Consider the following 144179-nt stretch of genomic DNA (forward strand, 5'->3'; position numbering starts at 1 on the left):
CATGCCTTTGTTTGAGAAGGATATATTATTTTTATCTTTTGAGGCTATAAGCAAACCTGTCCTTTGTTCCAGAGGGAGAAACGACCTCTAAGACTGATTACTGTACAAGCATCCTTTAAAGCATAGTGCAAAATGCAGAGCAGTGAGTAGTTCTCCTTATAAGATATGTGAGAACAGGAGACCCATGGGAAACTGTGTTACAGTTCTCTTGGGCTTCTTCCTACAGGCTTTACAATTTTTAGTTTTACATTTAGGTTTATGCCTCATCTCAAATTAAATCATCTGGAGTGAGATAAGCATGATATTTTTGTTGTTGTTTTTTAGCACATATATTCATTTGTTCCAGCAATATGTATAAATTGTTTTGGTGCAATTTTCTAACATCAATTGACTATATATATATTTGGGTCTTCATCTATACTTTCTATTCTGGATGTGTGTATCCTTACATCAATACCAGCATTAACTTAGTTATTATAGAAAAAGAAAAATTTAAGACCTTAATGTAGTAGTTGTTGTATAATATAATCGACTTTCATTGTTAAGGATCATTTTCTAAGTCAAAATGATGATCCTACTAGTGTTGGCTTGAATAATCTCTTCTTCTTTCATTCTATTTTCCGTACAGATGCCAGAATACCCTTTTAAGATGAAAGTGAGAGCAGATCATTCCTTTTCCAACCCTTCTATTGATGATTAATTAATTCAAAGCTAGAGAACAAGTCTTCACAGTAACCTAATTATATTCCAGTTTCTGTAGCCTTGCTTTTACTCTGGATTCATTTTCTATCACTATCTCCTCACTTAATTTAATCTAGTTTTCTAGTTTCTGTCAGTGTTCCTTTGAGGTGGAAGCAGGCCCCTAACTCAGGGCTTTGCATGATTTACTCCTTTACTTCCAACAGACTTTTCCTCAAGCACTGTGTTATTAAAATCTGTGAAAATTTCCCAGACTACCCTAGGTAATTTGAACTATCACTCAACTGCCCAGTGCTGTCTTCCCCTTCTCATATATTATCACCATCTCACATATTGCATATTTCTTTGTTGTTTGTTTCCTCTCTTTAGAATATAAGGACGATGAGGCCAGAAACTGTCTCATTTATACCCTGCTAGGCAATGGCAAGCCACTCCAGTACTCTTGCCTAGAAAATCCCATGGATGGAGGAGCCTGGTAGGCTGCAGTCTGTGGGGTCGCTAAGGGTCGGACACGACTGAGCAACTTCACTTTCACTTTTCACTTTCACACATTGGAGAAGGAAATGGCAACCCACTCCAGTGTTCTTGCCTGGAGAATCCCAGGGATGGGGGAGCCTGGTGGGCTTCCGTCTGTGGGGTCACACAGAGTCGGACACGACTGAAGTGACTTAGCAGCAGCAGCAGCAGAATTATATGCCTGAAATAAGCACTAAATGTTGTGATTAATAATATACCCTAAATAAGTTAAAGAATTGTTTCTCATACCATCAGCCCATAATATCATCAATATTTTTGTCTTTTGAGTCAATTAATTCTTGAGCATATTGCAGTATAAGAGGCATCCATTTTATTTAATTATTTCATTGTGGAAGTAAGCCTCACAGAGGTTCTATGTCTTGCCCAAGGTCATTTTTTCTTGTAAGATCCAAAGTTAAGAATCACTCTGGACTTGATTTTCAGTGTTTTCTTACAAATGTTCTTTAAAAAGAAGTCTATTCGTCCATGTGCGGAGAAGGCAATGGCAAGCCACTCCAGTACTCTTGCCTAGAAAATCCCATGGATGGAGGAGCCTGGTAGGCTGCAGTCTGTGGGGTCGCTAAGGGTCAGACATGACTGAGCGACTTCACTTTCACTTTTCACTTTCACACATTGGAGAAGGAAATGGCAACCCACTCCAGTGTTCTTGCCTGGAGAATTCCAGGGACGGGGGAGCCTGGTAGGCTTCCGTTTATGGGGTCACACAGAGTCGGACACGACTGAAGTGAATTAGCAGTAGCAGCAGCATTCGTCCATGTGTGTGTGTGTGAACCACCTAAATAGGGATTTGCTATAAAGGAAACACACAGTTGTTTCTGGATCATAGGATTTTCTTTGTCAACACAGTGCCCATGCACTAATATAGATGATATATGATATGATATATAATAAAGGATTGCCTTCATGTACTTACTGAATTTTGATAAAATTTTACTAGCAATTATTTTTTAAAAAAGATTGGAAGACCTGGAAGCAGCCCAGATGTCCATCTGCAGATGAATGGATAAGAAAGCTGTGGTACATATATACAATGGAGTATACTTGGCAATTAAAAACAATCAGTGCTAATGAGGTGGATGAAACTGGAGCCTATTATACAGTGATGTAAGCCAGAAAGAAAAACAATACAGTATACTAACGCATATATATGGAATTTAGAAAGATGATAACGATAACCCTGTATATGAGACAGCAAAAGAGACAGATGTATGGAACAGTCTTTTGGACTCTGCGGGAGAGGGCAAGGGTGGGATGGTTTGGGAGAATGGCATTGAAACATGTGTATAATCATATGTGACACGAATCACCAGTCCTGGTTCAATGCATGATACAGGATGTTCAGGGATGGTGTATTGGGATGAACCAGAGGGGTGGGATGGGGAGGGAGTTGGGAGGGGGGTTCAAGATGGGGAACACATGTACACCTGAGGCAGATTCATGTCAATGTATGGCAAAGCCAATACAATAATATAAAGTAATTAGCCTCCAATTAAAATAAATAAATTAAAAAAAAAAGAAAAGATTGGAAATGCCAAGCAATGGTGCAATATGGTTCACAACTTTCTCTAATAATGAAGAAAAATTCTCTGTTTTTCTCTTTTTGTGGAGAGTCACAGATCATCATATCCATAACTGAAAAATGTGGTTTATGCAAGTGGATATCTTCATATTCACTTAGGAGAGAAATAAAATATTCTACATAGATAACTTTCGAATAAATAGACTATTAATTCTACCTGGTTGTACAGAAAGAAGACCGTTATTTCAGAAAATGACACAAAATTAATTGCTTTAAAAGGTTGCAAAGCAAAATAATGAAATCACGATGGTGAAAAACCACTCATGATTGTACTACTAATGAGGAGAGTATGAATTCCTAGGACCTCTAGGGTGATTCAGGAATAAAGCAAAATAAGTTTACTTTAAATTTGTAAAACATGCTGCTCTAATCCAATAGGGTGTTATCTTTTTAATATTTTAAAATCAAATTTAATTTTATTTTAACTACTGAAGTGAGTTTTTAATGAAACTACTCTAAGACTGGGCTTCCCATTCACAGTGACAAAGAATTCACCTGCCAATAAAGGAGACAAGTGTTCAAACCCTAGTTTGGGAGGATCCCCTGGAGTAGAAAATGATAAGCTGCTCCAATGTTCTCGCTTAGAAAATTCTATGGACAGAGGAGCCTTGCAGGCCACAGGCCATGGGGTCACAAAAAATCAAACATGATTGCGCACAGATGCAGACTCTCAGACTGATTTTCCGACTTACTACTTCATATTTCACTTGGATGAGTAACAGATAATTCAAATTTAATCTGGCCAGAATACAAATTAATCACATTGGTTCTCTGTTCAAATTTTTCATTCTCTCTAATTCAAATATATAAAATTCAAACTCCTGAATATATTTACCATTACTTGTATACTTCAAACCAACTTTGTGCACTTTTCTGAGTTTGTGCCTTCCTACTAATTAAAGTTGACACATCATTCATGGGTGGGGGTGGGGGGAGGAAATAACCCAGCAAAGTAAGGAAACACCAAAATTCTGTAAAGCAATTATCCTTCAATTAAAAACAAATAAAATTAAAAAAAGAGAAAACATTTGTTCCTAAAATCCTATATGTTTTCTTGGTTTTTTTTTTTTTTTTTTGTAGAGAACTATAGTGATGTCATTTAGATGTTCAATTCAATCTAAAAAAAAATCACACTTGAATGTAGAGTAAGTAAGTCCTTGTTAAGGACACAATTTAATATGCTCTAAGGAGAAGGCAATGGCAAGCCACTCCAGTACTATTGCCTAGAAAATCCCATGGGTGGAGGAGCCTGGTTGGCTGTAGTCCGTGGGGTCGCTAAGGGTCGGACACGACTGAGCGACTTCACTTTGACTTTTCACTTTCACACATTGGAGAAGGAAATGGCAACCCACTCCAGTGTTCTTGCCTGGAGAATCCCAGGGATGGGGGAGCCTGGTGGGCTTCCGTCTATGGGGTCACACAGAGTCGGACACGACTGAAGTGACTTAGCAGCAGCAGCAGCAAGTAGTCTCTATTTAAGATTTTCTGACTCTTTTGATTTGCAAATTCTCTTACTATAATCTCTTGTCATATATAGGATTTAAAAAAATGTTCTGACTCTTTAGGTGGGCTAAATGTTAATGATATGATTGTGGAGTTTTAAATGCTAACTTAAAAAAAAAAGGTTATATAAATCTTTAATGATCTTGTAAAGTCATTAGAAATCTCCGTGGAAGATTAGCAATGGAATTAGAATCTATATGCTGATTAACAATTAATGGATTGCTTCTAAAATTTAATTCTAATTCTCAGTTTAAGAGTTTTGCAAGGGAGGAAAAAAAAATTAAGATGTGGCTTTTTTCTTCTCTATGGAAAATTCCTATTCAACCATAAAACACTGGAAATAAAATTTAAATTATATATTAAAGAGTTCAGCTCTGAAAGTTGGAAGAGAAAGAGGCATTTACTGCCCTTATTGTTTTTCAGGAATATAATTTTGAAGCTACAGAAAAACTGCTTTAAAAAATTCAATTTTATTTTTTTCACTAGTTAATCTGATATATTTTGCTTTCATTGATAAACTCAGTTATCAGAAAGTATTAACAAATGAGAATCATCAAAATTTCATTAGGGTAACTCTTCACAGAAAACAAGCTATTGGATATCATCTTCCTTTGATATATCTTATTTTCCAGATACCTTCAAGAAATCATCACTGTTCTACCATGAGCCATTTAGAGTTTTCTATCATATCAGAGCAGCAGTAATATGAAGTTACTAAGTGAACCAGATATTGAACCTGAAATTTATGACAGGGTAAATACAGGGCTGTCATCTTAAATATGTGGCACTCAGGCTTCAGCAAAGTATTCAGTCTATGGAAACCACATGCAGTCACATATATAGCCAAGGTCCCACAATGACAAGAGATGAGAGGTCTATTGATTTTCTAGCTAACAATACTGCTGGAATGTTTGCATTTTCTTCCTATGTGGAATTTAGTACCTTCTCCTAAAATCAATACTTTCTTTGGTCATTAAATGAAGTTCATTCTCTTTAATAGTTAAAAGACAGTTAAAAAAACTAACGTATAATAAAACACTAACTTAAGAGGGGGAAAGGATGATTATGATAAATGATCAACAGTGATGTTGAATATCATTATTGTTTCTTGGATCTTGTGGGGAAACTTAAAATGTTTAGAAGTCTGTAACATCATTCTGTCCTTTGTCCACTTTATGGTCCCTTACTACTGTATTCACATTGTTACTTTAGCACCTTTTGTTACTTTTGAAACACTTTTTGTAGGTCTGTCTCCCTCCTAGCTCATGACCTCCCTAATTGACCCTCCCTAATAATTTTATCTGTGTCAGTAATTCTTCTAAGTTCAGTTCAGTCGCTCAGTCATGTCTGACTCTCTGCAACCCCATGAACCGCAGCATGCCAGGCCTCCCTGTCCATCACAACTCCCTGGAGTCCACCCAAACCCATGTCCAGTGAGTCAGTGATGCCATCCAGCCATCTCATCCTCTGTCATCCCCTTCTCCTACTGCCCTCAATCTTTCCCAGCATTAGGGTCTTTTCAAATGAGTCAGCTCCTCGCATAACTGCTGCTGCTGCTGCTAAGTTGCTTCAGTCTTATCTGACTCTGTGCGACCCCATAGACGGCAGCCCACCAGGCTCCCCCGTCCCTGGAATTCTCCAGGCAAGAATACTGGAGTGGGTTGCCATTTCCTTCACCAATGCATGAAAGTGAGAAGTGTAAGTGAAGTCTCTCAGTCGTGTCCAACTCTTAGTGACCTCATGGACTGTAGCCTAGCAGGCTCCTCCGTCCATGGGATTCTCCAGGCAAGTGTACTGGAGTGGGGTGCCATTGCCTTCTCCCTTCGCATCACTAGATGCTCAATAAGTCTGTTGAATTAATTATCAGAATAATATGTATTATAGATATTTACCACATACTTTTCTTCTTTCCTTCAGAAACTGAAACATAAATTTACTGTCATAGGAATCAGAATAGATGTATCTGAAGCATACAAGGATTTAAGAAAAAAGAATTTGTTAGATCATTGTATCAGATACTTATTAGATACTTAAATATTCCTGCATGGATTACCTCCTTGGTGGTTTTCTAATATAGAGAATATTTTAAATCATCTGGTATTTTCCTGTCTACTACAGAAAGCTGTTTAGCCCTTAGACACTGATATATCATTAATGATTATTCACAGACACTAACTTTCTGATTGATTCATGTCCACTGTACTGCAGCAGCCATGGATACATGCTTCCTCATTATCAGATGTGATACACACAATGATTACAAACTAATTTATTGTTAATCAAAGTAAAATGCCATTAAAAATTTCGATCTGTTTTTAAAATAATGCAGTTAAAAACAAGGATTGCATATAAAATGTGCCACTTCTTTCCATTAGAATAATATAATAGATGTTGATTTTGTTGTTGTTTAACTGTGAGAAGAAGAAAATGTACATCGAGTTAAATAAGGATCCTGAATAGAGGGCAATGTGTAGTAATATATAGATATTTATGTGTCAGCCTCCTTAAGAAGGTGATACTTGTGGAAAACTTGGGAGGCTAGGGAGAAAACCAAGGGTTAAAATGGAGAAAGAACATCCAAGTAGAGAGAACAACTAGAATGAAATACCTGAGATGAAATATGTGCTGCCATGATCTAAGAATAGGAGGACAAATGAGGACAGAGTGAATTGATGTAGTAGGAGTCTAGATCATGGAGAAATTTGGCAGAACATTGTCAGGACTTTGGTTATTACTGTGAGTCAAATCAAGAGAGGTTTTGCATAAAGTGTTTCTAGAGCATGACCCAATTTAGAACTTTCGAAGGCTTTCCTTGTCTAGAGTCCTGTTTGGATCTTATTCCTGTAATCAGGCTAGAGATACAGCTGCTTTGAATCAAGGTGGTAGCAATGAAAGCAGCATAAATTAGTTGTATTTTGATATATTTTACATACGGAGTCAAAACGGTTTCCTGAAAGACTAGGTATAAAACTAGAAAAGAATTATAAAAGTATAAAAGAAGAAACTGTTCCAAGGATAACTTTAAGTTCTCTCACTTGAGCAACTGAAATGAATAGGATTGCATATAAGTCAACTTATATGGGAAGACTGTGAATGTAGGAGATTTTTTTTGTACCTCAATTCAATTCAAGGGGAAGATCATGAATTCAATTTGACATCTGATATAATACTAGGTGCTCAGTCACTAAATCATGTCTGACTCATTGCGACCCCATGGACTGTAGCCCGCCAGGCTTCTCTGTCCATGGAGTTCTCCAGGCAAAAATACTGGAGTGGGTAGCCATTTCTTTCTCCAGGGAATCTTCCCCACCCAGGGATCAAACCCACATTTCCCACATTGGCAGGCAGATTCTTTACCACGTATTAGATATCCAAAAAAACCATTAATTTCTTTGCAAAAGTAACAAATAATCCTGATAGAAAATATTAAGAAGTAGAAGTAAATAAAATTCTCTGTATTTCTATAACCCAGGAATTATAGTGAACAATGTTCTGTGAGTGAGAAAGTGTATGTTTTGGTGTATCACCAATATAATTGCAATTTGAAAGATACATCACGTAGGAGGAGTGATATAAGAAAGAGGCAGATTAGAAGGTCTGAGCTGTTGTTCCCCAGTGCTGACTTTAGAGTCACTGATCTAAGAATGAAACAAGACAGTTCCAGAAAAACATCAATTTCTGCTTTATTGACCATGCCAAAGTCTTTGACTGTGGTGATCACAACAAACTGTGGAAAATTCTTAAAGAGATGGGAATACCAGAGCACCTGATCTGCCTCTTGAGAAATCTGTATGCAGGTCAGGAAGAAACAGTTAGAACTGGACACGGACCAATAGACAGGTTCCAAATAGGGAAAGGAGTACATCTAGGCTGCATATTGTCACCCTGCTTATTTAACTTATAGGCAGAGTACATCATGAGAAATGCTGGGCTGGATGAAGCATGAGCTGGAATCCAGATTGCCAGGAGAAATATCAATAACCTCAGATATGCAGATAACACCACCCTTATGGCAGAAAGTGAAGAGGAACTAAAGAACCTCTTGATGAAAGTGAAAGGGGAGAGTGAAAAAGTTGGCTTAAAACTCAACATTCACAAAACTAAGGTCATGGCATCTGGTCCCATCACTTCATGGCAAATAGATGGGGAAACAGTAGAAACAGTGACAGACTTTATTTTTGGAGACTCCAAAATCACTGCAGATGGTGATTGCAGCTATGAAACTAAAAGATGCTTACTCCCTGAAAGAAAAGTTTTGACCAACCTAGACAGCATATTATAAAGCAGAGACATTACTTTGCCAACAAAGGTCTGTCTAGTCAAGGCTATGGTTTTTCCAGTAATCATGTATGGATGTGAGAGTTGGACTGTAAAGAAAGCTGAGTGCCAAAGAATTGATGCTTTTGAACTGTGGTGTTGGAAAAGACTCTTGAGAGTTACTCAGACTGCAAGAAGATCCAACTAGTCCATCCTAAAGAAAATCAGTCCTGAATATTCGTTGGAAGGACTGATGCTGAAGCTGAAACTCCAATACTTTGGCCACCTTGTGTGAAGAACTGACTCATATGAAAAGACCCTGATGCTGGGAAAGATTGAAGGCAGTAGGAGAAGGGGACAACAGAGGGTGAGATGGTTGGATGGCATGACCGACTCAATGGACATAAGTTTGAGTAAACTCCGGTAGTTGGTGATGGACAGGGAGGCCTGATATGTTGCAGTCCATGGGGTCTCAAAGAGTAGTACACGACTGAGTGACTGAACTGACCTGAAGTGATTAAAGAATATATATGGAACAAAATACCTTTAGGATAAATGCAGAAATGAATTAAGTTTCATTACATACAAAAATAGGTACATAAAAATCTGAGAATAACCACATTAAAACAGATAAAATGGCTTTTTGACCCATTATTGTCCCAAAGCTATTATACTTCTGTTCGGGTTGTAGGTTTTCCCTTGAGGAAGAAAGAGAAGAGTGAAATGTGAGTTCAAAATTCTGACTGCCCAAGGGATCAGTTTGTTTCATCTGAGTTGAAATATGAATGGAACTGGCATAGTTTTGTATGTCCATGTCCTGCAGAAATGGGGGAGAGCACAAGTGATTTGCTTGTGGCACCAGAGGGCCCTCTATACCACAGATAGATGTTGGCATGTCTCAGTAAGGTTTTAAGAAGGCACTCAACTCCTGGCTTCTAACATATGAAGGAGCGAAGGGGAGCATATTTCTTGTGTTCTAGCTTTTCAGAGAGCTTCAGAAGTTACTGGTATCTCTCTCAACTGATCCACATGATGACAGCCAGCTAGCGTACTTTTGATGCCTAGGGAGTTCTGAGAGCAAAGAGTGGTTTGGCTTGCTGCTGGAATACCAAAGAATAGCATACAAAAAAATATACAAACGGTCAGCAAGCATCCAACAAAGTGCTCAACATGACTAATCATCCGGGAAGCACATATCAGAACCATAATGAGATATCATCTCACATTCATTAGTGTGAACAATGTTAAAAAAAAAATAAAGAAAAAGAAAATAAGTGCTGGTAAGAATGTGGAGAAATTAAAACACCTGTGTACAGTTGTTAGGATTGTAAAATGAAGCTAGTATGGATAACTATATGAAGGTTCCTCAAAAAATTAAAAGTAAAACTATCTATCATATGAGCCAGAAGTCTCATTCTAGGTATATAACCAAAATAATTAAAAACAAAATTTTAAAGAAGTATTTGCACATGCATGTTCATTGCAACCTTATTTACAGTAGCCAAGACATGAAAGCATCTTACATCTATGTGGATGAATATATAAGGAAAATGTGATATATGCATAGAATGGAATATTGTTCAGCCATAAAATGTAGGAAATCTGTGCTCCAACAGTAGATGAACTTTGAAAACACTATGCTAAGTGAAGTAAGTCAGTGACATTAAGGAAAATATCACACAATTCCACTTATATGAATTATCTAAAGTAATCAAACCCATAAAGACAGAAAATAGAATGTTGGTTTCTTTGGATTGGACAGAGAGAAATGGTGAAACAGAGATTGGTTAACAGGTATAAAGTTTTGGTTGTGCAAGATGAAAAAGTTCTAGAAATCTGTTATATAACAACGTGTATACAGTTAAAATACCTTAAAGTATTTTAAAAATTAAATTAGTATAATATATATATTTATTTATCTCTATATATAAATGAGTATATATATAATTCCAAGTCTTTTGTTGAGAAATGTGTTAGTCACTCAATTGCGTCTGACTCTTGGTGACCTAATGGATTCTGCAACCTCCAGGTTCCTCTGTCCATGGAATTCTCCAGGCAAGAATATTGGAGTGAGTAGCCATTTCCTTCTCCAGGGGATCTTCCGTGTATATAATTCCAAGTCTTTGAATATATTATGGGCTTCCCTAGTGGCTCAGATGGTAAAGAATTTGCCTGCAATGCAGAAGACCTAGGTTTGATCCTTGGATTAGGAAGGTCTCCTGGAAAAGGGAATGGCTACCCACTCCAGTATTCTTACCTGGAGAATTCCATGGACAGAGGTGCCTGGTAGGCTACAGTCCATGGGGTAACAAAAAGTCAGACATGGCTTTTTATAATATATTATAAAGATTATACTTGAATGGGCAGATTTTTCCATTATATGGACATGCCATAAATGTCCATGTATGGACAAGCATGGTTTAAATATTGGAGTTTCTCATATTCTCCAGTGTTTGCAAGCTAAATAATAATTATTGTAATGATCTTGTACTTAATTACTTTTGTTTATCTCTGATGCTTTTGTTAATATACTTACAATTCAGTCCCCAAACTTCTTTTCTGTATCATATATTTATTTCATAATGCCTCCTTTTGTTTCTATAATGAAATTCACACATACTATAAGAAAGCCACACAGCAATTTTAAAAAATCTGTATATCATACTCTAATATTGTGGAAAAATAAAGGGAAGATAAATTTTACAGAAATAATATAAATTTATAATATGTAAATGCTAGAGAAATGATGCAATAGAACATAGGTGTACCCACTTTTTCAATAAAGAGTCAGTTCCTAAATAATGTTTAGCTTTGCCGGCTGATTAGTCTGTGTTGTAACTGTATGACTCTGGCATTGTAACGCAAAAGAAAGTCATAGACAATATGTGAATTAACGAACACTGCCATGTTCCAATAGAACTTCATTTGCAAATTTAGATCACGGGCTTGATTTGGCCAGGATCTTCGTTTGCCTATCTCTGCACAAAAAGTCGTAAAACTGAACAATCAAATGTTTTTATCTGAATATGAAATGGTTGCATATTCAAGAATTTTAAATAAAAGTTGATAGGAGTGTATATGTGTACTAGTGTCTATGTTGGCAACTCAAATGACAACATCAGCCTGATGATGACCTGATATTTTGAAACTGGGATATGTAAAGTTCTAAACCAAATAAAGTACAAATTGTATGCATAGTCTTCGTAGCCACATGAATACTTAGTAAAATTATTTGAAATTTCTGGAGCCATACCAATTATTGTGTCAACCAAAAATGATTCTATACATTTCCAAAATGCTCCCTCTATGGTAATACCTGGAACTTTTTGAGTAAATTGTTCAAAAATGGAAACTCTATCAAAAAATAAATAGCAGGTTGTTTATTATGCTTTGTTTAGATACACATACCTGAATACTTAACCCTCCTTTTGAACTAGAGAATGAGATTGCAACTTTCTTGAGAGTTCCTATCAATTTCTTTCACAAAGCACTTACTTAACTTTGATAGGTTTGGTACTTAACCATCATATAAATTTATAAAAAATATGTATTACTTTATTCACTATTCATGTTTAAAATTAAAAGTCATTTTATTTACGTGACTGTAAATCTATTTTTAGAAATATATCTATATTCCTAGTAAAATTATAATTATTTATATCTCAGATCTTAAATAGAAATAAGCACTAATAAACATTCCATCTCTTCTCACTTATTGTAATTTACTATTTAGATATTTTTCATAAATACATTCTGAAAATTAATATATTTCTATTGAAAAAATTCAATGTATGATAATGGTGCACAGTATAATTACTAGGTGAATCAATATCTCCAGGATTATAATGCATTAAAAGGCTTGTAAAATATCATTGCCAAACAAAACAAACTGTTAACATGTTTATAATATCATCAAAACCTTGATACTGAACTGTGGGTATGCTAGTTTAACTGAAACTTGCTATAAGAATGGTTATTTCTAAGGAAATTTTACTCATTATGAATTAATTTCTACTTAACCTTTTTGAGATTGTGGTTATAGATAAATTTGATAAATCAAGGAGTAAAACCCTCAGCCTTTTGCCATTTTCTATGATATTGTGAAAGAGGAGAGTGAAAAGTTTGGCTTGAAGCTCAACATTCAGAAAATGAAGATCATGGCATCTGGTCCCATCATTTCATGGGAAATAGAAGGGGAGACAGTGGAAACAGTGTCAGACTTTATTTTTTTGGGCTCCAAAATCACTGCAGATGCTGATTGCAGCCAGGAAATTAAAAGACGCTTACTCCTTGGAAGGAAAGTTATGACCAAGCAAGACATTACTTTGCCAAACAAGGTCCGTCTAGTCTAGGCTATGGTTTTTCCCGTGGTCATGTATGGATGTGAGAGCTGGACTGTGAAGAAAGCTGATCGCCAAAGAATTGATGCTTTTGAACTGTGGTGCTGGAGAAGACTCTTGAGCGTCCCTTGGACTGCAAGGAGATCCAACCAGTCCATTCTGTGGGAGATCAATCCTGGGTGTTCATTGGAAGGACTGATGCTAAAGCTGAAAGTGCAATACTTTGGCCATCTCATGCGACGAGTTGACACACTGGAAAAGAGTCTGATGCTGGGAGGGATTGGGGGTGGGAGGAGACGGGGACGACAGAGAATGAGATGGCTGGATGGCATCACCGACTCAATGGACATGAGTTTGAGTGAACTCCAGGAGTTTGTGATGGACAGGGAGGCCTGGCGTGCTGTGATTCATGAGGTGGCAAAGAGTTGGACACGACTGGGCGACTGAACTAAATTGAACTGATGATATTGATAAATTTGAAGATTGCATACCATAATTTTGCATATGCCCCTCAATTCTTTTGTCACATTTACTATCATCAGCAGTCAGACTTGAACTGTAATGGGCATAAGTTTCATTATGTTTATTCTTTGTTGCTATGGTATTACATTATTAACTTGATTCCAAATGTAATACCATACTTTGATTTTTCATTTTTCAATTTCATTTTCCTCAAACAGCTTTCCTCTGTTCTTCCCAATGACTCACTGTATGGGCTCCAATAGGGTAACTGTTTTGACCATCTTGACAACATTTTATCCCTCTAGAAAAATGATTACATATATTTACTCATCAGTAGAGTCAGATCAAATATATTTGGCAGGAATAAATGTTTCTCAGTGCATCACATTCAAAAGGGACATTTTGTCATGATATTAATTTTGATTGCTTGGTCAAATTGGCTCATTAGATTTTACACTATAATATTATCATTTTTATCTTTACAATTAATATGTAATGTATGAGAAATGCTTCTAGACTATGTAAGTATCATGTTTCTCTTCAAATTTTTATCCAAATGGTTTATCAATTGTTGATGGATCTTGACTGAGTCAACTGTTCCTCTGAGAGCTGCAAAATGATGACTTTCCAACTCTATTCTTCTCAATATTTATAACTTGAAATTCTAATACAATACAGTTATCTCCCTCCCTTCTTATTCATGAATTCTTATGTTTTCAGTAGGAATATAATCCCTTACATGAGGCATTTTGACTAAATACAATGTGTGATATTATATTGAATCATGAGTGAGGGAAAATTACCATAAAGAACAATGAAACAAACATATACATTGAATATTAATAAAATTATTGTACCAAATATATAAGAATATACCCTTACATTCTGTTTAGATTTTTTAAATTCAGAATTATGGGTAAAGTGATGACATGTCTACAACTAATTCAGTAGTGTGTATGTGTGTGTGTGTACACACAGAGAGAAAACGGTCTAAGAATGAGTGAAAACACCATGAGAAGTATTCCTGCAAATATGAACTACCTAAATGTAGTCATGAAGAAACATTAGATAAACTCAATTCAAATTATGATATAGCCCACAAAACAACTCACCTGTAATTCTTAAAAAGTAAATATTATGAAAGACAACTGGAAGGTGAGGAGAGAGAAGGCATGTGGCAAAATATTAACAGTTATTGAATTTATTGGGGTAAGGAGTCTATGGAATTTGTTATAGTGTATGTACATCTCTTCTGAAAATTTGAAATTATTTCAAAATAAAAAAATAACAGTTAAAAGTTAAAACTACTATTGAAGAAATAATCATTTCAACACAACAGAAATGTCCACAACTCTTAAATTTTGATGTCTTATCATATATAAGTCCTTATTTTAAAATATTTTTATTATACTTTGTAATTTTATCGGCTTCAACCTTCCTATGTATTCTACCATACATTCCAACTATGATTCATTTGTCCAACAATTGAGCTGATGAAGTAAAATATTTCCCCAAACCAAGATACAGTTTTGTTTCAAAGGCTGATTTTGAAATATCGGTGACACCCAAAAATATTGATAAAGTGTTTTTCCCCCTATAAAGATTCTCACCATTCCATCCACATTTTTCCTTCAATGCTAATCAAGTGATTTTCTTTTCCTTTTTATTCTGTTCTTTTCCATTAAAAATATCATTTATCCTTACATGGCCTTTTTATTTTTCTCCAGTAAATAAAATGAGGATATCAAACTTGTCCCACAATAATTTTGCTCTTAGATCAAAGTCAGTATAGAAGACAATATCCTTCCAGACATGCACCATAAGTAAGAGTCACGTGCTGTGCAGAATGCCTGGTTGCACATAGAGGTTATGTTTCTGAAAAAGAGTCCCAAGGCAGAGAAGGCCCTCATTTAGTAAGGAGAACAGAAAAATATCTTGACTTTAGATAGAAAAAAAAGTAAGGTTCTTCTATGATAAGAAAAATAACTTTTGTTTTTCTGAGTTGCTGGGAAGGCATTTTAGAATATGATAACCCTGCTGACACCCAGAGTCTGAACACATAGATAAGAACTTAAGTCTAGAGTTCCTGCCATCAGTTCCCGTTTTGCTTTCCCCAGGGCACCTCTTAAAATACCTACTTAGATTTAAAGTCTCAAAAACCACCACCCCAACCACCTTCCAAGTAGTAGGTAATTGCTACCTTGCTCTCTATCTCTTAGTCACTTGATTGTCCACCCCCCAGCTCATTGTGTCCAAACTCCCACCTCATCCCTTTCTGTAAGTAAAAACCATGGGGCTTCTTCCTTTGTATGAGTGTGTGAAAACTGCACTTTAATCAAAACCCTATGAGTTTCATTTTCCCAAAGTGGGAACTCAGATGCTGGGGGAGCCACCTGTCCATTCTGTGTGGGTGGCTTGTGCTCTTTCATTCACCAGGTTCATAATTTGTGTATTCTTAATTTAATATTCCAGATATAGACCCTTCCCCAGCATATTTTCTTATGAGAAATGAAAGCAGAGTGAAGCACCTTGGGTTGACCAGAAAACCTGCAGGATGAACTGGAGTGGGAAATGTTGAATTTAGGTTAAGTTTAGCTAGAAAGACTTCTACTCAAGCTTGGAAGACAGGGAAAGAATTTCAACTCTCAATTGCCTCTTCATCCACCCCATCTTCTCTCTTAATTTCACATTATATATATATATATATGTATATTTGTGAATATATGTACATTTATGTATGTGTTTGTATATATATATGTATACACACACACACACAAGAAGAGGTTCAGCCTGATACTCTGGAATGCTTCATGTATTTCTTGCTTTAGGTTGAGTGGAGTCCAGAAACTGAGTAGGAGGAAAAAGGCAACAACTGCCTTCTGCATTGGGTTACATTTAGGTTTAGTGAAAGTGAAAGTCGCTCAGTTGTGTCCGACTCTTTGCAACTCCATGGACTGTAGCCTACCAGACTCCTCAGTCCATGGAATTTTCCAGGCAAGAGGACTGGAATGGAGTTGCCATTTCCTTCTCCAGGGGATCTTCCTGACCCAGGGATCAAACCCTGGCCTCCCGCATTGCAAGCAGACGCTTTACCGTCTGAGCCACCAGGGAAATACTGCTTGATTCAGATGATTTTGTAACATTTTCCTTTGCATTTTTACCTCGGTTGTGTTCAGTCACTAAGTTGTGTCCAACTCTTTGCAACCCCACAGACTGCAGCATGCCAGACTTCTTTATCCCTCACTATCTCCTTGAGTTTGCTCAAATTTAGTCCATTGAGTCAGTGATGTTATGTAATCGCCTCATCCTCTGCTACCCGCTTCTCCTTTGGCTGTCAATCTTTCCCAGCTTCAGGGTCTTTCCAGTAGGTCAACTCTTCTCATCAGGTGACCAATGTATTGGAGTTTCAGCTTCAGCATCAGTCCTTCCAATGAATATTCAGGACTGATTTCCTTTAGGATTGACTGATTGGATCTTCTTGCAATCTAAGGGACCCTCAAAAGTCTTATCCAACTCCACAACTCAAAAGCAACAATTCTCCAGCACTCAGCCTTCTTTATGGTCCAGCTCTCATATCCATACATGCCTACTGGAAAAAAGAATAGCTTTGACTATATGAACTTTTTTCAACAAAGTAATGTCTCTGCTTTTTAATATGCGGTCTAGTTTTGTCATAGCTTTCCTTCCAAGGAGCTTTTAAATTTCATGGCTACAGTCACTGTCTGCAGTGATTTTGGAGCCCAAGAAAGTAAAATCTGTCACTGCTTCCACTTTTCCCCCTTCTATTTGCCATGAAGCGATGGGACCAGATGCCATGATCTTAGTTTTTTGAATGCTGATTTCAAGCCAGCTTTTTCAGTTTCCTCTTTCATTCTCATCAAGAGGCTCTTTGGCTCCTCTTCACTTTCTCACATTAGAATAGTATCATCTGCGTTTCTGAAGTTGTTGATATTCCTCCCAGCAATCCTGATTCCAACTTGTGATTCATCCAGCCCAGCATTTCACATGATGTACTCCACATATAAGTTAAAATAAGCAGGATGAAAGTATACAGGTTTGACATACTCCTTTCTCTATTTGAACAAGTCCATTGTTCCATGGCTAGTTCTGTTTCATCTTGATCTGCATACAGGTTTCTCGGGAGACAGGTAAGGTGATCTGGTATTTCCATCTCTTTAAGAATTTTCCGCAGCTTGCTGTGATCAACACAGACAAAAACATTCACATAGTCAATGAAACAGAAGTAGATGTTTTTCTGAAATTCCCTTGCTTTCTCTATGATCCAGTGAATGTTGGCAATTTGATCTGTTTCCTCTGGCTTTTCTAAACCCAGATTTTACATTTGGAAGTTCTTGATTCATGTACTGCAAAGTCTAGCTTGAAGGATTTTGAGTATAGCCTTGTTAGGTTGTGAATTGTGCACAATTTTATGGTAGTTTGAACGTTGCTTGCTATTAGCCTTCTTTCAGATTTGAATAAACACTGACCTTTTCCAGTCTTGTGGCTACTGCTAAATTTTCCAAATTTGCTGATGTATTGAGTACAGCACTTTAACAGCAGCATCATTTTTACCTCTATATAAGTCAATTATATTGTAATCTTAGCTAAGTCAGTTCATAAAGTGAAAGTGAAAGTTAGTTGTGTCAGACTCTTTGTGACCCCAGGGACTATACAGTCCATGGAATTCTCCAGGCCAGGATACTGGAGTGGGTAGCCTTTCCCTTCTCCAGGGGATGTTTCCAACCCAGGGACCAAACATAGGTCTCCCGAATTTCTCATAGATAATTAAGAATTGATCATTCTTAACTCATGCTGCTGCTGCTGCTGCTGCTGCTGCTAAGTCACTTCAGTCGTGTCCGACTCTGTGTGACCCCATAGACGGTAGGCCACCAGGCTCCCCCGTCCCTGGGATTCTCCAGGCAAGAACACTGGAGTGGGTTGCCATTTCCTTCTCCACGTGTGAAAGTGAAAAGTGAAAGTGAAGTCGCTCAGTCGTGTTCGGACCCTTAGCGAACCCACGGAATGCAGCCTACCAGGCTCCTCCATCCATGGGATTTTCCTGACAAGAGTACTGGAGCGGCTTGCCATTGCCTTCTCCACCCCCTAGTTTAGACAATTGCAAAACAACCCATGGTAACAGCCAGTGTAGTAAAGGACTAGAAATGCCTCTCATGGGAAAAAATCAGAAGCAATGCCTTACAGGGCTCACATTCAGTTCTACATTGGTGTGTGTGGCAGAGAAGCAGGCCTCAAAAGGCAGTTGGGAGTAAGGAAGCTTTGAATATGCTGAAGAGGAAAGAAGGGCATCTCAAATAATTGTCTGGGCATGGCACTTCGGCAAATTTCTAAATTTTACAAAAGTTGTTCTCTGAAACAGGAAGCACTGCACATTGAGGAATTTCCCCCAAGATACAGGAAACACAGGGCCTGATGCCATAGTTATTCCATAATTGATCCCTGAAGGAAGATTCTCCTGAGTTTCTATTTGGTCATCGTGGTCTCCAAGCAGTTGGCACAGACTGACTGACACCTGGTAAGGCTGAGATTCTGGAGACTTTTTCTTTGCATACAAAGAAAAAGTGTCTCCACTGTTTCTCTCCTTCCTTCAAATACCCTTGAAAGTCTGGTCAGAACACACCAAGGTAAGGGTTCTGGGAAGATCACCTTGCTTGTAATAAATACTCAAGAGGCAAGGGATGTGACTATTTTTTAAATTTTTTGCTTGAAAATTGTATTTATATGTGACCTATTCAGGTTTTAGACTCCTTAAATAGTGGGGCTTTTGAATGACTGTATATTGGGTTAATATTGAATTAACCCAATTCTTAACTCATAGACTTTTAAAAATGATCTTTTCTTAAGGATAACATCTTTTTTGTTAGACAGTCTATGTGGTCAATGGTTAAATAATCTAAGACCCTGTTCTGGCAATATCAACAATCTTATTTGTCCCCCCCACCCCCCATAGAGAATATATGTCATTTGTATTTTTGTTTTGTTAGAATATTATCAAAATTTATATGTGTCCCTAGTGTAATAACACACACCGATTTCCAGTCTTCATTTTTATTTTTTTAGCAATATTCTTCAATTCTTCCCACACTCACTCACTCTATGGGCTCCATAATGCAGAGATTTTATCCACCATTTTTAGCGTTATATTTCTAAGGCCAATTCCTGCACAAAGGAGATATTAATACTTAAATATATTTATGAAGTAAATGATTGTGTAAATGACCGAATATCCTTTGCATGCAATAATTTTGCATTAACATGTATCATAAAACAATATGCTATGCGAAATACAATTTAAAATGTTGAGTGGATATTTTCTTAAGTATAAATACAGAATTTAATGATGTGAGTGATATTAACACTATAAATTATCTATACACATTTAAGAAGAATTTTAAGAGATCATTGATCATGTTGCAAGAGGTGAGAAAAGTAAAGTTCATATAACTCTCATGGATTGAAACTTTTGCCTCTTTTCTCCAGACAAATTACTTCCTGTGAACGACTGCCATTTTTCCAGCAATTAAAAAAAGCATTGTCCAGTTTTGGAACTATGTTTGTATGAAACTTAGAAGCTATTGCTTCTTAAGATCTCTGATGTTACAATTCATCTGAAATATTTATTGTATATTGTCCTCTACTGATTGGTCTGAGTTGGTACAATGTATTTACTAACATTACTTTGGGGTTGTGTTTAATGACAATCAGTATGGCATATTGGTGAGGGCTATGGGCTCTGGGGACACATAACCTCAAACCAAGTTCCAATTAGCTGAGGGATGGTGAGTACATTATTTAGTTTCCTTGAACCTTATCTGTAAATGAGAATAATAATAAGTTATGAATAATTAGTTTGTAAAGCACATCAAGGAACAAAACCATGCCCAGCACTTCAGAAGTACTTACTAATGTTGTAGTTTGTTAGTATATGGAAAGAGTATATGAAGAATATCAATATATGGAGAGAATTAGTGTGAAGAATTAGTGAGAGTTAGAGAAGAGAGTATATTAAAAAGCAGAGACATTACTTTGCCAACAAAGGTCCGTCTAGTCAAGGCTATGGTTTTTCCTGTGGTCATGTATGGATGTGAGAGTTGGACTATGAAGAAAACTGATTGTCGAAGAATTGATGCTTTTGAACTGTGGTGCTGGAGAAGACTCCTGAGAGTCCCTTGGACTGCAAGGAGATCCAACCAGTCCATTCTAAAGGAGATTGATCCTGGGTGTTCATTGGAAGGACTGATGCTAAAGCTGAAACTGCAATACTTTGGCCACCTCATGTGACGAGTTGACTCACTGGAAAAGACTCTGATGCTGGGAAGGATTGGGGGCAGGAGGAGAAGGGGATGACAGAGAATGAGATGGCTGGATGGCATCACCGACTCAATGGACATGAGTTTGAGTGAACTCCGGGAGTTGGTGATGGACAGGGAGGCCTGGCGTGCTGTGATTCATGGGGTCGCAAAAGGTCGGTCACGATTGAGTGACTGAACTGAACTGAACTGAGAGAAGAGAGATTAATATTAATATAGTATGATATCCTTTGGACACCAGCTGGGATAAAAGTCCCTATGAGTAATCACTGAAAAAGTCAACAGAACTATGCCTATGTGGGTGTAACTTTGTTTTATTTTCCGACTCAGTGGAAGAGTGTATCAGGCTTTTAGGTTACTGGCATAATGCCCAATCCATTAGCTGATGATATAATTTCTTACTTTGTTTTTAGATAATTTGGGGTAAACTTTTTTTTAACTTGTTATAACCTTTAAGTTTTATGACTGAAACAGAGTGTTCTGAAGAGAACATTGTCCTATTGATATTTTTTACTCATCCTGAGTAGCAGGTAAGAATGACACTGAAAGCTCACGAAACAAACTTCCCAGACAAATTACCTCATCACTACTTCTCTCCTTCTACCATTTTTCTAGATGAAGTATTGAGATCAGGTCACTTTCAGTTGCATTGTGTAGCCTTTTGTTTCTACTCTTTTCTATTTAACTTGATGCCTTCAACTCCTCTCCTTTCCGATATTATTAGAACAACAGCAACAAAAAAAAGTGTCAAGCCTTTGAGCTTTATACACTTAGCTAAAAGAAGCGCTTTTGCAAAGACCAGAGACATCTATAATGAAAAGTTGACTTTTTGATCAACAAAAAGTGAGTGTCACTATGAGAGGAAAAAAAGTCAGAATTTTAAAAAAAGTAAATAAGAAAAATGCGTATAAAAGAATGATATAGAATATATGATACTTGTGAAATTGTAGAGAAAATGTTTTCATGTTGCTGTACAGTTAGGGCTTTCTGAATAGAACTAAAATGGAAATTTGGGACCTGAATTAAGTGACAATCATTTCATGAATGATGACTGAATAGACAGTAAGGGTTTTTTACATTTGTGAAAGTATATTTTTCACTCAACTTCAAAGGAGGATAAATCCAGAAAAATTCCAAGGTTTGAAAGCCTTATCTTTCTGCCTGTCTTTCCCTAGAAAGATTTATTTACATTCCAAGAGTAAGAACCAGGGTTCTTCCTCTTTTTTCCCCCAAAGGCAATTTATTTTCATTAAGGAGATTCAGTTTCTCTTCTTCCTTTAGATGAAAAGTGCGACACTGAATACATAAGCTCACAGATGAATACCTACAGGGTTCCTCTGTTTCAGCTTAGACAATTAGACTATATATATATATATATATATAAAACCCTGTCAATCTAGCACTTTTTGCATTGATCCAGAAAGGAGAAAGATTGGAAGAAAAGGAATCAATGTGGCTATAAATCATGCATTATCCTTTAGGACAGTATGAGTATGGATATTAAAAACTGATCAATATCAATTGAGTAGAAATGGGAAAAGACCAAAGCACTTATCTATAAGTATTACTTACAAATTATTGATGACACAAGAACTGTTTGCATTGCTGTCTCCCCTAAGGGGACTCATATTTTTGAACTGTTAAATATGTTTTCTAATGAGAATAGTTGAAGAAGAACTAAAAAGCCTCTTGATGAAAGTGAAAGAGGAGAGTGAAAAGGTTGGCTTGAAGCTCAACATTCAGAACAAAGATCATGGCATCTGGTCCCATCACTTCATGGGAAATAGATGGGGAAACAGTGGAAACAGTGTCAGACTTTTTTTTTTTTTGGGCTCCAAAATCACTGCGGATGCTGATTGCAGTCATGAAATTGAAAGACGCTTACTCCTTGGAAGGAAAGTTATGACCAACCTAGATTAAAAAGCAGAGACATTACTTTGCCAACCAAGGTCCACCTAGTCAAGGCTATGGTTTTTCAAGTGGTCATGTATGGATGTGAGTGTTGGACTGTGAAGAAAGCTGATGGCCGAAGAATTGATGCTTTTGAACTGTGGTGCTGGAGAAGACTCTTGAGAGTCTCCTGGACTGCAAGGATATCCAACAAGTCAATTCTAAAGGAGATCAATCCAGGGTGTTCATTGGAAGGACTGATGCTAAAGCTGAAACTCCAATAGTTGGGCCACCTCATGCAATGAGTTGACTCATTGGAAAAGACTCTGATGCTGGGAAGGATTGGGGGTGGGAGGAGAAGGGGACGACAGAGAGTGAGATGGCTGGATGGCATCACTGACTTGATGGACATGAGTTTGAGTGAACTCCCGGAGTTGTTGATGGACAGGGAGGTCTGGCGTGCTGTGATTCATGGGGTCGCAAAGAGTTGGACACGACTGAGCGACTGAACAGAACTGAACTGAATGAGAATAAAACATGGGGACATGTTGAATGGAAGCAGCTGAAGATAAACATTGTTACTTAAAATGTAGGTTAGGGATTGTTTGGGGGAAGGATTAGTTAAAATCTGTTCTTTGGAAGAAGAAAGAAAATTCTATACCCTCTTTCTTCTCTAGTTCTGGGCAGTATAAATTTTGAAACTCTGTTAAATGACTTGGTCATTTATTATCATACTTCTTGTCTGGAAAATTTTCCTCAGCTTTGATCATAAAGATTTCTTCTTTTAATGTGCTATGCTTTCAATGTTGTGTCTAACTTGATTATTTCCATCTCCTTGTCTTATACCATACTTAAATATAAGAATTTAGGAAAATTAAAGAGAATAATCTACTTGATCCTCTTTCATCCATGTAATTTCTACTCTTCCTATAAAATCGAACAGAACAGGAAGTTACCACCCTATTCCAACAACCATGTAAAACGTGATTATGAAAGACATTCATTCTGCTACTCTTATGTTTATTGTGATCAGTTCAGACAGCTTTCAGAGACAGACAGTAGGTGTTAGAGTTTTTATGAAATAAATGGGACATCTTTGTCATAGGAGTGTCTACCTTTACATTTAGATCTAATAAGAATTAAACTGTGTGTTTTTTTTTTTTTTTTGTCTTATCCATAGCTGATGAGTCTTGTTTGTAAAAAGTTATGTTCTCAGGCAAGATATAAAGCTCACAGACATTTTCAGTTTATTCAAGTTTTCAAAAAATTTTCAAAATATAGGTACTTGTTAATAACTTTTAAAAGCTGGAGGATTTCTTGACTTATGCCTAGGCATGGATAGAGTTTATATGTAAGGGACAGAAGAGAAAGAAGATATTTGAAAATAAGCAAATAATGAGAAGACAGAAAAAAGTTTAAAATAAAGGTATACAGAAATAACAGAAAATGCAAAAGGAAAGAGGTGAAAAACTGAAATGCATATTGAAGTATCACAGAAATATGTTATTCTTCAAATTGCATTAGTTTGAATAATGATAGTGTTCTTTTAGTTTTGTTTCCTTTATCACATTCTGAGTAAAATATTATGCAGAATAAAGTACATCTGAGTTATATATATGGACCAGAAGGAGAATTTTAATGATGACTGATGATTATTTAATTAACATTTATTGAGAATTTACCATGTTACAGATACATTGGCTTTTAAAGTATTTTATCTTATCAATATACTATGAGATAATATACTGTTCTATCCTCCACTTTTGGGATGAAAAATGAGGCTTAGCATCTTCAAACTTTTATCACAAAACTGATAAAAAATGGTAGATTTGAACTCATATTGTCTCTTTTCAGAACCTGAGATTCTAAACTCTTTGTGAAACAAGATTTTTATGAAGTTATTTTTTTCTAGCAGACACAATATCATGTTCAGGTAGAATTTTCCACTGAAATCCAACAACAAACTAAATTTTCTTTGCACTGGCGGTACACTCAAAAAGGATGGTACAAATCTTATATTGTATGCTTAAATCTCCTCATCCACATGAGACGTATAAACTGTGGTGGCACTGGAGGATGACAAAAATTTGTTCTGTTCTGTTTTGTTTTTTTAAGTGAAGTTTAAGTGAGAGCCAAATCTTGCCCTACGTATGGGTATATTTCTCTGTATACTCATTCAAGAAACAAGTTGACCTTTATAGGGACAATTCAGAAAGTTTCAAAATTGTCTTTTGCAGATTGGTGTTTCAATCATGCCTGAAAACACAATGGGGTAGAGAAATTTGCATACTCAGAGTAATCCTGTGCCAAGAATATATGACCATGTCTGGAGGAGAAATCATGGATTGCACATACCAGCAAGGCTGTGTATAATATACTCAGTTGCTCTCCAAGGGTACAGCTTCAGTGGCAAATGGACCTCAACAAAAAAGAAGCTACGTCTGAATCTGGGTGCTCACTGCCTAAGGCAAGAGTGAGCTACCAGCCATAGCAGACAATGGAACTACAAAAGATCACTGCTAATGAAAATCTCACAAATGAGTTCCATTATTAAGCTATCATTCCAAAATAGTCAACCCAGAATTGATGACTTTGTACCCCTACAATTTTAAATAAGCTGGAACTTTTTGTCCACTTTTCTCTCCCGTTCCTCCCTGTCTCCTCCTATGAATCTTTTATGCTCTTGTGCCCCTCTCTATCCTGGAGGGATATAAAATTGAATTTGGCACGTGAATGAATGAGCATAGATTTGGAAAGTGGAACAAGATAAAATTATCAGCTTCCACTCCACTTCACCATACACAGTAAGGTTTATCAAGTCTGTCTTGTGGGGAGGGGAATGTTTTGCCTTGAAATGAAGTTCAAAATATTCATTATTTTAATAGTAATGGACATACTCATTACTTTTAATGTTTTTACTTTAGAACAGTTTTAGATGCACAGCAAAACTGAGCAGAGGTTATGGAGAGTTCCCCTGAACTTTCTATCTCCACACCCCTACAACCTACTTCACTATCAATGGTCCACGCGAGAGTGGGACATTTGCTACAGTTGATTGCCCTACACTACACATCTTTATCACCCAAAGTCCACAAGTTCATTAATGTTCACTCTTGGTGCTGTATATTCTATGGCTTTTGACAAATGTATAATGATTTGCATCTAGCGTTATAGTCTCATGAAGAATAGTTTCACTACCATAACAATTCTCTGTGCTAATCATGTCTCCCTCTTCCTAACCTTTGGCAAGTACTGATCCTTTTATTGTCTCCACACTTTTGTCTTTTTTAGAATGTCACATAATAAGAATCACACAGAAGGTACATCTTTCAGATTGACTTCTTTCACTTAGTGACATGCATTTAAGATTCTTTCATGCCTTTTCATGGCTTGATAGCTCATCTTATTTTAACTCTCAATAGTAATGTGGTCTGCGTGTACCACAGATTATTTTCTATTCATCTCATCTCATGGTTGCTTTCAAATTTGGGTCATTATGCATAAAGCTTCTATAAATATCCAAGTACTGATTTTTGTATGGATATAAAATTTTAATTTATTTGGGTACATACTGGGAAGTACAATTTCTGGATCCTGTGGAAAGTGTACATTTAGTGTTTTAAGAAATTGTCAAATTGGTTTCCAATGTGGCTGTGTCATTTTGCGTTCCCACCAGCACTGGATGAGAGTTACTCTTGTTCCACATTCTCACCAGCATTTAGTAATCCCAGTGTTTTTGAGACTTATTAATTATTGATCAGAGGATATTTTATGACAGGAAGTGATTAGAAACTATGGAACCTCCCCAAAATTTCTTCTAGAATATTCAAGAATTAGCTTAACAAATTAATTAAAATGAAAAGGAGAGTTAATAGTAGTTCCTGGATACTTATCCAAAGGTGATGCTTATTCACTGAATTACAGAATTAATATATCTCTATTATACTTAATTCAAATTGCTTTAAATTCAATATTGTCAGACTATATATGTTTTAATGGAGATTTTCAGACTGAATTCAGTTTATCATTCATTAATTTGGGAACATATAAAAGTATTCATCTAAGATGGTCTTAAGGACATTTATTAGTTTTATTCTTTGATATAACATTTACTTTACCTAAAATATGCTGGCATTATGCTAAAATTTGGGATGCATATAAATAAATAATGATTTTTGTTTTTAAATAATGTATTGGTCAAAGTTACTTTGATTAAATGCGACAGAAATACCACTACTTAAACATAAATGAGAATTAATCATTCAAATAAGTTAAGAGTCCAGCAATAAAGCTAACTAAGACTTCTGGGTCTCAGAAATAAACTTATGCACCTATGGGTACCTTATTTTTGACAAAGGAGGCAAGAATATACAGTGGAGCAACGACACCCTCTTCAATAAGTGGTGCTGGGAAAACTGGACAGCTACATGCGAAAGAATGAAATTAGATCACTACCTAATGCCACACACAAAGATAAACTCAAGATGGATTAGAGACCTAAATGAAAGACCAGAAATGATTAAACTCTTAGAGGAGAACATAGGCAGAACACTCGACGACATAAATCAAAGCAAGATCTTCATTGACCCACCTCCTAGAGTAATGGAAATAAAAGAAGAAATAAACAAGTGGGACCTAATTAAGCTTATAAAATTTTGCACAGCAAAGGAAACTACAAGCAAGGTGAAAAGACAACCTTCAGAATGGGAGACAATAATAACAAGCGAGACAACTGATAAAGAATTAATTTCTAAAATATACAAGTAGCTTGTACACCTCAATACCAGAAAAACAAACAAGCCAATCAAAAAGTGAGAAAGGGACCCGAAGAGAAAATTTATCCAAGGAAGACATACAGATATCTAACAAGGACATGAAAAGATTCTCAACATCACTCATTATCAGAGAAATGCAAATCAAAACTACAATGAGATACCACCTCACACCTGTCAGAATGCCCATCATCAAAATGTATACGAACAATGAATGCTGGAGAGGATGTGGAGAAAAGGGAACACTCTTGTGTTGCTGGTGGGAATGTAAACTGATACAGCCACTATGGAAGACAGTATGGAGACTCCTTGAGAAACTAGGACTAAAACCACCATATGACCCAGCAATCACACTCCTAGGCATATAACTTGAGGAAATCAAAACTGAAAATGACACACGTACCACAATGTTTACTGCAGCACTATTTAAAATGGCTAGAACATGGACGCAACCTAGATGCCCATCGACAGAAGAATGGATAAAGAAGCTGTGGTACATATATAAAATGGAGTACTACTCAGCCATAAAAAGGAACACACTTGAATCTGTTCTAATGAGGTGGACGAAACTAGAACCCGTTATACAGAATGAAGTAAGTCAGAAAGAGAAATATAAATACCATATATTGACACATATATATGGAATCTGAAGAGATGGCACTGATGAATTTATTTTCAGGGCAACGATTGAGAAGCAGACATAGAGAACAGACCTATGAACAAGGCGGGAGAAGAGAAGGGAGAAGGGGAGATTTATGAAGAGAGTAACATAGAAATTTACAATACCATGTGTAAAACAGATAGCCAGTGGGAATTTGCTGTATGACTGAGGGAACTCAAACAGGGGCTCTGTGACAGGCTGAAGGGTGGGTGGGGAGGGAGATGGAAGGGAGGTCTGAGGGGGAGGGGACATGGGTGTACCTATGGCTGATTCTTGTTGATGCAAAACAGAAAACCACAAAATTCTGTAAAGCAATTATCCTCAATTAAATATTTTTTTTAAAAAATCCTAAAAAAATTTTTTTCTGCATTTATTACAGGCCTTTCTCTGTTTCTGTCATCTCATTGTATCTCTCCTTCAGAATTTATCATTTCTTTGCATATTATCCTAATCACCCTTGATTTGCTACAGAAAAATTCCATGAAGATGATAAAGGTGAGAACATTGCTGTAAAAGAATTCTAGAACTACATCATTGCTATTTATAATCCCAGAGAAGAAAGTTTTCCTCTGTCTCACCATATCCTTTTTGGGGTGATATGTTCTTCAGTGTTATTCCTCTGGGTTATTATGCCTTGAGTTAAGAGATGGGATCATAGTTAAAGAGCCCAATGACTGTATCTGTACAGATAATTGAAAGGACTCACAAGAGTCCACAAGATGTACTTATATAAAGACTTCAATCAAGATAAAATTATAATATATTAAGAGAAAGGAAGCACAGGCAAGAATTGCTGGCTCAAAAATTTCAGGATCCTTTAATAATTGCACAGAAAGTGTTTCACCTCTGGATTTTGTAGGACCAAGATATATACAGGGAATCTTGGTTTAAAGAGACATGGGAAAAACCATACTCTATGGGATTTTTTTGTACCACTGATTAGGTATCCAAGTCAAAAGGTGAAGCATTGAAATATGAATAAGCCAACATCCTCAAACAATGTAAAAAAGAAAACAAAAACACTGACTCTCAGTGCCACCGGGGGAACTCTGAACTTTAAACAGCAGATTATAGATTTTTACCTAACTCTATAATCTTATCTTGACCAAGAGTCTCAACTAGGCTTCAAGATATCCCCCAAAATAAGCATAGAACTCTCCCAGTTCAACTGGGAGATAACTTTATTTTACACAGAGTGTGTTACAGAGTACAAAGAGGCTATCTTATGATCAGTAAATGTGAACAATGTATGCTATTGGGGAAAATGTCTGACCTTGTTCTGGGGAAGAAATAACAAGGAAAATGTCAAATTTGTGACAAGCACTTGTCATTCTGAGTATGCACCTGGAGAAGTTCAAGATAGAAGTGAATTCCAGAAAAAAAAGATGGTTTATCCTTTGTTGTACTGTAAAATGGTTCTCTTGGCTTTCTTTGAGAAGAGACAGAGTTGTGAGTAGGTGGATCTGTCAGAAAGGTTCTATCTGATTCAGTCTTTGTAAGTATAGACTGGCATATAAATATTTATACATCATGACTTGAAGATAGCAGTGAGAGGTTAAATGATAGATGAGCTTGAGACACCATTCTGATGAATCATTCTGATCCCTCTACAATATTAATAGTACACAGGGGTCCCAGAAGTCCTTGTGTTCCCCAGTAAAGAGACACGGAGGTGCTCAGACTAGAATGGGTGCAGAGTTTTGGGGTTAGAAGGAAGAGGCAGAAGTCTGAGACCTGTGGAAAATATACCTACAAATACTATATATACAGAGAGTGCAGGGCAGCAACCAATCCATGGAGCTCACCAGTCTACTTACCAGCCCCCAAGTGTCCAGAGAACAGCACATAGCTCCCTGCAGCCATGTTGTTATTGTTGCTCAGTCACTAAGTCGTGTCTGACCCTTTGTGACCCCATGGACTACAGCATACCAAGCTTCCCCGTCCTTCACTATCTCCTAGAGTTTGCTCAAATTCATGTCCATTAAGTCAGTGATGCTATCTAACCATGAGAATACAATAAATCCCCTTCAAGCAAACATTTGCCATCCTATGGAAGATAAAGAATATTGCAAATATGAAAAACTCATGATTTTCTTATAAACATGACTTATAAAAAGTCATGCAAAGACGTTTTTTAAAAGGTTACTAAAGCTATTCAAGTAAATATTTAAAATGAAAACTGAAAGTTGTTTGAACCAAAAAAGAGTGATATTTAGCAAGGACAATTTGCTCCCACATCTCAAATGATGAAATGGGAGAAAAGACTCTGTGTCTTAGCAGAATAATTGTCTGAGCTTTATGTCGATTGATCGTGTCCTCACTTATATCTGAGAACAAAGGTCTCAGTTTTGAAAGAGCTAAAATTCTTTAGAATCCCCATGGACTGTAGCCTGCAAGGCTCCTCTGTCCATGGAATTTTCCAGGCAAGAATACTGGAGGGTGCTGTCATTACCTACTCCATTCAGATATAAAATGGCCCTGTGTGTGTGTGTGTGTGTGTGTGAAGTCGCTTCAGTCAAGTCCAACTCTTTGTGACCATGTGGACAGTAGCCCTCCAGGCTCCTCTGTCCATGGGAATTCTCCAGGCAAGAATACTGGAGTGAGTTGCCATACCCTCCTCCAGGGGATCTTCCCAACCCAGGGATCAAGCTCAAGTCTCTTAAATCTCCTGCATTGGCAGGCAGGTTCCTTACCACTAGCATCACCTGGGAAGCTCCAGTAATGCCCCATAAATACCTGAGTTTCAGGGATAGCTGAGTAACATCACAGACTTTTGTACTCTGAGAAAATTCAAATTGCAAAGGTGTCTCTGCACATCCTAAGAATTTATCACCTGTACCCTGTCTTCACTATTCTTCAAGACTCTCATGAATTACCTGTATATACCTCCTCATTTTACTTGTCTCGATAACATCTCAGGTTCCTTTTGTTCTCTTTGAATTATTTCTCATTAATGAAAACCACCCTATTACAGTAATCTGAGTAAAATAATTTCCTTAATTGCCAAAGTATTTTTATTTATCATAGCCTAACCTAAGAAACATTTTGATATAAAAATGTCAGAGTATAGAATCTGAGTTTCTTTGAAAAAAAAAAAAAGAACAGAAGTTGCAAAATGATTTTCTAAACTCAGATAGTGAACAATTTATTTTTTTTTTCAAATCAGAAAGGCTCTGTACTTATCTCTCCATGAAACAAAATGTTGTTATAAGAAAAAAATCACTTGTATTAAAACCTAACAACTTGTCCCAGGTTGCTATGCAGCCTATTTGGAAATTACCCTGAATTCAATTGAGTAATATATAACAGAGCCAAGAAAATGGATTTATATTATCTTTTGGCTTTTTGTAAGGCACAGAAGCACAGATACTAGATCACAAAGGCTCTAATGATTTATTAATGTCAATAATTATCAATACATTTGGAGGAAAAAGAATGTATTTTCTATACATTAAATGTTTTCAAAAGAAAGATATATTGTATAAAAACTCATGTTCTTTTAAAATTCTTGAATAGTTTGAAGAACTTTTAGAGAGTAAAAAGAAAGTTGGTGTGAATGATGAAATAATTTTAGCAGAGCTTTAGCGAATAGAATGTCGTGCTGGAAACAACCACAATTTTGCAACATATGAGTTCAGCCACTGGTTTTTTGAAAAACATATTTTAATGAATTGTTTGGATCCTAGAGAACAAGTACAAATTTTATTAAAATGACAAGTTCAAAAGCAGTGTAGTATAATCATTCCTTTAGCCCTGACAGATCTCATTTTCATGATAAAAAACAAGAAGCAACTTCAAATTGAGACTTTCTGTTTTGGTTTTATATCCTAGATTTCAGATATTGCCTCCACTGAGGTAACTAGCTGCTTTAGACAAATTAAGATAAAAGCATTTTTTTCAGAGCAGACGTTTGATCTTTTCTTTACCGGCTATAATTTAGCATTTTCACAAAGTCACAGAATTGTAGCTCTATATAATTCCTGTTAACTCTGATAGCAACTGTATTGATCAGTTTCACAGTGTCTGTGACCTTTGGATAAAATGGAGAAATCTAAGTATAATGGGTAACAAGAAGTAGCTTAAGACAATCCAGACATAAGAGGCAATTTTTTCTAGATCAACAATAAACTGCCAGTTACTCTAAATAGATAATGGTCTTACAATATAGGTAAACATACTCCTTTAAAAACTCAGCTGCCTAAACTAGATTGCTATCATAACAGGTTAGTTGTTATTTGATAAAAATTCACACAACCAATGAGATTATCTGTTTCAAACATGTGTCTAATTGTATCACTAGATGTTCCTTCTCAAGGCTCAACAGTCCATTCTCCTTTCACTGAGAAGACAGCTGCTATGATAGTTAAGGGCTTAAATCAAGTAGCTTGCCTGATATCTTTATCTAAATGTCATCAGGTAGGAATTTAGGTGTAACAAAATAAAAATAAAAGAGATGAGATCAGACTCAAGTAAAGAAAATAATACAAAATTATCCTTGGTATTTAAAAGATTATTTAATCAGGATGATAGTTATGTAAGTTGGGATTTAAGCTTTCGTCTGCCTCCAATGCGGGAGACCCGGGTTCGATCCCTGGGTCGGGAAGATCCCCTGGAGAAGGAAACGGTAACCCACTCCAGTATTCTTGCCTGGAGAATCCCATGGACGGAGAAGCCTGGTAGGCTACAGTCCACGGGGTCGCATAGAGTCGGACACGACTGAGCGACGGAACGGAACGGAACGGAATGTTAAATATTCTCTGCATGTCCTCTCCTTTGTCATTTCAAGGAGTAAGCAATCAGCAATTGTTCTGAAAATTGGGACGGGGAAGACACCAGGTTAGCTCTTGTATTTTTATATCAAGCAAAACATTCATCACTTAAACCAAGCAAAGTTTCTAAATGCCAATTTGAAAACCATGAAAAATCTTCAACAAATATATTACAATCAAGAAAAGTGGGCTAAATATTTTTTCACATCATTTACCAGTGATTGTTGTAAATGTACTTTCACCTTAATTAATAAAAGATGATTTCAAAATGAATAAATCACAAAGGATTTCCTTCCAGCACTTGGCCTAATGATGAATAAATGAAGACAAGAGATTTCTATTGAAACATAAAGACATTTTTTTTTCCTTAAAGGTGAGCTAAAGTGGCTTTTAAAATATACAAAAAAGATATATTTTTACTGAAAAGAAAAATCTCCATTTTCATTGTATTTGGCATTAAAGTTAAGAGGAAACTATAGAAACAAAGTTTCTCAAAGACGTCTTTATTTGTAGGCATTCTGATTAACTGATTGAGAACAAGACAATAATATTTTTTTCCTCAGATTAAAAAAGAGTTAAAAATAAATGCAGTTATTACAACTGTGACAAAGGAGTCAGTCAAGTGGAATAGTCAATGCTATAGAACAGTAAGATAGCAATAATCACAACAAAAGAAATTTTAAAGCAGGGAAAGAAGTAAAAAATGAATATATTATTGTGTTAAGAGAGGACATTTTATATGCTAATGAAGGAAAATATATCAGCATATTTTAAGCATTCATGTATATTTCCATGCTGGGGGTAACTCTTCAGTTAAAGGGAATATTTTAAGGAGTTGGGATGTTGTTGTCTCCTCATTAATATTCCATGTTGTGATTAACCAAAGGTGAAACAAACATTGTACTTGGAACAGGAGGTCAATCTCCACTCTGTCTATTAATATCTTGGTGATCTTGTGCAAGTCATTCATATCTCAAAGCTTCAGGTTTATAGAAAAAATAGGGCAGTTAAAACAATAATCTCTGTTCTTACTAGAACTGATTTTTCACTTAAAAAAAAAATCTCATGGCATGATATCAAATAACAGAAACAAAGAAAGCTCCACACACCATAACATACCAATGCAACCTTATATGGCATCATTTAGTTATAGCAACTTTGGACTTCAACAATTTCAGGAAGATTGTCAAAACAAAATAAAGCAAAGCAGCATTTGTCTACTTTTTTAAAAATAAAAAGAGGAAAAAAGAGCTGAGCAAGCTCAGCAGAAGTATTTTCATTCTATTTAACTGAGATGGAGTTTTTAATAGAAATAAGTGATATGAGTTGACTCGAGAAGAACTGTTGATAAAAAGCTATCGTCCAGCATATGATGGAATGTCACAAAGGAAAACACAAACTTGGTATCACAGTCACACAAACTCAAATTCTGTATCACAGTTAAACTTTTTGCATCATTTTTCAAAGACTAAGGAAGCATTATAAATCAGAATACTGTAAAGATTTTTTACTAGGTCTGGATTGAAAAGCCTGTTGAAGGTTAATTAGCTACTTCATCTTTCTCTATTTCAATGACAACAGTTCTTCACAAAAATAAAAGATTTCAGGTATTCAATTCCAAGTTTTCACTCTTTGATTCATTGTATTTAGAAAGTAGTATACTTGAATATGGATGTGAGAGTTGGACTATGAAGAAGGCTGATCGCTGAAGAATTGATGCTTTTGAACTGTGGTGCTGGAGAAGACTCTTGAGAGTCCCTTGGACTGCAAGGAGATCCAACCAGTCCATTCTGGAGGAGATCAATCTTGGGTGTTCATTGGAGGGACTGATGCTAAAGCTGAAACTGCAATACTTTGGCCACCTCATGCGATGAGTTGACTCACTGGAAAAGACTCTGATGTTTTGGGAAAGGTTGGGGGCAGGAGGAGAAGGGGACGACAGAGAATGAGATGGCTGGATGGCATCACCGACTCAATGGACATGAGTTTGGGTGAACTCCGGGAGTTGGTGATGGACAGGGAGGCCTGGCGTGCTGTGATTCATGGGGTCGTGGGGAGTCAGACACGACTGAGCGACTGAACTGAACTGAACTGATACTTGAATAACTGGCGACCCACTCCAGTACTCTTGCCTGGCTCTTCTGTCCATGGGGTCGCTGAGAGTCAGACACGACTGAGCGACTTTACTTTCACTTTTCACTTTCATGCATTGGAGAAGGAAATGGAAACCCACTCCAGTGTTCTTGCCTGGAGAATTCCAGGGACGGGGGAGCCTGGTGGGCTGTCGTCTATGGGGTTGCACAGAGTCGGATAAGACTGAAGCGACTTAGCAACAGCAGCAGCAGCATACTTGAATAAAATTTCAGAATTTGGAAGAACTCCTCAGCCTGCTAATTGCTCATGTATACTTTAAATCCTCTACCTAGATATAAAGATTAAATTTATCACATACTTCTTCCTTACATTGTATGTTTCAAGAATTGTTTGGGGATCAGAAGTGCAAATTTTTTAAAAAAAATTCTTATTTTTTTATCCACTTTTACCCTATTCTAAAGTAATAATCTTAATAAATCTTTTGGGACATAAGTTGTTGAAAAATAGAAGAGAGTTGGCAGATACCTTTCAACACTTTTCACCTTTTCAACAAAGTCTACAGTGTTGTGTTAAATCTGTTGTAAAACTTTCCTAAATAGAAAATAAATTAGTCCATCTAATGAAACAAATAAATATTCAAGCTTTGAAAGGTCCCTAACTTTTGATATGTGCAACAAGTTCACAATTTGGAATTGTAAGGAAAATAATAGCTTCTAATTTGCTCTGTCTAGAATTAACTAAATAACATTGCTAATAGAAGTTTTTGCTGAGATTTCAAATATAATTGATTTCTAGTCACATGTTAAAACTTTGAACAACCTTACATTATAAAATTACTTAAGTAAAATAGATAATAACAGATAAAACTAACAGAGATCTAGGAGTATCCAGTAGTAAACGTTTTACCATCATTACACATTGATTATTGAAGCAAAATTCCTAGACAATACTGCAGCTTAATACCATATATATATTTCCAATCTACCCATGAGTTTTACTGTATTCCAGAAATATAAGTGATTTCTTGACCCAGGATAAATTTATTTTTATTTCTGGGCTTTCATTTGGAGAATGTTTTATAAAATTCCAATCTGATTTTTTCTTCTTTCGTAAAAGGTCTTTAATTGTCTAAATATAGATATACTGGGAAATCATCAGGAAAAATTCATCAGAAGTACTTGCAAGAAAAGCAAAGTTTATTAGATTTTACTTTTTGAAAACTGAAATTTCTAAATGAAATCTTCTGAAATAAATATTCTAAAATAATATTAACTGAAGTAATAAACTACAGCACTCTGGGAATTTTTAGAAGAAATGCAGCCATATACCGAAGCATCAACACTATTCTTCCATTTTCTATTATTTGTTTTCTAATTTCCTATTTATTTCTCTTTCCTTAACATATTTGTTTTTGCACCCAGAGATTTCCATTAAAATATATATTATGATGTTGCATAATAATTTATGTAGCTCTTTATTTTTCCCCAAACAAACTGACTCACATGATAGTCTTCTTAATTTCCTATTGACTGTCTAACTTCCTGTCTCCTCACCTTGGTGGGAAATACCATACTGCTTCTTTAAGGGAGAGAAAAAAAGAGAAGAAGATATTACAAGTAAATAGCAAAGTATCAGATGAGAGAAAAAGTGGTAGAAAATACTCTAGAATGTAAGCTCCATGAAAGTTAAGGTTTTGATTTTTTCCACTGTTTTATACCCATTGCATTATTTATACGGAAGATATTCAGTAGGTGTTTTAAGAATAAATTAACTTGTGTGTTACTATTTTGCTCATTTCCTGAGACCTCCAGATTGTCTAGAAGTATTTAAGGGAAATACTTAAATACTGATTGCACTTAAACTTTTAAAGGAATTTTTGACCAAATACCAAGGGAGAATTCTATTTTCTAATCCACAAATAATTGGTAGATTTGTTTGTATAAGGCAGTGAATAAACATGATCAGGGATCTTAAGTGATAGACATCATTTAGAAGGGCTTTTTCCCAATGTTTTTTATTTTCTATTCATGATAATAATAAATATGAATTCACTCTTTTCTGGGAGACTTCCTCTCCTGAACTACTTCATGGGTCTGAGAAATGCTGCAAACCCTCCCCTTCCTTCCATATCTCCTTAAAAAGGGGATAACTAGATATGATAATCTATGGTCAAGGTCCATGAATAGCAAATGTTCAGTGCTTCCCTAATGTTTGGGATTAACATGCACCCCTTATTTTTACTTAAGAATTAATGAAAATGACAATCATAGCAGTGTTTTATTTCTTATTCATATACAAAGTACTATTATCTAATTGAATTATTACAAAATAGCAAACATAATAATTCTCATGGCATAGTTAAAATACATAAACATTTCTGTTCTCTTTTTTTATTATAGTTTTTGTATATTATCTCATGAGGATTGAATAGCTTAGCATCATGTTTTCCTCATAAGAATTTTAAAATTCCATATGTTCAGAGACAAATAAGACATTGCCAAATGGTAAATGGCAAAAAGGCCTATTGGGTCTGCTGAAACTGGATTTGCCATGTGTCCCTTGGCACATCAGCTGTTGTGCAGGTACCACTTAGGTTAATAATATGTTTTGCCGCAGGTTTCCCCAAACTGCTTTGTTTCTTCAACTTAAAACAAGTATTCAGTTCAGTTCAGTTCAGTTCAGTTCAATCGCTCAGTCGTGTCCCACTCTTTGCGACCCCATGAATCACAGCACGCCGTGCCTCCCTGTCCATCACCAAATCCCGGAGTTCACTCAAATTCATGTCCATCGAGTCGGTGATGCCATCCAGCCATCTCATTCTCTGTCGTCCCCTTCTCCTCTCGCCCCCAATCCTTCCCAGCATCAGAGTCTTTTTCCAGTGAGTCAACTCATCGCACGAGGTGGCCAAAGTATTAGAGTTTCAACTTTAGCATCAGTCCTTCCAATGAACACGCAGGACTGATCTCCTTTAGAATGGACTGGTTGGATCTCCTTGCAGTCCAAGGGACTCTCAAGAGTCTTTTCCAGCACCATAGTTCAAAAGCATCAATTCTTCGGCGATCAGCTTTCTTCACAGTCCAACTCTCACATCCATACATGACCACTGGAAAAACCATAGCCTTGACTAGACAAGATTCTAATTTTGGAATATGGTTCTGCTCCATGGAGACCCAGCTAATTGAGTAGTAGAAAACAGTTATATCTAGGAACTTAAAGATAGTAATCTCTAATGGTGAGGAGACTTCATGATACTAAGAAGAAACATTGAAATAATCATTTCCTGATAACTAATCAGTCTGGCAATTAACAAGCATTGCTTTGTAGATAGGAAGATGGCGTATGTTCTCCCCTAGACCTCATAAGATATCTCTTTTGTTGACACTTGGTGATTTAAAAATTACATGTTATTTTGTTGCTCTACTAATTGTATAAGGAATGTAACTCAAGACTCTGCTAGCACATACTTTTGTGTAAACATAAAAACAAAACAAAACTGAAAATGTATTGATGGATACATACATTTTATAAAGTTTAGATATTAAAAAGAAAGTGGTTTGTGAATATTTTCAAATTGATTCAAAAATTTAAGTGAAGAGGTAAAAGACCCAGAATAGTTAAAACAATGCTAAAGCAGAAGAACAAAATTAGAATACTGACACCGTTTCAACTTCAGGACTTAGTATACAGCTCTAGTAATCAAGACAATGTGGTATTGGCAAAAGAACAGACAAATCAATGGAATGGAATAGGAAACCCAGAAATAGATTTCCATATATACTGTCAACTGATCTTTGATAAATGAGCAAAGACAAAGCAGTGGAGTCAAGACAATCTCTTCAACAAATAGTGCTGGAACAACTAGACATCCACATACAAGAAAATGAATCTAAACACAGACCTTATACCCTTCACAAAAATTAAACTGGATAACCAACCTAAGTGTAAAATGTTAAACTCCTAGAAGATAACACAGAAGAAAACCTAGATGACCTGAGAAAAAGTCATGATTTTTTAGATACAACACCAAGGCCATGATCCATGAAATTCCATAATTGAAAATTGAAATCCATTAAAATTTAAAATGTCTGCTCTGTGAAAGATACTGTCAAGAGAATGTGAAGACAAGCCACAGATTGGGAGAAAATATTTGTAAGAGACATTTCTGATAAAAGACTGCAATCCAAAATACAAAAAAAAATTTTTTTTTTTAAATTCAACAATAAGAAAATAAAGCAATACAATTATAATGAGCCAAAGTCCGTAACAGATACCTCACTGAAACAACATACAGATGGCAAGTAAGCATGTGAAAAGATTCTCCACATCATGTCTTCAGAAAAATGCAAATAAAATAACAATGAGATACCACTATCTATAATGGTCAAAATCAGGAAAACTGAAAACACCAAATGCTGATAAAGATGTGATGCAATGGGAACTCTCCCTCACTTCTGGTGGGAATGCAAAATGGCACAGCTACTTTGGAGGACAGTTTGGCAGTTTCTTGTAAAACTAAACATACTCTTACCATATGCTTCAGCAATTACGCTTTCTGGTATTTACTGAAAAGATCTGAAAATTTATGTCCACGCAAAAACCTGCCCATGTACGTTTATATCACAATTGCCCAGAGTTGGAACCAATCAAAATGCCCTTCAGTATGGGAATGGATAAACAAACTCTGGTACTTCCAAGCAATGGAATATTGTTCACAGCTCAAAAGAAATAAGCTATCAAGCCAGAAAAGACATAGAAGAAACTTAAATGCACATTACTAAGGGAAATAAACCAACTGAAAAATACCACATATTGCATGATTCCAATTATATGATGTTCTGTAAAATGCAAAGCTATAATATGAAGATAATAAAGAACACTCCTGCAAATGTAGGAGACATGGGTTTGATCCCTGGATCAAAAACATCCCTTGGAGAAGGAAATAGCAACCCAATCCTGTATTCTTGCCTGGAAAATCTCACAGACAAAGGAGCCTGGTGGGCTACAGTCCATGGGTCACAAAGAGTTGGACACAACTTAGCAAGTGAAACAACAACATGAAGATAGTAAAAAGACTTGTCATGGCCAAGGCTTTACTGAAGTGGGAAAGGGTGAATAGATGGAGGATTTTTATTCAGTGAGAATATTTTGCATGATACTATAATAATAGATATATGTCATTATACATTTGTCCTAGCTCATAAAATATGCACCAGGGTTGAAAATCATGATTGAACTAGTGTAAACTACGGACATTTGGTAATTATAATGGAGGTCCATCAGTTATAACAAATGTGTCACTTTGGTGGGGGCACTGATAATGAGGAAGGCTATACATTTGTGGGAGCAGGGGGCATATGGGAGATTTCTGTATCTTTTTTCACTTTGCTATGAACTTAAAACTCTAAAAAATTAAGCCTTTTGAAAAGTCAAAGGATTGGTGACCCATGTTGATGTTGTTAAATCATTACTCTTTCATATTTCTATATAATTTTCTTTAGATTTTCACAAAATTTTGTTACATACAGTTGTTTTGAAAAAAAAATAATAAAATTGCAAAGAAAAAAAAATAAAATAAACAAGGAAATGGCAAAAAAAAAAAAAGAAAGTAAAGTCAGAAATTTCATTTAAAGAAAGAGGCAATACACAGGAAAAAATATTAAAAAGAGAGCTATTCTGTAGGCCCCCAATTTGGGTTAGAATATTATTGGGTTCAAAACAAAACAAGTTATGGCCAATAAAATGTCCACTAACAGTGTGGCTTACAGTTTCTCCGTAGAGCTACCTTAAGTATGGGATGAACTGAATGGTTTATGTCAGCATTCTATTTCGGGGAATCTCGTATTCTTAAAAAAAACATCTATTGGGTACTTGGAGGTGGTGGGGGAAAGAAAGTGGTACTACTCAAAAATTCATACACTGGCAACTCAGAAAAAAGATCTTGGTGCAAACCCAGATTAAGTAAGTGGAAGGGACCATAAAAGGCAATAGTGGCCATTATTATTAGCCAAGAGCATATCATTTACTTCATAACTTGAATAAGATCCTTCTTCAGGAAACATATCTGAAAGTGCCTTCCCTTACTCAGTCTCATCAAGGGCAAACTGCCCTTCTTGATTTCCAAGCAGTCAGTTTATAGAGGTAAAATAAAACAAAATGAACCAAAGCAAGACCTATTTCCACAGATCATCTGTGTATAAGCCTTTTAAACCAGTCTTTGCTGATTTGTCAATGAGGCAATCTACACAATTGATCTTCATTTGAGAGTAAGCTTCAACTGCACTATGCTTTATGTCAGACTAATTCTCTATGTTACTATATGAAAATAGTAATTTCTGAGTTATTCTCTGAGCAATTCTTTGACTCTCTCACTATATGTATTTATTTATATACATACATATGTATTATATATATGTATACTAGAGTGAGTAGCCATTCCCTTCTCCAGGGGATCTTCCGGACCCAGGGATCAAACCTGGGTCTCCTGCACTGCAGGCAGATTCTTTACCATATGAGTCACCAGGGAAGCCCATGTATATATTTATATATGTATTTATGTTGGCTTCCCAGATGGCACTAGTGCTATGGAACCGGCCTACCATTGTAGGAGACATTAAGAGATGTGAGTTATCTCCCTTGGGTTGGGAAGATCCCCTGGAGGAAGGCATGGCAACCCACTCCAGTATTCTTGCCAAAATAATTCCATGGTCAGAGAAGCCTGGAAGGTTACAGTCCACAGGGTCACAAAGAGTCAGACACGACTGCAGTGACTTAGCACGCATGCATGCACGGTGGTGGTTGTGGTGGTTTAGTTGCTATGTCGTGTCTGACTCTTGCAAACCCACGGACTGTAGCCTGCCAGGCTCCTCTGTCGGTGGGATTCTCCAGGTAAGAATAGTGGAGTGGGTTGCCGTGCCCTCCTCCAGGGGATCTTCCTAAACCAGGAATAGAACCCAGATCTTCTGCAGTGTAGGCAGATTCTTTACCAACTGCCTACGGGGGAAGCCCCTGAATGTATTTCTTAAAAAAAAAAAAGATACATCACAAAGCAAGAAAAATATGTGCTAAGAAATGAATCTTTTGGAGTTGTGGATTCTCAGGAACATGGCTGGGAAACATCTTGAAAGCTAATTACTGTATAAGGAAATGGATATATCTCTCTCTCTCGTTTCAGTTCAGTTCAGTTCAGTCACTCAGTCGTGTCCGACCCTTTGTGACCCCCATAAACCACAGCACGCCAGGCCTCCCTGTCCAACACAAACTCCCGGAGTCCACCCAAACCCATGTCCATTGAGTCGGTGATGCCATCCAACCATCTCATCCTCTGTCGTCCCCTTCTTCTCATGCCCTCAATCTTTCCCAGCATCAGGGTCTTTTCAAATGAGTCAGCTCTTCGCATCAGGTGGCCAAAGTATTGGAGTTTCAGCTTCAACATCAGTCCTACCATTGAGCACCCAGGACTGATCTCCTTTAGGATGGACTGGTTGGATCTCCTTGCAGTCCAAGGGACTCTCAAAAGTCTTCTCCAACACCACAATTTCAAAAGCACAAATTCTTTGGTGCTCAGCTTTCTTTTTTTTTGGGGGGGGGAGGGAAGTCCTAGCTTTTTTTTTTTTTTAATTAATTTATTTTTTATTGGAGGCAAATTATTTTACAATATTATATTGGTTGGTTTTGCCATACATTGACATGAATTTGCCCCAGGTTTACATAAGTTCCCCCTCCTGAACCCCCCTCCCACCTCCCTACTCCCTTTATCCTCCCTCTGGGTCATCCCCGCACACCAGCCCCGAGCATCCTATAACATGCATTGACCCTGAACTAGTGATTCGTTTCACATATGACAACATACGTGTTTCAATGCCATTCTCCTTAATCATCCCACCCTCACCCTCTCCCACAGAGTCCCAAAGACTGTTCTATACATCTGTGTCTCTTTTGCTGTCTCGTATACAGGCTTTCTTTATAGTCCAGCTCTCATGTCTATACATGACCCCTGGCAAAACCATAGCCTTGACTAGACGGACCTTTGTTTCATACATATAAATAATAACTTCTACCTTTTCATGAAGTTGGACTGTCTGTGACCAGGTAGGCATGTCTGAAGATGACAGGATTCAGAATACAGCATTTTTAGTAGCACAATCATCCAGGTAATTAAACAAAGCTGTCCTTTATTTTTAAGATAACTGCTGAAGTTTATAATTATCCCTAAATATTTCCAACTTAATGAGAAGAGTTTATGTGAATAGAAAATATGTTTATAGACAATATAGGTTAGTGGAAAGAGACTGTCTAGAGCGAGCAGATTTTATTTTAAATCCTCAATTGACTTTTTTATGTACTGTATGATTTTGGGAAAATAACATATTTCCTTGAGCCTCAGTTTCCACATGTGTGAAAGAAAAAGATTGAGAACTTACCCACTGACATGTTAATGATAGGAGACAATATATATAAATGGCCTTAGTGTAGTTTTGCTTATAAAATCATCTTTTTATTGAGTCTTTAAAATAACTTTCTCTAACATGTACTTTTAAAGTAATGATAATGTATATTATTTTTTCTGTATTACATGATTCAAGTAAGGCATTCTATATAAAAAGTACTATTCTGTATGTATAATTATTTAAGCAATAATCATTTTAGTTTTTAATTTTTATTTCTACTACTACCTGCAATTTAGCATAAGATGCATTTTAGTAGTATTCTATCACCTACTTCTTGCATTATCACCACATTTTCTGTGAAGTCTAACTAATCTTTCCAATCTTTTTTATCCTTATTGCTGACACTGACATATCTAATGAAGATCATATTCTGAAGCAATTTGAATGGCAAACATTAAAAAGGAAAGGGAAGAAACTAACTGGGTCAGCAAAAATAAATAACTCATCTACTCAGCATTGTCTTTTCCCCTATATATAATTCTGTCAAAGATAATACTACCGTTTTATTTTTAAGACACTTTTAAATAGTTAATGATTAAATGTCATGCCTCATTTGCTAATGTGATAAGGTTTTTATTCCAAAGACCATTTTAGTAATGATACATATTTATTTAAGTTTGTGTGTGTGTATAAGAATCTTAATTTTATATTTTCAACCTATTTTTTTTTATCAGCAGACTCTTTCTTTTTAAGTGTACAATATTAAACAGAATTTACCAATATTAAAGTTCAACTGGAAATGCATTTAATATGTCATGCAAAATGCCCTTTATCTGTGACACATTTAAATTTGCTAAAATAGAAGACTCAATATCTTTTTCTACCTGAAGGGGAGAGAGGTTAGGTGACATAGCAAATTAACTTTAAGTCTGTCTCTTTTCATCTCTGAAGACCTGAAGGTCACATTTACTTATATTGACTTACAAATGGGAAGTTTAGTGGTTCCAGAAATCACCCATGTACTGCACAAATTGCCAATCATGGAGATCTACGTTCAAAAGAGTCCCAAAACAACAACAAGGGGAAAATGCCACAGATAAAAAATGCTATAGTAAATCTTTACAAGGAGTTTTCATTGGAGGCATGATGAGTTTTAACTGTATTTCTTAATGCCCTCCATAATGCTATATAGTGATAAGACTTAGTAATCCTTTTTCCATTTATTCTTTTCTTTTTAATTTATTGAGAAAACTATGAAACAAGAAAATCCAAGTAAGCTAGTCAAGGTCAAGGTCACAGAGTAAATTAGAGCAAAACTCAGAGGGAGCCATGATGTCTGCTGAATCTCTTTGTTGAAGTTAGTGGAATCACTGCAAAACACCAAAACTATCTGTTTTCTGCTTTGTTGATTTCTCTACCACTACTTGTCAGTCTTCTCAGTTAAAAGGTGAATGTTTTCTGTCCATCATTCATTATTGTGAATTATTTAAATTAGCATTACATTTTCACATCCAATTACATAGAAAACAGAATATATATGCATAATTATTAGCAAAATAAGATATCTTGAGGAGCTTCAAGTGTACAACTTTAGGATATATAAAGGACCATTAACCTGGAATCGGAACCCTGAAAAACCCTTTTCTTAAATTCCCATTTTCCTCTGAACCCTGAAAAACACGTTTCTTAAATTCCTATTTTCTCTTCTTTATGAATCAGAGTCTATGCTGTCCTTAAGCAACCTGACTTAGAATATTATCTCTTTATAGAGTTGTCTCAAATGTGGGGATGATTAGGAAGGTTACCCTGGATACCATAATTTAGAAATATTCTCTTCCATAAGTAGCCTTTTGAGACTGACTCAGGAAATTTAGTGGTGAACTAGAGAAAATGATAGTGAATCTTCAAACTTGTGCTAAATAATTCCAGAAGCTTATACATACCAAGCCAGAAAATAATATCCTCTTCCTATCCTAACTCACACAATCATGAATATGAAACAAAGACAAAATTCCACCGCTTCCACACATTTTCCTAAGGGAATATTTGCTTTGCAATCTTACTGTTTTCTTTTTCAAGTATCAGTTCAGTTCAGTCGCCCAGTTGTGTCCGACTCTTCGTGACCCCATGAATCACAGCACGCCAGGCCTCCCTGTCCATCACCAACTCCCGGAGTTCACTCAAACTCATGTCCATCGAGTCAGTGATACCATCCAGCCATCTCATTCTCTGTCTCCCCGTCTCCTCCCACCCCCAATCCCTCCCAGCATCAGAGTCTTTTCCAGTGAGTCAACTCGTCGCATGAGGTGGCCAAAGTATTGCAGTTTCAGCTTTAGCATCAGTCCTTCCAATGAACACCCAGGACTGATTTCCTTTAGAATGGACTGGTTGGATCTCCTTGCAGTCCAGGGGACTCTCAAGGTCTTCTCCAGCACCACAGTTCAAAAGCATCAATTCTTCGGCAATCAGCTTTCTTCACAGTCCAACTCTCACATCCATACATGACCACGGGAAAAACCATAGCCTTGACTAGACTGACCTTTGTTGGCAAAGTAATGTCTCTGCTTTCTAAAATGCTGTCTAGGTTGGTCATAACTTTCCTTCCAAGGAGTAAGCATCTTTTAATTTCATGGCTGCAATCAGCATCTGCAGTCATTTTGGAGCCCAGAAAATAAAGTCTGACACTGTTTCCACTGTTTCCTCATCTATTTCCCATGAAGTGATGGGACCAGATGCCATGATCTTCGTTTTCTAAATGTCAAGCTTCAAGTATAGTTGGTATATAATATTGCCTTAGCTTCAGAAGCACAGCATAGTGATTCAGTTACTTTGTATTTTCAGTTTTGTGTTAATTATATTCTATCTTAGGTTTTTAAAAGATAATGAATATAATTCCTTGTGTTATATAGTAAATCCTTGTTGCTTATCTAAGTTACGTATATTAGTTTATATCTGTTAATCCCATGCTCCTTATTTACTTCTCTCACTCTCCCGTTTGGTAGCCATAAGTTTGTTTTCTATGTCTGTATGCTGGTTTTGTATATAGATTCACTTGTGTAATTTTTTTAGATTCTACATATAAGTGAAATCATATAGTATTTTTCTAATTCTAACTTATTTCACCAAGCATAATATTCTCTAGTCCATCTATATTGCTGCAAATGATAATATTTCATGTTTTATGTGACTGGGTATTATTCCATTGTAAATATATACCACATCATCTCTTGATGGGCACTTAGGTTGTTTTTATGTCTTTACTATTTTAAACAGTGTGCTAAGAACACGTGATTTCCTTTGTTCAAACAATGAAATGAAACAATGCAACTTATCTTCTATATCTATTCACTTTCCAACTTTACATGTGTTCCTGCTCGTTAATCACTTCAAATAATGAATAAACAGCGCAAAGTAAATGAGGCTATCACTTTGCAACTGTATTAATTTTATTTATAAGAAAAATTTGTGCTTGCTCATTTAAAAAGTCACTGTACAACAATGTTAATTGCAGAGGTAGAGCTTCACAAGAGAAGGAAATGCTTTGAACATATATATTAAATATCCAGGAATCCTCTATTTTATATAACTTTATATTTATAAATTGGAAATATACATATTGTTTTCATATTACAAAATTAAATAGCTTGAATTTTCCCTATTTTCTGAAACTAAACAAAGCTTAATTTATGAGTGGGTTCAGTTCAGTTCAGTCGCTCAGTTGTGTCCGACTCTCCGTGACCCCACGAATCACAGCACGCCAGGCCTCCCTGTCCATCACCAACTCCCGGAGTTCACTCAAACTCATGTTTACAGAGTCGGTGATGCCATCCAGCCATCTCATTCTCTGTCGTCCCCATCTCCTCCCGCCCCCAACCTTTCCCAGCATCAGACTCTTTTCCAGTGAGTCAACACGTCGCATAAGGTGGCCAAAGTATTGCAGTTTCAGCTTTAGCATCAGTCCTTCCAATGAACACCCAGGATTGATCTCCTCTAGAATGGACTGGTTGGATCTCCTTGCAGTCCAAGGGACTCTCAAGAGTCTTCTCCAGCACCAGAGTTCAAAAGCATCAATTCTTCGGCGATCAGCTTTCTTCACAGTCCACCTCTCACATCCATACATGACCACGGGAAAAAACATAGCCTTGAGTGGGTGATCTTTCCTTTTTCCCCTCTACAAGTAAAGACAGACTGAGGAATAAATAAATGATGATAAATACATACGCAGATACATATATATCCTTGAATGCAATTTTGATATTTTTATATTTTCCACATTTTGACTTGTCCTGTATGTTAATAGACAGTTTGTCTCCAAACTGTCTATTAACTGACACATAGATCCTTGTGTCAATCTTAATAAATGAAGTTTTTACTGCTTATCTATTTTCCTTCAGTTACTACTATTCTGCTTCCTTTATCATACATGAACTTATTTTTCTCTAAAGACCCACAGTTAATTCTCTAAATGATATATTACAAGTACCACAGTTATTTACTTTTCTCACTGATTATTTTCGAAGTTTGACACATTGTGTAACCCCGAATCTCCAGAGTGTGTTTTTGCTTCCAGTCTGTTTCTGAATGTTTCTGTTTGTTTTTATTCTTCTTCCCTTTATATATATGTGTGTGTATGTATATATATACATACACAGAGAGAGAGAGTTATATGTAAAACTATAATGGTAAACTTCTTAGTGTATTTTCCCCTAAAATAAGATTATATTGAACCACATATCTTAAAATGTTAAATCTCATCATAGAAATTTTCCCAACCCAAATCTTAACAATGTATTTACACCTATAAAATCTCAAATGTTTTGGAAACATTCACATAACAAGATACATTTATTTTTAGGGTGACTACATCAAATTCTCTTATGACTAGAGACCTAGATATATTGTACTCTGATTCTTCAACTTACAAAACTGAGAGGATGTGAAACCTCTAAATTCCTTAAGTTCGTTTCATCCAAATTACATTCAGTGTTTATTTGAGCTGCGTTGCTACCCACCAAAGTGATTTGTTTTCGTTGAGATAAAAATTGGAAACTTACTCAATACAGAGAAAAGCACTTCTATTTTTTCCTTAGGTTCCTAGTCAACACTGTATGCTCTTCATTTTCATTTGTTTATTTCAATGGTTACACAGTATACAAGGTTTTTGACATTTATATAACTTTGTGATTTTTTTCCTTCAATTATGCAATGGGATATCAGAGTAATGCTCTTCTAAGAATTAAAATTTCAGATTTATTATTTTTTAATACTGCTTACAGAAATCAATTCTCTTGTTTATACACACACACACACACACACATACACACACTCTCTAATTTCTACCAAGTTCTTTGGCTTTTGAGCACATTTTTAACATTAAAAAATACTTTGCCTGAACCCCATATTCTTGCAGTCATGGTGTAGAAAGATGTAAAATTGATTGCAAACTTTTCAGAAAATTCAGATGTTCTGCTATTTTTAAAGTAGGCAAATTAATTTGTTTTCCCATTTCCTTTATTGTTAAAAATATATTTATATTTACATTTGATTGAGCTATTTACTCACTGAAGCTGTCTGTAGGAATAAATTGTTCTTTTTCTTTCTTGCCAAATTGCAGATTAGAGCAATCCCTTTTGAAAGTTCCTTGCTGTATCTCCTAAAAAATCTTTGATTATGGTTTAAAAGGATTGTTATTAGCATTATAAGGAATCCATTTTTGGTACTTTTATTTCTTTGAAATACTCATAACTAGGTGTATATAATTAAGTCTTTCATTAAAATTGCCTTAATTGCTTTGGTCCCAATAAAATTGACAAACAAATACCTTGAGACTATTTAATGTCTTAATTGTTCCCCATGAGTTATATTACACAGTAAGGACCAGATTCATAAAGCATTTTCTGCACCATTTCCTTCAGAACTTTAAATATTTTCCTCAAATTAGAGATTTATGGGCAAAATACAAATAATTCTGATTTGCAACAATTCCTAGGGAGAATTTACTTTTCCTTTATTATACACCTGATTGTGCTATGCATAAATTCAAAGGGCCAATTCATTGATAATCAAAAATTAATGGCTCAACTAACATATTGCCGCAAATTCTTTCCTTTTAAATTGTAGAGTATTGTAGACAATAAAACATAGGCTTAGATATAAACATTAAAAGGGATGTTGATTCACATAAGCTACCATAATTAGAGAGATTAAAAGAGAATTTGAAGATAAAATATCAGAGCAACATGGTGATGAAGGTTGGATTTCATAAGCATTGACTCACCTCTGCAGGTTCAGAAACAGTTTTCTAAGATGGAAGTAATATCTATCCTTTGTTCTTGAATTACCTTCATACTAAACTATCAGCTATTATAAAAGAATTCATTTTCTTTTCTCTTTTTTTCCTATCCTCCTAGTAAAAAATTACTGGTTTTCTACTACCTTCACTAGATGGTTAGCTAAATAATTTTATAAACTCAATATGGCTTATTTACCAATTCATTTTTGACTCTGTGCTCCCATAGACTGTAGGCCACCAGGTTCCTCCATCTGTAGAATTTCTCAGACAAGAATACTGGAATGGGTTGCCATTTCCTTCTCCAGGAGATTTTCCTGATGCAAGGATTGAACTCACATCTCCTGTATTGTAGGCAGAGTCTTTACCAACTGCATGCTAAGTCATTTCAGTCATTTCTGACTCTGTGCGATCCCATGGACTATAGCCTACCAGGCTCTTCTGTCCATGGCATTCTCCAGGCAAGAATACTGGACTGGTTTGCCATGCTCTCCTCCAGGAGATCTTTCTGACTCAGGGACTGAACCTGTGTCTCCCATGTCTACTGTGTTGGCAGGAGTGTTCTTTACCACTAGCACCAACATGGGAAGCCCAAAACCAAGTGTAGCATTCTAAATTACCGCAGGCCCCCCAACCCCCTACTTTTTTTCCATTCTTAGAAGGCTCTTCAATATTTCATGCCAAAATAAGGACTGCTTTTGAGACTGTCATGTAGGCTGGTAGAAAAAGAAACCTATTTGAAAGTGAAAGTTAAGTTGTTCAGTCGTGTCTGACTCTGAGATCCCATGGACTACAAAGTCCATGGACTTCTTCAGGCCAGAATACTGGAGTGGATAGCCTTTCCCTTCAGGAGATCTTCCCAACCCAAGATGGAACCCAGGTCTCAGGTTTCCTGAGTAACCTATTTAGCAGAGTGCAGCTTTGGGGTTAAAGTAGTTGTCTAATTGCAGAAGAAGGACTTTGATGGATGTGTCCCCCCCTTTCTTTTTCTGCCTCATTTTATTGTCTTTGCTTCTATCATTACCTAAAACCAAAATGTGAACGGTACTTAAAACAACGTTTTTTTTTTTTTTTTTTTCTGTTCAGTGCTCTAATGCCAACAATTACAATAGTACCTGACATTCCTACAGGAACTTAATGGTTTAGAGTCTAAATAAATTCAACCTTGAAATAAGAGGAGAACAAGGTTCATGCATTCATATTGCCCCAGAAGAAGCTTGTCTTCTCATAGTTATACCAATGTTGAATGTGTTTCTTCTCATGTTGCACTTCTAAATCTCATGTCTCATGCTTGTCATGGTCATGCTACTGTATTTCTCATATAAGTACTTTCTTTCCCTAAATTCCCTTGAACTGCTGACTAAGCCCAACAGTACTCCTTATAAATTTGTATTTCCAGTATGACTTAATGAATCAACCAGAAATACACTTTCCTCCTTTTTCTCTAGGTTCAAAGAGAGCTTTCTTTCTTTTCAGTGTGAAATGTTGGAGTATCAAATTCTAGTGACAAGTGCAGGAGATTTACAGTCAGAGAAACTTGTGTTTGAGTCTGAGTTATACCCTTTGTTTCCCACATAATATTGGGAAATAGGTACCTCCCAAACAGCCTCAATTACATCTTCTGTAAAACTGGAAAAAAAAAATCCTCATTCAAAGTACACCATAGAATCAAGAGAATGATAAATGTTAAAATTGCTTTATAAACATTAGAGACCCATTTTTGTGTCTTTTTCCTATCAAATCAACTAATGAAACATTTCTTTGAAACATTATGTGAGAGTGCTTCAATTTTGGCATTCAACTGATCTATATTGTAATTTGAATAGTTACATTATTAAATTTAAATTAATCAAGGACTCTTATTTTGTTTAAACATGTCTACTAATTTGTTATCATTTTACAAAATTTTGCTAAGTGCTCTTGGGGAATGACAAAAAGATGGGGATTTTCTTGCATAAAGTTTAAAATCTAACCTGAAAAACACAAGAGAAAATGAAATAAAAGTGACAGATGATCCAAGATGAATTTAAGAATTGTCATTTATCTTTCCAGCACTTTCTCATTTCAAATATAATAATAAAGAAAAGCCCAATGATAAAGGAATTTTAAATGCAAAGAATCCAAGGTAGAATCTAAAGGCAGGTAGGTAGATCCAAAAGTTTAGAAGTTTAAGGAATTTCAGATAGACATTATTCATATAATAACTGATAAAAACAAGTTAATAAAGTCAGCTTGGAATTCATCTTCCTGAAAATAAGTCAGACAAAACAAATGGAACAGGTATTGAGTTAAATACCACCTGTTTTAGTAGGATGAGAGATGGTGATGCTGATAAGTCATAAAAAGTTGATCATTCCACATGACTTTTTCTTAGTGTGATTTAAAAAGAATCATTGTGTATGCAGTTTTACAATAGTTACGTATAATAACTATTATATATACAATATGTTGTATCAGAGTCACAAACTACTATTCCAGGACAAAGGATATTGGTGATTTGGGAAATTGTTCTGTAATACTCTTTTTTATTTCAACAGCTAAATTATCTAGACAAAGATCAGGGAGCATTTTTAGACCACTGTACTACTGAAAAATATGGCAGTTACCTCTTATGAACTGAATTGTTTGTCCCCCCAAATTTATAGGTTGAAACCCTAATCTTCAATGTGACTATATTTGGTGATTAAGATTAAATGAGGTCATGAATTTATGACCCTAATCCAATGGGATTTGTGTCCTTATAAGGAGAGGAAAAGACATCCAGTGTGTGCACAGTAGAAAGACCACGTGGGGACATGGCAAGAAGGTGTCCATCTGCAAGCCAGAGGGAGAAGCCTTCTTCTCGAGGGTGAAGCCAGTCATACTTACAACTTGATCTTGTAATTACACTCTCTAAAAAAGAAAATTCATTTGTGTGGTTTAAGCCACCCAGTCTACGGTGTTCTATTTTAGCATCCCTTACAGTATAAAATATTATCCAAAGTATCATTGAAGTAATAATGACATTTGAGGCCTGACATTTTCCTCAAAAGCAGAAGAGAAAAAGGTAGCAAGACCAGTAACAAAAATTAAGGGAATAGGACAGCTGTGTCCAGAGGTTTGGCAATAGCATCAGCAAGACCGGTTACAAGGTAACTCTTGGCTAGGTTTCCCCAAACCACCTCAGCAAGATCAAAGCAAATATGTGATATAACACAAGGCAGCATGATAAAGGAAATATACACTTGGCTTGACATTTTCACAGTATTTTCATCCAAACAAGTGATCAAAGTGCTAAGCTTTAGAATTTTCCTCTTTGAATATTTGTGTCTTCACTTTCTCCTTTTTTCTCGTTTCTCTTTGAATATTTGTGTCTTCACTTTCTTCTTTTTTTTCGTTTTGAACCTCTAGATATTTACTTATCTCTAGAATAAAAGGATCAGGATACTAGGGTAGAGTGAAGGGGCAATTCTGCTCACATTAGAGAGAAAAAGTTACCCAAGTCTAGACAGAATTATCATTGCTCATTAAGAAATAACTAGGGAAATACTGAAACATTTGTGAAAAATTCTATACCATAAAGAAATAAGATACATAGAACTCAATAAATGGTTGAAAACATACTTGTGAAAGTATTTCCTAAAGGAATAAGAAATAAATTTAGACTGCAATATTGTGACTCTAAAGTGAAACAAAAACTCTGAATTGTGAGTTAGAGAGTAGATAATAATGTAGAATGAGAAAGAAAGGTAATTGGAAGACTGTGAAAAACAATTTAAAAAGTTATGAAAATAAGGAAATCACTACTTTTATTAATAGCACTAAGAACATTAAAAAATTAAATTGGGACAATAAGTAGTCATCGACAAGGTAATTCACTTGCCTACAAGGTGCTCTCAGCATGCAAATGATCAGGGATATAATAACTATGGGAAAGACATACTAGAAATACAATACACAAATAAATGATGCTGTTCATTCATCTCTTTAAGTCAAATCTCTATTGACCATTGCCAATTTATAGAATGTGTAATCCAGGGACTATGCTTGGTACTAGCGATTATGTTGTAAGCATTACCAGACACAATTTTTCCTGATACTGTATCACATAAAGTTCCAAGTGAACAAAAATATTAATCTAAAAATGTACCCATATACATACATACTTATGTACACACATATATTTACACACACACACCCTCAATGAAATGAAACAGAGGTCTGGAATGACTTCACTGAGGAAGTGATTGTCCTGTTGTCATCTGAGACTAAGCAGGAAATAAACAAGTAAAGTGAGGATGGTAGAATTTCTCAATAAAAGAGACTTCTTCACAGTAAAAGCAAGTCTCAATGATCAGCAATTACTACTGCTTGCTGTTCATATGAGGGACTTAAAGAAGTATGGTGGGTCTGGGTCAAAAAAAAAAAAAAGGTGTTAGCATGATAGTGAATGAGCTGGAGGTTTGGATCTAAGCCACTATAGGATATCATAGAGGTTGGTCCCTACCTTTGGCCAATAAAAAACCATCAAAATGTTTCAACAGAAGGAGTAAAAGGAGATTAGTTATGGAAGTAAGGAGATGTTGTGATTATAAATTTGAAAATATGCTTTTGGCTGAGGTTTGCAAATTTGACTAAGGAAGGGCAAAACTCATGAGCGGATTAATTCTGGGCATATTGCTGAAATCCATTTAAGTTGTGTGCTATAGTACTTAGGTAGCAGCAGGAGAGAAAAGTGTATAGATTGGAGGGGTACTGAAGAAATAAAATCAATAGAACTTGGTGAAAAATTGTCTATGAGTCTGATGGAGTAGGAAGTGTCAACCTTTAGTATCTTGGCTGTAGCTCTGCTGGATTTGGTGCAGTGGCCTCGAAATTCTGCTTCTATACCTTTGTATTCCTTTACCCTTGGGTACATTTATACCCAATAACTTAGCACCTTCATCTTCTTGTCAGAGGGTTGCCCTTCAGCTCATGAAGAATTTCTTAAAATCAACCCACTTCTCCTGATTCTTAGATGCAGTTTCTTAGAACTCCTAAGAAATGAGACTGATTTGAGTACAGACTACGTCAGCTCAGATTGGATAAGAGCTGTCTTCCCTTTGACTTTTTTTTTTTTAATTGGTTGGTTTTGCCATACATTGACATGACTCCGCCCCGGGTGTACATGAGTTTCCCTTCCTGAACCCCCCTCCCACCTCCCTTCTCCCCTTATCCTCCCTCTGGGTCATCCCCATGCACCAACCCCCCTAATCATACAGTTCCCTCAGGGTCATGTGACAAGCTTTCTTTTTTGGATGTGTTGCTGCTGCTGCTACTGCTGCTGAGTCACTCACTTCAGTCGTGTCCGACTCTGTGTGACCCCACAGACGGAAGCCCACCAGGCTCCCCCGTCCCTGGGATTCTCCAGGCAAGAACACTGGAGTGGGTTGCCATTTCCTTCTCCAATGTGTGAAAGTGAAAAGTGAAAGTGAAGTCGCTCAGTCGTGCCCGACCCTTAGCGACCCCACGGACTGCAGCCTACCAGGCTCCTCCATCCATGGGATTTTCTAGGCAATAGTACTGGAGTGGCTTGCCATTGCCTTCTCCGTGGATGTGTTGCAGTTGCATTTTATTTCAGGTACTCTGTAGCAAACATTGCTGACAGCTAGGTAGTATTGTGTGCTTGGGTTGATTGTTGGAATAGCTTACAGAATATAGCATCCTCCACAAGACCTTCATTTACCTGAGTTCGCACTCTGTTATGGGGTTTCCCAGATGGCACAGCGGTAAAGAATCTGCCTGCCAGTGAAGGAGACAGGAGAGACAAGGGTTTGATCTGTGGCTTAGGAAAATCCCCTGGAGTAGGAAATGGCAACCCACTTCAGTATACTTGCCTGGAGGATTCTACGGACAGAAGAACCTGGTGGGCTAGAGTCCATGGGGTCACAGAGAGTCAGATACAACTGAGTACAGCACAGCACTATTATATATCTCTCCAGACAATGATATAACCAACTGCTAATTAAAGGTCAAATTATCAGGTATCCCTGAGAGGGAAGGAAACAATGATACTTTTAATATTTTAATTAACTTTATTCAATCACCATGTGTGAGTACTCAGTCTCTTCAGTCATGTCTAACTCTTTGCGACCCCATGGACTGTAGCCTGCGAGGTTCCTCTGTCCATAGATTATCCATGCAAGAATACTGGAGCAGGTTGCCATTTCCTCCTCCAGGGGATCTTCCCAACCCAGGGATCAAATCTGTGTTTTATCTTGCATTTCCGGCATTGCAGGTGGATTCTTTACTGCTGAGCCACAAGGGTAGCCCTTATTCAACCAGATGACTGGTTAAACATTTATAATTTTCTCATGCATACTTATTATTTAAGTAATAGAAAATTTTCCAATATTTGATTCATGAAAATAAGTATGGTAAAATATTAATGATCATCAAAATCTGAACCATACAATAAGGCTTTGGATTTCCCTGTATAGAAAATCAGTTTACTGTAGCCATATACCCTATACTGTTACAAATATTCTGAAATGATTTTCACTCTTTGAATGCCTCCATCACCACCAACACACACACACACACACACACATACTCATACACATATACTCTCTTCTGCATTATTTCACCCAGGAGAGGGCGTTGTTTCCAGTTTTTGCCCATCCATGTTTATTGAGCTACTTAATTATGCTTCTCAATCAAATTGCTACCATACCAGTGGTAGGACAGGTGATTGCCATTGATGTTGTGTTTCTTAGTTAAGTTTATGTACTGTGGCAGTGGTAAAATGTGTTTTTCTAGTGAAATGTAATCTTAAGAGGTGGTAGAATTTGTCCACAATCCATTATTGCAAACTCCTAATTATTTCTCTAGCTGTCACTTGGATTACAGGATAGGTGTTGCACAAAATAGAATAAGTATCGATTCTGGATAAAACCAAAATGAAGAGTCCAATCCGGTCACACAACCAGTCTGATGCCTTTACTTATGCCTATTGTACAGAATTGCCATACCTTTTTCAACCAAGTTTCAGTGTCTGCTCTGCAAATCATGAAAGCTTTACCTCTTTCAGTCTCAGGAAATTCCGTCTATAAACTGGGCAGCTTCATTTGGTATAGAAGAAAGGGAATAACAGCATTTAGATTCACCTAGAGAGGCTATCAGTTTTTCTGGAAGTTCTATCATCAGTTCACAAAACAGAGCTTCAGCATGTTCATGGGTGCTATGTATGCTCCCAGAGTGCCTACAGTGATGTCCTTCTTTGAATCCATTTCATCATTCAGTTCCAAGGAACTGCTCCATTTTAAAGACATCCCTTATCAATAGCATCCTATTTATTTCAATTTTCATAATTATTTTAAGTGTTCTACTGCTAATTGTTATAGAGAAGAAAACTGTGAGAACCAATGGCTGAACATTTCCAACAATACAAAAATTTTATTCATCTCTAAAAAATGATTCAAATATAATTCTACATGTATATTAGTCCTCTTATTTGAATTCTCTTTATTCCTGATGTTGAAGCACATTGGGATATACATAATAAATATTAATTTGAAATAAAATACATAAGCTATTCAAACAGAGATAATTTTAGGAATTAGGGCTATTATCATACATTAAAGTTAAAACTGTTGATAATCTCAATAATTCAACATTTTAGGTACCGCACAAATGGATATTATTAAAAGTCAAAAGTTTGAATGCTATTGTAGGGACATTCAAAGGTGGTTTTGGAGAAACTTTCTTTAAATTGAGGTATAAATTTTACTCAGTGAAATGCATAAATAATCATAAATGTACAGTTTGATTTTTGACAAATGCTTATATCTGAGTAATCCACATGCCTATCAAGATGAAGATGTTTCTTCTTACCCTTTCACATTCAGTTCTTATCTTCTCCACTCTTCTGATTCTTATCATACTGGATAAAATTTGCTTTTTCCAAAACATCATTTGTGTTCAGTCATATAATAGGTACTATTTGAGTCTAGCTTCTCAGCATGAATGTGTGAGCATTCAACCAGGTTGGTGTATGTATTAGTATTTTATTCCTTTTTGCTTGGAAAGACTATTCCATGATATGAATTTACTACAGTTGTTTATCAAGTCTCCTGTAGGATTCTGCATCATGTTGGAAAATAAACCTGACTTAGTTGCTGCATCTTGTTTGAAAACAGTGGCCTATTAAAACAAAAAAAATGGCCAAGTTAATAATCCCATCATGTGTAGCATCAATGCAACGGCAGTCTTGTGATTCTCAAATGCATCTCTAGAACCCAAGCATTGTTCAGAGGTATGTTTTGTCTTGACAGATGAGTAATTGAGGCAAGATCTATCTCAGCTCAGAAAAACAAATCAGTGGTGTTCTTTCAGCTTTCACCCTTTGCTCTTCAATACAGGTTATAAAATAAACAATCTCGAAACCACGTACAGTGTGTTTGTGCTCTAATTTAGAATAGTGTAGACTATATAGCAAGAAAAAAAGTCCTTGCTTATTTTAGATCTGGTGCATTTCTATACATTCATTGAGCTGATACTGAAAGTTTAACCAAGGTTCAAAGTTTCAGGCATCCTCAAGGATGGAGATATGTCAGTTATGGAGTTACATCGCTTGTGTACACATGCTCAGTCACTCAGTTGTGTCCTACTCTTTGAGGTCCCATGTACTGTAGACCACTAGGCTCCTCTGTCCATGGAATTCTCCAGGCAAGAGTAATGGAGTGGGTTGCCATTTCCTACTCCAGGGAATCTTCCTGACCCACGGGCCAAACCCACGTCTCCTGCATCAGCAGGCAGACGGCTGCCCCACCTGAGAAACTGTATCATTTATATCACTGTATCTTTCTTCAAAGCATAGACTGCTGTTCAGCTGCAAAGAGTTCAGTTAGCCTCTATGTGTTTGCACCATTGGGACCTGCTTCAGCTTTTGAGCAGGGGCTGAACTCTTCTGGGGCACCCCTAACCAATTGGCCAGTGTGATGGGAATTTTCATGCTGACTTATTTCTGCATAATGCTGGACTCTTCTATTAGATCATCTTTGCTCTGAAGCATCCTTTGTGTTGACTAAGACTGTCTGTGTTTTCTACTGTCATGACATCCACGCACCTCTTGCCCACCCCTTCAACCTCTTGTCATTTTATCTAAGCCTAATTTTATCTACTTTATACTATCTTTTCGATGCCCTATCTGTTCAAGTTTCTAAGTGTGTCAAAGGAATGTACAACACTAAAGCCTATAATCTTTCTTCCTGATTTAGTTGGGTCACGCAGGAAGATCATAAAGCAGACACTGAGGCAGTTAGAAGTACATAAGATTTTTTGGAGAGGAAGTAGGAAACCTAAAAAAGAGAAGAGAGAAAAAGCTGAAATGAGCATGGAAAGTTGAAACTTGATCCATAAATTTGGCACTAATAATTAAAAAAAATTCTAATTACATCTGGAAGAGGACTAGCACCTTTCTTCTGTATTAAAAAAATCCAACATTTGTAATTTCAACAAGATATTCTCCTAAGTATACTATTGTAATATCTTAAAACTTCAAAATGAGTTTTGTATTTTCACTGTGAGTCTTACCCTGCTAGCTAAACTTTTCCTCTAGTTCCATGGATACTTGTCTGATATATTGTTTTTCAAAACCAAAGAATAGCAAAAATAGTTCAATTGTTTTTTTTAGCCTGGGATCTAGAAGACGATGCAAAAGAAAGTAATACAACTAATATTGTGGTAAGTGGGTTTCTAAGCCTGGTTTTTAACTTTAAAAGTCCAAATGAAAGACCAGCGAGATCCTACAACACCCAAACAAAATTTCCCATCATGAAATGTTTAAAATAGTCTCTGATTCCCAGAAGTTTCTTTGTGTTTATTAAAATTCTAAGAGGAAACTCCAAACTCATTAGCTTCCACTGTTTATCCCTTATTTTCAGGGTGAGTACTGTAATCAATATTAAACTTGCTTTGAAATATCTTAGTCATGTAATAATACAGCACAAGGGTAAATTCCTCATAGCATACCTCTTCAGAATCTAAAAATCTCCTAGCATTCCCTGCACATCTCCCATGAGTAAAAATTATATATGGTTCTGTGTAAAATATGATAGAAAGCCAGTTATCATTCTTCTTCATTCATTTGTTCCTTTATTCATTTATTTAATAAACATGCATTGAGTGTTCATGATGTGTCAGTTATATGGAGATATAGTCCCTGATATCAAGGAGCAATTAAATACCACTACCTTTTCCTTTGGAGCTTACAATGATATTTAAGTGAATACATTGCATTTTTAATTTATATACAATTGCTTGAGTCAATGGCATACAGAAATGCTGTCACGTTTAATCATCTTCACTCTTCTTCATAGCCTTGAAAGAGACACAGATCTAGTAATGTGTTGCATATGTAAAATTCAGTCATATGCAAGAAGTCTATGTTCTTCCAGCTCTCAGAAATCACAGCCTAATTTTTTCTGGTTCCAATTTAGTCAAGGATTTACACTTATGTCATCATAATCCATTTAGGCACTTAGAGCTACATCCACAGAGATCAGAATTCCATAGTGTAATATTCCATAGTCTCAGTCTTCAGTGAATCTATGCCTCCAGACTTTGAATTTCACAAGAGTTTCTTAGTCATTTTTCACTTTAAGTGAAACAGGATGGCTAGAATAGGTTAGAGTTGGGTATTTTCTTTCCCTCAGTTTAGTTGCTGCTGCTGCTGCTAAGTCACTTCAGTCGTGTCCGACTCTGTGCGACCCCATAGACGGAAGCCCACCAGGCTCCCGCGTCCCTAGGATTCTCCAGGCAAGGACACTGGAGTGGGTTGCCATTTCCTTCTCCAATGTGTGAAAGTGAAAAGGGAAAGTGAAGTCGCTCAGTCATGTCTGACTCGTAGCGACCCCATGGACTGCAGCCGACCAGGTTCCTCCATCCATGGGATTTTCTAGGCAAGAGTACTGGAGTGGCTTGCCATTGCCTTCTCCGTCAGTTTAGTTAGGCTCCGATAATACCCAGCAGGTTAACTAGTTTTCCCTTAGAGTAGGACTTGTTAAGCACAGTATGTGTGTCAGAATGGTCCTTTTTTTCCTTTCGCTTGCCAGAAACTGAGGGGATTTTTCTCAGATTACTACTTTGGGCATCTGGTCAGGCCTCTGGTGGTAAATCTCATGATAGTGTGAGGGTTCCCCTATGCCTGGTTCCCCATGGAGATTTTAACTCTCAGACATGGGCATGCTGAGACTCCAGCAAATTGTCAATGACAGTTTGAGTTTCCCTACCTTGGCACTGGCTCCCACAGTGACTTCCACCTGTGAGCAACTGTGCTGATAAGCCACAAATCCCAATGTTCTGTTGCCTTTCTGTCTCTCCAGTTTTAAGGATAGTGGTTTGCCATATGTTTTCCCTTCTTATGGATTTGAGTAGAGGTGTTTATGTTTCAGGCTGGTCAGTTTTTTACTTGTTTTTAGGACACAGTGGTAAACCCCTAGCCTCTTACATAAGGAGCTGGAAAATGGAAATCCACAAATGATAGAACTTTAAATCTTAGGGGGGAAAAAATACATGTCTACCTACTTGGTAAACAGTAGCATTTCCAGGTCCTTTGGAGAGGCAAGCAAAGCATCTTATATGTATTATCTACATAATCCAGTCTAAAGTCTTCCCTTTATTAAATATATAGGCAATATTTCATAAAATATCAAATTTGCAGCCATTTATCCAAGTTTATATTCTTGATATTTTTTAAAATTTCAACTTGTTAATTTTTTTCTCAAAAATTCCTGAATGGAGTTAGATAAAATAGAGACATAGGTTAATTTAAAATAAATAAAAATTAGTTATTAGGCAAGGAGTTTCATTGCCTTTTGAATAGTCTATTTCTTAGGAAAAATAAGAAATGCACTCACTGAATGGGATCCTTTTCAAAAAGAAAAGTAATTAAACTAGAAAGGATTCTCAGTAAAACACATTAAACTGATTATACTTATTATTTTCTCTCTAAAACTTCCACAAAAAATAAAGGAATAAAATAAAGAGGGTGTTTATCCTTATGAAGTAAGAGTGAGGCTTCCTAGGTGACTCAGTGGTAGAGAATCTGCCTGCCAATGCAGGAGACATAGGAGACATGGGTTCGATCCCTGGGTTAGGAAGAGCCCCTGGAGGAGGAAATGGCAACCCATCCAGTATTCTTGCCTGGAAAATTCCATGAGCAGCAAGCTTGGCAGGCTACAGTCCATGGGGTCACAGAGAGTCAGATGCTACTGAGCATAAATGCATGCATGGATGGACAATATAATATAGTATGAGTCTTAAATCAGAGTTTGGTGGAAACTATAAGTAATGTACAACCATGTCATTTTCCTTGTTCTACTCCTAGAATGCTGCAATTCAAGCATCTTCTTTTCCAAAAAATATCATTGCTCTTTTTCAAATCAAGGTCATGGGGATTTTTTCTTTTTCCTGAAGAATTTGAAACTCCTGTGTATCGTCTGCCACAAATTATGGTGCAACCCTTGATGTATCTGCAGTGAAGTCCAAAAGGTGATATGCACCTAAGAAAGCTTACAGAGATTTCAACCACATTTCTCATACAAAATCTTAACTATGGTTAGAGAATGAATTTTACTGAAAATAAAAAATGGAATGGGCCCAAAATTTGTAAATTAAACTTAATTAGGAGATTGTTAATAACATGGGCATTTATCTTGTAAAGTGCACAAGAATGAACAATATAATTTATGATGTGCATGTATACTAAGCTGCTTTAGTCATGTCCGACTCTTTGCAACCCTATGGACTATAGCTCACCAGGCTCCTCTGTCCATGGAATTCTTCAGATAAGAATACTGGAGAGGGTTACCTGCCATCCTCCAGGGAATCTTCCTGACCCAGGTCAAACCCAAGTCTCTTTTGTCTCTTGCATTGGCAGGCAGGTTCTTTACCACTAGTGTCACCTGGGAAGCCCATATACTTATTATAGATCACAGATATAATAGAGGAAAAGTAATAGAAGTATCTTAGGTATCATACTAATCTGGTCTTTCTTTTTGACCCAAATTTACATGCAAAATTGCAAAGCCTGAAGTTTGGCATAGCTATAATTCTTTACAGGCTTCCCTGGTAGCTCAGCTGGTAAAGAATTCACCTGCAATGCAGGGGATTTGGGTTTGATCCCTGGGTTGGGAAGATCTGCTGGAGAAGGGCATGACAACCCACTTCAGTATTCTTGCCTGAAGACTCCCCATGGATAGAGGAGCCTGGAGGGCTTGAGTCCATAGGATTCCAAAGAGTTGAACACAACTAAGCACAGCACAGCACAGCATAATTCCTTACACAATTTACATTTATCTCATAATATCATAATATTTTCAAGAATGGTAATTATATTAATAGTAAAATCAATCAAACAGGTTCTTCTCTCACTCCCCTCCTCCTTTCTCCTTTAAATGATAAGAAGTGGTAAAATAGTCTGGTTATATATTTAGTTCAGAACTGATATAGTGCAAAAGAAGAAATAAGTTTAAGGAGGATATAAATAAGGAAGAGAAAAGAGAAAATTCTCACTGTGAGCCTCACCAAGTTACTGAAAGTCCCCTTGCATTTAGGTTGGAAGGAGGCGAAATGAAATTATCATGCCCTTACACTTTGGAAAAGCATATTGAGAGCAGCAGTCACACTGTAGGCAGTCCTAGTAATTCCTGCCTGTGACATAAGGTTCTACCATTTCTCGCTGTCACTGTCTCCTGTGATTCAGGGGAGGAATTTGACAGCACAGTACAGACTCTCAAGGCACTGGGAACAGATGAAATGATGTTGGCAGCCAGGGAAGGATATCAACTGTTCAGTGGCACACGGATTCTGTACTTAGCTATGTGTGTGTACGAAGGTGATTCATTTTTGCCACTACCTCATTTGGAAAGAATAATTGAGAGGACATTGAAAATTGTTGTATATTCATTTGAAGTTTTGCCGTGATTGTATAATGGGACCCTGTTTATTTATTTATAGGATAACCTAGGTTATGCTGCAGTAATATACTCCAATATCTTAATAGTAAACACAGTAAACATATTTGCTCACACATTTATGCCATAGGTCTGAGCAACTCTCCAGGGCAGCTGGTCTTGAAGTTATGGCTCATTGATTTAAGATGCTTCAGTCCTATAGCACCTGTGTCTCAACACATGATTCTGCTTTTGCAGCAAGATAGAATGTAAAGAAAATTCTGGAGAGCCTCTCGCTGACAATCAAATATTTTGACTCAGAAGTGATATACTCCTCTTCCTGTCAGAGTCGGTTGTTCAGATATAGTCATATGATCACCTAACTTCAAAGGGTCAAAAAAGTGCAAGCCTTCTGTGAGAATAAAAGAAAACTGGAGTCAAATAAGTGCTTGGAATCTCTACTGTACCTACAGAAGTGTCTATTTCAGATACAAAAGCAAAGGTTTACCAGAAATAATTAATAGAAATTGTTGAGTAATGGAAAGAATGGGAAAATGCTTACTGCCTTTTTTTTTTTTTTCAAATGATGATATTGTGAAGTTGCTGACATTATCTTGGGTTTGATAGGGGGAAAAAGTATTTTTGTGTGTTTCTGTGAGAAATAGAAAAATAAATAAATGTTAGATAATAAATTAATAGAGGCTAAATAAAAAAAATGAATCATCAAGTTTCTGAAATTCTGTAATGGATTGCTAAGTGATGTTGTAAAATCTTAAACCAAGGGTTTTTTTAAGAATTGCTATAAAGACAGTACTGCAAGGACTTCCCTAGTGGCTCAGATGGTAAAGAATTCACCAGCAATGCAGGAGACCTGGGTTCCATCTCTAGATTGGGGAGATACCCTGGAGACGGGAATGGCTACCAGCTCCACTATTCTTGTCTGGAGAATTCGGTAGGCAAAGAAGCCATAGGGTCACAAAGAATTGGACACAACTGAGCAACTAACACTTTCACTTTTTCACTTTCACAGTATTGCAAACATTCTCGGGCACAAGGATCACATACAGGTTGCTCAGTCTTTCTCTTTGAAATACTGATTCATAAACCTTCAGGTCAGGTTTTTTTTTTTTTTTCTTTAAAGGGTCTTTAAAAAAATATATATATATATATATATTTTTTTTTTTTTGGCTGTGCTATGTCTTCATTGCTGTGTGGGCTTTCTCTAATTGTGGTGAATGGGGGCTACTCTTTGTGCAGTGTGTGGGTTTCTCTTTGGGGCAGCTTCTTTTGCTGTGGAGCACAGGGTTCATGGCCCATGAGCTTCAGTAGTTGTGGCACATGGGCTTTGTTGCTCTGTGGCCTGTGAGATCTTCTCATATCAGTGATGGATCCATTTCTTCTGCATTGGCAGGTGGATTCTTTACCACTGAGCCACTGCGGAAGCCCCCCCCATTTTTTTTTTTTTTTATGAAAGTTCTGTGTTATTGAAGTTGAGAGGCAATGCTGCAATAAGACGTATGTATTTTCCTTTCTAATTCTGTTGATCCCTTCTCATTTTAACTACATAAATCTATGGATATGTTTCTATAGAGGGATAATTTTCAGCTTTATTATGTAGTTAACTTCAGTGGCAATTATTTCTTGTAAATTAATCTCTAGATGCAAATCTTAAAAGGACAATATAATGATAGTAGACTTATGCTGTAAAACAATAATTGGCATCACAGGCTGGTGAGTTTTGTTACTCTCATTCTGTCACATTTGCATCATAAACAACTATACACCCTCCTGAGTTATCTACCATTAGTTAATCATATAAGAGATTATTGCTATAAATTAGAATTATTGCTCTACCTTCTTCAGAGGAGTTAAATTAAAAGAAATCAGACCTCTAAGTCCCTGCTTCAGTATTTTCTTTCTCTATAAGAATATTTCTTGGAGAAATGCCATATCTGCCTTTAGCTGTTTAACTCAATGGTGATCTACTGTTTAACTGAAAAATTCAGTGTTTATTCATAGACCATGCATGTTACAATATTATAGTTATTACCTATTTTCTTTGTGTGTAGTCAAAATGCCATCTGAAAGAAATCTAGCTTTTTTATGAGTGACATCCACAACATTATCTGTCCATATTCAAATTATAAGCAACATATTTTGCCTACCATAGAAATTAATAAATACCACAATAAGTATCACATTTGTAGTTTTCTTCAATTTTCTTCATTTCTAAAATTAGAATAGTATTCTCCATGTGAAATAATTGAATTTGAATGATTTTTTGCATTTGAAAAACTACAATAGTTATATCATTTAAATAATTTATATTAGAATATAGTAACATTAATTGTTTAAAATTTTAATGGCTTGAGAATAACATTCTTATTTTGAGAATGTCGAAAAAATTGTTTTTGTTGTTTATGTGCTAAATGTTAATAGAATTAAGTTAATCTGTATATTATTTTCAAAATTTAGTTTTAGATAATTGCCCAGTGTAACTCTGGATAAATATTCAAATCAATTTACAGTCGTACCTCATTTTAATGTTCTTTACTTTAGTGAGCTTCACAGGTATTTTTTCAGATTGGAAGTTTGTGGCAACACTATGTTGAGCAAGCTTCAGTTCAGTTCAGTTCAGTCGTTCAGTCGTGTCCGACTCTCCGCGACCCCATGGATCACAGCACGCCAGGCCTCCCTGTCCATCACCAACTCCCGGAGTACACTCAAACTCATGTCCACAGAGTCGATGATGGCATCCAGCCATCTCATTCTCCGTTGTCCCCTTTTCCTCCCACCCCCAACCCTTCCCAGCATCAGAGTCTTTTCCAGTGAGTCAACTCATCGCATGAGGTGGCCAAAGTATTGCAGTTTCAGCTTTAGCATCAGTCCCTCCAATGAACATCCAGGATTGATCTTTAGAATGGACTGGTTGGATCTCCTTGCAGTATAAGGGACTCTCAAGAGTCTTCTCCAACACCACAGTTCAAAAGCATCGATTCTTCGGCAATCAGCTTTCTTCATAGTCCAACTCTCACATCCATACATGACCACGGGAAAAACCATTGCCTTGACTAGACGGACCTTGGTTGGCAAAGTAATGTCTCTGCTTTTTAATATACTATCAAGGTTGGTCATAACTTTCCTTCCAAGGAGCAAGCGTTTTTTAATTTCATGGCTGCAATCAGCATCTGCTGTGATTTTGGAGCCCAAAAAAATAAAGTCTGACACTGTTTCCACTGTTTTTCCATCTATTTCCCATGAAGTGATGGGACCAGATGCCATGATCTTCGTTTTCTGAATGTTGAGCTTCAAGCCAACCTTTTCACTCTCCTCTTTCACTTTCATCAAGAGGCTTTTGAGTTCGTCTTCACTTTCTGCCATAAGGGTAGTGTCATCTGCATATCTGAGGTTATTGATATTTCTCCCGGCAATCTTGATTCCAGCTTGTGCTTCTTCCAGCCCAGCGTTCCTCATGATGTACTCTGCATAGAAGTTAAATAAGCAAGGTGACAATATACAACCTTGACGTACACCTTTTCCTATTTGGAACCAGTCTGTTGTTCCATGTCCAGTTCTAACTGTTTCTTCCTGATCTGCATACAGGTTTCTCAAGAGGCAGGTCAGGTGGTCTGGGATTCCCATCTCTTTCAGAATGTTCCACAGTTTATTGTGATCCACGCAGTCAAAGGCTTTGGCATAGTCAATGAAGCAGAACTAGATGTTTTTCTGAAACTCTCATGCTTTCTCCATGATCCAGTGGATGTTGGCAATTTACTAGCTGCATTTTTCACACAGTGTTTGTTCACATTGTGCATCTGTGCCATATTTTGGTAATTCTTGCAGTATTTCCAATTCTCTGCCAGTAGGTTATGTAAAAGATTATAACTCAATGAAGTCTCAGATGATGTTAGCATGTTTTAGCAGTGATATTTTTAAATTAATGTATGCACATTGTTTTTTTAAAGCATCGTACTTTTGCACACTTACTAGACTATGGTATATTGCAAATAAAATTTGTACAGTATACTTTATTGTGATATTCGCTTTATTGCGGTTGTCTGGAACCAAACCTACAATAACTCTGTCCGGTTGGTTTATTTATCTCCCCTAGTTCTTGTCTCATTATAACAAAAATTTGGAATGGTGGACTAAATGGTTTAAAATTAAAAAACAGACAAGCTCAGTTACAGCTCAAGCAGACAAATCTTTTATTATACAGACCTTCCCAAGACATGGGCTTCCCTTGTGGCTCATCTGGTAAAGAATCTGCCTGTAATGCAGAAGACCTGGGTTTGATCCCTGGGTTGGAAAGATCCCCTGGAGAAGTGGAAGGCTACCCACTCTGGTATTCTGGACTTGAAAATTCTGGCAAAGAGTCAGACACGATTGAGCGTCTTTCACTTTTACTTTTCCCAAGACATGGAAGCAGGCCAACCCCAAAGGAATCATTTTAACAATCCCTCTTTTCTTCCCCCTTTTACACTTCCTCTTCCTTTTGGTTGTGCCCTGTGCAAAGCAGGGCTTGTTCCCATCACCAGTCAAGAAAGAGAATTCAAATGGGTGTATGCTCAAAGCCAATTGACAATTGCAAGTTGTAGAACAACAGACTCTGTTGTGTATGTCTTACCATAATTAAGTCTTACAATCAGATGTGTATATATATATATATAGTATATTTCAGTTCAGTTCAGTTCAGTTGCTCAGCCATGTCTGACTCTTTGTGACCCCATGAACCACAGCACGCCAGGCTTCCCTGTCCATCACCAACTCCCAGAGTTTACCCAAATTCATGTCCATTGAGTCGGTGATGCCATCTAACCATCTCATCCTCTGTCGTCCCCTTCTCCTCCTGCCTTCAATCTTTCCCAACATCAGGGTCTTTTCAGATGAGTCAGCTCTTTGCATCTGGTGGCCAAAGTATTGGAGTTTCAGCTTCAACATCAGTCCTTCCAATGAATACCCAGGACTGATTTCCTTTAGGATGGACTGGTTGGATCTCCTTGCAGTCCAAGGGACTCTCAAGGGTCTTCTCCAACACCACAGTCTTAAAGCATCAGTTCTTCGGCGCTCAGCTTTCTTTATAGTCCAACTCTCATATCCTCATATCCATACATGACTACTGGAAAAACCATAGCCTTGACTAGACGGACCTTTGTTGAGAAAATAATGTCTCTGCTTTTTAATATGCTGTCTAGGTTGGTCATAACTTTCCTTCCAATGAGTAAGCATCTTTTAGTTTCATGGCTTGAACACTTAATGGGCTCCTAGCTGCCTAAAGTTACTTGAGGAAACCCCTGTAGTTAGTTTATATCTGCTGTGTGCCCAGGACGTATGCATAGGAGTTGGAAAAGTCTCTGCAATTATTTTTGTAGTGTATTTGTGAGCTCTCCTGGGTGTGTCTGGGATAGGGTTTAGCTTGCATCCTTTTCAGCTAGGCCACCCTTTGTTGTTCATGTTTAACTTTGTACCTAACAATTCTGATGTATACCTATATGTAATTTGATATTCTTTATTACTATGAGTTAAAATATAACATTGAATTGTTTAAAGTATGCTATATGTTCATATTTAAGCAGAAGAGATTCAATTAAAAGCATTTAATTCTATAATATGTTGAGGTTTATAGAGTTTTTTTTCCCCATAGATTGGAAGTCTAAAACTATATATGCATGCTTAGTTGTTCAGTCATGTGTGACTCTTTGTGATCCTTTGGACTGTAGCCTACCAGGTTCCTCTGTCTATCTGATTTTTCAGGCAAGAATACTGGACTGAGTTGCCATTTCCTCCTCCAAGGGATCTTCCAAACCAGAGATTGAACCCATGTCTCCTGTGTTTTCTGCATTGCAGATGGCCTCTGTGCCTGCTGAACCATCAGGGAAGTATATATACCAAAATATTAATACTGGTTACTTCTGAATTATGGAATTTACATAACTCTTTTAGTTAATTCCTTAGATTTAAAAATTTTTATAATCATTTATTATTACATAATAATTGTAAAGAACAAAAATGCTAAGTATTTAGTATATTTTAGTTTAACTTTCAATTTAAATTCCAGATATTAATAGATAATATTTCATTGTGCTGTAGGCTGGTACATATATTTTTTTTTTCTTCAATTCAAACTTAGGTACTCTATTTTCTTTTCCACAAAGATTTGAAAAGGCACAAGCATGTATATGTATTATGTGTATATAGCAAAAATATTCTCTCTAATTGTACTACAATAAAACAATATCCCTACATTATGGTGGAAAGCCTATTTATCACACTCCTGCTATAGAAATGAAGCAAGCTGATTATTAATGAACAAACTGGTGGATGAGAGTTTTGACAAAAGACCAGGCAAACATTCAAATTGTACTTAAATATTTAATTCCAAACATATGTAAATAAAAATGACTCTAGTTTCCTTTCTTTAATTGAGAAAAATACTGAAGGTTATACATTTTCTTCTGGGAACAACTTAAGAACTTAAGCTTTATTGTGACCCATTTTTATATGAAATATTAATTTCACTGCTTGCTAAGTTTAGATTGTATTTATGGATAAGATATTCTTTTAGCATGTTGTATGTATTATTTTAGTAAATCCTTACAAAATCTTTTTGCAGTATGTATTATTTTTCCCAACTTGCCAATATAAAACTAAAGTTTGGACATTTAAAAAAATTGCCAAAGCTCACACACTTAATATGTGTCATATTAGAACTTAGGAAAACCAGTTAGTGTGTTAATATCTATGTTGTACTGAGATCCTAGATAGTACATATTTTCAGTTTTTATTGCAGCTTTGATTAGGCATAATCAGAAACATATTTAATTTTTTTTCTTTTAGATTTTAGTTCAAAATTCAAAATATATGGAAGGTAATATATTGACAATCCTCCCTTTTAACCCTGTTCTCTGTAAATTTGTCTTCTATAAAGTATATATTCTTGTCTTTTTTTCCCTACTGAGGTGTTCATATTTTTATTAGACTAATGTGGGAGCTCTGTACTAAAAGAACTTTCCACTCAGTATGCTGGTTGCATTCCAGTAGCAGCCTGGAATGGGGGTAACAAGATTTATATGTGTCTTAATTTTCTTGTATCCAAGATTCTTGGGTTCCTGGTTGAACCTCAAGGGTTCATTTACCCAAGGGTGTTTGATATGGAAAAGTTAGAGATATAGCTGTGATATAAGTGTGGTAAATAATTTTCCTAGTGATTTTACTCATTTAATCTGTCTCATGATAATTTTTATGCAGAGTTTTAAAATTTTATGCAGTTGTTTTTACCATTCTTTTTATAGTTTCTGGGATTTGTGTGGAAGCCAGAAAAACCTTTATTACCTGGATGGGATGTGATGGTGAAAGTTGCTCAGTCATGTCTGACTCTTTGCCACCCTGAGGACTGTAGCCCACTAGACTTGTTTGTCCATGGGAATCTCCAAGCGAGAATATTGGAGTGTGTAGCCATTCCTTTCTCCAGGGGTATCTTCCCAACCCTGGAACTGAACTGGGGTCTTCTGCATTGCAGGCAGATTCTTTACTATCTGGGACACTAGGGAGACTTATATAAAAATGCTGCCATGATTTTTTCTAGTATTTTATGAATGTTTTATATATCTAAGATTTAAATCCTTTTTCAATTGATCAGGTGTACTATATATGGCAGGGTACTTAACTTTACATCATTTCTGCAACCCAATATTCCTATACCGTTTATTCCTTCAATGACTTGTGCTTAGTCGCTCAGTGGTTTCCGACTCTTTGTGACCACGTGGACTGTAGCCTGCTAGGCTCCTCTGTTCATGCGGATTTTCCAGGCGAGAATACTGGAGTGGGTTGCCATGCCCTCCTCCAGGAGATCTTCCCAACCCAAGGATTGAACTCAGGTCTCTTGCATTGCAGGAGGATTCTTTACCATCTTAGCCACCAGAGAAGCCCCTCAATGACTTGAGGTGTGTTTATTACAAAAGAAAATTTGAAAGTATATGTTGGCTTTTTCATGGACTTTAAACTATGTACAATGGACCTATTTGTTTATTCGTATGCCATTAGAATGTTCTTAACATTTCTGAGACTTTATAATTAATAGGAAGACCCTCCTGTTTATCTGTTTATGAAAGGGAAGATTTTCAAGATATTTAAGGTTTTATTTTTCCATAGAAACTTTAGAAATCTTTGCTAGCCCAAAAATCTTTCCATTTAGATTTTGTTAATGTTATGGTGCAATTTATGGTAAATGGGCACCCTTTTCTTTAATAACGGTTGTACATATCACGTTTTTCTTATTTGTTCATTGTTTTAATTTCTTAGAATATTTTTTCTGCATAGATTTTTCTTTCATCCAAGAAGGTGGCCTGTTTTTTTTTTTTTTTTTAATCTGTGAAGGGCATTTTAATCCTTCAGAAGCATTTTAAAGTTTCACCTTTTTTTTTTTACTTCTTGATATTATTCATAGGTTAAATAGCATGTTTATAATTTTTCAGAATCCTAATTTTCTTACAATTTGTGTATGTTTAATTTGAGTATATAACATATTGATGTCTATATATTGTTTTCACACCACTTTTTATTTATTTATTTATTTACCCAGGAAAGAACCAAACATGTATTTATTTGGGGGCACTTTTCTCCTTGTATTACACAAGCTCCATTTAGGCAAGGACAATTATCTTCATCTTTGTAGCTCAAACATTCCTGGCATACAGGAAGGAAATATATAATTTTTGAATTAAAGTTAAGAGCTCTGGCTTTTTTTCTTAAATGCCTATTGCACCCATGATACCTTTGTATGCTGCTGCTGAGTCACTTCAGTCATGTCCAACTCTGTGCGACCCCTTAGACGGAAGCCCACCAGGCTCCCCCGTCCCTGGGACTCTCCAGGCAAGAACACTGGAGTGGGTTGCCATTTCCTTCTCCAATATGTGAAAGTGAAAAGTGAAAGTGAAGTCGCTCAGTCGTGTCCGACCCTTAGCGATCCCACGGACTGCAGCCTACCAGGCTCCTCCATCCATGGGATTTTCTAGGCAAGAGTACTGGAGTGGCTTGCCATTGCCTTCTAAATCCAGACACTTCTCAAAGCGAAAGAGGGTCCTAGCATTAATTATACTGGAACAACAACAACAAAACCAAAGCCTTCTTATTTGAGCAGTTTTGCTGCATAAACCAGCATAACTAATCGAATAAGCAGAGTCCCAGGGCAGGGCAATTTATGAAGTTAGTGTACTATATTTGAGAAGAAAAAAGGCTATTCTGTAGTGTAAATTTGTCAGACAGAACTGTAGTTCTTTCCTCTTTACCTGTTTTTATTGGGGGGGGGGTTCTCAATTGATTCATTTGGATCTTCCAGATTTAAAAATAATATCATTATAAAGATTATGTTATTTGTTCCTATGTTCTCTTATCCTAATTCCTGCAAGCAGTTTTATTTTTCTGCTGAATTTTCCAGTTCCAATGAAGTCTCATAAACATTTGTTTTGCTCAACTGTCTCCATACATCTCTTGATTGTCCAGAGTTTATCCCATTTTAATATCCTCAACATATTATTATAAGAGCAGTATTCATTAGTTCTTATCTAACCAGTGCTGCTGTTTCTTGACTTTATGCCTGAGTGGTAGTTTAGGTATAAAATCTGTAGTAGATATGCTTCTCAGTTGAAATTTGTACAAATAACTTCCCAAGTTTTCTTCAGGTATTGAATATTGCTATGGAGAAATCTGAGGCTAGATGGATCTCCCACTTATGTTTGAAAGATTTGCATCTGTCTTTTCTTGTTTTCCTTTCATGATTTGTTCTGTTATTCTGTTTTCTTTTTGAAGATCCCATTTATGTTCATATATGTAGGTCATTCTTTTCCCATCTTCTGTATCTACCAGCTTCTCTTTGATTCAGTTAATCTTTTTAGGATGTCTATATTTTGGAACACCTTGCTTCGTTTCCTATGACCTCTGTTTTTACTTATTTTCCTGTAATATCAACTTTATTTGTGGGGAATGTTTCATTTGTGTTCTATTTTATTCTGAGTAGGAGAATAAAACCACTGAACCATCAGAGACATGCTGATAACTTTTATTTAACTTGGTGGTAGTGAAGTATCAGGGTCATGTTTCAGGCTGGGATATTTCTTGGGGCATAGTTATGTGTTTTGCTTTTTATTGGACTTCTCCCCATCCAGTGAAAAAAAGACTCTTGTTGGGATTTCATAAAGCAAAGATTCTCTTCTTTGCTGTTACAGAAGCACAATGAATCCGGAAATAGTTTGTCAGTAAGTTCCTTTTTTTATAATCACCCACTTTGCTTTTGGAAACCAACCAGATCTATGGTGATACTGCCATCAGCCAAAGAACTATCATTCATGCAGCAGACAACATGGATATGAAGTTTGTTCCACATCTTGAGAAATGTAAATTTTATTACACAACGCTATTAAGTCTTTTGAGTATTGAGTTCTCTTTCCTTCATCTCTTTGTCCCATTTTTCCTGTGCAGACACTGTTGCTATTACGTCTTTGCAGCTTTTAGAGCCTTAGAATCATTTTCTGCCATCAGTGTGTAAAGATTTCACTGTTTTCTAGTTTCCTGTACTCTTGATGGGATGCATATCTGATTTCATTCTTTCACAATTACATTGTATGGGAATTGTGAGCAATTCTCTCTCTGTCTTTGTGGATTGGATCTGAACGAGTTAGTTATCTAACAGTTTTTTTTTTTCTTAATTACTGTTTACATGTTTGACTATTCTGCTTACATATGTCACTGTTCTCTGTTTAGTGAAGTGAAGACACTCAGTCATGTCCGACTCTTTGCGACCCCATGGACTGTAGCCTACCACGCTCCTCCGTCCATGGGATTTTCCAGGCAAGAGTAGTGGAGTGGGGTGCCATTTCCATCTTCAGGGGATCTTCCTGACCTAGGGATCGAAACCGGTTCTCCCATGTAGTAGGCAGACACTTTACTGTCTGAGCCACCGGGGAAGTCCTTCTGTTCAGTGATACTAAACAGAAGTTTTAGTGAAGTTTTCTGTTTCAGTTCAGTTCAGATCAGTCGCTCAGTTGTGTCTGACTCTTTCCGACCCCATGAATCACAGTACGCCAGACCTCCCTACCCATCACCAACTCCCGGAGCTTACTCAAACTCATGTCCATTGAGTCGGTGATGCCATCCAGCCATCTCATTCTTTGTCGTCCCCTACTCCTCCTGCTCCCAATCCCTCCCAGCATCAGAGTCTTTTCCAGTGAGTCAACTCGTCATATGAGTTGGCCAGACTATTGGAGCTTCAGCTTTAGCATCAGTCCTTCCAATGAACACCCAGGATTGATCTTTAGAATGGAATGGTTGGATCTCCTTGCAGTCAAGGGACTCTCAAGAGTCTTCTCCAGCACCACAGTTCAAAAGCATCAATTCTTCGGTGATCAGCTTTCTTCACAGTCCAACTCTCACATCCATAGATGACCACTGGAAAAAACAAAGCCTTGACTAGACGGACCTTGGTTGGCAAAGTAATGTCTCTGCTTTTTAATATGCTATCTAGGTTGGTCATAAATTTCCTTCCAAGGAGTAACCATCTTTTAATTTCATGGCTACAATCAACATCAGCAGTGATTTTGGAGCCCAAAAAAATAAAGTCTGACACTGTTTCCACTGTTTCCCCAACTATTTCCCATGAAGTGATGGGACCAGATGCCATGATCTTCGTTTTCTGAATGTTGAGCTTCAAGTCAACTTTTACACTCTCCTCTTTCACTTTCATCAAGAGGCTTTTTAGTTCCTCTTCACTTTCTGCCATAAGGGTGGTGTCATCTGCATATCTGAGGTTATTGATATTTCTCCCATACCTCAGATATGCAGATGACACTACCCTTATGGCAGAAAGTGAAGAGGAACTCAAAAGCCTCTTGATGAAAGTGAAAGGGGAGAGTGAAAAGGTTGGCTTGAAGCTCAACATTCAGAAAACAAAGATCATGGCATCTGGTCCCATCACTTCATGGGAAATAGATGGAAAAACAATGGAAACAGTGTCAGACTTTGTTTTTTTGGGCTCCAAAATCACTGCAGATGCTGATTGCAGCCATGAAATTAAAAGACGCTTGCTCCTTGGAAGGAAAGTTATGACCAACCTTGATAGTATATTAAAAAGCAGAGACATTACTTTGCCAACCAAGGTCCGTCTAGTCAAGGCAATGGTTTTTCCCGTGGTCATGTATGGATGTGAGAGTTGGACTGTGAAGAAAGCTGATCGCCGAAGAATCGATGCTTTTGAACTGTGGTGTTGGAGAAGACTCTTGAGAGTCCCTTATACTGCAAGGAGATCCAACCAGTCCATTCTAAAGGAGATCAATCCTGGATGTTCATTGGAGGGACTGATGCTAAAGCTGAAACTCCAATACTTTGGCCACCTCATGAGACGAGTTGACTCACTGGAAAAGACTCTGATGCTGGGAAAGGTTGGGGGCGGGAGGAGAAGGGGACGACCGAGAATGAGATGGCTGGATGGCATCACCGACTCTGTGAACATGAGTTTGAGTGTACTCCGGGAGTTGGTGATGGACAGGGAGGCCTGGCGTGCTTTGATTCATGGGGTCGCGGAGAGTCGGACACGACTGTGCGACTGAACTGAACTGAACTGAACTGAAATCTTAATTCTAGCTTGTGCTTCTTCCAGCCTAGTGTTCCTCATGATGTACTCTGCATATCAGTTAAATAAGCAGGGTGACAATATGCAACCTTGACATACTCCATTTCCTATTTGAAACCTGTCTATTGTTCCATGTCCAGTTCTAACTGTTGCTTCCTGACCTGCATACAGGTTTCTCAAGAGGCAGGTCAGGTGGTCTGGTATTCCCATCTCTTTCAGAATTTTCCACAGTTTATTGTGATCCACACAGTCAAAGGCTTTGGCATAGTCAATGAAGCAGAAATAGATGTTTTTTCTGGAATTCTCTTGCTTTTTCCATGATCCAATGGATGTTGGCAATTTGATCTCTGGTTCCTCTGCCTTTTCAAAAACCAGCTTGAACATCTGGAATTTCACAGTTTACGTATTGCTGCAGCCTGGCTTGGAAAATTTTGAGCATGTCTTTACTAGCGTGTGAGATGAGTGCAATTGTGCGATAGTTTGAGCATTCTTTGGCATTGCCTTTCTTTGGAATTGGAATGAAAACTGACATTTTCCAGTCCTGTGGCCACTGCTGAGTTTTCCAAATTTGGTGGCACATTGAGTGCAGCACTTTCACTGCATCATATTTCAGGGTTTGAAATAGTTCAACTGGAATCCCATCACCTACACTAGCTTTGTTCGTTGTGATGCTTTCTACGGCCCACTTGACTTCACATTCCAAGATGTCTGGCTCTAGGTCAGTGATCACACCATCATGATTGTCAAGGTCATGACTATCTTATTTTTACAGTTCTTCTGTGTATTCTTGCCACCTCTTCTTGATATCTTCTGCTTCTGTTAGGTCCATACCACTTCTGTCCTTTATCGAGCCCATCTTTGCATGAAATGTTCCCTTGGTATCTCTAATTTTCTTGAAGAGATCTCTTGTCTTTCCTGTTCTGCTGTTTTCCTCTATTTCTTTGCTTCTTTCTTTTCTCTATTTCTATTTCTTCTATTGATCGCTGATTTCTTATATCTCTTTGCTAGTTTGGAACCTTGCATTCAGATGTTTATATCTTTCCTTTTCTCCTTTGTTTTTTGCTTCTCTTCTTTTCACAGCTATTTGTAAGGCCTCCTCAGACAGCCATTTTGCTTTCTTGCATTTCTTTTCCATGGGGATGGTCTTGGTCCCTGTCTCCTGTACAATGTCACGAACCCCCGTCCTGAGTTCATCAGGCACTCTATGTATCAGATCTAGTCCCTTAAATCTATTTCTCACTTCCACTGTATAATCATAAGGGATTTGATTTAGGTCATACCTGAATAGTCTAGTGTTTTTCCCTACTTTCTCTTCAGTCTGAATTTGGCAATAAGGATTTCATGATCTGAGCCATAGTCAGCTCCTGGTCTTGTTTTTGCCAACTGTATAGAGCTTCTCCATCTTTGGCTGCAAAGAATATAATCAGTCTGATTTCGGTGTAGACCATCTGGTGATGTCCATGTGTAGAGTCTTCGCTTGTGTTGTTGAAAGAGGGTGTTTGCTATGACCAGTGTGTTCTCTTGGCAAAACTCTATTAGCCTTTGCCCTGCTTCATCCCGTGCTCCAAGGCCAAATTTGCCTGTTTCTCCAGGTGTTTCTTGACTTCCTACTTTTGCATTCCAGTCCCCTATAATGAAAAGGTCATCGTTTTTGGGTGTTAGTTCTAAAAGGTTTTGTAGGTCTTCATAGAACCTTTCAACTTCAGCTTCTTCAGCATTACTGGTTGGGCCATAGGCTTGGATTACTGCAATATTGAATGGTTTGCCTTGGAAATGAACAGAGATCATTCTGTCATTTTTCAGATTGCATCCAAGCAGTGCATTTTGGACTCTTTTGTTGACCATGATGGCTACTCCATTTCTTCTAAGGGATTCCTGCCCACAGAAGCAGATATAATGGTCATCTGAGTTAAATTCACCCATTCCAGTCCATTATAGTTCACTGATTCCTAGAATGTCTATGTTCACTCTTGCCATCTCCTGTTTGGCCACTTCCAATTTGCCTTGATTCATGGACCTAACATTCCAGGTTCCTATGCAATATTGCTCTTTACAGCATTGGACCTTGCTCTATTACTGGTGACAGCCACAACAGGGTATTGTTTTTCCTTTGGCTCCATCCATTCATTATTTCTGGATTTATTTCTCCACTGATCTCCAGTAGCATACTGACCACCTACCAACCTGGGGAATTCCTCATGCAGTATCCTATCATTTTGTCTTTTGAATCTGTTTATGGGGTTCTCAAGGCAAGTATACGGAAGTGGTTTGCCACTCCCTTCTCCAGTGGACCACATTCTGTCAGACCTCTCCACCATGACCCGCCTTTCTTGGGTGGCCCCCACTTGGCATGGCTTAGTTTCATTGAGTTAGACAAGGCTGTGGTCTGTGTGATCAGATCGACTAGTTTTCTGTGATTATGATATCAGTGTATCTGCCCTCTGATGCCCTCTCGCAATACCTACCATCTTATTTGGGTTTCTCTTACCTTGGTCGTGAGGTATGTTTTCTCAGCTGCTCCAGGATACTTAAAATTCATCTTTAGTATTATTCATTATTGCCTCTGCTTCTTTCTCTTTATTTGAATTTGTCTAGTGTCTCTTTTGGAGAAGGCAATGGCAACCCACTCCAGTACTCTCGCCTGGAAAATCCCATGGATGGAGAAGCCTGGTAGGCTGCAGTCCATGGGGTCGCACAGAGTCGGACATGACTGAAGCAACTTAGCAGCAGCAGCAGCAGTATCTCTTTATTTCACTTGTATTCATAAACTTACTTCATCCTTTTTTCAGAATTTTATTTTAATAGCATAGAGCTAGGTTTCAATTTTTTTACTGAAAGCCTCTGTTAGAGAAGATAATCTATTTATGTATACTGCAGTGATTGATATATTTAACTTTTTCTTTTACTCTTTATTGTTTTGATTATTTTCTTTCTCTTTTTTACTAATCCCTCATAGAGAGGACCTTTTTCCTCATTGTTTGCTTATGTCATGCTAATAAGTGGTGATTTTTACATTCTTTTGACCTTTCTCTAGCCATTTAACCTTTTGATTTTATTATAATAATTTTCTAATTTTAGTTTCAGAGCACATTATATTTCCTCTTCAATTATGTCTCTTCTATATAAAAATCCTTAGTAAGCTATATTTTTAACACATCCCATGTCACTGTTCATATTTATTTAGATTTCAAACACATCAGTATTACCAAGTTACTAATATTTTATATATTCAAAGTGACTTTATAGTTACTTATTTTTTACAAAGTTCATGCTCATATTAATTTTTTCTCTTTTCCTATTTACCCATACTTAATCTGTTGTATATTTATTTTGGATTAAGCTCTTAGATATTGCTTTTGGAGAGAGTGTATGTTAATACCTTCTCTTCTTCCTTACATGTCTGAAAACATTTATGCTTTAACTATGTAATAGTTGAATGATATTCTCACTAGATATAGAAGTATTGGGAATTGACATTCTTTCCCCATAATTTTATAAATACTATCAGTTCAGTTCAGTCGCTCAGTCGTGTCCGACTCTCTACGATCCCACTTATGCTATATCCTTTTAGATGCATTGATTCCGATTATTTATGTTTTAAAAATTGTTTGTCTGCATTGAGTTAGTTGTGGCACACCAGCTTTTGTTGCCATCTGTGGGATCTTTAGTTGTGGCCTGAAGGATCTAGTTCCTTTACTAGGGATTAAACCTGTTTCCTCTGCTTTGAGAGTGTGAAGTCTTAACTACTGAACCTCCAGGGAAGTGTTGATTCCTATTATTTAAAAGATGATTCTTTTCTTTTGTGGCAACTTGTCAGAAACCCTATTTATATGTTTAGTATTATACCCAGGGCTATATCATTTTATAATCTTTGTTATAAATTTTGTAAAACTTTCAATCAGAAAACTTCAATATTTAATTATTTACTTATTATTAATTTCCTAACTTTTCTCTGTTACTTTCTTTTCCTCCTGATAATTTCATGCCCATTGAGTAGTACTTGGAATTCTGGTCTTCTTTTCTGCTCCGTTTGATATTACTTATTTTTAAAGTCAAAATATAACTCCATGGTGATACTTAAAAGTTGTATTTAGTGGGACAGACAAGGCAGAATGTATTTACTCTATACAAGATTAAGAAATTCTGCAGTGATTGAAACACCAAACGTGTGGGGAGAAAACTAGTTTAAACAGTAATCAAAAATTAAAAAAGAATTAGTAGACTTAAAGATATACCTAAAATTTACTCCATTTAATTCAGGAATGTTCAGAATCATGAAAGCTAAAATGGAGTACTGCTGCTGCTAAGTCACTTCAGTCATGTCCCACTCTGTGTGACCCCACAGACGGAAGCCCACCAGGCTCCCCTGTCCCTGGGATTCTCCAGGCAAGAACACTGGAGTGGGTTGCCATTTCCTTCTCCAGTGTGTGAAAGTGAAAAGTGAAAGTGAGGTCACTCAGTCGTGTCTGACCCTTAGCGACCCCACAGACTGCAGCCTACCAGGCTCCTCCATCCATGGGATTTTCTAGGCAAGAGTACTGGAGTGGCTTGCCATTTCCTTCTCCGAAGTACAACATATATTATTGTTGGAGTACAACTTATATTAAATGAGAATTCCAGAACTGAATGGTAAAGAGAATTAGGGAGAACAAATATTCAAAAAGATAATTGCTGTAAAATTTCTAAAATGAATAAAAACCATTCAAAATAAAATGAATGAAATGAAAATTATTGATAAGCAAAACTTGTATTTATAGAACACCACCCAAAAATGTGTGTGGCTGGGAGAAAAAGAAACATGTATGATATGTAACTAATAAAAGTGTTGTGTCAGATCTCTAAATCAATATGAAAAAATCAATATGAAAAAAATATGGGAAGAGTCAAAGGATATGAGTGTTTTTGTTATTTTTTTTCAGAAGAGGAAACAATAAAGGAGGTTAAAAATAACAAAGTTTACTCTCTTTGGTAATCAAATATATGGAAATTAAAACCATAAGGAGACCTCATTTTACATATGTTTTAAATTTATTCAACATTTATCTCAATGAGTATTCATTAAATACAAGACATTGTACTAAGAACTCCAGGGGCTTTAAAGTTGCGGAATACAAAGCAGGTTAACTTCCATCCCCAAGTTTGCAAAGTGGTAAAGGAGAAATTATTTCCATGGAGACAAGTTAAGAAAATAGTATCCCGATTTGAGGGAACACTAAGCTAGTAAAGATAGTAAAATGATGTATGAAAAAGAGATGCATTCTTTAAATAATTTGTAGAAAACTAACCATATGTACTAAACTTTCCCAACTAAATATGCAAGTCTAACTAAATTTTGTTGTTATTGTTCTTTGAAACAGATTTAATTATTCCCTTTATTTATAATAGTGGACTAGTGTTTATTATCTAAAAATCAGCACTACATATATCTGCTTCTCTCAATACATGTTAAAATTTTTAAGATGAATAATCCTATTTTTTTCATGTTAGACAGCCAGAATCCATCACTCTATCTTTCCTGTAACAAATTTTGGTTACATGAATAAAATGTAAAAAAAAAAAAATCCAAAGTGACAGAAATAGAAAGCTAGGCATGGAAATCTCTATTTGGTAGACAATGAACAATCAAAGAAATTGGAGTGGCAGCATATTTTAAGAAGATTAATTTACCTTCCTGTACTTGATAGACTGGATAAGGGAAGAGACAGAGTTACAAGGCTACTATCACTGTCCATTGTGAGAGAATGAGCATGTGAACAGGGTAGCAGCAGATGAGTAAAGACGATGGGACCATTTAGCAGGCAAATTGAATATTAAAAGAACAGGACTTAATAGCCCATAAGGTGGATACTGATGGTTAAGAGAAGACTAAGGAGGAAAGGATAAAGGATAGTTGTTCAGTATGAAACTTCTCTATAGTGTGTTGAACAGATCATTCCAATTGCATATTAGAAGATGAAATTAATATAGTAAACCAGTTAAGAAGAAGCAAACACCAGCACAATTGAATTGTGTGCCAATGATATCTAGGGCAGTTCAGAATTTTAAAAAGGGAAAAAATGTTGATTGTGCGTGAAAATATGCAAATTATTCAGTGTGGAAATTATTTCTGGGAGAAGATGAATATTATAAAGGATCATATTAACAAAAGAGAATAGAATAGGAAAATAGGGGTAGCAGATGTTACTTTTGTTTCCCACTTGTCAGAGCCATTCTCTACATTATAAGTTAAATTGCTATTGCCCACCATCTACTAGGCATCAGATGTTTGAACTTAATGTCAATACTTGATAAGAAACCTTCAAACAAAAAGTGATAATATACTCTGGAAACATTGATATAGATGTTTTTAAAAAGTGAGACTGTATTATCAAATTCTTCATGTACAATTGGTCAATATGAATCAGGATATTTGTATTATGCTTTAAACCTTAAAGAAATGAAATATCCTTTACTTTTTGGTCGATTTGTCTACACAAACATAATCTATGCCCCACAATGTCTTCTGTGTTGGCTTGTGTAATAATATATAAAAACAGACATATAAATAACATTGAAATTAGACTAACTTATTCATGAACATTCAGAACTATATTCTTGTTCAAGATTCAGAAATTATTTTTCAACTGCTATTCTACATTTTCTAACATAAACGATATTTGTTTTATATGTAAGTTGGAACTGACAAGAAATTATTTTGGAAATCTAAATCTACTTTCCAGTTTGGATATTGCTTTTATTTGAAGAGCTTCTTTTTGTGCTTACTTTTACAATGAAAATGTGCCCTGTTTCAAGCAAAAATTGAACAAACTATGTTGGTGAATTTTCATGCTCTAAGATGCATCACCTGTATATGTTAATAACTTTAATTCATAATATACTTCCAGAGGTTTTATCAGAAAAAAAAATTGATTTCAAGTCAGAAGACGTAATTTCTGTTAAAATACCATTTGATTTAGTAACCTTGCCATTCAGTTTCTCAATTGCTTATATATGAGAATGAAGTTTGCTTATCTCTGCTTCAAAAGGAAAGTTAGTTTTTGATTGGTATTTTTAATAGGAATTCCAATTGTTTGAAAGAATATTCACCAGGGAAGTATTTCTAGCATCATAATAATTATTTAATACTTTAAAAATATTTTTGGTTTTGATGGCTTAGGTATAAAATTATCTCTTTTCTTTACTCTTTATTTATAGTCACTATTGAGGTGATAGTTATTTTTTCTTTCATCCAGGATCTGGTCTTAGTTATTTCTGACCACATATTCTTATCACTTTTTGATTCATATTTCCCCCCTTACCAGAAATATTATTTTCCTCTTTTAAATAACACCATGATAATACCATTGAACCAAATTCTTATCAATGATTTTTTTCTAAACACACTAAATATAATTGCATTTTTTCTATCATCTGGTATAGGATGAGGCAATCAGGTTCAAGTTTTCCTGTTAATAGATTTAGCATAATCATAATCTATACATGAATTATCATTTTCTAACAAGTAAGAGATCATAAAAATATTTTAACACTAAGAACACACATGATTCATATACATTTTCATACTTTATAAATTACTCTCAAATCTTACAATGTGTTGAGGTCATTAATAGTAAGTTTATTAACTATTTTACACTAGACCTCTATCTTTTCTCCCTTTTCCCTTCTGTCAATTAAATAAAATTGTACTATAATTTTTAATAGGAAACATCTATTTTAGATGTTATATGGGATAGCAAAATTGAGATGGTCCCTCTCCCAAGAAAATTCAGTTTTCCAGTCACTCAGATATTTCAATCATACTTCTGCAATCCCTATGTTGCATTCTAATAGCAGAAAGAGATCAGTTTTTTAACCCAAGTATCTTTGGTTACTTGTGTACCCAGGGTATTTTTATGTACCCTGTGTATAAAAATGGCTATCAATATATGGTTTTGAGAAATGTCTTCTGCTTTAATTAGAATGGATTGGATAAAAATGTAATCTCCATTAATTTTTGTCAGACAGAAAGAGAGAGGCTGAAGAGGGCAGGAATATATGTGTACTTATGAATCACTTATGTGGAAAAACCAGGTTCGATCACTGATTTGGGAAGATCCCCTGGAGAATGGAATGGCTACTCATTCCAGTATTTTTGCCTGGAGAATCCCATGGACAGAGAAGCCTGGTGGGGTACAGTCCATGGAATTGCACAGACTTGGACACAACTGAGCGACTAAGAGACACACACATTGTTATACTGCAGAAATCAACCCAACATCATAAAGCAATTATTCTCCAATTAAAAATAAATTTAAAAAATAAACCAAATATATGTCAGCTAAAATATATAAAGGTCATTTATGTTTATGATCATGGTGAAACAAATATGTGAATAGTTTTGTTCCTTAGTTATTTTGTGTGATTGATAGCCAAATAAAATTTAATTTGTAGCACTGAAGATTTTTAATATTAATTTAAAAATCAAAGAAAGGCATGTATTTAAAATATCTAAATGCAAATTGCTTTTAATGAAGTTTTATAGTTGAAGTAACTTATAATCTAATAATTGGACTATGATCACAGCTAAATACTGTGACAATAAATATAGTATAATCACTCACAATATACTGTCTTTGGCCTTTCTACTTATGACATATTAACCTTGATTTTTAGATAATTTTTATTGCCTTAGAACTTGGAATGAACCAAATCTTAAGTACCATGTGTAATACCCACTCATCATTTTGTAAATTATATAAAAACCCTTAGATATTTTATATAACTTTAAATTTTAAACACTTCATATATCATTTGACAGTTGTCTATTAGTGATTTAGCATTCTCAAGGTTTGTAGTGATTCACTATAATCAGGGACCACTGCTGAAGTTGAAAGGTAGAAGGACCATGTGTGGAAGCCCTGAAAACCATGGCTTGATTATTTTGCCTACATGTTTAAATGGTTTTCTCTTCTTCTTTAAGATACACTGGGTAAATTTTTCTAAATCAGAAAGATGTAACATTTTTATATTAGCCATTATTTTTTATTTTCTGCCAGCAAAGATCTATCTAGTTAAGGCTATGGTTTTTCCAGTAGTCATGTATGCATGTGAGAGTTGGACTGTAAAGAAAGCTGAGCACAAAGAATTGATGCTTTTGAACTGTGGTGTTGGAGAAAGAAGATTCTTGAGAGTACCTTGGACTGCAAGGAGATAGAAGTCCCCCCTAAAGGAAATCAGTCCTGAATATTCATCGAAAGGACTGATGTTGAAGCTGAAACTCCAGTACTTTGGCCACCTGATGCAAAGAACTGACTCATTTGAAAAGACCCTGATGCTGGGAAATATTGAAGGCAGGAGAAGAAGGGGAGTAGAGGATGATATGGTTGGATGACATCACTGACTCAATGGACATGAGTTTGAGTAAACTACAGAAGTTGATGATGGACAGGGAGCCCTGTGTGCTGCAGTCCATGGGGTCGCAAAGAGTCAGACATGACTGAGCTACTATTTTCATATACCAAAGAAATGTTTTATGATATAATTTGAAAAGTGAAAAGTGTTTGTGTGTTTATTTATTTATTTATTTTGGTTAATATAGACTGCAGGTTTTTTGTCAGTAAACCCATAATTTTATTTACAGTTGTCTTTACAACATGGCATGATATTCTGAGTAATTCCACTTTTTTCAGATTATTACATGTAGCCCACAATACAAAATTTACATTTTCCATATCCTCTCTAATATGTTTATAGGCATATTAATGCTTTTATTATACAGTTACCCTTGGAAAACATGGGTTTGAACTGTGTGTATCCACTTATACATAAATTATTTCAATAGTAAATACTTCAGTACTACACAATCCATGATTGTTTGGATACATGATGAAGCCAAGTGGGTTAAGTGTAAAGTTATATGTGGATTTTTGACAGCACAGTCTGTGCTCCTAACTCCTGCATTGTTGAAAGGTTAACTATAGTTATATACTTAGAATATTATAACATTGTATTTTAAGGTAAATATAGAAAAATGAGTTACTTGATAACTGTAATGGCATAAGTTTAAATGTTGACATGTACTATTTTATCCTTACATGTTTTTTTCTATTCAAGTAATATAAACAACCTCACACACACACATACACAGTTATGTACACATATACAGAAACAAACATATATATATATCTTTCATGTAGGCGTGAATGCACACAACATAAATACATTCTATACTAAAAATATATATAGTATGTACAAACACACATGCATTTACTATTACCCTTTATGATATAAAATATGTTCTATATAAAAAGATCAAATATGTGCAAACAGTAACAGGCAATAAATTTTTCTCTTGGCTACTGAAGAATGAAGAAGGTGCATCATGACATTTGTTTGACATTCTTTCTTTTTTATAAAGACAACCTTAATAGAAAGATAGAAGCTTACAAGATTATTTCCAAAAGTAGAAGTAGTAACAAAACTGATTTTTTCAGTATAAACAGCATTTCCTGGGAGTCCTGAAAGTTGTCACAAATTCACTGTGTGAATTAGGGTATTTATAAAATCTGGACTTTAGATTCTTTATTGGTATAATCAAAGCATTGAAAAAGAGCTGTGACATTCAATACATTTTTAAACATCAACACAGTGTAGTAAATACATTTAAGAATGAAAGACTAGGTGACACAGACCAACTCCCTTTTAGAGGACATTTAGAATAAAATGTGTGAAATATCAGAAATGCCTGCCTGAAAGAGCTGGCAAACTAACCAGATAGCAAATAAATACTGGTCCAAATTGAGAACTGGATAGAAATCCAAAGTTTTTATTAATTTGGATTAGGGCCATTTTTGCCTTTGGTGAGTTGCTGATCTCAAAGACATGGATTAAAATTGTGCAGTTCTTTTAACAGTCTTGAGGGTCTGCTGCTGCTGCTGCTAAGTCACTTCAGTCGTGTCCGACTCTGTGTGACCCCATAGACAGAAGCCCACCAGGCTCCCCTGTCCCTGGGATTCTCCAGGCAAGAACACTGGAGTGGGTTGCAGGAAATGCCATAGTGAACTATCATTTTGGAATGAAATTCTAAAACCTATATCCTAGAAATAAGGGGGGATTAAAAAAATTGACTGGAGTTTCTCCATGAGTCATCAGGATGACCCAAAACAATTTAACCCTTGACAAGAAGATTGCCTTTATTGGATTTAAGCATCTGTCAGAAGAAAATTAAGAATCTTCTCTAGGGGAGTAAAACATCATCCCAGATCTCAAATTATTTCTACAGTCCACAATCAGATCCAGATATTGGAATTTTCAGACAACTGACTTAAACATATCTCTGCTTTTTTTATTCAAAGACTTAAACATTTAAATATTTCAACTGAAAGTTGGAACCCATAAAATGGTAATAGCAATTTTGAAATAGTATTAAATAAAAACTATACATTAATATAAGGTCAAGTGGGCCTTAGAAAGCATCACTACAAACAAAGCTAGTGGAGGTGATGGAATTCCAGTTTAGCTATTTCAAATCCTGAAAGATGATGCTGTGAAAGTACTGCACTCAATATGCCAGCAAATTTGGAAAACTCAGCAGTGGCCACAGGACTGGAAAAGGTCAGTCTTCATCCCAATCCCAAAGAAACGCAATGCCAAAGAATGCTCAAACTACCGCACAATTGCACTCATCTCACACGCTAGTAAAGTCATGCTCAAAATTCTCCAAGCCAGGCTTCTGCAATACGTGAACCGTGAACTTCCAAATGTTCAAGCTGGTTTTCGAAAAGGCAGAGGAACCAGAGATCAAATTGCCAACATCCACCGGATCATGGAAAAAGCAAGAGAGTTCCAGAAAAACATCTATTTCTGCTTCATTGACTATGCCAGGCCTTTGACTGTGTCGATCACAACAAACTGTGGAAAATTCTGAAAGAGATGGGAATCCCAGACCACCTGACCTTCCTCTTGAGAAACCTGTATGCAGGTCAGGAAGCAACAGTCAGAACAGTACATAGAACAACAGACTGGTTCCAAATAGGAAAAGGAGTACGTCAAGGCTGCATATTGTCACCCTGCTGATTTAACTTATATGCAGAGTACATCATGAGGAATGCTGGGCTGGAAGAAACACAAGCTGGAATCAAGATTGCCAGAAGAAATATCAATAACCTCAGATATGCAGATGACACCACCCTTATGTCAGAAAGTGAAGAGGAACTAAGAAGCCTCTTAGTTGATGAAAGTGAAAGAAGAGAGTGAAAAATTTGGCTTGAAGATCAACATTCAGAAAATGAAGATCATGGCATCTGGTCCCATCACTTCATGGGAAATAGATGGGGAAACAGTGGAAACAGTGTCAGACTTTATTTTTTGGGGCTTAAAAATCACTGCAGATGCTGATTGCAACCATTAAAAGATGCTTACTCCTTGGAAGGAAAGTTATGACCAACCTGGATAGCATATTAAAAAGCAGAGACATTACTTTGCCAACCAAGCTCCGTTTAGTCAAGGCTATGGTTTTTCCTGCAGTCATATATGGATGTGAGAGTTGGACTGTGAAGAAAGCTGAGCATCAAAGAATTGATGCTTTTGAACTGTGGTGCTGGAGAAGACTCTTGGGAGTCCCTTGAACTTCAAGGAGATCCAACCAGTCCATTCTAAAGGAGATAAGTCCTGGGTGTTCATTGGAAGGACTGATGCTAAAGCTGAAACTCCACTACTTTGGCCACCTCATGCGAAGAGTTGAATCACTGGAAAAAACTCTGATGCTGGGAGATATTGGGGGCAGGAGGAGAAGGGGACGACAAAGAATGAGATGGCTGTATGGCATCAACGACTTGATGGACATTAGTTTGAGTGAACTCTGGGAGTTGGTGATGGACAGGGAGCCCAGGCATGCTTTGATTCATCGGGTCACAAAGAGTCGGACACAACTGAGCAACTGAACTGAACTGAACTGTTACATTAATATATTAGCTAAAATTAAGACTTTAGTAATAAGTAAATGGAATACAGAAATAAACTAAATTTAAATGAGCAAATGAAAATAGAAATCCATTACTGGTTTCAATGTCAAGTTATTGTTTGCAGTTGTTGTTTCTTAGTCACTCAGTCATGTCTGAGTCTTTGAGGCTGTTTGGACTATAGTCTATCAGTCTCCTCTGACCATGGGATTTTCCAAGCAAGAATACTGGAGTGGGTTCCCATTTCCTTCTCCAGGAACTCTTCCTGATGCTCAGTAACTGATGCTCAGCAAAAGAAAACAGCACCAACGAAATTTAAAATAATTTGAAATGGATAGTTAATGAAAATATAACATCTAAATATTTTTTCATGAAGGTAAATATAAAAATTATGAGATATACTTAAAGCCTCAAATACATATGTTAAAAAAAATTAAAAACATAAAATCAATGTTATTTATGTATATAAATAAACATATATATGAACAAAATAGAAAATTAAACATCTAATAAAAAATTAATAAAGCTGTATTACAGCTCTTGAGCATACTGAGACTGATGAACAGTGATAGGACAATACAATCAATATCAGGGATTAAAAGAGACTAATTCCTCTAGATCCTGGATATGTTAGCAGTAGTTAAAGAATACTCAGATAAGCCTAATGACAATATCTTGAAAGCTTAGATGAATAAATTCCCAGAGAATTTTACAACTTATCCAAACTAGCACAATGGTATATATAAAATCTAAAATTTTTTTCAATTTATTATGAACATTTTAAAATATATAGAAAAATAAAAAGAATTTTATAATGAACACATATATTTATCACCTAGATTCTATTACTAATATTTTACCATACTTTGTTTTATCACATAGCTATCTAAATATTCCTCTATCTAGCCATCAACCCATCTTATTTTTGATGCATTTGAAAGTGAATTTTAGATATCAGTATCAGTATCAGTTCAGTTCAGTTCAGTCGCTCAGTCGTGTCCGACTCTCCGTGACCCCATGAATCACAGCACGCCAGGCCTCCCTGTCCATCACCAACTCCCGGAGTACACTCAAACTCATGTCCACAGAGTCGGTGATGCCATCCAGCCATCTCATTCTCTGTCATCCCCTTCTCCTCCCGCCCCCAACCTTTCCCAGCATCAGAGTCTTTTCCAGTGAGTCAACTCGTCGCATGAGGTGGCCAAAGTATTGCAGTTTCAGCCTTAGCATCATTCCCTCCAATGAACATCCAGGATTGATCTCCTTTAGATATCAGTATAGTTCTCCCTAATTAGCATGCATGCTGTTAACCATAGATCAAATTTTACATACATTTTTCTATTGGGTAAAACTTGCATTTATTGATACTATAAATCATAAGTTAACATTCAGCAAGTTTTGACAAATGTATAAACCTGTGCTACTGTAACCCTATCAAAGTATGGAACATTACTTCTTAGCCCCTTCTAATCAATCTTTGCTTTCTCCCAGTATAAACACTTTTGTTTCATTTTTAAAAATATTTTTAACTGAAATATAATTGACTTACAACATTATATTAGTTTCAAATGTACAACAAATTGATTTGATATTTTTATACATTACATAATGGTCATGATATGTTTTTGGACTAATTCGATTCAGTTGTGTCCAACTCTGTGATGCTATGGACTTATAGTCCATCAAGCTCCTCTGTCCATAGTATTCTCCAGGGAAGACTACTGGAGTGGGTTGACATTTCCTCCTTCAAGGCATATTCCCAACCCAGGGATCAAACCTGCATCTCCTGCACTGCAGGCAGATTCTTTTTTTTTTTTTAAGCCATCTAAATCTATTTATTTATTTATTTCAAATGAAACAAAGAGCAAAGATGAATACTTGTAATGATAAAAGATAAAATTCACACAGAAGATCAACATTATAAGCCATTAGACACCTAACAACATAAAAACACAGATACATAAATCAAAAATCAGAAGAAACATAGACATAGTGAAACATATTAACTACAAAAAGAAAAAATATATAAACATAGTGAAACATATTTATTATGAAAAGAAAAAGTATATAAACATAGTGAGACATATTAACATTTCCCTGAGAATATTTTATCAAGTCCAGAAAAAATAAGAATAGGAGCATCTTGAATGATGTCACTAATAATTTAAATATAACAGAGGACTTCTTTGGTGGCTCAGATGGCTCAGTGCTCAGATGGCAATCTAGGAGACCTGGGTTCAATCCCTGGGCTGGGAAGATCCCCTGGAAGAGGGCATGGCAATGCATTCCAGTATTCTTGCCTGGAGAATCCCTATGGACAGAGAAGCCTGGCAGGCTAGACTCCACTGGGTCTCAAAGATTTGGACATGGCTGAGTGACTAAACACAGCACAGATTTATATTTAATGAATTTATATTAATCTTATATCCTACACAAATTTATTTAAAATTTTGTGTCTCATACATTGTTATTGGATGTCCATAAGACATTTAGAAAAACTGGCAAAAAGATAAGCATTACTAAATTTCAAAAAGTAGAATTCTTTTTTTGGGTTACCTTTTTATTTTTTTGTGTGTGTGATTCAGTTATACATATACATATATATTATTTTTGAAGTTATTTTCTATTATATGTTATCAGAAGATATTGAATATAGTTCCCTGTGCTATACAGTAAAGCTTTGTTGATTGTTGCACATCTATTTTTTAAATTAAAAATCTAGCATTCTACTCAAAGATTTTTTTTCATTGAGTTGTGCAGGTGGCCAAAATGTTGGAGCTTCAGCATCCATCCTTCCAATGAATATTCAGTGTTGATTTCTTCAAGATTGACTGGTTTGATCCCCTTGCAGTCTAAGAGACTCTCAAGAGTCTTCTCCAGCACCACAGTTTGAAAGTATCACTTCTTTGGCACTCAGACTTCTTTATGCTAAAACTCTCACATCCTCATATGACTACTGGAAAAACCATAGATTTGACTATACAGATCTTTGTCACAAAGTAATGTCTCTGCTTTTTAATATGCTGTCTAGGTTGGTCAGAGCTTTTCTTCCAAGGAGCTGCTGCTGCTGCTGCTGCTAAGTCACTTCAGTTGTGTCCGACTCTGTGTGACCCCATAGATGGAAGCCCACCAGGCTCCCCCATCCCTGGGATTCTCCAGGCAAGAACACCGGAGTGGGTTGCCATTTCCTTCTCCAATGTGTGAAAGTGAAAAGTGAAAGTGAAGTCTCTCAGTCGTGTCTGACCCTTAGCGACCCCATGGCAAGCATCTTTTAATTCCATGGTTCTTGTCACTGTCTGCAGTAGTTTTGGAGCCAAAGAAAATAAAGTCTGCCACTATTTCCAATTTTTCCCCATCTGTTTGCCTTGAAGTGATGGGACTGGATGCCATGATCTTAGTTTTTTGAATATTGACTTGTAAGCCAGCTTTTTCATTCTCTTTCACCTTCATCAAGTTCTTTAGTTCCTCTTAGCTTTCTGCCATTACAGTGGTGTCATCTGCGTATCTGAGGCTATTGATATTTCACCAGGCAGTCTTGATTTGAGCATGAGCTTCTTCTGGTCTGGTATTTCACATGATGTACTCTGCATATAAATTAAATAAGTAGGGTGACAATATACAGCCTTACGTACCTCTTTCCCGATTTTGAATCAGTCCGTTTTTCCATTTCCGGTTCTGTTGCTTCTTGACCAGCATACACCTTTCTCAGGAGGCAGGTAAGGTAGCCATTGATGGATTCCTGGGCCATTTTCAGTTTCTGACTATGATGGACAAAGCTGATATAAACATCACTAAAAATTATTTCTAAAATGTATTAGATAAAAATGACAAGACATAGTTAAGGAATATTTGAAAAAGAACAAAATTTGAGGATTTGTTTTACAGGGTTTTAAGGCTCAGGATAGACAAATATATCCACTCCACACTGGAGTGGATATATGTCTTGCCTGTTGAATTCCATGGACAGAGGAGCCTTGCAGACTACAGTCCATAGGATTATAGAGTCGGACATGGCTGAGTGACTAATACTTTCACTTTCATCAACAAATAGACCCATGAATTGTAATAGAAAGCTGCAAAAAAAATTACACATACACACAGGAATTTAACTTATGAAAGAATTAAGTTAAAACCTTCATATTGAAAGAGAGCTAAAGAAGAGTTGGAAAAGAAGGTAGAGAGGAAAATGTTGAAGAATATTACATCAATATACAAAAATGAAAATGCTCCCAAAAATCACATCTGGAAAAAAAAAAGAATAATGTTTATACTATGAAATTGGCCACTTCCCACTTGGAAATGTTATCTGAAAAAATATGCTGGTATATCCAGTATTACTTTTTTTTTTTTCACCAAAGGATTTTGATGATAATGTTGTTCCTCATTAGCTTGAGTAGACAGAGGAGTTACCTGGGTTCATGAAGATACTAGTCTTTCACTAAAGAGACTGCCTGGCAAGGTCTCCTAAGCTTCTCCCACATGTGGTCTCAATATAGAGGAATCACTGCTGCTGATGCTGCCAAGTCGCTTCAGTCATGTTCGACTCTGTGTGACCCCATAGACGGCAGCCCACCAGGCTCCCCTATCCCTGGGATTCTCCAGGCAAGAACACTGGAGTGGGGTGCCTTGCCTTCTCTGAGAGGAAGTTGTCCTTTTTATCCATGACAGAGGGACAGCAGAGCCTAAGCTCCTGAACATCACCCAGTCTTAGCTGGGATTTGATGGGAACACTAGCAGAGAAAGCCCGCTAAAAACTGCAAGACCAGATGTGGTCTCCTATGATCATTGTGTGTTCCAGCAATATGTCCCTATATCTCTCTCCCTGTTTCCTTTGGGGATGGACCAGGAAGAGAGAGGATAGACGAGCAGAAGAGCTCTTCAAAAGTAGTGAAAACTCAGCAAGGGCACTTCTAATCATGACTTCAATGTTAGCTTTTATTTTATGCCAGTCGTTCTTTATTTTTTAAGTATTTTATTTATTTTAATTGGGGGATAATTAATGTACAGTATTGTGAGTTTTTGCCATACATCAACATGAATTGACCACAGATATATATGTGTCTCCCCCATCCTGAACCCCCTCCCATCTCCCTTCCTACTTTATCCCTCTGGGTCATCACAGAGCACCAGCTTTGGGTGCCCCGCTTCATGCATCCAACTAGCACTTGTCATCTATTTTACATATGGTGATGTACCTGTTTTAATGCTATAATGTTAGTTCTTGAATTTGATTACAGCACTTGTCCAAGAAATACTAGATTTAGACTGAAAGATTAAAACCCTTAAGTTAAAATTACCTATCTTACTGTCATTGCCAAAAGTAATGAGTAGCTTTAGAAGTTTGTGTAATAAAAATATTAATATTTGTATACATCTGGCTTGTAGGTACCAGTTGTATAAAAATAACATATAGTAAGATGAGAAAAAGTGTTGCTCCTGATTTGGGCTCCTTGAGACTCATTTTAGTTGCTTTGGCTTCATCCATCTACTAACCTGCATATATAAATTATTTGTGACAGTGAGCATTTCTGATTCTTCCAGTTAGGTGAATCTTTATCTAAGAGGATAGATGTGTAAGAAATAAACCAGGATCAATCAATGAATGAGTGACTTCTGTGGAAGCAGCAGTGCTTCCAGTATCTTATAAAATGCTTCTAGTATGATATGAAGAAATCTGGAGAAAAATTCATGATGTAAGAACAAGTGTGAGACAAAATATAGGAAGCATGAGAGAAAATAGTGTTAGACGTGAAGAAGCAGAGGAAAAGAGATATAATAAATAAAATATTTCATCACTAATGAAGAACTTCAAAGCACACAGGGTCCACACCCTATAACTTTTATACTGTGAGCAGCACCATGTTTTACCATGGATATTCTTAAAATAAATGATAATAACTGTAATCCATGATAGTAAAACAGTGATATTCACCATGAGACAGTCATCACCTACTTCAGAAGAGTTTCTCAAAACTTATCCTCCTTGTAGGCTATTGGAGGGCAAAATATCAAAACTCCTCTGCATAGCAAGCACAATATCATGATTCACCTCTGCTAAGAATAGGAAATCTTTACCCATGTCAGTTGGCAAGGTGTTCCACTAATGTCAGCATCATGGTTTGTTTTTTTAATTTTATCAATAATATCAATTGTACTCTATTTGATTTTAGCCATTCAGAGAAATCCAAATATACACTACATTCTCCAGGGTCTCAGGCCCAGAAAAGAAGACATCAGCTCTAAAAAAGGAAGAAACAGAAAGGTGAAAAGGGAGTTTTTGAGGATGTGTAACAAAAATGAGAATAAGTAAATAAATGTGCGTGTGTTTGGTGTGAGTTAAATTTCATCAAAATCACAGTATGATACAGTCACTTTAATACCAAAGACTTTTAAGTTCTATTTTTTTCATTATTCTAAATACACATTTTTGTGATTAATTACATTATTAGATATCAAGCATATTCTTATACATATCAAGCATATTCTTATACATCCTGTGGCTACCATACCTAAGTTACTGAGTATGGAAAATTGTATGGATTCATAGATAGAAATGGAATATCTTTCCTAAAGATTTTTTTGTGAAGTTAATAGATAGTCCATGAAAAAGGGGACTATAATTGATAAGTTTGAGAAACATTGGTTTAAAAAGTTCAATAACTATGTATTTCAGAATTTCTCAGAAAAGTTACAATCTTAATGAGAACTGTAACAAAAGATTAATGGAAAATAATGAGCTTAGAGGTTAGTTTGGATGACCAAGAAACAAGATGCTTGAACAGGTGGAAACTGCTACTTAACAGGAACTTTAAAAAGTCACTAGTGTTGTGGCATAAAGTGAGGCTGAAAAAACACCCAAATAACCAACTGTGTGAGGTTTGTAGGATATGTTAAAATTTTGTAATTTTAAGAGGAATGTTAAGGGTTTAAAAGATTTCAAACAGAGAGGCAAATAACCTGGGTGCAGTACTATAGAATGGACTTAGGTGAGGAAGAAACAAAACAAGGGAGGTGCAAGTCAAAAGATTGTGGTAGTATTTGAGATGAGGTAAAAGATCTTTCAATTAGAATGGTGCTGAGACATGAATACATACAAGAAAATTTTATTAATTGAACCATATATGATTAAAAATTAGTATGGGCTATGAAAATAGAGCTGTTCTAGTCAGGAGCTGTATCTTTAAACAAATCATAAGAACCCTGCTTTCCTACATCTTACATTCTACTAGTTCCAGAAAGACAAAAATACGAGTAAACAAATGAATAAGTAATATAGTTAATATGGTAATAATGATTCTGCAGAAAAATACACAAGTACAAAGCTATTTGTAAAAAAAAACAATTAGAATATATAGAATAAAAATAAAAGTGTTGAAAATAAAACTAAATTGGACAAAGTACTATTGAGAATAAAACATAAAGAGAAAAATACATTTTAAAAATGTATGGAAAAAAAGATGACAGAAAAGGAGGATATGTATGATGATCAGTTCAGTTCAGTCGCTCAGTTGTGTCCAACTCTTTGTGAACCCATCACTAACAATCACTAACACCTGGAGCTTACTCAAACCCACATCCATTGAGTTGGTGATGCCATCCAACCATCTCATCCTCTGTCGTCCCTTTTCCTCCTGCCTTCAATCTCTCTCAGCCTCAGGGTCTTTTCCAATGAGTCAGTTCTTCACATCAGGTGGCCAGAGTATTGGACTTTCAGCTTCAACATCAATCCTTCCAATGAATATTCAGGACTGATTTCCTTTAGAATTGACTGGTTTGATTTCCTTTCAGTCCAAGGGACTCTCAAGAGTCTTCTCCAACACCACAGTTCAAAAGCATCAATTCTTCGATGCTCAGCTTCATTTATGGTCCAACTGTCACATCCATACATGACTACTGGAAAAACCATAGCTTTGACTAGATGGACATTTGTTGGAAAAATAATGTCTCTGCTTTTTAATATGCTGTCTAGGTTGATCATATCTTTTCTTTCAAGGAATAAGTGCCTTTTAATTTCATGGCTGAAGTCACCATCTGCAGTGATTTTGGAACCCAAGAAAATAATGTCTGTTACTTTTTCCACTGTTTCCCCATCTATTTCCCATGAAGTGATGGGACCAGATGCCATGATCTTAGTTTTCTGAATGTTGAGCTTTAAGCCAACATTTTCACTCTCCTCTTTCACTTTCATCAAGAGGCTCTTTAATTCCTCTTCACTTTCTGCCATAAGAGTGGTGTCATCTGCATATCTGAGGTTATTGATATTTCTCCCGGCAATCTTGATTCCAGCTTGTGCTTCATACAGCCTGGCATTTTGGATATGTACTATGCATGTAAGTTAAATAAGCAGGGTGACAATATACAGCCTTGATGTACTCCTTTCCCAATTTGAAACCAGTCTGTTGTTCCATGTGCAGTTCTAACTGTTGCTGTACTCCTTTCCCAATTTGAAACCAGTCTGCTGTTCCATATCCAGTTCTAACTGTTGCTTCTTGACCTGCTTACAGATTTCTCAGGAGGCAGGTAAGGCAGTCTGATAGTCCTATCTTTTTAAGAATTTCCAGTTTGCTGTGATCCACACAGTCAATGGCTTTGGTGTAGCCATAAAGCAGAAGTAGATGTTTTTCTGGAACTCTCTTTTTCTATGATCCCACGTTAGAAAACTGATCATGTTTTGTTGGGTGTTGATTTTAAATGACATAGTAATGTCTTTTAGAATACTGAAACTGCCATATCATGGATGTATACAAAATTATTTGTATCAAACAATATTCCTAGAATCACTCAACTTACTGTGTATTAGCTACATGCAGAAAAGGAAAAACCAAACAAAAAAGAGAATAAAATTTGAATAACTTGTCTATTTATAGTTTTACATGCAGAGTAAGAAGTGAATGGATAAGAAGCAAGGAGAAAATTACTGGAAAATTTCCAATGATATCTTTGTTCAACATTTTTTGGAAAACAATAGTCATGACGAAAGAAGAAACTCTTTAGGTTTAACTTTACTGGGTGAGAAGATACTTTGGGTTTTGCTTATGTTAGCTAATTATTTTAAGGCTTTCTTCAAAACCTCTGTAGCTCCATACTGAATGTTCATGTTATATAGTGTTAGGAATAATCTGTAACAGATGAACCTCATGCTACATTTAGCATACTGGGTGTGAAAATTATTATAGTCATTAATTTAAAGACCTAAAAGAGAGGCAACAGAAGGCTTACTGGAAAGTATATTAGGATTTGGAATGTAAAAGGAATGAATACTAAAGCTCTAATACTACTTTTAAAGTAATTGGTGGCATTTAGAATAATCAGAATCATGATTCTTCTTTATATCTTAAAGGACCATGTGAGAGGTATAAGAACATCTTCTTTAACTTGTAGATTAAAAATGTGAATTGAATACATGCTTATTAAAACAAAAAAGTCTCAATAAGCCTTCCAGAGTTAGATTTTCAACTCTTAACTCGCTATTTTCTTTTACTCATCCTTCATTTTCATGACTCCATAGTTTCCCTGTGATATCCAATTGTATATTCAATACTGACTATTGGAAAAGTCATATCATCTTTAAGCAAAGTGCAGTATATGATACTATACTATTCCTATATATAATCCACAGCATTTTGCACAGTTTGCACAAGGATGCCTATAACTATTCCTTAACAGCTGGATTATCTCTTTACTCATGAGCAAAAATATTACTGAAGATTCTGTCACAGGTTATGTTTTCCAGGAGATGCTGAGATAGAATTTCAGACACAAGATCTATGTTAAGAAACCACACTGGGGCTTCCCTGGTGCCTCAATGGTAAAGAATCTGCCTGCCAATGCGGGAGACATGGGTTTGATCCCTGATCCAGGAAGATCCCACATTCTTGGAGCAACTAAGCCTCTACCTCCCAATGCAGATGATGTAAGAAATGCTGGTTTGATCCCTAGGTTGGGAAGATCCCCTAGAGGAGGCCATGGCAAACCACTCCAGTATTCTTGCCTGGAGAATCCCATTGACAGAGGAGCCTGTTGGGTGATAGTCCATGGGGTCGCAAAGATTCAGACACAACTGAAGCAACTTAGCACAAGTATGACATGATCTTATGTGAGATTCCATATTAAAAGGGCAAACACTTCCACAGGTTCTCATATTGTAGTGCTGACTGGGCCATGCAATCAGAGGAGGTCAAGGCATAGATGGAATATGTGACGATCTCTATGAGAATAAAGTTCTACTAGTCCAGGATGGGAGATTCCAAATTTGGACCAATTAAAATAAGTAATTGTTGGTCTCTTTAAGGAATTGTGCCATAACAGGGGCTCATCACTGTTCTTTGTTTCTGGCAGGTTGGTATAAACAGAAATGGTTCACTTTAGAAAAGCATAATTTCATGGTTTCAAACATAGTAGAGTCCTCTGTCACAGTGGCCACTTCACAATACATACATGTAATGTATCCATTCGGAGAAGGCAATGGCAAGCCACTCCAGTACTCTTGCCTAGAAAATCCCATGGATGGAGGAGCCTGGTAGGCTGCAGTCCGTGGGGTCGCTAAGGGTCAGACACAACTGAACGACTTTACTTTCATTTTTCACTTTCACACATTGGAGAAGGAAATGGCAACCCACTCTAATGTTCTTGCCTGGAGAATCCCAGGGAAGGGGGAGCCTGGTGGGCTTCCGTCTATGGGGTCACACAGAATCGGACACGACTGAAGTGACTTAGCAGCAGCAATGTATCCATTACAATGAACTGGGTCGCACAGTGACTGAATAGTTTATTTAATGGTCAAAATAATTTTACCTTTTCTACGATGGGTGTTTTCTAGTGGGCATTAGAAAGGTAATGTAATGCCAATTTACTTTTATACTCACTCGTATATGCCCATACTCAGGTTCCACCCTAGGTTTCCTTGTTTCCCAGTCTTTAGAAGAATTTCCCTTTGCTAATCCTTTTTTGTGACATTGTACGGGAGACAGGGATCAAGACCATCCCCATGGAAAAGAAATGCAAAAAAGCAAAATGGCTCTCTGGGGAGGCCTTACAAATAGCTGTGAAAAGAAGAGAAGCCAAAAGCAAAGGAGAAAAGGAAAGATATAACCATCTGAATGCAGAGTTCCAAAGAATAACAAGGGGAGATAAGAAAGCCTTCCTCAGTGATCAATGCATAGGAATAGAGAAAAACAACAGAATAGGAAAGACTAGAGATCCCTTCAAGAAAATTAGAGATACCAAGGGAACATTTCATGCAAAGATGGGCCCGATAAAGAACAGAAGTGGTATGGACCTAACAGAAGCAGAAGATATTAAGAAGAGGGGGCAAACATACACAGAAAAACTGTACAAAAAAGATAGTCATGACCAAAATAATCAAGATGGTGTGATCACTGACCTAGAGCCAGACATATTGGAATGTGAAGTCAAGTGGGCCTTAGAAAGCATCACTATGAACCAAGCTAGTGGAGGTGATGGAATTCCAGTTGAGCTATTTCAAATCCTGAAAGATGATGCTGTGAAAGTGCTGCACTGAATATGCCAGCAAATTTGGAAAACTCAGCAGTGGCCACAGGACTGGAAAAGGTCAGTTTTCATTCCAATCCCAAAGAAAGACAATGCCAAAGAATGTTCAAACTACCGCACAATTGCACTCATCCCACACGCTAGTAAAGTCATGCTCAAAATTCTCCAAGCCAGGCTTCAGCAATACATGAACTGTGAACTTCCAGATGTTCAAGCTGGTTTTCAAAAAGGCAGAGGAACCAGAGATCAAATTGCCAACATCCTCTGGATCATGGAAAAAGCAAGAGAGTTCCAGAAAAACATCTATTTCTACTTCATTGACTATGCCAAAGCCTTTGACTGTGTGGATCACAATAAACTGTGGAACATTCTGAAAGAGATGGGAATACCAGACCACCTGAACTACTTCTTGAGAAACCTGTATGCAGGTCAGGAAGCAACAGTTAGAACTGTACATGGATCAACAGACTGGTTCCAAATAGGAAAAGGAGTACGTCAAGGTTGTATACTGTCTCCTTGCTTATTTATCTTATATGCAGAGAACATCATGAGGAACGCTGGGCTGGAAGAAGCACAAGCTGGAATCAAGATTGCTGGGAGAAATATTAATAACCTCAGATATGCAGATGACACCACCCTTATGGCAGAAATTGAAGAGGAACTCAAAAGCCTCTTGATGAAAGTGAAAGAGGAGAGTGAGAAAGTTGGCTTAAATCTCAACATTCAGAAAACTAAGATCGTGGCTTCTGGTGCCATCACTTCATGGGAAATAGATGGAGAAACAGTGGAAACAGTGTCAGACTTTATTTTTTTGGGCTCCAAAATCACTGCAGATGCTGATTGCAGCCATGAAATTAAAACTTTCCTTGGAAGGAAAGTTATGACCAACCTAGATAGCACATTAAAAAGCAGAGACATTACCTTGCCAACAAATGTCCATCTAGTCAAGGCTATGGTTTTTCCAGTGGTCATGTATGGATGTGAGAGTTAGACTATGAAGAAAGCTGATCGCCGAAGAATTGATGATTTTGAACTCTGGTGCTGGAGAAGACTTTGCGAGTCCCTTGGACTGCAAGGAGATCCAACCAGTCCATTCTAGAGGAGATCAGTCCTGGGTGTTCATTGGAAGGACTGATGCTAAAACTGAAACTCTAATACTTTGGTCACCTCATGTGAAGAGTAGACTCACTGGAAAAGACGCTGATGCTGGGAGTGATTGGGGGCAGGAGGAGAAGGGGACGACAGAGAATGAGATGGCTGGATGACATCACTGACTCGATGGACATGAGTTTGAGTGAACTCCAGGATTTGGTGATGGACAGGGAGACCTGGCATGCTGTGATTTATGGGGTTGCAAAAAGTCAGGCATAACTGAGTGACTGAACTGAACTGAACTGAACTGAATCCTTTTTATGTTCACTTCTCAGGAGAATGCAGCCTTTGTCTATTTCAGTTAGTACTCACATTTGTAAACTAAGCTTGTTTCTCCTTTCTTCAACTGATCATATGGCAGTGTTCCATAAAAGCATAGGCTGATATTAATCAAAGATTACTGGTGCAAAGATGGTTGATGTAACAATACTTACAACAGTTCATTATTGTTTATGCTTTTACTACTTTATCTTGCAATAGATTATTGCTGGGACATGGCTTGGTATGTCTGACATAATCCAGCTCATGATGGCAATTGGTCATTTAGTGTCCCATGATTAAGTCTTCAAAATCACTGTAGAGGTGACTGCAGCCATGAAATTAAAAGACACTTGTTTCTTGAAAGAAAAGCTGTGACCAACCTTGACAGCATATTAAATAGCAGAGATATTACTTTGCCAACAAAGGGCTGTCTAATCAAGGCTATGTTTTTTCCAGTAGTCATGTATGGATGTGAGAGTTGGACTATAAAGAAAGCTGAGCACCGAAGAATTGATGCTTTTGAACTGTGCTGTTGGATAAGACTCTTGAGAGTCCCTTGGACTGCAAGGAGATCCAGCCAGTCAACTGTAAAGGAAATCAATCCTGAATATTCATTGGAAGGACTGATGTTGAAGCCAATACTTTGTCCAGCTGACGCGAATTGCTGACTCATTTGAAAAGGCCCTGTTGCTGAGAAAGATTGAAGGCAGGAGAAGGGGACAACAGAGGATGATATGGTTTGATGGCATCACTGACTCAATGGACACAAGTCTTGGTAAACTCCAGGAGCTGGTGATGGACAGGGAGGCTTGGCATACTGTAGTCCATGGGGTCACAAAATGTCGAATACAACTGAGCGACTGAACTGACTGACTGATTAAATCTTCTACGCTTACCCCAGGGGTAAGGGGTCCCCAGCCTCCAGGATCTAGTACCTGATGATCTGAGATGGAGCTGATGTAATAATAATAGAAATAAAGTGCACAATAAATGTAATGTCCTTGAATCATTCTGAAACCATCCCCACCTCTCCCCATCCCACCCAACCCCTGGTCCATAGAAAACTTGTCTTTCATAAATCTGGTCCCTGGTGACAAAAAGATTGGAGACTGTTGGTATAGAGATATACCAAGTGTTGATTCTCCAAAGGCATATAATTCTCTGGTGGAAAGTTTATGGCCTTCCTTCAGAAACTATAACCTGTGTCATAATGTTTCTAATATTCTTACCACAAACTCTCACCAAGTTCATAAGATGTAACAGACAATATGCCCACAGTGGCAGGAATGCTTGTACAATAACTTGGAACTATTGCAGAGCCCTTTCCTTCTTTAGGTCCCACCTGAAGCTGGAAGTCTTTTGCTTGCCTGGTAAATAGCCAGAACATATCCCTAGGTGTGAATTTTCTGTCTCTAGTACTAGAAGAGGTCCACAAGAAATTGTGCTTCCTTCTTTGTGGTAGGAAGTACAAGGTGCGATAATTTTTTTGTTTTGTAGATTATAGTTTTATGTGCCCACTAGACCCTTATACATTTTATGAATATAACAGACGCCTGGGTATTCAAAAGATTAATTTCCTGGTCTCTGGAGTGTATGCATCTTACCAAGATTTTCAGTCTGTCCAATTATTGCTTGGCCTACCCAATCAATACACTGTCATCAATATGAGATCAATCTGATATTCTTTAAGATATTCAGACTGTCAGGGTCACTTTGTATTGTATCACAGAGGACAGACTGTTGGGGTCACTTTGTATTGTATCACAGAGGGCAGGGCAGAAAATTAATGTGGCCTTGGGAGGAAAATGAAAATGTCTACTGCTGGCTGCTTCACCTGAGTGCTACAGTATCTAATTCTCCTTTTTTATAAGGATGGAAGAGTTCAGTTTTCAAATCAATGGCTAATATGATGTATCTCAGGATTCTTAATATGTTCTAGCAAAAATACCACCTATAGCATGTTGGCTATAGTCAGGGATACAATATTGTTGAACTTGAAATAGTCTATAATCATTCTCCAGCAGTCATCTTGGTTTTTCAGGGATCACACTGGTGAAATAAATGAAGACTGGACAGATTAAACCACCTGAATACTTTGGATCCTTCAGAGTACCACTAGTTTTTGTCAAAGACTTTAGCCAGGATAAGATATTGGTTTTTATTTACTATCTTGCCTGGATGTATGTAATCTCAAAGACTTCTTCCTGATTTACTCATTACAAAAGCCTATACTCTAAAACTATGAACCCAGTATAGAGATTGTGCCAATTATATATTTGGGGATCAGGAAAATGATCACCAGTTGTCTTTGCAAAATGAAAGTATACACTGCCAATCAGACTTTGGTCAGGACTCCCTTTATTGTCCCAGCCCTTTGTACTCACACTCCAAAGGTACCATGATAATAGTACTGGCTATGAATGTCCTCTCAGTTTGAGTATCTATGAATCTTCACAATGTCTGGGTATTTTTTCCTTGCTCACTGTACACTTAGTGCCTATGTAAATGGTCACACAGAATTTTGAGGACATTACCGAAAGATCCATTATTTTGTACACTTGTCATATTGTAACAGGATCTCTCCTCCTGAATACCCAGCCACATGTTCAGTTGATAGATTCCACAGTAGTCAAATGGCTCAGTTGTGGAAACTGAACAAAAAATCATAGCTTTGTATTGGGTATATGGCCTCAGCTATCCAGTCACTCATCCTTGATTTTTTCCTGCATAGTATTCCCCTTGTCAACTGTCCATTTATTTTACCACAAAGGACAATATGTTTCATTAGACATTTCCATAATTTTCCGTAGGTCAGAGCTTTTTGGATGCCACTTAGACCTTGCAGGTTGTTACAATAATTGTGACACCCCAACCCCTGGATTTCTGGACATTAAGTATTTCTATTGTTTCTGCATTCCATCATCCCTATGCTTCCTTTAAGCTATATTCTATAATAGTCTCTTATATAAATTTTTTGGAGTGTTTTGGAATTGGAGAGCTTCCTGCAGCTGCTGCTCAGTTGCTTCAGTCGTGTCCGACTCTGTGAGACCCCATAGACGGCAGCCCACCAGGCTCCCCTGTCCCTGGGGTTCTCCAGGCAAGAACACTGGAGTGGGTTGCCATTTCCATCTCCAATGCATGAAAGTGAAAAGTGAAAGTGAAGTCACCCAGTCGTGTCCGACTCTTAGCGACCCCATGGACTGCAGCCTACCAGGTTCCTCCGCCCATGGATTTTCCAGGCAAGAGTACTGGAGTGGGTTGCCATTGCCTTCTCCGAAGATCTTCCTAGGGATGTAAGAAAAAAAAGAAGTATAATTAGGTGCATGCCTTATTATCCAAAGGTTTTCACACCATTCTTTAGCATTTGCCATGGCAATTCTGGTGTTTCAGTTTATTCAGTTAAATTAGCATTGTTTTTTCCATGCATCTAGGAGGCACCTTAACGATGAATTGACATTATTTCCTGGGGTCTCTGCCATGATGTTAAATATTTTCTCTGCCATTCTCCCACATCATCCCACCCTCACCCTCTCCCACAGAATCCAAAAGACTGTTCCATATATCTGTGTCTCTTTTGCTGTCTCGTATACAGGGTTATAGTTACCATCTGTCTAAATTCCATATATATGTGTTAGTATACTGTATTGGTGTTTTTCTTTCTGGCTTATTTCACTCTGTATAATAGGCTCCAGTTTCATCTACCTCATGCAGTTCAGTTAAGTTCAGTCGCTCAGTCGTGTCTGACTCTTTGTGACCCCATGAAACACAGCACGCCAGGCCCCCCTGTCCATCACCAACTCTCGGAGTTCACTCAAACTCATGTCCATCAAGTCGGTGATGCCATCCAGCCATCTCATTCTCTGTCATCCCCTTCTCCTCCCGCCCCCAATCCTTCCCAGCATCAGAGTCTTTTCCAGTGAGTCAGCTCATTGCATGAGGTGGCCAAAGTATTGGAGTTTCAGCTTTAGCATTAGTCCTTCCAATGAACACCCAGGATTGATCTCCTTTAGAATGGACTGGTTGGATCTCCTTGCAGTCCAAGGGACTCTCAAGAGTCTTCTTCAGCACCACAGTTCAAAAGCATCAATTCTTCGGCAATCAGCTTTCTTCACAGTCCAACTCTCACATCCATAGATGACCACTGGAAAAACCATAGCCTTGACTAGACGGACCTTTGTTGGCAAAGTAATGTCTCTGCTTTTTAATATACTATCTAGGTTGGTCATAACTTTCCTTCCAAGGAGTAAAAGTCTTTTAATTTCATGGCTGCAATCAGCATCCACAGTGATTTTGGAGCCCCCCAAAAATTAGAACTGATTCAAATGTATTCTTTTTAATTCTTTGGAGAGGTTTCCCAAGGTAAAAACAAAATTCTCGCCAGTTTTATGGTTTGTATTCTTCATCCTTTGACTTCTCACTAGAGGAGATAAGCTTCTTTGTGTGTAAGGAGGAGTCTGGCTTTTATTCCTGGCTTTCAGTCTATGGTCACCCACCCTCTGTTCTTCATTGTCTTTAAATAGAGAACTTTGTATGCATATTTTGATTTCTCTTTTGATTTCTTCTATGATTTGTTCGTTATTCAGCAGTGTGTTGTTCAGCCTCCATATGTTGGCATTCTTAATAGTTTTTCTCCTGTAATTGAGATCTATCTTACTGCATTGTGGTCAGAAAAGATGCTTGGAATGATTTCAATTTTTTTTTTTAATTTACCAAGGCTAGATTTATGGCCCAGGATGTGATCTATCCTGGAAAAGTTTCCATGTGCGCTTGAGAAAAAGGTGAAATTCATTGTTTTGGGGTGAAATGTCCTATAGAGATCTATTAGGCCTAACTGGTCTAATGTATCATTTAATATTTGTGTTTCCTTGTTAATTTTCTGTTTAGTTGATCTATCCATAGGTGTGATTGGGGTATTAAAGTCTCCCACTATTATTGCGTTGTTGTTAATTTCCCCTTTCATACTTGTTAGTAATTGTCTTACATATTGTGGTGCTCCTATGTTGGGTGAGTAAATATATATAATTGTTATATCTTCTTCTTGGATTGATCCTTTGATCATTATGTAGTTTCCTTCTTTGTCTCTTTTCACAGCCTTTGTTTTAAAGTCTATTTTATCTGATATGAGTATTGCTACTCCTGCTTTCTTTTGGTCTCTATTTGCATGGATTATCTTTTTCCAGCCCTTCACTTTCAGTCTGTATGTGTCCCTCGTTTTGAGGTGGGTCTCTTATAGACAACATATATAGCATTCTTGTTTTTGTATAATAATAGCAAATGAAGCAACTGACAAAGAATTAATCTCCAAAATATACAAGCAGCTCCTTCAGCTCCATTTCAGAAAAATAAACGACCTAATCAACAAATGGGCCAAAGAACGGAACAGACATTTCTCCAAAGACATACAGATGGCTGACAAACACATGAAAAGATGCTCAATATCCCTCACAATCAGAGAAATGCAAATCAAAACCACAATGAGATGCCATTTCACACAAGTCAGAATGGCTGCTATCCAAAAGTCTACATGCAATAAATGCTGGAGAGAAGGGAACCCTCTTACACTGTTGGTGGGAATGCAAACTAGTACAGCCACTATGGAGAACAGTGTGGAGATTCCTTAAAAAACTGGAAATAGAACTGCCATATAATCCAGCAATCACACTCTTGGGCATACATACCGAGGAAACCAGAATAGAAAGAGACACATGTATTCCAATGTTCATCACAGCACTGTTTATAATAGCCAGGACATGGAAGCAACCTAGATGTCCATCTGCAGACGAATGGATAAGAAAGCTTTGGTACATATACACAATGGAGTATTACTAAGCCATTAAAAAGAATGCATTTGAGTCAGTTCTAATGAGGTGGATGAAACTGGAGCCTATTATACAGAGTGAAGTAAGCCAGAAAGAAAAACACCGATACAGTATATTAATTCATATATATGGAACTTAGAAAGATGGAAATGATAACTCTGTATACAAGACAGCAAAAGAGACACAGGTGTTTAGAACAGTCTTTGGGACTTTGTGGGAGAGGGTGAGGGTGGGATGATTTGGGAGAATGGCATTGAAATATGTATATTATCATATGTGAAAAGAATCACCAGTCCAGATTCGATGCATGATACAGGATGCTCGGGACTGGTGCACAGGGATGACCCAGAGGAAGCATAAGGGGAAGAGGGAGGTGGGAGGGGGATTCAGGGAGGGGAACTCATGTACACATGGGGCGGATTCATGTCAATGTATGGCAAAACCAACCAATATAATATTGTAAAGTAATTAGCCTACAATAATAAATTAAACAACAGCTAAATAAATAAAAAAGAAATAGAGAACTTTGGTCCTTACTGCCAACCATGTGGTGAATCATCCAACTCTAAAACCTCATTTTATCATTTGCTTTCTTGAATCATATACTCCCAGTGAAAACATTGCAAGTTGCATTCTCTAGCAGCAGGTACTAAGATTCAGTTTAAAGTGTAAGGTTGTTTTTAGAGATCATAACCAATGGAAGAAAGAATAAAGAAATATTATTGGGGAGAGGAAGTAGTTGAGCTTCAGTTCTGCACCCCCCCCCATCTTGATCCATCTGACTAAGAGCCCTTTAGATATTCCTACATCAAGCCAAGACATCAAACCCAACCCTTGTGGCACTCCTCTCAGCCACAAGATGTGGGTTGCCCTGAGAACTCTGTAGCAGAGACAGTTCCAGGAGGGCCCCACTTCTGGAGAGTGAATACTTACTGCTCTCCTCAACTGTACAACAAATCCTTCCTTGAAAAGAGAAATGCAACTCTGTGTTTAATACAACCTTGTTCTCTGATGCCATGCTATCAGAGAATACACTTTTAACAAATCGTTCATTTGCCCTATTGTTACTTGTTCTTATATTCTTAATAAGAACATTTATACAAGTTTAAAACATCTGATCGTTTTAATAGTAACTGTAATTTTTACATAAATTCAACATTGACGTCATAGAAAAATTAATGATATATATATAAACTATATATAAATAAAATATATAAATAAATATAATCTATATATAAATAAGGGCTTCCCTGGTGGCTCAGAGGTTAAAGCGTCTGCCTCCAATGCGGGAGACCCGGGTTCGATCCCTGGGTCGGGAAGATCCCCTGGAGAAGGAAACGGTAACCCACTCCAGTATTCTTGCCTGGAGAATCCCATGGACGTAGAAGCCTGGTAGGCTACAGTCCACGGGGTCGCATAGAGTCGGACACGACTGAGCGACGGAAAGGAACGGAACGGATATATAAATAAAGGGTATTGAATGATAGTTTGGTCCTATGTGTACCAGATCAAAATAAAAGCACAGATAAATTAGGATAGAGTTCAGCTGCCTATAATGAATACCTGACATAAAACGACAAACAGGGTTAAAACAGGTAATTAGGTTTGTATTTCTAATGTTACAAGTACTTGGAAGGTAGGTATTACAGGACTGCAAGAGCTCCTCAAAGTCCCAGGCTCCTTTTATCTTTCTTCTTCACTATTCTTAGCCTGCATCTTTCATCCCCATGGTTATAAGATGGTAGCTACACTACAGGTGTGAGATTCTGTATCAGACACAAAGGGAAAAGGGTAAATGGTAAAGATGGTTGATGACTGTTTTCTTTTATCAGGAGAAAAAAAATAGCTTTCACAGAAGCCTTCCTCTGGAGATTTATGCTTAGATCTTGATGTTTAGAATCATATCACATGGCCACCACTACCTGCAAGGATGCCCGTAGGTGCAGTTTTCTACCTGAGCACATTGGTACCCAAAACTATGCTAAGATTCCTTTGTTAAAGTAGAGCAGGATGCAACCTGCAGTGTTGCCACAGGGCATGTTTAAAATTTTAATTGCCATTGACTCTTAATACTATTAATATTGTGGAAACACACTTTATAGGGAAATTTAATATTTTTAGTATTATTGATACACACTATGTTCAGCTTATTTTATTTATAAATTGAGCCCAGGTTCAGCAAATCATTTTGCCCTGAAACTCTTTCAGGTAGTTAACAAAATAAAGGCACATATACCTGATACAATCCTTTCAAATTTAAAACTATTCTTCAAAGATAAAAAAAGAAAGGAAATGAACTTTTTTGCAGTTATCTATCAGAAAAACATGTTAACCTTTTAGCCCAGATGGTGTTGAAATGTGCTGTAAAATTTCCCCTTCCTTTCAACATGTATCAATAATAAATGATTTATTTTTAAAAAGAAAAAAGAATATAAGATTATACTCCAAAATAAGTTAAACATCCTAGTGGATCAGAAATAGAAACTCAACAAGGTAAGGCTAATGCCTGAGGCAGGAGGGCAAGACTTGAGGCAGAAAAGAGAGGCCAGGAGGTCATTATCTGTGGCATAATTGAGAACTGAAATATTCCTCTTGAGATAATAGATCACCAAAGTCAATGTTAGTCACTCAATAGTGTCCAACTCTTTGTGACCCTGTGGACTATAGCCCACCAAGCTCCTCTGTCCTTTGAATTCTCCATGTAAGGATACTGGAGTGGGTGGCCATTCCCTTCTCCAGGGGATCTTCCTGGCCCACAGCTTGAACCCAGACCTCCTGCATTGCAGACAGATTCTTTACTATCTAAGCCACCAGAGAAGCCATGTCAAAATGCATGCAAAGTTGCTTAAAGTATTCATGCTTAGGGCTCCAATTCCTATCAAGTTTCTTCTAGAATGTCAAGAGGAAGCAGTCAGAGTCTCAAAGCCAGAAGTTTACTGAAGTCACCTACTAACTTTCCTGTCATTTGCAAGATCCCCAATAGGACTGTGGGGTCAGGGCCCTGAATCTGTTTCAATACCAGGGAATCCCAAAGCTAACATGTTGATGACAGGAAAACTACTGGACAGATAGATGAGTTCCAGAGTTTCTCCATAGCTCCAGCCCCTCTTGCAGTCATTCTCTAAGTTGTTGGAAACCTTTCTCTGTCTCCTTTATCCCTCTTCAGTGGTTTGAACCCTGTTTTGAAAAATACTGACCTTAGAAATTCTAATAACCCCATCAAAGAAATTTACTTACTTAGCAATATTTTGTTTCTTTAGAAAGATTTTAATGTCAATGTGTCACTTCTGCCACTATTTTAAAAATAGATGTCCTGCCCATAAGATATACTAATGAAATTAAGCAACATAAGACTATTCTTTCTACTGATATATCATCTATCAAATTAATACCACCTTGGACGGAGGAGCCTGGTAGGCTGCAGTCCATGGGGTCGCTACGAGTCAGACACGACTGAACGACTTCACTTTCACTTTTCACTTTCACGCATTGGAGAAGGAAATGGCAACCCACTCCAGTGTTCTTGCCTGGAGAATCCCAGGGACGGGGGAGCCTGGTGGGCTGCCATCTATGGGGTCACACAGAGTCAGACACGACTGAAGTGACTTAGCAGCAGCAGCAGCAGCAGTAACTATGTTAATAAAGAAGGAAATGGAAACTCACTCCAATATTCTTACCTGGCAAATCCCATGGACAGGAGTCTGGTGGGATAGTCCATGGGGTCACAAAAAGTCTAACACAACTTGGTGACTAAACAACAAAACATGTTAAAAATAGATGGCTTTCTTACCTACCAATGAGATGCAAAACTGATTCAATGTGAGAGAAGAAAGCAAATAAATGAGGCAGGATTTCAACAGCATCTGAGCTTAGCAGAGGCAACAAATGTGCTGTAGAAGGCAAAATGTCTGATTAAGCTGAGACAGAGACTAATCTTTGACAGAAATGGAACTCTCCAAACATTATCTTCTTAAGGATCCAGCCTGGAAATTCCAAAGTCATCTTTTTCTGACTTTCCTAAAAACTCTACTTATGCTGAAAAAATATAGTAACTTTTTGTGAAAGAAAACTACATGATTTCCTCATCCAAATACTACCCTTTTTGAACTAGGTCTTATTTATTTAGCCCTACACTTTTTCGTATTTTCAATAAATCAGGGCTAATATTGATGTTTCTTCTAATTTGCAATCCTATGAAACAATACCTAAAGTTTAGTGAATTATTTTTGGTCAGACAAACAAATGCCCCTGTGATTTTGGCAGAAGAGAGTAAACAAATTTCACTTTACTCTGGCTGCCAAAATGGACTAGTTAGAAGCATAAATTATTTGCTTTGTCTTTACAGCATATGCAGTCATAACAAAGTAAGAGAAGACTGTAATATAGTTATTTTAATTATGTATACATAAGCAGATATTTAAGTTTTTCCTAAGAGGATTGAGAATTATAGATAAACATGTTTGTATGCAGACACACACACACACACAAAATGTTAGGCATGTAATCATTTTTGGTGGATCCTATATTCCAATTCTGTTCATTTCAGGGACAGAGGATAGTGCTTATGAAACACTCCACCAGACATCATGTTTAGATTTGATATGAGAATAAATAGATTTTACTGTTACTTGTCTGACAAAATTGCAATGTGTTCCATTGATAATTTGGTCTAGAAAGCTTGGATAATAACAAAGATTGTAATAAACCTTTAATATTTTCTTGGTAGATGGGCACTGGAGTGTATGAAGTTTATTTCTGGCATTCTCCTTTCTCCTTACCAATCTCTCTTTTGTTCCTCTCAGACTACTTGCCCTTTGCCTACACTACCCCAAACTCTTTTATAAATCCCCCCAACTCATGCAAATTATATCACTGTTGTTGTCCAGTCACTAAATTTTGTTTGAAGCACGCCAGGCTTCCGCGTCCTTCACTCTCTTCCAGAGTTTGTTCCAGCTCATAACCATTGATTTGGTGATGCCATCGAACTGTCTCACTCTCTGTCACCCCCTTATACTCTTGCCCTCAATCTTTCCCAGCATCAGGATCTTTTTCAATGAGTCAGCTCTTCGCATCAGGTGCCCAAAGTATTGGAGCCTCAGCTTCACCATCAGTTCTTCCGATAAATATTCAGGGTTTATTTCCTTTAGGGTTGACAGGTCTGGTCTCCTTGCTGTCCAAGAAATTATATCATATTTCAATGCTTTCTAAAAGAGGTCATAAACCATTGACTCCACACTTCATACAGCTCTTAGATGTTTTGCCTGGTGCTTGCACTGTGGAAACACAAATTGGCAGCAAATACTAGTTCTTAAGTGTAGATTTACAGCTTTTCTTAGAAGCAATTAGCAACTTTGAGCCTGTTATCTCTGCCTTCCCACATGACAGTGATTGTTGAGGACTGACTAGAAGCTGCTCCTCTAGAAAGGTCATGTGGTCCCCAGTTTACAGAGCCTCTTCTAGCCTCCTTTGCATTATATTTGAACTTAGATGTTTCTGAAATTTGCATTAACAGCATGGTCCTGTGGGCATTTGAGTTTGTGACCCCTATTACATATCTTTCTCTCTCAACTGTCAGCTAAACCCAATTAACATGTTTATTGATAAGAAAATATCTCCCATTGGTACGTATTAATTACACTTTAAATCTTTCAAAATCTTTATAAAAAAGAAGTGTTTAAATGGAACCTCTGTTTATATAAGTTGTTGTTTCTAGGCAAGTCTCTTTCTAAAAACTTCTCAACCATGGGATAGCCATTCTAGCTTCACCATATGGCCACATAGTCCTCTTACTCACAACTTTTTGAAACTTTATGTCTATATCTGTAAGTGTAAAAGAATTAGATGCTGAGATCGTCTTTCCCTACTTCATTACCTCCATTTTCATCTTGATTCCTTCTCTCTATCCCCTAATTTCCCTTCATTTTAAAGTTGAGATTTATTATTTCCTTTGGGAGGATATGTTCTAGAGTCACTCTTAGAGCTTTTTGTATTCCCAAGTTTGTATGTGGCTGTTCGTATTATAGCTGTTATACATTGAGGTATGTTTTTTTTTTTTTTAATATGTTAAAAGTTTTGTTTCACATATATAGTGGGGATGAATTTTTATAACAGGCATCAGTAGTTCAGTTCAGTTGCTCAGTCATGTCCAACTCCTTGTGACTCCATGAACCACAGCACGCCAGGGTGTTGTCCATCACCAACTCCCAGACTCATGTCCATTGATTCAGTGATGCCATCCAACCATCTCATCATCTGTCGTCCCCTTCTCCTCCCGCCCCCAATCTTTCCCAGCATCAGGGCCTTTTCAAATAAGTCAGCTCTTTGCATCAGGTGGACAAAGTATTGGAGTTTCACCTTCAACATCAGTCCTTCCAATGAACACCCAGGACTGATTTCCTTTAGGATGCACATGTTGGATCTCCTTGTAGTCCAAGGAACTCTCAAGAGTCTTCTCCAACACCACAGTTCAAAAGCATCAATTCTTCAGTGATCAGCTTTCTTCCAAGTCCAGCTCTCACATCCATACATGACTACTGGAAAAACCATAGCCTTGACTAGATGGACCTTGGTTGGCAAAGTAATGTCTCTGCTTTTTAATATGCTATCTTCGTTGGTCATAATTTTCCTTCCAAGGAGTAAGTGTCTATTAATTTCATGGCTGCAATCACCATCTGCAGTGCTTTTGGAGCCAAGAAAAGTAAAGTCATCTACTGTTTCCACTGTTTCTCCATCTATTTGCCATGAAGTGATGGGACGTGATGCCATGATCTTTGTTTTCTGAATGTTGAGCTTTAAGCCAACTTTTTCACTATCCTCTTTCACTTTCATCAAGAGGCTTTTTAATTTCTCTTCACTTTCTGCTATAAAAGAGAGAAACAATTATTGGGGATGATTTGTGGAAATAGCGGGATTGAATATAATTCTTTTATCAGAGCCTATATTTTAGCCAATGTATAAGTTTAAGTAAAAGAGATGTAACTTCTATGTATAAAAGAACAAATAAGGTAAACTATCATACACTTAATATGATTGTTATCACATAATGAGATGTGGACAGTCTATTAATTTCCATTTTTGTTTTAGAAAGAATGCCTGAGGACATAGAAGACTTTGATTTCTTAGAAACATTTAAATATAACACATAGTAAAGTCACTGTAAGCTTTAACTGTATGAAAGTGCACACACATATGCACACACACATAAAATGAATTAACTGAAAACGAGTGCCCCTGAAAATCCTACATTTGAAGTAAGGTATGTGTGAACACTTCTCTTGTGTTGTTGGAAGAGGGTGTTTACTATGACCAATGCGTTCTCTTGACAAAACTCTATTAGCCTTTGCCCTGCTTCATTCTCAGATATACTGATGACACTACCCTTATGGCAGAAAGTGAAGAGGAACTCAAAAGCCTCTTGATCAAAGTGAAAGAGGAGAGTGAAAAGGTTGGCTTGAAGCTCAACATTCAGAAAACAAAGATCATGGCATCTGGTCCCATCACTTCATGAGAAATAGATGGAAAAACAGTGGAAACAGTGTCAGACTTTATTTTTTGGGGCTCCAAAATCACAGCAGATGCTGATTGCAGCCATGAAATTAAAAGACGCTTACTCCTTGGAAGGAAAGCTATGACCAACCTTGATAATATATTAAAAAGCAGAGATATTACTTTGCCAACCAAGGTCCGTCTAGTCAAGGCTATGATTTTCCCTGTGGTCATGTATGGATGTGAGAGTTGGACTGTGAAGAAAGCTGATGGCCGAAGAATTGATGCTTTTGAACTGTGGTGTTGGAGAAGACTCTTGAGAGTTCCTTGTACCGCCAGGAGATCCAACCAGTCCATTCTAAGGGAGATCGATCCTGGGTGTTCATTGGAAGGACTGATGCTAAAGCTGAGACTGCAATACTTTGGCCACCTCATGCGACGAGTTGACTCACTGGAAAAGACTCTGATGCTGGGAAAGGTTGGGGGCGGGAGGAGAAGGGGACGACCAAGGATGAGATGGCTGGATGGCATCACCGACTTTGTGGACTTGAGTCTGAGTGAGCTCCGGGAGTTGGTGATGGACAGGGAGGCCTGGCGTGCTGTGATTCATGGGGTCGCGGAGAGTCGGACATGACTGAGCGACTGAACTGAACTGAACTGATGTGTGAACACGGAAGGCACAGGAAGCATTACAATATAATGTTATACAGCGACAAAATCTAATACAATTTGAGACTTCACATGGAGAGCAATCATATCAGGGAGTAGGAAGGTAATAGTTCCTCTTTACTAAATTCTAGCAACAGCATTGGGAATACATTGCACATTCAATCCCAGGGATCTCTGGAATGAAAAAAAAGAAATTCATCAGCTAGAATTGGTAAGAGAAGAGGAATCGAAGATTGGGGTGTTAGAAGGATTGAGGCATTTTGGGAAAATAAGAAAATAACTTATAACATCTAATTGACCCAAACCGTCTGGAGTAGGTGAAATTTTCTTCAGTTACATAGAGAGTGTAGTCACAGAGGACACTGAAGAAATTACTAGGGCACTACTTCCCAAAGGTTACCTTGAAAACAATTTCCTTAGGAACCTGAATGGATTCGCAGAAGCAGTTCAACCTTAAAAATTTTTCTCCCAAATGATATTTCCTATCACTTCCCAGTTTTCATTTTTTTATTTAAAATTTTTGTACTGTCCAGCGCTTTATCCTTTCATTTTTTGAAACTGTCACTTCATATAGAAATTCATCCAAGTTTTGTTCTTCTTATTATTACCTTTATTATTAACAATGGAAAGACTGACAGTTTTAAATTTTAGGAAAGTTAAAGATGCATACATTCTTAATTAGCAGATGATGAATTTGCTAATCCTATCATGCAACTAAAATATAAACAATATTGGTGATGACATATTAAATTGTTATGCATTTAATTATGCCTTAGAAAAATCTAAATATAAAAATACATTACAAAATGGCAGAATGCCGTTCCTTAATACTTATGTATTTCCAAATCCTAAAATAAGTGCGTTAAGCCATTGGCTTCATTTTCAGTCACAGCTCTCTGACGGCCATGTTTATACTGTAGTTTAATTTATTTCTTCTCTTTCCTAATTATATTCAATTTTTATTGTCAATCATACCTCAACAAAGCTTGGAAAATTTTTTAAGCAATAAGAAGTACACATAATCTTAAAAAAAATCTTTAAAAATTATTAGAATACCATACATTGAATGGGTCATTATCAGAGTATTTTGTAAAATGCCTAAAATTACTTTAAAATGTTCAATTATTTCCCTCATGCTGCTTGCATTTAACACTTGGAACACTTGTTTTATTCTCACATGCTTAATTAGTTCTTCATCATGTCCCTTCTGAAAGAAGTAAGCCTGCTCAACAGGGACTTGCCCTTGTGATTATCTTTCAGGTTTCTTTAAGGTGGATATTCTTGCCTTCCAGCCTCCTAATAGAGCAGTGTGTACTGCTTGTCTCCCCTATAAAGCTCCTCCCTCCTCCTCCCAACTTCCTTTACAGCTTTATTCTTTGAAAGAAGAAGCTATTCACAGATGTTACCTCCTTGCTTGGGCCTTTAGAGCAATGAGTCATTTCTATTGTATCTCTTGTGACTGATGTGAGAAAAGTGTAAGAAATTTAATCACAGTCTTTCAAGAACAGAAGGATTTGCCTGCCACAAGAGGGCTAAATGATAACCCTCAAGTTCTCTTACTGAGCAATTGTGTTTCCATTCCATAAGTAGGTAAAGGCTTTTTAAACTGAATTTTCTTTGTAATAACTTAAGTCAAAGAGTTCAACCATATATCTTAATACTGTTACCCAATACGTGATAATGCCATTTTATGTTGCTGTTGTTCAGTTACCCAGTCGTGTCCTATTATTTATACCAGTTGTGAAATTGATAAATACAAGGGATTGCAATTGGGATAAATGAAGGCAGTTAGTACTAATGATTCACCTCTCAGTAAATTCTTGTATTTGATTTCACAGAGGTTTTTCAACTCATTGGAGGCACTGATAGAGAAATGCGTTGCTTTTTCTCATATCATAGCTCTCCAATGTAAAATTCTTTTTGCTGGTAGAAAATGAATGCCCTGGATAAAATTTCAGTTTGATTCCCTTTTTGAAAGGTAACTTAGGTCTGGAATTTGGTGAGGTCAATCAGATTTCAATCTAATATTGATTTTTTAACTAATCCCTCCACTCCAGCATAGGTGAGACCCATAGCTCTGGACTGAGGGTATGCAGCTGTTTATTCTCTTTCAATTCCTTCCATTTCTCTAGGATTTTCTCCTGTCTATTGTGAGAGGAGGGGGAAAAGAAAAGGTTTCTTATACCAACACTCTTAGGGAGTAAGTTATCTTACATGTCAATAATAAATGTGGCTTACTTTATGAGTAATTGCAAAGCTGTGAAGGCAGTGTTGCTGACTCTTGGTATTCGTCCCAGTGGTTTCATAGTTTATGGCTCAGTCCATGGCTGTGCATGGTGTAGAGAGGTCCTAACAAGTCTTACTGGTGAACATCTCCCTAGGATTTGGTGGTTCTTTCAGAGATATGACTGCATTATCTGACTGTTTTCCACATGGTGACATCACACCACATTACTCAGATAGGCTCAATCCCCACTGATTTCATACTCCCTGATCTCAACCATCTTCCAGGTTTCCAGTTCAGGGCACAGTCAGCAAAGGTAGAATATATTTTCCTTACCTTTTCAAGACAAGAGAATCAGAATTGATATCCTCCCTCTCACTGCATCATTACAGCACAGTTTTTTGTCTATACTGTCCTTTTCCTACAGAGATTAGCCTATGCTGTACATAAAGAGAAGTCGCTCAGTCCAGTTCAGTTGCTCAGTTCAGTTCAGTCGCTCAGTTGTGTCCGACTCTTTGCGACCCCAAGAATCACAGCATGCCAGGCCTCCCTGTCCATCACCAACTCCTGGAGTTCACTCAAACTCATGTCCATCGAGTCAGTGATGCCATCCAGCCATCTCATTCTCTGTCGTCCTCTTCTCCTCCTGCCCCCAATCCCTCCCAGTATCAGAGTCTTTTCCAGTGAGTCAACTCTTCTCATGTCCAACTCTTCGCAACCCCGTGAACTGTAGCCTACCTGGCTCCTCTGTCCATGGGATTTTCCAGGCAAGAATGCTGGAGTGGGTTGCCATTTCTTTCTCCGGGGGAATCTTCCTGACCCAGGCATCAAACCATGTCTGCTGCACCATAGGCAGACGCTTTACCGTCTGAGACACCAGGGAAGTGCCAGTTGAGCTATTTCAAATCCTGAAAGATGATGCTATGAAAGTGCTGCACTCAATATGCCAGCAAATTTGGAAAACTCAGCAGTGGCCACAGGACTGGAAAAGGTCAGTTTTCATTCCAATCCTAAAGAAAGGCAATACCAAAGAATGCTCAAACTACTGCACAATTACACTCATTTCACACGCTAGTAAAGTCATACTCAAAATTCTCCAAGCCAGTCTTCAGCAATACATGAACTGTGAAATTCCAGATATTCAAGCTGGTTTTAGAAAATAAACATACATCCAAATGGAGTAAGGTGCTGATTCTAGCTTTTGAAAGGCAATCATAAATTCCAGATGTTTTTCTTAAAGTTCTTCTTCCTTGGGTGTGGGAGTGTGCTCAGTTGCTCAGTGGTATCCTACTATTTGCAACCTAATGGACAATGGCCCACCAGGCTCCTCTGTTCATGGAATTTTCCAGGCAAGAATACTGAAATGAATTGCCATTTCCTACTTCAAGGAAGTACCATCTGCAATTTAGAAGTGCCATTTCCAATTCCTTTAGGGAAGTAAGCAAATAGGGTAGCTTTTTTCCATAGACATTATACATTTCCCAAACCTTCCACCTTCTAAAAGTTAAGAATCTAAGTGGAACAACCCAATCAAGCAATCTACTAAACCTGGCCAGACTGAGCAGCTTACTAAACACGAAGTTTATATGTACAGCAAAATTTCTGAATCATTCCTGGGTTGGTGTGCATTCACAAGTATCTAGTCTAAAACATTTATAACCCTATGTAATGATTTTACAATTTAAAAAATATGGCTTTACAGATTTCTAGATGATTATAAGGATTTCTAGATTTCTAACTCTAGAAACGTAGAGTTACTGGATTTCTAAAATTAATTTTCATCAAAATATATTTATCATAAAATAATTATGAAGAAAAATTTAACTAAGGAAGAATATTTAGTACTAATGTAAATAACAAAGAAAGGTGGTGACTCAAGTGCCACCTACTTGGAACTTTGTTGGGCACTAATAGCCTCCAAGATTAATATCAAGTATACCTCATAACTTAATCATTATTCTCAGGCTTTGACCTCATTCTCTCACTCCTCAATATCTCATACATTGCATAGTCCCGAAGTTTGATACCACTTCCCTTTATCTTTAGCGTATTACTTGGACTTTTGTGACTAAGCTGCCTTTAGACCAACCAGGGTAATTATCACCTTTTGATCCATTATAGCTCTTAGGAAAGCTTCATGGAAACCACTCTTTACAGGTGCTTCTGCAGTATCATGAGCAGGGCTTAGATAACATAGGGGACTCTCATATTTTCCTCCCTGTGATGTCATAATTGCCATTACAATAATATCCCTCCCCTCACCAAAAAAATGTTTGGCGCTAGTCCTTTGTAAACTCTTAAATCTATAAAAATATCATTTGGACTTATAAATATGTCCAACTATGCCAAAAAATTCTACAACTATGTTGTTCTTTTTACTGCGCTAGAATACACCATAAAAATGATTAGGATATAATGTGACAAAAATTCAAATGTCATGAGAAATTAAAAATGCAAAATACAATCCACATTAATTAACCAATTATTCTCCAGTGTTCAGCCATTGTTTTGTTGTCATAAACAACAAATTAATAAGGATAAATGTTAAGTTTTATTTTCAAACTTTACTGTTAATTTGCAAACCATCGTTCCCATCATTTTCCCCCACCCACTCCCTTTTTAAACTTATTTCTATCCATGTGTGGTGGTATAGTGCTCTTAAGACTGATATGCTTTCAATTATCAAGTATGGAATTAAGTAAAGGTGGAGTTCTTGTGGGTCATGTGAGAAATTAGTATGATGCAATAGTAACCTCCGAGAACATTAATGGATATTGTATTTTTGAGATCATGGAACAAAAAGCCCCTCCAACCCAACTTGAATCTTGATGTGGTTAATTGACACAACTTAAATCAAGTAGCAAAAGGATAGAGATTAGATATGTTAACATATTTAACATAGGAGGTAAGGTAGGTAGAAACATCTTGGGGTTAAACACACACAAAAATTGATGAATAATCTCACAGAATCTGTTTAGGTATATGATCATTAAAACATTGAAAACAAAGATCATAGCATCTGGTCCCATCACTTCATGGGAAATAGATGGAAAAACAGTGGAAACAGTGTCAGACTTTATTTTTTTGGTCTCCAAAATCACTGAAGATGCTGATTGCAGCCAGGAAATTAAAAGACGCTTACTCCTTGGAAGGAAAGTTATGACCAAGCTAGATAGCATATTAAAAAGCAGAGACATTCCTTTGCCAACAAAGGTCCGTCTAGTCAAGGCTATGGTTTTTCCCGTGGTCATGTATGGATGTGAGAGTTGGACTGTGAAGAAACCTGATCGCCGAAGAACTGATGCTTTTGAACTGTGGTGCTGGAGAAGACTCTTGCAAGTCCCTTGGACTGCAAGGAGATCCAACCAGTCCATTCTAAAGGAGATCAGTCCCGGGTGTTCATTGGAAGGACTGATGCTAAGGCTGAAACTGCAGTACTTTGGCCACCTGATGCGATGAGTTGATTCACTGGAAAAGACTCTGATGCTGGGAAAGGTTGGGGATGGGAGGAGAAGGGGATGACAGAGAATGAGATGGCTGGATGGCATCACCAACTCTGTGGACATGAATTTGAGTGAACTCCGGGAATTGGTGATAGACAGGGAGGCCTGGCATGCTGTGATTCATGGGGTCGCAGAGAGTCGGACACGACTGAGCGACTGAACTGAACTGAACTGAATACAATATACATATGCTTTTCTTATGTCTTTATAACAAAATTGTTAACTATCTCTATGATTTAATGTAGATTTACATGATAATTTTAATAAGTTCCTAGCATTATGTTATACATATATAACATAATTCTTTTGGTGATCCCATATTCTCGAACAATTAGCTATCAATGCAATGTATAAATTGTTCAATTGTTGAATAATTTCCTCAGAACAAATTTCTTAATGTGTGATATTGGTAAAAGGATATATGTCTTCTTGGGGCATTTGAAAAAAAAATTGAAGTTATATGTTGCATCGATTTACAAAGCCTGTTGTCATCTCTAGCATAGATTTTAGGAATGATTTGTCACTGAGTGAACATTAATGGGAACTGCTCTTAATAGGTGCTTCTGAAAGGCCAGATGGATATGTGATTTTACTTTAATTTGAATTCCTTTACAAACAATATTTTAAACATCAATTAATTACTTTACAATAATGAACTCTTTGAACTATTCATATAAATGCATGCATCGTGGGGATCCTCTTCCCTGAGTGAAATCACTGGGTTCCAGATCTCTCTGTTTTCATAAAATATTCAATAAAAAAACTTTTCAATATTTTTTTTCTTTTCCTCTTGTCTTCCTTTCATTTCCATTATCTTTTTGTTCCTTCCTGTCCTGAACAATTCAGTCCTAAATGTATCATGGAAGCAAAGTAAGATAGGTGTCTGTGGTTCAGGGATATGGGGACAGAAACCACAGTGACCTAGAGCAGGTGGTAAGGGCTTGCAGAGGGTGGGGTGAGTGGCCACACTGAAGAATGGGCAGACCATGTGAAAAAATTAGAGTGAAGACGGTGGCCTGGTTTGAGGTGTCACATCAAAGCACCATGAGGAAGGTTTGCATATTGGGAGATAGATGACTGCTTTGTGATATTGGAGTTCAAGAAGGGAGCATGGGGTATCTATATGGAGTCAGTGACTCTATAAGTTGTTGTAATTTGATCAAAAGAAGAGATGCATCTTAGAATTGTCAGATCTTGGGTTGTAATAGCGTGGGTGGGTTTAGAGGGTGTGATCAGATTGGTATGGTGACTCAAATGAGATGAGAAAGTCATTCATACATTAGTGAGGCTGATATGCAGTGTCAGAGACTGAGAAGGGTGAGGAGGACTTTCCCACAGAGATTTAATGGTGTGAATTTCAGGGTCCAAGCAATGTCAGGAGGGTGTCTAAGTGGTGTGTGGTCTTCATAAGAGGTCAGAGCCCAAGCAGAGGAAGAAGAGTATATACATGGGGGAATCGGTGACAGTGAAAACAGGACATTTGTTACATATGAGAGAATTAATCAAGTAATTAAGTATAACAAGTATAATGTAAGCCAGATTTCTTACTGTTGAAGGAAGAACTAGTAGATAAAGAAAGGTATAAAAATATGTATTAATTGTGATAGTATATATTTGTTAGATACATATATTTGTTGTAACATATTTCTATATATTTTTGAACACATAAAGATATACATATATGTGTATATTTGTGCATATGGGTGAATATATGGATACACACACATATATAAAATATAAATCTGTTCATTTAGAAAGTTTGGAAATAATCTCAATAGCAATGAGTAAAAATATTTCACTGGAAAAGAAACTAGGGCTTTATAAAAATGACTAATTTGGAGGCTGAGCCAGGGAAATGACAAGAAAATGAGCTGCTAACTTGTTGTCATACCCCTAAATATGAAAGTATTTAAAGAATTAAGGAGTTATGTTTAAATAACACAAAAAAATCAGTGTTGTTTTTTTTTTGGTTCCCTCTGGCCAATTGGGAATAACTTGAGTATTAAAATAATAGTAATAACATATTTTATTTTGTATTGAATAAAACAGAAAATCATGAGTCCATACAAATGTAAGTAAGGGAATAAATAAGACTGATAAACAAATGGTATAGGAATGGTAATCTATATGTACATATTAAAAACATCACTCTGTAAAAATTGTATTAATTACAAAGGGGTAAAAAAGTAACTTTATAGTGGAGAACCCTGCAAGTAAAACCATTAGTGATCCAAAAGAAAATCATCAGTAAGGAGACAAATTGTTATTATGCATCACTCGATGGAAACAGTGAAAAAAATGTGCCATCACTGGTTGATATTTCTCCCTAACTTGCATAACGTAAATCTTAAGGAAATATTAAACAAACCCAAGTAGAAACACCTTCTACAAAATAAATTACCTATAGCCTTCAAAAGTGTCAGACTCATGAAAATCAAGGAAGGACAGAAGAAATACTCTATACTGAAAGAGACTAAGGAAACAAGATATCTAACTGCAGTGGATAATACTAAATGGTAACTTTTTGCTATAAATGACATTATTTATATCCTTGACAAAACTCGAAGAGAGAATAAGGATTAAATGATATGGGACGTACCCTCTAAGATGCTCCTGATTGTAGTATTAACATTGCCTTGAGAACCCCATGAACAGTATGAAAAGGCAAAATGATAGGATACTGAATGAGGAACTCCCCAGGTTGGTAGGTACCCAATATGCTACTGAAGATCAGTGGAGTAATAAATCCAGAAAGAATGAAGGGATGGAGCCAAAGCAAAAATAATACCCAGCTGTGGATGTGACTGGTGATAGAAGCAAGGTCCGATGCTGTAAAGAGCAATATTGCATAGGAACCTGGAATGTTAGGTCCATGAATCAAGGCATATTGGAAGTGGTCAAATAGGAGATGGCAAGAGTGAATGTAGACATTCTAGGAATCAGGGAACTAAGATGGACTGGAATGGGTGAATGTCACTCAGATGACCATTATATCTACTACTGTGGGCAGGAATCCCTTAGAAGAGATGGAATAGCCATCATAGTCAACAAAAGAGTCCGAAATGCAGTACTTGGATGCAATCTCAAAAACGATAGAGTGATCTCTGTTCGTTTCCAAGGCAAACATTTCAATATTATAGTAATCCAAGCCTATGACCCAACCAGTAATGCTGAAGAAGCTGAAATTGAATGGTTCTATGAAGACCTGCTGCTGCTGCTGTCACTTCAGTCGTGTCCCACTCTGTGTGACCCCACAGACGGAAGCCCACCAGGCTCCACTGTCCCTGGGATTCTCCAGGCAAGAACCCTGGAGTGGGTTGCCATTTCCTTCTCCAATGTGTGAAAGTGAAAAGTGAAAGTGAAGTCGCTCAGTCGTGTCTGACCCTTAGCGACCCCATGGACTGCAGCCTACCAGGCTCCTCCATCCATGGGATTTTCTAGGCAAGAGTACTGGAGTGGCTTGCCATTGCCTTCTCCGGCTATGAAGACCTACAAGACCTTTAAGAACTAACACCCCAAAACGATGTCCTTTTCATTATAGGGGACTGGAATGCAAAAGTAGGAAGTCAAGAAACACCTGGAATAACAGGCAAATTTGGCTTTGAGGCACGGAATGAAGCAGGGAAAAGGCTAATAGAGTTTTGCCAAGAGAACACACTGGTCATAGCAAACACCTTCTTTAAACAATACAAGAGAAGACTCTACACATGGACATCACAAGATGGTCAACACCGAATTCAGATTGATTATATTCTTTGCAGCCAAAGGTGGAGAAGCTCTATACAGGTAGCAAAAACAAGACCAGGAGCTGACTGTGGCTCAGATCATGAACTCCTTATTGCCAAATTCAGACTGAAATTGAAGAAAGTAGGGAAAAACACTAGACCATTCAGATATGACCTAAATCAAATCCCTTATGATTATGCAGTGGAAGTGAGGAATAGATTTAAGGGACTAGATCTGATACATAGAGTGCCTGATGAACTATGGATGGAGGTTCGTGACATTGTACAAGAGACGGGGATCAAGACCATCCCCATGGAAAAAAATGCAAAATACAAAATGGCTGTCTGGGGAGGCCTTACAAATAACTGTGAAAAGAAGAGAAATGAAAAGCAAAGGAGAAAAGGAAAGATATACGCATCTGAATGCAGAGTTCCAAAGAATAGCAAGGAGAGATTAGAAAGCTTTCCTCAGTGATCAATGCAAAGAAACAGAGGAAAACAACAGAATAGGAAATACTAGAGATCTCTTCAAGAAATTAAAGATACAGTGGAACAGTTCATGACAAGATGGGCTGGATAAAGGACAGAAATGGTATGGACCTAACAGAAGCAGAAGATATTAAGAAAAGGTGGCAAGAATACACAGAAGAATTGTACAAAAAAGATCTTCATGATCAAGATAATCACGATGGTGTGATGACTCACCTAGAGCCAGACATATTGGAATGTGAAGTCAAGTGGGCCTTAGAAAGCATCACTACGAACAAAGCTAGTGGAGGTGATGGAATTCCAGCTGAGCTATTTCAAATCCTGAAATCTGATGCTGTGAAAGAGCTGCACTGAATATGCCAGCAAATTTGGAAAACTCAGCAGTGACCACAGGACTAGAAAAATGTCAGTCTTCATTCCAATCCCAAAGAAAGGGAATGCCAAAGAATGCTCAAACTACCGCACAATTGCAGTCATCTCACACGCTAGTAAAGTCATGCTCAAAATTCTCCAAACCAGGCTTCAGCAATATGTGAACCGTGAAATTCCAGATGTTCAAGCTGGTTTTTGAAAAGGCAGAGGAACCGGAGTTCAAATTTCCAACATCCACTGGATCATGGAAAAAGCAAGAGAATTCCAGAAAAATATCCATTTCTGCTTTATTGACTATGCCAAAGCTTTTAACTCTGTGGATCACAATAAACTGTGGAAAATTCTGAAAGAGATGGGAATATCAAACCATCTGACCTGCCTCTTGAGAAAACTATACGCAGCTCAGGAAGTAACAGTTATTACTGGACATGGAACAACAGACTGGTTCCAAATAGTAAAAGGAGTACGTCAAGGCTGTATACTGTCACCCTGCTTAAATATAGATTAAATATTACTTATATGCAGAGTTCATCGTGCAAAATGTGGACCTGGATTAAGCACATTATCCTTAAAAATGCATAAGGATTCAATGTGGTATTTTCTGGCCCCTCCCATTCAAAGGATTGTCTTTTGAATTGAGCTTTAGAGTACGTCAATGCTGTATATTATTACCCTGCTTATTTAACTTATATGCAGAGTACATTATGAGGAATACTGGGCTGGAAGAAGCACAAGTTGGAATCAAGGTTGCCGGGAGAAATAGCAATACCTCAGATATGCAGATGTTCCCCCCCTTATGGCAGAAAGTGAAGAGGAACTAAACAGCCTTTTGATGAAAGTGAAAGAGGAGTGTGAAAAATTTGGCTTGAAGCTCAACATTCAGAAAACGAAGATCATGGCATCTGGCCCCATCATTTCATGGGAAATAGATGGGGAAACAGTGGAAACAGTGTCAGACTTTATTTTTTTGGGCTCCAGAATCACTGCGGATGCTGATTGCAGCCATGAAATTAAAAGATGCTTACTCCTTGGAGGGAAAGTTATGACCAACCTACATAGCATATTAAAAAGCAGAGACATTACTTTGCCAACAAAGGTCCATCTAGTCAAGGCTATGGTTTTTCCAGTGGTCATGTATTGATGTGAAATTTGGACTGTGAAGAAAGCTGGTCGCCAAAGAATTGGTGCTTTTGAACTGTGGTGTTGGAGAGTCCCTTGGACTGCAAGGAGATCCACCAGTCCATTCTAAAGGAGATCAGTCCTGGGTGTTCACTGGAAGCACTGATGCTAAAGCTGAAACTCCAATACTTTGGCCACCTTATGCGAATAGTTGACTCACTGGAAAAGAGTCTGATGCTGGGAGGGATTGGGGGCAGGAGGAGAAGGGGACGAGAATGAGATGGTTGAATGGCATCACCAACTCGATGGACATGAATGTGAGTGAACTCCGGGAGTTAGTGATGGACAGGGAGGCCTTGTGTGCTGTGATTCATTGTTTCGCAAAGAGTCAGACATGACTGAGCAACTTAACGGAACTGAACTGAACTGAATTCAATCCCTTCCTTTAATTGTGACCTGGACTTAGAAACTCACCTCTAATGAAAATGTATGGCAGGTCTTACCTGGTGGCTCAGACAGTGAAAAATGTGTATTCTAATGGGAGACCAGAGTTTGATCCCTGAGTCGAGAAGATCTCCTGGAGAATGAAATAGCTACTCACTCCAGTATTCTTCCCTGGACATGGACAGAAGAGCCTGGTGGGATATTGTCCATGGGGTCGCAAAGCATCAAGATACAACTGAGTTATTAACATTTTCACATTCTAATGAAAACAATATGGCAAAAGTGATAGCATGGCTTTCTCAAGGCTAGGTTACAAAGAGAATGGGTCTTCCATCTTGTTCATCACTTACTATCTTACTTTTTCATTCTGGTAGAATCATCTGCTCTTTGGAGAGGCTCATCTGGCAAAGATATGAGGGAAGCCTGACCAATAGCCAGTGTCAAACTGAGGTCCTTAGTTTAACAATCTATCAACAACCATGTGAGTGAGGGTGGAAACAGATCCTCACTCAGCTGATTCTTTAGATGAGACCACAGCCCAAGAGGATACCTTGACTGCAACATTATGACTGTAGACCCAGCTAAGCCAGTTTCCTAACCCACGGAAATTGTGAAAATAAAATATATTTGTTGTTTTAGGTCTTTAAGTTTTATGAGTTTTTGATGCTACAATAAATAACTGCTATGAATAGTTTTAATAATATGTCATTGCTAATTTCTAGATTTTGATGTGGAAAATACATACCAAGATTTACATCAATTATATTTTCTGCATAAATTCATTCCTTCACTAGTATAGATAACCAAGAGTTAACTGAGCAGATATAAAGTATAGGAAGTGGGAAGGGAGTATTCTGAACCCAAGGCAAGCTCATTTATTTCCTAGTTTGACATTAACCTTTGTTATTTAGGAGTATGAATTCAAAGTTAATGATATTTGTCATCAGATATCAATCTTCACATTATATATTTAAAAATTATTTATGTTTTAATTCATGCATTTCAGCCCCTCCATATTAGATTTTCACTTATGCAAACACTTCTCTTTAAAGCTGTCCATTAGATGGCCTTTTTAAATGTCTACCTTTTAATCATAAAATAGGAAAAGTCAAATTGTTAACGTATGAAAAAACCTATATCTATAGAATTTTTATTATTATGCTTACACTATTTTGAAAGTATTTTTACAAACAAATTTTTATGTCAATATTTATTTCTTCAATTAATTGTTTATAAACAATTTTACTAGTTTACCGCCTAGTAAATTCATTAGTATACCTGCTGAGATAAATATTTCTAGGGTGAATCCATGAAGACCAAATGAGACTCTTTGTGGTATTCATAAATCCTATAGTATCTATAAATAGAAGGAACAATCAAGCAATATAGGTCAGGTTTAGGCAACGTACAGTTCTTATAGTTTCAAAAGGAACATGGGTCAGTTCTGAGAACAATATGCCTTTGCATTATGTATCCTTGATTTTTTTCTTTTCCTTTCTACTCTTTTTTTTTTTTTTTTGTACTCTAGCTCCTGCTTTCTTCATTCAGTACTTTCTGACTCTTTTATTCCATTTTTGGTTTCTAATCCTTCATATTCCTGTTTTTTCTCCATCATTTAATACTGCTCTGAAAAGATGGATTCAGGTCAGATGTCTGTCTTTTTCAAAATTACCTTTCTTAATGATATTGAAAAACGTTATGGAACTATATGATTTAAAAATCATTACAAAGCTTAAGAAAGTGAGCATTAATTGGGCCAAATGTAATGTAATATTGTGTCATAGTTTTTATTGGAGTATAGGTGATTTACAATGCCGTGTTATTTTCAGGTATACAACAAAGTGAGTCAGTTATACATGTATGTATTTACACTATCTTTTTTTTTTTTTTAGATTCTTTTCCCATATAGGCCATTACAGAGTATTGAGTAGAGTTCCCTGTGCTATACAGCAGGTTTTTATTAGTTATCTGTGTTATATATAGTAGTGTGTATATGTCAATCTCAGTCTCCCAATTTATCCCTCCACCTCCTATCTCCTGGTATCCAGAAGTTTCTTGTTTACATCCATAACATTACTTCTCTTTGTAAATAAATTTGTCTGTACCTTTTCTTTAGATTTTACATATCAGTGACATCATATGATATCTGTCTTTCTGTGTCTGACTCACTTCACCTAGTATAACAATCTCTAGATCCAACCATGTTTCTACACATGGCAAGATTTTTGTACATGTCTCTATCCTGCTAATACCACCAGGATTTTTAAACCCAATGATATTATCAGAACCACTTCTGATATCTGGACTGCATGATATTGCAGTCAGAGGGTAAAGTCACATGGAGTAATAAAAATGTACATCAACCTCAGCGTCAGTTGTCTTGCTGTTTCTAGAAGTACATAGTGACATGGGAGTTATGAAACCCTTTATTAGAACATCAGTCTTGAAAAATTCTTCTTAAAGCATATTGGAAGTCTGTGTGGCTTTTTGTAAACATCTTAATTTTAGGAAATTTGGCAGAATGTTTAATTACCAGAAGGAGATCATGCTATTAATCAAATTTGGAATTGCTACCATTACAAATAAATGATTGTAGGCAAATTGAGGATTTAATTACTTCTTTCAGATGCAACATTCTGTTTGCTTTCTCTTTTGAAATTGTCCCCAAATGAAGACTGTTCAATAACATCTTGAAGGGAGTACTGATAAACCTCTTTTAATTTGTTTCCATGCCTTTTAAGATTCTACTCCTATTAAAAAGGAATGGCTTGTTGATAAGAAAGCAGTTCAGTATTATGACAGATTCAATCTCCCCAAACAACTGACTTTCAGCTTGGCACCAGTGAAAGATTATTGCCTCAGATGATATTTATTTTGCTGGCTCTCATATAGTTTACACTCCATAGTTGAGTCAAAATGTTAAAAGAATAAAATGGTCAGAGAACTCTAAGAAATCTTATTAATTTTGTAATGGTGTTGAAAGCTTACCAAAGGTTTTTGTTCTCTAAAGCTACTTACTGTTTTGAGCAAATCAGAGGGGATTTCTTTTTAACTGCTGAAAATAGGCAGGGCTTTCTCTGGTTTGCTGTTTATAAAATGGCAAATGTGGAGTCTATGGAGGTCTTGTGGAAGCTTTTCTGACTAGTTGTGATTTTTTAGATATACACACATATATGTACATGTGTTAACACACATGCATATACACATGTGCAGACATATGTACACACATATGAGATACACATATATGTAAACAAAACATATTTTTGTGTGTATATATATATATATGAAAGTAAAAATGAAAGTGTTAGTCACTCAGTCGTGTCCAACCGTTTGTGACCTCACAGATGGTAGCCCATCCTCCAGGATCCTCTGTCTATGGAATTATTCCAGGCCAGAATACTAGAGTGGGTTGCCATTCCCTTCTCCAGGAGATCTTCCCAACCCAGGGATCAAAACTGAGTCTCCCGTGGGCCACCAGGGAAGACCTTATATATATATATATATATATATATATATATATATTTATATGTGTGTGTGTATTCATACATATATGTATATGAATGTTTAACAGCACAAATATGAATAAACAGAAATTATAAATAAACAAGTTGAGGGAAATTGTGTTTATGACTGTGATGAACACATACCTAACCTTAGCTATTAATAAAGTAACAGAAATGCCACAAATGGTTGCTTATAAAAAAAAATGTGTTGTATTTTTAGGAGTAAATATAGGGATTATTAGCAACTGAATTCCAGAAGATAAAGGAGTAGCAATATTAATAGAAAATATTGTCTTGAATATCTGTAAATAATGCAAAGTGGAAACCTCCCTGTTTCTTTTATTTTGTGTTTTCATGCTTTGTGTCCAGTTCCATCTCTTTGGTCAAAAGAATCACCTGTTGTCATCAGGCCTTGAATGCTGAGAATAGATTGAAGTCATGAAAATCCATGGTCTTCCTCACTCATATCTATCAATTTTTTTTGCATATAATTTATTTTATGTTTAGAATTGACCCTTGTGAAAATCCCAGGTGGCCCTAGTGATAAAGAGCCAACCTGCCAATGGAGGAGACATAAAAGACATGGGATCAATCCCTGAATCAGGAAGATCCCCTGGAGGAAGAAATGACAGCCCACTCCAGTATTTTTGTCTGGAGAATCCCATGGATAGGGGAGCCTGGCAGGCTACAGTTCATAGGGTTGCAAAGAGTCAAACACTTCTGAAGCATGTATACATTATGAAAATTAGATGATAAAAGTAATTTTATTTTGTTCATTCTTTTGTTTTCTTCCCAGAGCCTCAAGGCTTTCACTGCTCCAAGTCTTCTAGGTTCATTCATCTAGTCCTCAAATATTTATTGAGCATTTCTTATGAGCCAGACACTCAACTAATTTCTAATAAACTTTGAATAAACAAAAAGTTTTGTAAAGTAAAATTTCTTACCTTTTCTGAGGGAAGGGGGCTGAATCCCAATTTAATCAATTACCACCTATAATATTTATATAAACTTAGAATAAAAGAATTAGTTTCCTGCTAATTTCTAATAAAATGGTTTATTATCATTGTAATTTCATTATATTTATATCTTTTGATGACAATTTGCTAGAAATACAGTATTCTTTAATTTCTAAAGTGCTACTTGCTATGTATGTGTTTATGTATTCGTAGATATAAGTATTAAATGGAACATATATCATCTTAAAATTATTTATTTTGGGGCCCAGAATTTTTTAAAGAATGCTTCAATGAATTTTTTTCTAAAAAATTTTAAACATAGACTCCAAATATTAGTATTTTATTCCAGAGACCTGTAGACTTTATTTTCTTTCTCCAAAAAGTAGGTACAAGACATCATCCCCTGTAGGTTTCTTTTTTTCTTTTCTGAGACTCTCTACTTCAGGAAGCTTTCGGAATTCTACTTGCATTTATCCATCATCTATGGGGCTTCCCTGCTGGCTCAGATGGTAAAGAAGACCAGGTTTGATCCCTGGGTCAGAAAGATCCCCTGTAGAAGAGAATGGCTTCCCACTCCAGTATTCTTGCCTAGAGAATTCCGTGGATAGAGGAGCCTGACAGACTATATAGTCCATCGGGTCGCAAAGAGTTGGACACAACTGAATAACACTTTCACTTTTCAGGGTCTGTAGTCTCCTCTGTGCTTTTGTCCATGCATATTTCATAGTTAGAATTGACAAAACCATATTATAAAAATGTGTCATTCTCATTTTGCTAAATTTTGGGTAGACAATAAGCTGACAAATTTAAATATAAGATAAATTATGACATGTAATACACAGTAAGTATTTAGTCTCTTAGACAATTGTTTATAGCATGCTTTAATTTTGAATACAGAATTTTACAATTTCTTATGTAGTTTCTCAATAACCAAGTGTCAATATTTCAGATATACTTTTCCTTTCATTTTATACAAGGATTATTTTTCAGGTATTTATCTGATTCTGTGATCACTGAAAAAACTGATGATTTGAAGCAAAGCTCCTACTTTAAGTGTTGAATGTAATCAAAGAAGGAAATAAAATATGAAAGGAAATAAATAATAGAAAAATATATTAAGGACCATAAAATCTTGAAGAATGGCCGTACCATTTTCTAAGTGCCTCAGTCATGAATATGTTGTTTCACAGACACACTGTGTGAAAGAGTGATAGACAATTTCTACTGCCCATTCATACCTTATTTCAATTATAGGTAGGGTAGAATTACTATAGGGTTTAGCCTGTAGAATTCCATGAACAGAGGAGCCTGTTAAGCTACAGTCCATGTTGTCACAAACAGTTGGGCATGACTAAATGACTAACATTTTCTCACTTTTTTCAGTAAAAGTTCAAGTTTGACCAAAGTTCCATATGATAGTTCTCTGTCAGGGGACCCTCTAAAGCTCACAGAATGTACAGAATAAACATTCAGTATTTAATTTATGAAAGAAAAGTTAGATCATATTGTAAAATGTGTTCTGAGTAATCGTGTTTGTTTGAAATCAGGGAAACAACACACAAAGCAAACCATGGAGAGCAAATCTGGAAAATGTTTAAAAATATTCTAAAGTTATATTAGCAAATTTGCACCAACAGAAAATCTGCATAAGGTGAATAATTTGAATATGATGTGATTAAAACAGTGACAAGGCCATTACTTTGAAGAGTTCATGATTATTTCTCTATTCTTTTTGGGAATTATAGAAATAATAATAAGGATGTATGTTTTACATACAAGGCATAATAGAACTTCTGACTCATCCCACTATGTTTTGTCAGCAGTCTAAAACAGTAGTCACAGATGGGCATGAAATTAAAATAAAAGAGAAGAAGTAAGATAAGTGGCAAAATAGACAGTAATAGTAGTGGTAGGTAGGGAGAGCTACAAAAATAAAAATATGATTCCTGGCAGACTGTGTAACAATTATCCGGGAAGTGGTAACAGAAGAGTAAAATATTGCTTTGTAAAAATAGATACTAGACACAATTATAATTATGTATAAAGAATGCATGTCTAACACTCTAGATAACCTACCTGTGAAGTTTTGTTTGGTTAATTATTCAAATATTAACTATGTGCTTACCATGCAACACACCCTACTCTAGGTACTTCAGAAAAAGACAAGAAGTAAAACAAACCAAAGCACATGTTTTTATGGACCTTATTTCTAGTTGGAGGACTGACAAGGAACAAGTTAGTTAAACAAAATGAATAGTAATTTTTATAGCCTATACAAATACTGGTTTGGCCAAAAAGTTTGTTCTGGTTTTTCCATACCCTCTTACAAAAAAATCCAAACAAAATTTTGGTCAACCCAATAAAGCCTATATTAGAAATTTATATGGAGTTATTAGACACAGCATCTATAGTAATATAGATGGTGCTTCCTGTTAAGCAGAGACCCAAAGTAGAGAAAGAGAATGAGAGTTCAAATTTAATATGGTGGTACCAGAAGGTATCATTTTGAATAAAGACACGGGGACAGTAAGGAACTAGCTCTATACAATGTGGGAATATAGTATTTTAGGTGCTTGAGCAGCAAAGAGATGGGCTGTGAATGAATACACATGTTTGAGCAAGAATAGTGGGCAACTTTCTTACAGCCACGGAGGAGGAAGAGTGACCTAGGACGGGACATGACTCAGCAGTTATAAGTCAAATGATGTAGTCCTGCTAGCTCAAAGGATTCTGACTTTTACTGTGTGAAGAGGAAAGTACATGAGGATCACGATTTATGTTTTAAATATAAATTGTTGAAAACATTTGAAGTTGATTGTGGCATGCTGATTGTTGTGATGTTTTTGTGAATGTATACATATGCTATAAGTTTTGCCAAGAGAACATACTGGTGATAGCAAAACCATCTTCCAACAACACAAGAGAAGACTCCACACATGGACACCACCAGATGGTTAATACCAAAATCAGATTGATTTTATTCTTTGTAGCCAAAAAAGAAGCTCTACACAATCATCAAAAACAACACCGGGAGCTGACTATGGCTCAGATCATGAACACCTTATTGTCAAATTCAGACTTAAATTGAAGAAAGTAGGGAAAAACCACTAGACCATTCATGTATGACCTAAATCAAATCCCTTATGATTATACAGTGGAAGTGGCAAATAGATTCAAGGGACTAGATCTGAAAGACAGAGTGCCTAAAGAACTATGGAGGGAGTTTCGTGACATTGTGCAGGAGGCAGTGATCAAGACCACCCACAAGGAAAAGAATTGTAAACAGGCAAAATGATTGTCTGATGAGGCCTTACAAATAGCTAAGAAAAGAAGAGAAGCTAAAGGCAAAGGAGAAAAAGAAAGATATACCCATTTGAATTCAGAGTTCCAAAGAATAGCAAGGTGAAATAAAGCCTTTCTCAGTGATCAATGCAAAGAAATACAGAAAAAAAAAAAAAAAATGGGAAAGACTAGAGATCTCGTCTAGAAAATTAGAGATACCAAGGAAACATTTCACATAAAGATGGACACAACAAAGAACAGAAATGGTATGGACCTAACAGAAGCAGAAGATATTAAGAAGAGGTGGCAAGAATACACAGAAACACTACACAAAAAGATCTTCATAACTCAGATAACCACAATGATGTGACTAGTCACCCAGAGCCAGACATCTTAGAATGTGAGGTCCAATGGCCCTTAGGGAGCATCACTATGAACAAAGCTAGTGGAGGTGATGGAATTCCAGTAAAGCTATTTCAAATCCTAAAAGATGATGCTGTGAAAGTGCTGCACTCAATAAGCCAGCAAATTTGGAAAGTTCAGCAGTGGCCACAGGACTGGAAAAGGTCAGTTTTCATTCCAATCCCAAACAAAGGCAATGACAAAGAATGTTCAAGCTACTGCACAATTGCACTCATCTCCCTTTTGGCTCAGATGGTAAAGCATCTGTCTACAATGCGGGAGACCTGGGTTCGATCCCTGGTTTGGGAAGATCCCCTGGAGAAGGAGATGGCAATTCACTTCAGTACTATTGCCTGGAAAATCCCATGGACAGAAGAGCCTGGTAGGCTACAGTCCATGGGGTCGCAAAGAGTTGGGCACGACTGAGCAACTTCACTTCACTCACTCACTCACACGCTAGTAAAGTAATATTTAAAATTCTCCAAGCCAGGCTTCAACAGTACATGAACCATGAAATTCCAGATGTTCAAGCTGGATTTACAAAATTCAGAGGAACCAGGGATCAAATTGCCAACATCTGGTGGATATCAGAAAAAGCAAGAGAATACCAGAAAAACATCTACTTGTGATTTATTGACTATGCCAAAGCCTTTGACTGCTTAGATCACACCAAACTGTAGAAAATTCTTCAAGAGATGGGAATACCAGACCATCTTACCTGCCTCCTGAGAAATCTGTATGCTGGTCAAAAGTAACAGAAACGGACATGGAACAATGAACTAGTTCCAAATTGGGAAAGGATTACATGAAGGCTTCATAATGTCACCTTGCTTATTTAACTTATATGCAGAGTACATCATGTGAAATGACAGAATCGATAAAGCACAAGCTGGAATCAAGATTATTGGAAGAATTATCAATAACCTTAGATAAGCATATGAAACCACCCTTGTGGCAGAAAACAAAGAACTAAAGAAACTTTTGATGTAATTGAAAGAGGAGAGTCAAAAAGCTGGCTTAAAATCAACATTCCAAAAACAAAGATCATTGCATCCAGTCCCATCACTTCATGGCAATTAGATGGGGAAACAATAGAAACAGTGACAGACTGTTTTTGGGTTTCAAAATCACTGCAGATGGTGACTGCTGTTATGAAATTAAAATACATTTGCTCCTTGGAAGAAAAACTATGAGCAACCTAGGCAGAATATTAAAAAGCAGAGACGTTACCTTGCCAACAAATGTCCATCTAGTAAAAGCTATGGTTTTTCCAGTAGTCGTGTATGGATGTGAGAGGTGGACTACAAAGAAAGCTGAACACCGAAGAACTGATTCTTTTGAATTGTGGTGTTGAAGAATATTCTTGAGAGTCTCTTGGACAGCAAGGAGATCCAACCAGTCCATCCTAAAGGAAATCAGTCCTGAATATTCATTGTAAAGACTGATGCTGAATCTGAAACTCCAATATTTGGCCACCTGCTGTGAAGAACTGTCTCATTGGAAAAGACCCTGATGCTGGGAAAGATTGAAGGCAAGAGGTGAAGGGGTTGATAGAGGATGAGATGGTTGGCTGGCACTGACCTAAGGGACATGAGTTTAACCAAGCTGCTGGAGTTGGTGACAGATAGGGAAGCATGGCGTGCTACAGTCCATAGGGTTGCGCAGAGTCAGACATTACTGAGCAAATGAACTGAACTGAACTGATACATGTGCTGAACCTTATCCAGTTGAACACTTTAAAAGCAGTTTTTCAAAGTGTAAATGCTTTAATAAGAGCTAACAAAAATTCTCTCTGGCTTCAGTGTTGAGAACGGAGTGTACCAGGAGCAAAGTAAGTTCAGGGAGACCTGTTGGGGGCTCATTCATTAATAGAATTGTGAGATCACAGTGCTTTGGACCAAGACAATAGCAGCAAGGATGCTGAGAAGTGGGCATGTGCTGGTTTCTTTCTTTTTTTTTTTTTAACTGAAGTATGTGAGAGTTGGACTGTGAAGAAGGCTGATCGCCGAAGAATCGATGCTTTTGAACTGTGGTGTTGGAGAAGACTCTTGAGAGTCCCTTATACTGCAAGGAGATCCAACCAGTCCATTCTAAAGGAGATCAATCCTGGGTGTTCATTGGAGGGACTGATGCTAAAGCTGAAGCTGCAATACTTTGGCCACCTCATGCGACGAGTTGACTCACTGGAAAAGACTCTGATGCTGGGAAAGGTTGGGGGCGGGAGGAGAAGGGGACGACCGAGAGTGAGATGGCTGGATGGCATCCCCGACTCTGTGGGCATGAGTTTGAGTGAGCTCGGGGAGTTGGTGATGGACAGGGAGGCCTGGCATGCTGTGATTCATGGGGTCGCGGAGAGTCGGACACGACTGAGCGACTGATCTGATCTGATCTGATAGTTGATACAGGATTTCTCTGTTGGCTCAGATGGTAAGGAATGTCTGCAATGCAGGAGACACAGATTTGACCCCTGGGTTGGGAAGATGCCCTGGAGAAAGGAATGGCTAACCACTCCACTATTCTTACCTGTAGAATTCCATGGACAGAGGAATCTGGCAAGCTACAGTCCATGGGATTACACAAAGTTGCAGTTGTACACTTAGTGATTCACCGTCAGTTTTTAAAGGTTCTATTCCCTTTATAATTATTATAAAATGTCTATATTATCTCCCCGGAGTTTTACAATATATCCTTATAGCTTATTTTATGCATTATAATTTGGGCTTTTCTGGTGGCTCAGATGGTACAGAATCTGCCTGGAATGCAGGAGAATCAAGTTCAATCCCTGAGTCAGGAAGATCCCCTGGAGAAAGAATGGGAATGGCTATTCAACCCATTCAGGTGGTGCCAGTGGTAAAGAACCTAGCTGCCAATACAGGCAGATGCAAGAGATGTGGGTTTGATCTCAGGGTTGGGAAGATCCCTGGAGAAGGAAATGTCAACTGACTCTAGTATTCTTGCCCCGGAAAATCCCATGGACAGAAGAACCTGGCAGGCTACAATCCATGGGACTGCAAAGAGTCAGACACAGCTGAGCAACTAACACCCTTCACTTTCACTTTTGCATCTCTTGAATCTCCTACACCTTTTTTTGCCCTCCGTTTTTCCCTCTCACAGCTGGTAACCAATAATGTATCCTCTACATCTGTGAGTCTGATCCTTTATTGTTGTACTCACTAGTTTGTTTAGATTCCACATATAAGTGTTCTCATGTAGTATTTGTGCTTCTCTGATTTATATCATTTAGCATAATACACTCCAAGTCCATCCATATTATTGCAAACATCAAAGTTTCATTTTTTTTTTATGACTGAATAGTATTGCATTGTGTGTGAGTGTGTATGTGTGTGTATATCACTTCTTCCTATCCAGTCTTCTATTGGTGGACATTTTAGGCTGCTTCCATATCTTGGCAATTGTAAATAATACTGCCATGAACATTGGGGTACCCGTATCTTTTGACTTAATTTTTTTTTTTTAACATATATATACCCAGGAGTTGAATTGTTGGATCATATAGTAGTTCCATTTTTAGGTTTTTTTTTGGGAAATCTCCATACCATTTTCCACAGTGACTGTATCAGTTTACATTCCCACCAACAGTGTACAAGATTCACTTTTCTCCACATCCTCAACAACATTTGTTTTTGTTTTCTTTTTCATGACAGCCATTCTGATAGGTGTGAGGTGATATATATTTGTGATTTTGACTCACATTTATTTCTCTGATGATTAGCAAGATCAAGCATTTTTTTCATATACCTGTTTGGCCAGTTATTTATATTTCTTCTTTGGAAAAATATCTATTCTGATTTTCCATCCATATTTTAATTGAAAGTTTTTATATTAAACTATATGAGCTGTCTATATCATTTGGAAATTAATCCCTTGTTGGTAGCACCTTTTGCAAATATTTTCTCCAAGTTCATTGTCTTTTCATCTTATTTATGATTTCCTTTGCTATACAAAAGCTTTTAAGTTTAATTAGGTCCCATTTGTTTATTTTTGCTTTTGTTTCCACTGCTCTAGAGGATAGATCATAAAACATATTGCTGCAATTTATATCAAAGTATTTCCTTGCAATGTTTTCCTCTAAGAATTTGATAGTATCTGGTTTTACATTTAGGACTTTAATCCATTTTGTATTTATTTTTATATATTTAGTTAAAGAATGCTCTAGCTTCGTGTGTGTGTATATATATATATATATATATATATATATATTTTTTTATCTGTAGCTGTCCAGTTTTCCCAAAACCACTTATTGAAGAGACTGTATTTTCTCTATTGTAAATTCTTGCCTGTTTTGTCATAAATTGATTGACCATAAGTGCCTGAGTTTATTTCTGGACTCTATTCTGTTCCATTGATCTATGCGTCTCTTTTTGTGCTTGTACTATACTGTTGTGATGATCATAGCTTTGTAGTATAGTCTGAAGTCAGACAGCCTGATTCATCTTGTTCTATTGTTCTTACTCAAGATTAGTTTGGCTACTCGGGGGTCTTTGTGTTTCCAGACAAATTTTAAAGTTATTTGCCTATTTATGGAAAAATGCTACCAGTATTTTGATAGGGATTGCATTGAATCTGTAGAATGACTTGGGTAATATGCTCATTTTAGAAACATTAATTCTTTCAATCTAAGAATATGGTATATCTTTTCATCTGTTTCTGTTTTCAATTTCTTTCATCAATCTTATAGTTTTCTGGATACAGAATCTTCAGTTCAGTTCAGTTCAGTTCAGTCGCTCAGTTGTGTCCGACTCTTTGCGACCGCATGAATCACAGCACACCAACTCCCGGAGCTCACTCAAATTAGGTAAGTTTATTTTTAGGTAACTTACTCTTGAGAAGGCAATGGCAAGCCACTCCAGTACTCCTGCCTAGAAAATCCCATGGATGGAGGAGCCTGGTAGGCTGCACTCCGTGGGGTCGCTAAGGGTCGGACACGACTGAGCGACTTCGCTTTCACTTTTCACTTTCACACATTGGAGAAGGAAATGGCAACCCACTCCAGTGTTCTTGCCTGGAGAATCCCAGGGACGGGGGAGCCTGGTGGGCTTCCGTCTATGGGGTCACGCAGAGTCGGACACGACTGAAGTGACTTAGCAGCAGCAGCAGCAGCAGCAACTTACTCTTGGTTGCAATGACAAATGGGGTTGTTGTCTTAATTTCTTTTTCTGATATTTCATTGTTAATATATAGAAATACAATAGACTTCCATATACTAATTTTGTATCCTGAAATTTTCCTGAATTCATTGATGTGGTCTAATGTTGGGTATATTTTGAAGCTGGTGCTAACAGAATTTGCTGATACTCATCATGAAAGGAGTGATAAGATAGTATATAATATGATTTTTAGCCTAAACAGCTATGAAGATGGATTTTATATTAACTAAGATGTGAAAGGTTGAAAGAGAAGCATGTTTGGATATGAATTAATGGGAGCTCAATTGTAGAAGTCTTGAGATTGAGATTTCTATTAAACATCCAAGTGAAGCTATCAATGTGGATAAATGTGTCAAGTTCAGCAGAGCATTCTATTCTGGTGATACTATCAATTATTTCTCTCTCTCTCTCTCTCTCTATATATATATATATATACTATATATAATATATAAAATCCACCTATAAAATCACATATCTATATATCTACTTGTGTGATGTTTACAAGTATAAAATTATGTTTTATTACTTTGCAGTGTAGCCAGTGAAGTGGAGACAAAAGTATGGCGCTTTTTTGGCATTTGCAGAGTTAGAGACTGGGGAGATGATGTAGGGTCAGTACATGAAACTTAAAGAATATTCAGAATATAGAAGGAAAATAGAAGAAGATAGAGTGATTAACCATGTAAATGTCTGCAAATATGCCACATAAGATGAACCCTGAAAAACAACCTTTAAAAACACAGAATTAAAGTGAATCCTTGGCAGTTGGGAGTGAAAACCTTATCAAAAGAAGTTTAAAGGAGACAAAGAAGGGAGAATTTGGGAACAATGAATAAAAAGGAACTCTTTCTCAGTGTTTTTCTCCAAAGGAATGAGAAGAATTATGAATTAGTTGAAGAAAAAATTGGAATAATTTGTTTTAACATGGGAACAAATAATATATTTAATTATTAATAGGAATGAGTTTCTAGGCTGGGGAATTTTGAAGTAAAAAAAAAATTTTTTTAAAGAGTTGTTGAAATCATGACCTTAAGTCAGCAAAAAGAGATTATATTCAAGTGCACAAATATAGAAACTTGTCTTAAATAGAGTGTGGAAAGCTCACTTAAAGATAGGATGCATGCATTCAAATCAGATAAGTGGATAGATACGGCTGCAGATTATAAAAATCCTTATTTGATTTCTTTATAATATAATGGGATGAAAAAATCATTAACAGAGATTAAGACTGGAGTAAAGGAAGCTGGAAGTTTGAGGAGAGAGGAGAAAGCATAAAATAGGTATTTAGGAAGGTGAAAGAACTAAGGTTATGTAATATGATTGCCTGGCAACATTAAGACCTACTTGAAACACATGATAATGGATATAAGTGCTAATAAACAAATACCAGTCAGCACAGTATTATCACTTTTTGCTTTAGCCATGTTTCAAAGCATGCACACACTTACTGGATAGGAAGATATCTGGATTTAATCAGGATTGTGGTTTAGTCAAAATAAAAGTAATACAGGGATCAGAGATATAAATCCTATTTCTCTGGCTTCAAACATCTTTTGCCTAGTTTTTCTACTAGATTCTTCCTTTCTATAGCAACCATATAGATCCAAGGAGGAAAGCAAAATAATGCTCTAAATGCTTCAGTTCAGTTCAGTCGCTCAGTCGTGTCCGACTCTCCGCGACCCTGTGAATCACAGCACGCCAGGCCTCCCTGTCCATCACCAACTCCCGGAGCTCACTCAAACTCATGTCCACAGAGTCGGGGATGCCATCCAGCCATCTCATTCTCTGTCGTCCCCTTCTCCTCCCGCCCCCAACCTTTCCCAGCATCAGAGTCTTTTCCAGTGAGTCAACTCGTCGCATGAGGTGGCCAAAGTATTGCAGTTTCAGCTTTAGCATCAGTCTTTCCAATGAACACGCAGGATTGATCTCCTTTAGAATGGACTGGTTGGATCTCCTTGCAGTATAAATGCTTAGAAGATGTAAAAATATCTAGGTGCTAGAAATTTAAAAAATTATAACCAGGTGTTCACATTTTTGTTAGGTTAAGGTAATGCATAAATAAATATTTTGCAAGTTTTTTTCAATATGGTTAGACAAAAGTAGATAAATATTTTAAAGGGCCTCTTATCCACCAAATTTTTTAACATATAAGGAAACATTTTAATAATTTTTCTTCATAAATACTGTCAAAATTGTTAATAGTAGAAAAAGCTCATTGTTATAAATTTGATATATCCTGAAAAAGACTGCTCTTTAGATTACTTTTGATCATGTATATAACAAAAAAAATGCCCAGTGAAAAATAACCACGATATTTTAGGTTCAATTTTACAAATTCTTTTATTTCAAATAAATCATAATGTTTAACATAGCCAAGGATCATATGATTCAAACTGAACCAAAATATTTAAATTCTAGTTAATATAAAGACAAAAATGCATTTTTATATCAAATGTTAGAAGTCAGCCTGAAACACATTATAAGAAATGAAAATTTAAGAGTTAAATTTGACTACTTACATTTACTGTGTTCTTATATTCCAGGTGCTATTTTCAGTTCCCACTTGAAGTTCACAAAAACTCTGAAACAAAACTAAAATTATTCCAATTTTACAGATAAAAAGATATGAAGTTTTAAATACAAAGTCCTTCACATAGTAGGAATTCATGTGCAAATGTCATTTATTTCTATTATGATGCATTACTTTGTATAAAATAGTGCACATATAATTTGAGAAATCACCATGTAGTTATCTGGAATTTTGACATTTGCTATTTAAAAGAATGTTCCACCTTAATACAGTTGAAAACTCTTTGATTTAAGAAAGTTCAGATCATGGTCCAACAAGGAGGGTGGTGGAAAAAAGAGGAAATTTTTGTAGGGTTCATTTGTGACGTTGACATTTTATACATTAATGACAAAATATTCCCATATATGAGATTCCCTGGTAGCTCAGATGGTAAAGCATCTGCATGCAATGCCAGAGACCCAGGTTTAATCCCTGGTTCAGGAAGATCCCCTGGAGAAGGAAATGGCAACCCACTCCAGTACTCTT

Source organism: Moschus berezovskii, chromosome 1 (genome assembly GCF_049115385.1).
Source record: "Moschus berezovskii isolate FMDL1 chromosome 1, NW_MosBer_1.0, whole genome shotgun sequence".
NCBI classification, from domain to species: Eukaryota; Metazoa; Chordata; class Mammalia; order Artiodactyla; family Moschidae; genus Moschus; species Moschus berezovskii.